Here is a 144,179-nt window from a genome sequence, read left to right as displayed (position 1 = left end):
ATGAGTGCTTTTGGTTTTAACTCCATATATTCCGGGTTTAATGTAGGGGAACTGATATCAGGTCCAGTATCAGAGTTTCAGACTATCAAAGGAGGAGGAGGAGCTCTCAGGCTCTCAACTGGAGAGCTGCATGCCACTGTTGGGAAAGCACCTGTAGACTGAGCCTTACCAAAACCAAAACAAAGCACTAGGTCAACTGGTGAATTGACTGGATTAAGGTAAATTTACTCACTACAGCTGCGTACCAGTGTATAAGGTGAACCTTCTCTGGAGGAAGATAAAATTTATCCACAATCTGTATAATTTTTCATACGCAATGTTAAGCATTCAAACTCAAACTACCAGGCATACCATTAAGCAAAATCCAGGGAATACAGATAACATAAATTGACTCACTGATGACCCAAAGATTGTGATTATCAGACACAAGCTTTAAAATGAATATCTTTATAAATAAACGTTTAAGAATAGTGATGCATATGTTAGCTTTCTATTGCTGCTTTGACAAATCATCACAGGTTTAGTAGCTTAAAACAACATAAATTCATTACCTTACAGTTCTGAAGATCAGAAGTCTGAAATGAGTCTTATGAGGTTAAAATCAAAGTGTCAGCCACTTTCTTTCTAAAGGCTTCAGAGGCTTCTAGAGTTTCCCTCTAGAGGCTTCAGGATAGAATCATTTCTTGCCTCTTACAGCCTCCACAGACTTCTGGCATTCCGTGGTTTGTGGCCACATCACTCCAATCTTTTCTTCTGTTCTCTCATTGGTTTCTCCTCTCTGACTTCCTGTCTCCCTTTTATAGCCTTGTGATTCATTGTGCCCACCCAGATGATCCAGGATAACCCCTCTTTCTCATGGATTTTAATTTAATAACATCTACAAAGTCCCTTTCACCATGTAAAGTAACATATTCACAAATCCTGGTATTAGGACATAAACAACTTTGGGGAGACATTCAGACCATCACAGGTGCTAACATGGAAATTTCTTCTGAGAATAAGAATTTATAAAAGAAAAATAAAATGGAGAACTAAAACTCAAAGATGCATGAATTGGAATTAAAAAATAGAAAATAGGGGCCGGCCCAGTGGTGTAGTGATTAAGTTCCCATGCTCCACTCGGTGGCCCAGGGTTCCCCAGTTCGGACCCTGGGTGCAGACCTACGCACCGCTCATCAAGCCGTGCTGAGGTGCTACCCCACATAGAGCAACTAGAAGGATGTACAACTATGACATGCAAGTATCTACTGGGCCTTTGGGGAGAAAAAGGGAAAAAGGAGGAAGATTGGCAACAGGTGTTACCTCAGGGCCAATCTTCCTCAAAAAAAATAAAATAAAAATAAAAAATAGTTGTAACAGCATATTGGAAACAGCAGAAGAGAGGATTAGTGAAATAAAAGGTCAATAGAAAATGTCCAAACTGAGGCACATAGAGAACTAAAAATGGAAGGAGAGTAAATATAAATAATGAGACGGACTTACGTATCTGTAATAAAGGTTGGAATCCATGAAGAGCAGAAGAGAAAATGAAGATGTTTACTTTAAGAGATAATGCCCAAGAATTTTTCAAAGAAAAAAACAGCTACAGATTCAGAGAAATCTATGAGATATAGAAAAGTCATTTCCAGGTGTGTGATAAGAAAACTAGTAAAAATCAAATACAAAGAAATAGCAGTGAGAGAAAATGGAAAATATATTACCTAGTGTCTTGACATGAGTACAGCCATGTTTGGCCGCTTCATTGACCTACAGCCACCAGCACAAAAAGAAATATAAAAGCTGCTTTCTGTGTGGTGGGAACTGGCCCTTCTCACACGGAGAGAGTTGCAAGTGGTAACATTTCAAGACTCTTGGAGTGTCGTAGCACGGGATGGACTGGCCATCTGTGCCGGGCTAAGACGATAACCAAAGAAAACAATGCACGTACACAACTACTGGGCTGGGACGTTAGCCAAGGGGCTCAGTGCACATACGCCACTGATAACCATTTGTGCATGGGAACACTGGATGCTTGCTCTGTCAACTCTGTAACTGCTTATATAAACTGCTGGAGACTGAGACCCGGTGAGAGTTCCACCTGTGGAAGGGACACCTTGCCCAGGATGTGTGATCCTTGCCCAGCCGTGTCGATTGACAGGACTCTCCCGGCAGTGGGGCGTGGATGTTGTAATTGATTTACTGTGAAGTAATTGATTTGATGTGTTCTCTTTTCAGTCAAGCTGGTGTTTCTCTTTCCGGTTGATTTGTGTCATTTCCCTTCAGTCGATCTGGTATTTCCCTTTCTGATCGATCTGATGTTTTTCCCTCTTATTATATGACCTATTCGGATCTGCTGCTATCTCAGCCGATGTGGATGTTTTCCCTTTCCAGTCGAGCTGGTGTTTTTTCCTTCTTCTTATTTGACCTATTCGGATCTGTTTGCGGACTATCGCCTTTACTATCCTCTATATAATCAAATATACCTTCAGTCCATTTGTTTGGAGTGGAAAGTGTCTTTTACGCCTCCGATCGAATCCCCGAACCTCTCATAACACCTAGAAATGGGCCAAGTAAGACGTTAGGGTACTTCTAACAAAAAATTATGAATGCCAGAAAAAATGAAATTGAAATCTTAAGTCCTTAAAGACCAATCTAGAAGTCTATTCTCTCTGGGAATATCCCTCCAATGTTGAAGAAATAAAGAAATTTTCAGACAAAATTCAACATACAATCAAGAAAAAAATCATTATTTTTAATCATATATGTATTCAGCATAACTTTATTACTAATATGACAAGCTCACTATATACATATAAAATATATATTTTATACATATTAAATAAATGTTATATATTTTATACAAATATATTTCATATAAATATATATTATAGTTATATATGATATATAGCCATTCTATCTTATGAAAATATTAAGAAAAAATTATGAACAGATTTTTAACAAACTGAATCTAGTTTATCTAAAAGAAAATACATTACAGTAAAGTTTGACATGGTCTCCAAACAGTTTAACTGAATTTTTTAGAAGAGATAGATTTTATTGAACATGACTGGAAAAAAAAATTAATTTTGAAGCAGGTAACAATTTTTTTTTCCAGGTATGCATATACAGATATACATTGATATCATTCATTCAATAAATATATTTACATATTTATTTTCACATTCAATAAATATAAATTGCAGGTATAGTAGACATCGGACACTGTATTCAGTGCTGCATATCTGCCTTAAGCAAGATTCATTTTCTGTCTTTGAGTTGCTTGTAGTGTAGTGAGAATATAGTTGAGGGATAGTGATAGTGGTAAGAAAAGAAAACACAGGGAGGAAACAACAAAGTGTATTTCCATAAAAGCGAATAAATAATTCCTGAGCAGGTACTAGTAAGATATTAAGTTAGAGTGACTAGTAAATCATAAAGTACTATTATGTTTTATGTTGTGCTGTCATGTTTTTTTGTTTGTTTTTTAAAGAAATACATGGGATTAGGAGATTTAAATATCTTCAAAGAGTAATGATCAGAGTGGAAGATTGAAATGAGGCGGGAGACAAGGATAATTTTTAGGTTTCTGGCTTTCTCAAATTTTATTATTAAGCTGTGAACAAGTATCTGGAACATTTGGAGAGATCTTTTATTTCCCTTTTCTTCCTCTGTCATCACATCTAAAACATAGTCCACACTTATACAAGCTCTTTTAACTGAGTAAAAATGATAAGAATTCCTATGGAAATAATAACAACAACAAAAATAATAATAGCTATCATTTAAGGAGTACTTTTTATGTATTATGCACTGCACTGGACTTTGTGTTTTACATTATTTAATCTATAAAATAACCTTTTGATAGAGAAATTATTTCTCCTATTTTACGGGAGCCAAGACTGAAATTTATATATATGTCATATATAAAAAGTCTCAAGCTGATAAGTGGCAAGATCAGAATTCAAACAAATATCCTATGAAACTCAGTCTTTTGAATATGTGTTTATATCAATTATATTTCTGGGAAAACACATGGAATCTTCCTGTCTTGGTACCTCTGACCTCTCTACTATTATCTTCTGCCTCCATAATTAGGGCAACATTGCTTGTAACCCTTGTCAAGTTTCCAGGTCTTCTAAAGGATGGGTTCTTGAATCCAGCTGCCTGAGTTCAAATCCTGATTCCTTCCACTTACTGAACTTGAGACATTAGCTGAGTTATCCCTGTGCCTCATTAGCTCATCTTAATGACTGTAAGTTTGTTGTAAGGGTTAAATAGTAGCAAAGCATTTAGCATAGGATCTGGCAAACAAAAGCTCAGATAGCTGTTTTTGTTTTGTATTAACATTATTCTCACCTTCATGGACCTTTTAAATAAACTACTCAAAGAATTAACAGATCTCCCATTGCACATCATTAATATGATGGTGGGGAGAGTTGAACTTTCCTTTCTCAAATTATTATCACTGGGCCGGCCCCCTGGCTTAGCGGTTAAGTGTGCACGCTCTGCTACTGGTGGCCCAGGTTCGGATCCCGGGCGTGCACGGACACACCACTTCTCCGGCCATGCTGAGGCCGAGTCCCACATACAGCAACTAGAAGGATATGCAACTATGACATACAACTATCTACTGGGGTTTTGGGGGGGAAAAAAAAAAAAGGAGGAGGATTGGCAAGAGATGTTAGCTCAGAGCCGGTCTTCCTCAGCAAAAAGAGGAGGGTTAGCATAGATGTTAGCTCAGGGCTGATCTTCCTCACACACACACAAAAAAATTATTATCACTTTACTTTAGGTTATTCTGGAAAGATGAGCTTACTAATAAAAGAGTTGACTGTGTAAATCAATACCTTAAATGTGTAAAGTAACATTTTGTAAATCTGACAAATAAGTGAATATTTCAGAATAGTTAAATTGAACAGTTTATAGTAACAGGAAACACTGACATAATACAATATGATAGAGAAAAGGACCTCTCTAAGTGTTTTATATGTGTTAACTAATTTTATCTTCAGCATAAGCCTGGAGGTCCCTGCTATAATTATGTTCATTTTATAGGTAAGGAAACCAAGGTACATAGATGTTAAGTTACCTGACCACAGTCATTCAGCTAATAAATGGCAGAGCTGGGATTCCAGTGGAAGCCCTCTAGCTTCACTGTGCTCTTAACCACTGCACTAACATTAACTATTATTAATAACAATGTATCTTAAGTCCTGAATGTATGGACTAAAAATAATAAACAGTTTTCTATATAGCTCAAGGTATTATAAACATCAGTTACCATCCTGAGCTTTAACCCAAGACAATATTATTTTAGCTAGAGAGAGATAAATCTTTAATGGAGAGAGTTAGAGCTGGAATCCTACTCGCTACCTTACATGACCTTGGTCACTTTCTCTAAGATATGAGCAAATGCGTCGTATAAAACAATGAGTCAAATATACAATATTTAAGACTATGGGATTAAAAACATCTTTAGGTAGAACTCTTAGCCTCTTGATGAGATGGCCTGGATATTGTGATAAAATAGATGACTCCTTCTTTGCCCTATCCAATACAAAGCTTCATATCTCCTTCACTCAACAAACTCGCTAATATTGGCTCTTGTTTCTTGGGAAATGTATCTCAAACAAAAGCAATCCCAGGAAGGTCTTATTCCACACCTATTGCAGTGAGCATAAAGAATGAGAAAAAAATACAAAAAGGGAAAAAATATCTGAATGGTATATATACAAAACTAAAAGAAATTTTCAAATATTTGAATAAAAAATGCACACAGATAATTTGAAATTCTTTATGTTCATGCAAAATTGTTACATCTAGTACTAAGGCCAGGTTGGGATCTTGCCTTTAGCTTATGTCCTTAAATGTTCCAACTCCTTGAGGATTAACGGCAAAATCGGGAAGAATTTCTACTCTGGGATCTTTATTTTTCCCATAATATATTCCTCCAAACTGGTGTACTTGCCGGGTTCAGAGGTTAGCTTTTTATCTTATTTTTGTCTCCTGCTTTGCTTTCAGAAAGCATTTTTATTGATGTACGTGTGTGTTCAAATATTTCTAATTTATTGCTTCTAATTTGCCATGCTCTAGCAAGTGGGGGGTAAATAAGCAGGGTATAATTGGGACTAGAGTAAGTATAGTTTCTTATGCGTATCCGCAAAATTTTTCATCTGCATTCTGTCTAGATAAAATGGTCTCCTAGGTAACTACCAGATAATTGACACATTTCTCTAGCAGTTTTTGAACATTCCTATAATGTTCAGTTTTTAATAGCATCTGACCAGAAGACAGTTCTCTACCAGAAATCCTAAAGTTTGTTTGCTTTTGAGCTTCCAATCTCTGTGGTTTATAAACTTCAAATGATTTTCAAGACTCCCAGTCTTTTCATTGTTCAGTATGTTATGTCTGCATTGCAAATCACATATATATGTGTATATATGTATAATTATATATATATATATTTAAATTATATATATATATAAAATTAAAAGAAAAGTGACCTTGATACATTTCTGTCTGCTCACTTGCAATTAAAAAAATCACACTGGGAGTCATTTAAATTCGTAAAACCACTTCTCAAAATCATTCCATAAGAGGCAATTTGATGACTACAAAGTAAAATTATTAATATATTTTTCTATTTGAGTGTATGAAGAGAATTTTATTTAAATAAATTAACATGACTTGCTCTTCAGGGAAATCAAGTACATCTTTTCATAGTTTATATTTATGCTTATAAAAATAACATTTTGAAATTTTACCTTATTACTAGCAATATTGTTCTTTTCAACCTTAGTTTTAAGCTGGTAAAAAAACAAATTATTCTTTTAAATAAAGGATTTGATGGGAAAATATTCAAGGTCCACAGTTATTTGGAATTCACAAATAATATTGAATCTGGCAAACAGTTAGCCATCGATGATTAGGTAGCTAGGGACTAAAGTTTTTTTTCCTTTTTGCAATTACTGGTTATAGCTTTTAGCTGTTTACCCACCATTGTTAACTGTGCTGTGTAGGCAATATGCTCTCTGACTCTCACTAGGTTCTTATGGATAACATCTCCCTGGAGCCTGGGTCACCATTGTAATGGGTGTTTGAGCTGTTTTTCTTGAATTAGAACCCCTTGTCCACTTCAGGCTGGTTGAGACCACCAACCCATCAACTGGGCCCGCACAGATTTCCAATAAGCGACCTTTTAGCGTCACGAGGCTAAAAACTCCACCCTCAGGTCATGCTAGCACCACCATTTTGTGAACATGCATCCTATGAAGAGGCGTGAAGTCTGACTACACTTGCACAGATCATCAATTACCTCACGTCTCCTCACCTCCAATGATCTATCTCCACATTTCAGACTACGTTGTCCCCTACCCCATAAATATCCCTGAGTCCCCATTATCGAGGAGGCAGATTTGAGACTCATTCTCCCATTTTCTCACTTGGCTGCCTTGTGGTTAAACCCTCTCTGTGCTGCAATCTCATCGTCTCAGTGTTTGGCTTTCTGGGAGGTGGGCAAAAACAAACCTGGTTTGGTAACAACCAAGTTCTTTCCTCTTCTCTTTCATTAATTGCTCTAACATTCCCCAAAGTATCACAGAAGTAGCGACTGTAGATATTTGCCTCTGAATACAATTTCAACAGTGGGTGGGGGGTTCCCCCACACAAACAAGCAATGCTCTGACACCAGCTGGGTCCTACAATTCAGCTCAATTCTGACACTATCTACCCAGAGATAGCATCACATTCCACAGGTTAAGGGGTCAGACCTACAAGACTGCACACCTGCCCCCCCCCACCTCAGACGCCAATCCCAAATGCAGGTTATCACCTGTGCGTCTCACCAACGAGCTATAGAATATAGGTTCCAATGACCTCCTCCTTGGATTTCAGATGCCAGTCACTACCTGTACTTCTGACCAACTGGCTATAAATCAGAGGTTTTCACAATCCCCTCTTTGGGTTTGATTAATTTGCTAGAGCATCTTACAGAATTCAGAGAAACATTTTATGGAAAAGATGCGTGGGGTAAGGTATGGGGAAAGGGCGCAGAGCTTCTATGCTCTCTCTGAGTGTGCCACTCTACCCGAATCTCCACGTGTTCACCAACCCAAAGCTCTCTGACCCCTTCCTTTTGGGTTTTTATGAAGACTTCATCACATAGGCATAATTAATTAAATCATTGGCGCTTGGCAATTCAACTCAATCTTCAGGCCCTCTCCCCTCCCTGGGGAGGTGTGGGAGGTGGGACTGAAATTTCCAACCTTCTAATCACATGGTTGGCTCCACTGGCATCCAGCCCCCCATCCTTAGGTTATCTAAGGGCTTTCCAAAAGTAGCCCCATTAACATAACGAAAGACATCTTTATTGCTTTTATCACAGGAAATTCCCAGGGAACTGGAATTTTTTTAGTTGTTTTTTTAGGAACTGTGAGCCAGGAACCATAGACAAAGACCAAATATATATGAGAAATATATTTTGGTCATCAAATGACCAAATATATAATATATATTTCTTATGAATCATAATATCTCAGATATATAGAGAAAGTTCCATCAGATATGTAAAGCTGGCACTAAAGCTCAATTTCTATGAAGGAAAATTTTCCTATAAATCTCATATAAATCCATACTTAACAACCTAACGCCTATACTTTTAAAATTTTAGATGCTATTATAATGTAACGATATATTGCTCATACACAATGGAACAATTATGACTATCTGAGTTTGCCACTGGGCAGAAACAGTGTTCTTCGGGTAAACCTACTTTCTTTTTGGTAGCCTATGATCTTTGACTTGTGTTCCCTTAAACTGCTGGAAGAAACAAAGCCTACTACCTTGTAGCTAATTATAGGTTTTATTAATGACAGTAATATCGGGTCAAGACAAGGTTGACATAAGGGAAGCCATAGTGTAGAAAAGAAGCTCTCTTGTAACTTTGAATGACCTTTGACAAACTAACACGGCTGGATACGTGCCCTCCAGGAGATCTAACTGCTCTGTAGATTTTACGACCCCTGCCTGTGCATGTACCTCCCAGCTGTGATAAGATGATAATTTTGTTTTTTTGAGTTCCTTAGGAATGTGAGGACCCCCGAACAGAGAATCTATAGTGATACCATCATCAGTGAAAGCTGAAAGATCTGGTGTGGCACTCCCAGTCTGTAACACCAGTCAACATTCCTAACCCCTCCCCAGTAACACAAGGGCCTATATAACTGCTGTAAGATTTCGTGCCCCCTTAAGATGGTTCTTTTGGACATGAATCGGCCATTTTCCCTCTTGCCAGCAAGCTGTAATAAAAAAGTCCTTTTCCTCCTAGCACCTTGCCTCTTGACTATTGGCATGTCTTGCGGCGAGCAGAAGGCCTCACGTTGGGCAGTAACAAGAGCATATTTACTTACAATGTGCTCTTGAAAGAACTTGGTGTGCTCTGTAGATAATCATATATAAAAAATTCAGATTTATAAGAAAAGGAGACAAATTGGCATGTATTCTACATTTTCTCTATATTTATTCAGGGCAAAATTTAACTTTTCAAGTGTCTAATAGTTGGTGTGCAGGGTTTAGAGTTTTTGTGTTTAGTCTGGGTTATTTCTATTCAGTTTGGTATAAGAATTATATCTGCAGGACATTTTAGATATCTTCAATAATAAATCCTCCTGTGTTTTTAATATTATCTAATTTGAAGTGAGCTAATTCTTTTAATTTTTTAAAAATATCTGTTCCAAGTTAACTGAATTGAAAAATGTGGATGCCTGAGGCCATCCCGGTGGCCTAGTGGTTAAGTTTGGTACACTCCAATTCAGTGGCCTGAGTTCGGTTCCCAGCCAGGGATTTATACCACTCATCAGCAGCCAGGCTGTGGCAGTGACGTACGTACAACACAGAGGAAGATTGGCAACAGATGTTAGCTCTGGGTGAGTCTTCCTCAGGAAAAAAAAAAGTGAATGCCAGATATATGTCAATAGGAAAAAAACAGGCAAATAACATGAAAAAGATATAATAACCCAAAAACACCCATACAAAAATTATCTATCTATAAAAACACCTCTTCACTGTAAAGGCAAATATCACAGGAATTTTTATGCATTTTGTGATAATACTAATGGGTAATAATCTCTCTGGAGGAAAATCTGCATCATGTTTCAAAAATTTTAAATGCTGATAACCTTTTGATCCATTTGTTCTACTTACAGAAATTTATGAAAAAAGGATAATTAGACAAGTGTAAAAAGATGTATGCACAATTACCCACCCTGGCACTTTTTTTCTAACAGTTAAAAACTGGAAACACTCTAAAAAAGCAACTAATAAGGGATTGGCTAAATATTGGGTGTACAGATGTTAAAAATGTAGTTGCAGATCTCAAACAATTATCACAGAAAAATACTCAAGGATTATGAATGAAAAAGTTAGGTTAAAGATGTTTACTGTGTCTGCTATTCATTTCAATGAATTATATCTTCTTAGAGTGATGAGGAGGGACTACTGAGCCTTGCTGCTCAGGGGGCATTCTGACACATCTGCTGCTGAAGTTGCAACCAGGATGTTTTGTGTGGTGGTCAGTTTTCTCAGCATTATTAGAGTCATTGATTAAGAAAAGTCTGAGTTTTGACCCTCACTAGAACCTCTGAGCCTCCATTGCTTTCTCCATCTCACCACTGGCCCAAGGGGTGTATCAGTCCATGTTGCAGTGTCTGTCTTGGAGCCACTTTTTTTTTTTTTTTTTAACCACAGTGATCATTTGCCAAGCCTAGTGAATTAAACTATAAATTACATTTCGTTTCCTTCAATAGGAGTACTTTCCAATACCTGCATCCCTTCCTCACCATAGAGCAGTCAAGGAGGATTCAGGTGAGCTCTTTCTACCTGAATACGTCAATGTGTCATCCCAATCAAGGGCAGGCCAGCCTTATTGGCTCAGGAACACATTGTGAGTTGGTTCCCTAGAAACGCATGGAGAAAGATGAACAGAAACCCCCTTACCGGTTCATTTCTTAACCTATTTGAAATTTTCCATAGCCTACTCTATCTCAAGGGTCAGTAATACTCAGAGGTAGCAGGAATCCTTATTCTTCATACTCTTTTTCTTCCTGTGGACTTCTGTGAAAAGAGGGCTTTCCCTTTCACTTCTTCTTGGTTGAGAATTGCTTATATCAACTTCTGAGATCTCAGTATCCATGACTTATACCAAAATTTGGAAGTTCAGATTTTCAGTTTTTCCTTTTGATATGTAACAGAAAACTTATAATTTTCACTCCCAACAATCAAAGATGGATAATATGTTCTCCTTCTCTAAGTGATGAAATTATGGATAGCATTAATATTAATCTGGAAGGTGCTTTTCCAAACAAATCAAAAATAACAAATAGACGGGCCGGCCCCGTGGTGCAAGCGGTTGAGTGCACGCACTGTGCTGCTGTGGCCCAGAGTTCACAGGTTCGGATCCCGGGCGTGCACTGACACACCGTTTGTCAAGCCATGCTGTGGCTGCATCCCATGTAAAATAGAGGAAGATGGGCACGGATGTTAGCCCAGAGCTGATTTTCCTTACAAAATGAAATAACAAATAGGAATCCTGCATAGAGTTTCAGAGAAATATTCAAAAGATTGTTAGATGTATTCTTTTGAACAGATGTAAGACCTCATAAGATTAAAATCTTACATATCTTTTATATATGTATAAGTATATACATATATGTACATATTTATATATGTATATTAAGATTTACATATACCTTTTGCATTTTGATAATACAATCACTATATAAACACAATATAATAAGGTATTATGTAACTTTATTTGTATTTTTGTTTTCTCTGATAAACTCTGAGTTTGTTGCTGGCAGCAAGTAAATTAATTCACATTTCTCTGTCCTAACTGTTCCTAGTTCATAGAAATGAGGTGTCGAACGGATGGTTGTTGAATAAATTACCAAAATAAAAGCTACTAAGTACCACAAAATCCTAACTATTTTTGAAAAAAGAAATCATCTTCTGGTTACATTACAATTTTATTTGGTTAAGCCAAATATGTAGTGGAACTGACATTCAAGATCTAAATGAAAATTTGGGGACTATATTAAAATATATTTTATCGGCATTGGCCAATGGAGCAGCATACTGAAACATTTATCTGTTATCTATAGTATAGTGCTATAATATGATATAGGTATGATCAGACATTGGAGATTAGCTAAGTATGGGTTTCATCTAAGACCCATCATTTACAAGTTGGAAGAATATGAACAAACTATTAAACCCAACAGAAACATTCAATTTCTTCATCTCAACATGGGCTAATAACACTAACTTATAATTGTATAGTTTAATAAGATATTGTATAATAATGCTTGTTGTTCACATATTTCTCTTTAACTAGTAACATGGGTATTTTCTCTGTGTTAGGTACCTGGAAGACTAAATAACTCACATAATTGGGGAAACAGTGTCAAAAAATTCAGGATAGCACTGCAAGTGAGTCTAACTTCATAGTTATAACCTTGAACTCTCCACTATATTTGACTCCGGTATCTTAATAACAAAATTTGAGTCCATGTAAAATACATTAGTATTCTCAATTTTCTAAATTATATATGTTAAGTTGCTTGGCAGAAATTTCATATTGATTTTTAAAATAGCCCACCAATTTATGTTCTTCATCTAGAACATTAAATATTTTTATAGGCAATAAACAAGAATTTTTAATTTATGAATAGAATGAGTGAAATAAATGGCTGCTTTTATTTAAGTCAGCATTCCTTCCAGCATCAGTTGCACTTCCACACCAGATAATTAAGCACACTTGATTACTTTGGAAAAGATACAATTTTGTAGTAATTAAATAAATGCAACGTGACAGCAAAACATTTAGTTTTGGCAAAGTGTTAACTGTTTAATATTCATTATAAAAATTGAATAAAAATTATTGATATAATCTATCTTTTCATTATCATTTCTTAATGGTAACACTTCATTCCACTTTCCTACGTTAATCAACATAGCAAGGTACAATATTCAAATAACTACAGGTGTTTTTTCTTTTTGTAGCATTGTACAATGATAATTAGGATTCACTGAATACTTACCTAATTAAGGAAAAAAGTAATGTGAATTAAAGCTTATGTTATGTAAATGTATTCTATCCATGTATTTTTGGAAAGTTTATTGTAGTTTCTATGGGTGATATCTCCTCTAATACACACTCCAATTTTTCAAAAGTTATGAGACTTTTTGTTCATGGAAAGTAAGGGTACCAACAATGAGATACCACTACACACATATTAGAATGGCCAAGATCTGAAACACTGATAACACAAAATGCCGATGAGGATTTGAAGCAACAAGAACTCTCATTCATTGTTAGTGGGACTGCAAAATAGTACAACCACTTTGGAAGACAATAGGTGGTTTCTTTCAAAACTAAACATACTCTTACCATACAATCCAGCAATCATGTTCCTTGGTGTTTACCCAAAGAAGTTGAAAACTATGTCCATACAAAAATCTGCACATGGATATTTATAGAAGCTTCATTCATAATTGCCAATACGTGGAAGTAACCAAGATGTCTTTCAGTAGGCGAATGAATAAATAAACTGTGGTACAACCAGACTACGGAATATTATTCAATGTTAAAAAGAAGTGAGCTACAAGCCATGAAAGACACAAAGGAAACTTAAATGAATATTATGAAATGAAAGAAGCCAATCTGGAAAGGCTACATACTACTGTATGATTCTAACTATGTGACATTCTGGAAAAGGCAAAACTATGAAAAGAGTAAAAAGATCAGTGCTTACCAGGCATTGGGGGGAAGGGATGGATGAATAGGCAGAGCATAAAGGATTTTTAGGGCAGTGAAACTATTCTGTATGATACCATAATGATGATTACATATCATTCAACATTTGTCCAAACTTATATAATGTTGTCTTGACATGAGTACAGCCATGTTTGGCCGCTCCATTGACCTACAGCCACCAGCACAAAAAGAAATATAAAAGTTGCTTTCTGTGTGGTGGGAACTGGCCCTTGTCCCATGGAGATAGTTGCAATGTGTAAAAATTTCAAGGCCCTTTGGGCACCGCAGCCTGGGACAGACTGGCGATCTGTGCCGGGCTGGGATGATAAACAGGATAAACAATGCACGTACACAACTACTGGGCTGGGATGATAACCAGGGGGATCAGTGCACGTACGCCACTGATGATAACCATTTGTGCATGGGAACACTGAATGCTTGCTCTGTAAACTCTGTAACTGCTTATGTAAACTGCTGGAAACTAAAGCCTTGTGAGAGTTCCACCTGTGGAAGGGACGCCTTACCCAGGACGTCTGATTCCCGCCCAGCCATGTCGATTGACAGGACCCTCCAGGCAGTGGGGCGTGGATGTTGTGAGTAATTGATTTATTGTGAAGTAATTGATCTGATGTGTTCTCTTTTCAGTCAAGCTGGTGTTTCTCTTTCCGGTTGATTTGTGTCATTTTCCTTCAGTCGATCTGGTGTTTCCCTTTCTGATCGATCTGATGTTTTTCCCTCTTATTATATGACCTATTCAAATCTGCTGCTATCTCAGCCGATGTGGATATTTTCCCTTTCCAGTCGAGCTGGTGTTTTTTCCCTCTTCTTATTTGACCTATTCAGATGTTTGCGTACTATTGCCTTTACTATCCTCTATATGATAAAATATACCTTCAGTCCATTTGTTTGGAGTGGAAAGTTTCTTTTACATCTCCGATCGAATCCCTGAACCTCTCATAACAAATATACAACACCAAGCATGAACCACAATGTAAACTATGGACTTTGAGTGATTATGATGTGTCAATATAGGTTCATCAATTGTAACACATGTACCGCTCTGGTGGAGGACTTTGAAAATGGGGAAGGCTGTGCATGAGTGGGGGCAAGGAGTATATGGGTAATCTTTGTACCTTCCACTCAGTTTTGCTGTGAAGCTTAAACTGCTCTAAAAAAATAAAGTCTTAATAGAAAAAAAAAAATGCACAAAAGATTATCATAAAAAAAGTAAGAACTTTTTTTACTGTTGGAAGTTACAGAGAAAATCACATTATATATTATTTACACTTTTCACTTTACATAATTAAACTCATGAATTCCTGAAAACATGTCCTGTTTTGTTTATTTTAATTTTACTTATTTACTCCCTGGTTGTTAATTTATTATTTTTCATATGTTAAAGAATATTATGATGTGAAAATACACCTACAAGTATGCTTTTAAGAAATTGCAAATTTTGTCGGACAATTTAAAATTCTACTTCTTTTTATTCCCTTAAATAATAAGCCTCCATGGGCAAAAGCAGTTGACAGTCTGACACAATCAGTTAATTCCCTCCCAAAAGTGGCCTGGTTTCATGCTTAACTGGTATTCATACAGAAAGTATAACTGGGCTTCTTTGCATAGAAGAATCATTAAAAAGGAGATCAAATATTCAGTAATAAAATATTTAAAGTCAGGTTAAACCATATTGTTTTCAATCAAGCTCTACTGATAAAAATCTTTTCTTGCTTGTATAAAGTCAACTGACAATTATATAAATATTTATCATATTTACTACAATTTTAAAATGCTATGCAGATGACAGAATGTCATTAACCTTGTTGATGTTATGCCATTTATATGTACAAAGTAAATTTAACTCAACAAATATAAATGGATTTTTCTGCTATGACACAATATATGTATTCCTAGGAAACCTCTCATTCTGCAGAATTTTGTACTAAAAATGATAAGGGAAGAGTAGTGTAAGAACACACTTCTCAAAACCTCTGCAACTAATTACAAAAGCATTGACAATCTCAACGAAAGAAGCTGCAGGTTTAAAAAAATATGTATTTAAATTCCTAATAAAAATGAAATTCCACAAAATAAAAATATGTCTTAAAAACTGTGAAGGCAGCTTGATAAAAAGGAATGTAAGGCATGCTTACAAATATTGAGATAGTTATAAGGGCAAAAATTGAAAATAACCACATAATAAACTCTTCTCAGACAGCATGTAACAAACTGAGACAGGAAGGAGAGCACAGGGTGCATGACTTACATACACTGTCCTGAAATCCTTCATAGCGCTCACTTGCATTCACGTAATTTGTGTTCAGTTGCCATTACCTAGTGGTGCAAATATTAACAATGCATACACCAATGTGAGTTTCATGTTATACTGACATCATGTCCATATTTACCTAAAATACACCAGCTATTTTTTTTTTTCATTTTGGAAACTCACATTATCCTAAAACAGAGTACAGAGTCCAATCTAGGTGCAAGATATTTTAATAGGAGCTGAGGGATGCAAATACAAAATACTGAATAATGAAACTAATATGGCTCCAATGGAAATTACAATCTAGCTATATACATATATATATATCAATGTCTATATTCATCTATCTATATGTATTTACTTTACTTTGTTATATCTATGTTTATAACTATTTCTATGTCTATAAAATGCCTTAAGTGACATAAAAGCAGTGCATACAAAGCAATGTGTGTCTAAGAATAAATCCTCTGTTTGTCTCTATTATCCTAATCCTGATTTGGCAGATTAAAGAAGGATGCAAACGCTTTGATACTCCTCCTGTGAGAGGTAGTGTCTATCATCCCTCCTCTTGACTATGAATGGGCTCTGTGGTTACCTTGAGTAATAGAACACTGTTGAAATGCTGTTGTGCCAATATTCAGTCAGGCGTTAAGAGACTGGCAACGTCCACTTCCTCTTTTTCTTCCACTGCACTCCTTCTGGGAGCCTTGTAAAGTCTGACTATCCTGCTAAAGAGACTAAATAGAGAGGTCTTGAGGAAAAATGGCTTCCCACTGTCTTCATCAAGGTGCCAGACATGTAAGCGTTGGACCTTCAAAGCCACCAGCTGAAAAACAGCAAGGGATCCCAGTCACAGCCGTGCAAGTAATGGCTGAATTCCTCATCAAAATACCGTGAGATATAATGAAACAGCTTTTATTAAGCCACTAAATTTTGAAATAGTTTGTTATGCATCAATAGATAACTGGAAAACATAAGTTTGGGAAACATTAAGGATGCCAAGGAGCAACCTTGAATAGATTGATGTATTAGGATATTATGGGTATTAAAATAAGACAAGTTATATTTAAGTTTAATTTTTTGTACATAGAACTAGCTATATAATTTTCAGGTCAGGCCAAATGAAAATGTGGGTCCTCTTCTTAAAAATTTATTAAAAACTTCAAAATGACAACCGTAGAGCATTAAAGCAAGCGCAGGGTCCTTCTGAGCAGGGGCCCTTGTGACTGTACCCGTCATATGCTCACAAAGCCTGCTTGTAAATAAGTTTTAAAGAATGTGGACATAAAATTATCTAGTAACATAATCATGCTCCCTGTGATACACTAGAAGCACTTTAATTATATTCAATTAATGTTAAATCATTCTTTAGCAGCCAGACAATATATCATTGAATAAATTACCTTTAACTATAATGACCATTTCCTTTTTGTATCAATATAAGCCTTAAATTATAGAGGCATAGAAAAAGCCTTCTGTTACAGCTAAGAAAACAAGAGCAGAATTAGAATATAAATCAAAACATGGCAAAAATCATATTGACCAGCCGTGAAAATCACAGGAAATGTAAATTGTGTTTTCTAGGAGAAAAATATATACTGCCTTTGAACAGCTCCATCCACTTTACTTTGAACTATAACTTGGATTTAAATTACATGCAGCCATGAACATATTTAAAGATGCTTTGTCCTTTAAATATTATATTCTGTTATTTTTTATTCAGTATTTCATGATGTCAGAGTAGTGTATTGTGGAACCAAAGGTCTTAAAACTTTATTTACCCATACTAAATCCCTTTTTTGATTCCATATACTTGTGTTTACTTGCTGTGGTCATTTTATGTTCAGCATCAGCTTTGTCATCAACCCCCTATGTTACTCTGCCAGACTACTCTACCTCCGACGTTAGATTCCGCATAAAGTGAGTTACAAAACAAACAAAAAAACAAAATTAAAAAACATATTATTTTATAGTTATTTGTTTCTTCAGAAAACTTTCTACGTAATCTTTTAGAATTTTATCTATAAAGGCTTCATAAATATAAGTGAGCAATATTAGTTTAAAACAGATCTTTTCTGTTTGGATAGTTGGAAAAAATCCGAAAAACAACACTGCTTATTCCACTAAAAGGATATACAGAACCAGCCAGGTAGTCAGAACATTCCAGCACAGATGATCTCCTCCTGTTAATCTGTTTCCTGCTAATTTACTTCCAAAATAGGCAGATAAGAAGGAATCCATATGAGTTATTTTATACTTTTCGCCTCCTGGTTACAGAATTTCTAGTTAACTATCTTTTTTTAATTTAAAACCTTTTTTTCCCCTTAAAATAACATCAAAACCAACATATAAAACCCACGTATACTGTGGAAATATTGGAAAATTGAAATAAGTAAAATAAGGGAAACACCGATTTTTTCATTAAAGTACATTTCAACAATTATTACCTGATGTATATCCTATCAGAATGTGTTCTATGCATATAGGAGTAAATGAATATACTGCTTGAAAACATGTTTCAACCTTATAATAGATTGCGTCCATCCTTAAAAACAAGTGTTCATCCAGCACATAATTTAATGGCTACATATATAAATGCATCCAGTTTATTTAACATATGCTGTTATTCAATGTTTATGTTATTTCTATATTATGAATATTTTAATTAACCTTGTTTCAGCTAATCCTTTGCTAAGAAACACAAGTATATCTTTAGAGTATCCACGTCGAAGTGTAAAAATCTAGGGCAATACATATGTAATTTTTTAGCTTTTCAAACACATTACTCAATTGACCTCCAACATGAGTTTTAATTTTTTCTTCTTTTTAAATTTTAAACAGTCATTAAAGTTAAAATTTTGCATACAATTTATATCAACACTGTATATTGTAATCATTTTATATAAATGTCCTTATTAAACTTGTAAAAAACCTATGAGATAGGTATTATTCTTATTCTCATTGTATAAAACTATAGCACAGAAAACTTGAACAATTTGCCTTTGGTTATGTTGCATTGTAATTGGAAAGGGATTTGTGATTTAAATCTATGCAGACTTAATCCAGAATCTATACTCTTATACACTTAGGCATATTTTTAATACATACAATTTTTATATATTAAGATCATGAAAATATTTTAATAAGACACAAACAAGCTGATGTCAGAACTACCAGAAATGATTACACATTATTCCTAGTGACTAGTGCTCTTACTTCTACACTAATTCAACATCTCTGAAAGAGCAAATATGTTGCTAATAGCTAGTCATTATACTAAGTATTTAAAGTCTCTTAGCAGTTTTGCGATCTGAAGCTTAGGAAAATGATCTTTGATGAATGATAGATGGTGGAACATTATTTCTAACATGAACAGAATGTTTTCTCTATGAAAGTCAAATTTAAGTGAGCATTTTTCCCTCTTGCATGGCATTTATCTCACTAGATTTTTTTACGTTATTATCTGTGTCCAGGTATTTTTTCTCCACTACACTGAAAGCTACTTAGCGATTAGAATTATTTGTGCTGATCATTGGATCCCCAGTACTTGGCAGACTGCCTCTCAAACTTTCATGTTTTCATTTATTGATTCAATAAAAATCTATTTAGCACCTATTATTTGAGTAAAATATGGTTGACACTGGAGATTAAATAGAGTACAACCAGACAAACCCTGTGTACTCGCTTGTCTTGTGCTTTAGTGGAAATGACAAATCAACTTATAAATAGTTGAGTTGCCAAGTATATTCTTAGAATGTACTAAGTTGACTTACCAAGTAACTTGGTATCAACAAAATTAGGAAATGTCCTGGGTGTGGCAAAAGTTGGTTGACCAGATGTCCAGACTCAAGGATTGACCTGATATACAGATTATGACCATATTCTAGTGGAAGGAAGATGGAGAGGTGGAGGGGGGCTATTTTAGACAGTACAGTCAAGAAAAGCTTTCAAGTATAGCTTTATCAGAGTCCTGTAGCATGATGAGTAGCTCACATGGGAAAACACAGGTAAGAGCAGGCTGCACCAAGGGAACAAAAAGCACAAAAGCCCTGAGGCAGAAGATAGCCTGATATAATTCAGAACTAATAGAAGACAAAAGAGACTGGAAAGTAGTAAACATTTAAGCTTGATGGGGAGATTCATGAGCTGAGGGTTGGTAATGAAGTAGAAACAAATTCATTCAGGTATTTCAGGCTAAGGAATTTAGATTCTAACAAAAGTAAAAAGACAATGAAAAGTTTTAAGCACATATAAAAGCCTTGTGATCTAATTTATAATTTAAAAAATATCATTCTGATCTCTCCATTTGAATAGATTGGAGGGAATGCTATTCACTGAAAAGAAGGGGACCATTTGAGAAGTTGTTGCATTCAGCTAGGCTGATGCAATGGCTATTTAAACTAAGATGGTAATAGTGGAGATGGCATCAAAGAGTCTATTTGAGACATATTTTGGAATGAAAAATAATAGAATTTTGTGAATTTTAAATGATTCTTTTGTTCTATATAGATTTTGAGCTTTTTGAAAGACTAGACCATTTTTAAACTATCTTTTAATGCCTCATGTCTATAATAGAGCCTGACCAAAGTGCTCAAAGATTCCATAAAAAAAAAAAATGAATGTTTTCTTGTGGATAGTAAATATTAAAACTTACCTGTAACTAAAGCTTCTCCTTGGCCCATACATATAAATCTTAACTTCAATTCCCAAATCAGCACATTCTATCTCTTTCTTTCATTTCTGATACCAAACTTACTTTAATTCCAACAGAATTAAGGAAATTCTATATTTCAGACATTATGTTATATGTTGGAACTCAAAGATGAATGAACCATATAGACTTTTTCTCAAGTTCATAATCCCCAGAGAAGAGAAACTTGTAAAATTTAATTGTATATAATTACCTTTCCTTCAGTATCAGACTTGGCTTGTTTCAAACCAAAATTCTCTGAGAAAAGTTGAACATTTAACAAAAAAAAATCTAGTTGAAGGTACTGGACTACTGTCAAAAAAGATAGAACTTGCTGAGTTGAAATCCCAGAGAGAGGGCCGGCCCCGTGGCTTAGCGGTTAAGTGCGTGCGCTCCGCTGCCGGCGGCCCGGGTTCGGATCCCGGGTGCGCACGGAGGCACCACTCCTCCAGCCATGCTGAGGCCGCGTCCCACATACAGCAACTAGAAGGATGTGCAGCTACGACAGACAACTATCCACTGGGGCTTTGGGGGAAAAATAAATAAATAAAATCTTTAAAAAAAAAAAAAAAAGAAATCCCAGAGAGAAGGAAATCTCAAAGAGGGCCCAATATTTGGTGCTACTTTTTCCCTTGAGGTGTTGGTCTATTCAAAAGCCATGATTAATATGCTGAGAAGCTTAACAGAAAGAAATACCAGCAGAGATGCTGAGAACCAGAGCAGCCTGAGCACAGCTTTTGTTAGTTTCATGCATCTGAAGGGACAAAAATTGGATTTCAGCGCTTGCCAAGATGGAGAAACGCGGATAAACATCCCACATTTTCGGTTGTGATCATGAAGGGATACACCGTAAGAGTCAAAGCGAACTAGAGACTGACCAGTATCAATTAGTCCTAGACATGTAACAAACCACCCCAAATATTGGTAGCTTTAAACAACAATCGTTCTGTAGGTTGGCAATTTGGTCTGGTCTCACCTTGGCTCACTGCAGTCAGTGGATGATTTGGCCGGGGCTGCAAGATGTAAGTTGTCCTTTTTCGTTTTTCTGCTGGTTGGTAGGATGTCAGCCAGGCTGTCTGGGTTATTTTCCACAAGTCATCTCTAATAGGCTACTCAAGCTTCCTCACACCATGAAGGTTGGGTTCCCCTCAGCAAGAACGGTCATCCTTAGGGTGCAAGTACAATTCAAGCTCTCCTTGTATCCTATTTGCTAACACTCTATTTGCCAAAAGCAAGTCATATTGCCAAGCCCAGATTCAAAAATTAAAGAAATAGACTCCACATCTTGATGAGAAGAGCTGCAAAGAGTTTGTGGCCTTCTCTTTTTTTTTGTAGTCTACCACATTTCAAAGATTTAGGTCCAGGTTCAAGTCAGGTTGATTCCTGATTTGTTTAAGGTAATCTCCCCAGGCCGCTGGGAATGAGGGTAATTTCTCTCTGGGTAAAGACAATATCATCAGGAAAATAGAATTATCTCTACCATTTTTCATACATGGTATCTGGAACTCCATAAAACATCACATGACATCAAAAAGACAATAATTAAGAGAAAGCCAAAAGGAAAAATTAAGGATAGAAACAGGCCCACAGGAGATCTAAATATTAGTGTTATTACTCAGAGACTCTGAAATAACTATAAATGTTCAAGAAGTTAAAATAAATCAAATTATTAAAATTTTAAAAATACAGAGAAAACAAGATACTTATCAATTTTAGACATTCCAGGCAGAATCTGAGGGCGGTCAATAGGTGGTCCTTGTTTCCTGGACTCAGATAAATTGTTAGGGATAGTAAAAATATTTAGAGAACTATAGAATTAATTTGTAAATGACACTCAGGGCTTTACAAAGTCTCCGTGAAAATTCTGTATTTTAGTCCTAATATTTTATGTCTAGTTTTGTTAACTACATAGCAAAAAGGTGTTAATAGTTAATTAATCATATTATAATTAATTAAAATTAAAATTTAATATATTAATCAACACCTCTTTTGCACGCATGTAAATAAAACCAGCCAAAAAGAGAAAAATATCAAAGTAATGAAAAGAATCACAAAATTGTGGAATAACTATATATTTGATTAAATCTATGCCTTAAGAAAGGGAAATAAACCAAAGAAGGAATGAAGAAAAAAGCAAAAGACTGTCATCTTGTCCTCATCTCTCTTGTCTTCCATCATGGCTAACATATCATATCCAAAAACAAATCCTATACAAAACATACGATATCAAATTAATGTTTAAAAAAAATCTTATATTCCTCAAGCCTTGCATACTGAAGTAAGTCATGAAAAAGAGAAAACGCTTAAAACCTTTGCATCCTGAGTAAAGCTAAGAAAAGTAAGAACGTCTTGTCTTCAGTTTTATCAAATCTAATTTAAATTTCATACAATCAAAATTTATAACTTCCACGTAACCAACTTGAGGTTTTGCCTTTAATTTCTGCCTGGGTATTTTAATTCAAGAAACCAGTGCTATAATAATTGATCTCCCTTGCAGGGACTCAAGTAAAAATTTAACTCAGTACTCAAATTTGTCTTTGAGTTTTCTTTGACACAGGTTATTAGTAAATATTCAGAACAGCACACACAAACCTAGCAGATGCTGCTTCCAAAGTTCAGTAGGGCCTACCAAATATTGTGCTCTTCTCTTACTGGTAGTGAATACAAGATGCATTTATTCGCCTTTCACTAAGGGGATCCTCTAACACATCTCAGAACCTAAAAACTTCCCGGAAGTACAAGCCCTTGAAGTTTCATTGGCTTTATCTGGAACCTCTAACATTTTGTATGTGCCTAAGGCATCTATATGATACTTGTTTCTTCAAGCTGGCCATATCCTATAAGCAAGATGTCATCAAGGTAACAGACCAGCATGAGGCCTTTGGTCTTGAAAGATGATCAGCTTCCCTGAGAACCAAATTAGGACAACAGAGGAGTTGACACAGACAGATAGGAGAGGGAAATTTTACTGCTACGCATGCTGGGTGAAAACAAACAGTTACTACCTTTTCCTGCTTATTGCTTGCAGAGGGTGGGGGTAGGAGAGGATTGCCAGATCACTGGCTTCTTACCAGTTGTTGTCAGGGATTATTTTAATTTTCTTCATGAAATAAGTAATCATATTTTGAACAGAACTCCGTTTAGAGTGATGGCCTGATTAAGTTTGTAATCCAATGTCATTTTTTTTCCAGATCCTTCTGTCCTTGGCTCAGGATAAATCAAAAAATTAAAAGGGAATATGAGGGGAATCACTAATGCTACATGTTAGTCTTTGATTGTGGCACCAATCTCCATATTGCACAATATGGTTTTTGGTTCACTGTTCTGGTAAGGAGAACTAATGCCAGTGCTCTTGTTCACATAGTAGCTGTCAGTCCATTTGTCAAAAGTGGTTTGCCACTGATGTTTATTTCAACTGTTTATTCAACACTTGGAAACATAATCACAAGACTGGACCTGAAGGATAACACATGGTGAAATAGTTTTGGTGAAAACCCCACTTATTATCTGATCCCTGGGCTCTAATCTGAAGCATTCTGTGTCTCCAGTTCAAGGCAGCGTCCCATAGATCCTGAAAGTTCTTATGCCATTTTCTCTAGTGTACAATTGTCCTAGAACATGACTGCTGGAATCTTTGGAGGAGACTTGGAGGAAGATTTACAATCTTCTAGTGGAAACAATACTCAGTATGTCCACAGGGCGATATTGACCCCAGGTACCGGAATTGCATCCTGCCTTCCCCTCCTCTTCCAGATCCTAGCCTTGAGGTTCCTCATGGGTTTTGATGCTTTGATGCTTTTAAAAGCATGTTTTCATATATTTTGTCCTGATTTTTTTCTAGTCTTTATCAAGATCTTAGTTCAAAACTATCAAATTTACTTAAATCTAAATTAACTATTGGTCATTCCAAGGATTTTTAAATCGGAATACTAATTAGAATTTTTAAAAATAAATTAATATCAGAGGATCCAACATATAGGTACTATATCAAATCCTCCCTTTAAAATCAGTCTATCTCTACATGGACTTTAGAGTTTTAACTTTTTCAATAGATCTTATAGTTTTATCTATATAAAACCTTCCCTCAGGTTTCCCAATGGTATTCTTTGGGATTTTAGTTTTATTTTCATGAAAGATATCTTTTATTTTTACTGTATTTTGTAAGTAGTTTCTGCTTTTACATGAATTATTTTATTCTCTCTTTACTAAACTTTATTTGGGATAGGAGAATAAAATTTTATCACGTTATATTAATTTATGTTAAAATGGGTTATAGTTTGGACTGTAAAAAAAGGCATAAAAGAAATAGAAGAAAATATGAATATATATTTAATTTTAGGATAGAGTAGGCCTATTTATTCATACAGGCAAAGGAAAAGTTGGAAAAGGAATAGATTTTGTTTATATAAAACAACAGCATTCCTTAAAGAAAAAAATGAGAATGAAGATAAGTCACATGAATTCAACTTATGTGATCAGCAGCAAGAAAATGAGAGAGGAAGAGATTAAAATACTGTGAATATTTTCCCTTTGTTCCACTTGAATATTTTCCCTGGAGGGTGAGATCTGAGGTATGAGTTTAGTGTTCTCTAGTGCTATGGTTCAAACGTTTGTATTCCCCCAAAATTCATATGTTGAAATCCTAATGCTCAATATGATGACATTAGGAAGTGGAGCCTTTGGGAGGTGCTTAAGTCATGAAATTGGATCCCTCGTGAATTGGATTAGTGCTAATAAAAAAGAGACCCTACCAAGCTCCCTAGCCCCTTCCACCATGTGAGGACAACAGCAAGAAGTTGGCAGTCTGCAACCCGGAAGAGGGCCTTCCCCAGAACCTGACCATGCTGGTGTCCTGATCTTGGACTTCCAGCCTCCAGAACTGTGAAGAAATAAATTTCTGTTGTTTATTAGCCACCCAGTCTGTGTTATATTGTTATAGCAGTCCGAATGGTTTAAGATATCTCGTAAGACTCAATTCCCTCTTACCTTTCTTAGTATGAGCGTCTCTTAAGACTGAAGGTGATTTTAGGAGATATAGATGCAAAAATGATTTATGTAAATGATATAGCCCTAAAGGCATGCTAACTGATCATTTTTGAATGACTAATTGAAAAAAGCATGCGTCTTCTCAAAAGCTGAAGGAAAAATGTTTGTTCTGGACTCATTAAAAGGTGGTACTGAACTACATTGCACTTTATGACAAGAGAATTTAGATTATTGGAAATTTTTATTTTGTGCTCAGATAAAGAACTTAAGCATTATATATGCTGATATCATTGTATGTGTAAAATAAAAGACATCCAAAATCCTGGTGAAAATATGCACTCTATTAAAATTTATATGAAAGTGATATAAAGAGATCGTAAAAGAATATGAAAAGAACACCAAATTTAAAAATTTTTAAAGCTATGAATACTAAGTTAACAAAGGAGATGCGTAAGTTGATAACTGACATATGAAAACAAGTATTTGGTTTCAGTAATTGTCAAAGAAAGGTAAATTAGAAGAAAAATGAGAAAATAGTATTTTTTGCTTCTGTCTATAAATAAACTCTACCATAAAGTCACATTTTGTTGGTTCAAGGTTGAAAACTGACGCAAGTTGGAATAAGTCCCTGTTTAAAAATTTTGGGCTAATTGACACCTAATACTCTTTTTCACAGATTTCTAAATCTTTAAGATATAAAGTTTAAAACTTATGGCCATCATAAATCCAGCCATGTGGAGAAAGCTGCATTATATTATGAGAAAAAAGTTTACTACCATGCAAAGAGAAACTGAGATAAGAACTGGGAGGAAGTTCCCATGGTATTTGATTTATTGGTCCCAAACTTTTCAGAGCCTATAGTAAAGCTTGGTTGTATAAACCAACATTGGATTCTACAACCTCAAAGCCTTCTTCTTTTGGTTAAGCCATATTAGTTGAGTTTTCCTTCTTCTCACAATTTTGTTCTAAAAGTTGATGGAAGGAAACAGTTTGTAATTGTCTCTCTGAGAAAATCAGAACTTCTGCTCTTCTATATCTCTGATGAAAAGTGAATTTCTTTGAGATCAGAGACAAAGATATATTATTATGGACTTTAAAGAAAAGATTTTGAATTAATATTTAATGGAAGGCCAGATTAGCACCAAAAGTTCGTAAAAATCAGAATTTTCCACAAGATACTTCTGAATATTTTGCTCTGACAAAAAATAAATAAATATTGATGTGATGATCACATGCTGTCTCTCTTTACAAAGCTTTGCAATCCTTTATGTTTGCATATTCAGAATTTTATTATATAAAAGACACCTGGCTAATATTTTTGTGCATCAAAGGATTCATAAAAATATCATTATAGTGCACACATATATGGTCTGTTATTTTATTTTTGTGATGCATACTGAGTATCAGGCTGTTTTTGTTAGTCTGATTTCCAGAATGCTCCCTAGGGTTTTAATAATACCACTTTCAATAGAAAAATCAAGTAGATCAGCTGAATGCTGCTGAGTTTGGTGTTCTTCCAAGAGGGCAAGGTACCAGGATGTAGACCTCTGTGCTCCGTTGCCAGGCTCAGTGGTGCTCTTTTCAGTAAATAGAAGGCAATCTTCAAATTCATTTACTAAAAGTGTGTACTTTGCCCTTGCAATAGATAATGCAAGCAGGGCCCTTATTATTTTGAATGTTTTACCCCTCAAAAAAATCTTTTCAAAAATTTATTTATAAATTAAACAGAAAACTAAAATATAAATTGCTTGTACTTTATGATACTTCAAGATCCCTTATGCATAGAAACCTGGTGCTTCTAGCCAAATCTGATCTGTAAAATGCATATGTTTTTTATTTTGTTTTTCTTTTATAGCTGGTTTTCTTTTGTTTTGTTTTGTTTTACAGTTAACAAACTTGGGAAACTGTTAGGAAACTATTCATTAAAGCCACAGTAGCAGAAATTTGTAAAAAAGAACTAAGTTTATTTCTAGTCATTTTAAGATGCTTTCTTTTGGGCCAGCCCCGTGGCTTAGTGGTTAATTGCGGGTGCTCCGATACTGGTGGCCCGGGTTCGGATCCCGGGCACGCACCGACGCACCGCTTCTCCGGCCATGCTGAGGCCACGTCCCACGTACAGCAACTAGAAGAATGTGCAACTATGACATACAACTATCTACTGGGGCTTTGGGGGAACAAAAAAAGGAGGAGGATTGGCAATAGATGTTAGCTCAGAGCCAGTCTTCCTCAGCAAAAAGAGGAGGATTAGCAAGGATGTTAGCTCAGGGCTGATCTTCCTCACAAAAAAAAAAAAAAAAAAAGATGCTTTCCTTAGAATAGAAATCTATTTCCAAATAATCAATTTGCATGCAATCTGTGCTGTGCTTAATTTAATGCATAATAAAATCATCCAATATAAAACAGAGCCAATTTTACTCTTGAGGGAAAATAAAGATACAAATCTACAGGAATCATGGACAATATCAAGATATAGATTCAGTCAAATGATATAGTGAATCAAACAAAAGCGGCCTAGACAAAATATAATTTTTCTCTCTTTCTCACTACAAGACCAAGATAGTATGGCTTTACATATTTCTTGTGATCCTTCTCTCTTCTTGTAAATCCATCTCTAGAATATTACCCTGATCAGCAGAATCTAAGATGTTTCACCATTAAGTCCATTTTCCAGCTAGGAGCAAAGGGAAAAAAATGGAAGGGGAAGCTTATCTTTTGTAGTCTTAGAGAAGACTTAGCTGAAAATCTGAGGTAGAATCTGATCTTGGGAGTTGCTAAGTTACAACATATATTAAGTTCACAGTCTGTTCAGGTCATTATGTGAAATACTGAGCATTGAGTGAGACCCCAAGAAATGCAAAAGGGACTTTTTGATATATTTGGCTAACTAATCTGGTAATCTGGCTAATCTGAATCTAAATGCCACTGAATCTTCCTTGGAAGCAGAAGGAACAACTTCCGTATTCTGAATAAGGCTGTTTGTGCACTGCTTGAAAACTTGTGAGAAACTCATTTGAGGTAATTACCTTGCAAGGAGAATGTCAATCTTTTTATATCTAATCTCTACTACCCATTTTTGTCTCCAGATTAGTGTCAAAGCTCAGCCTGTCTCAGATGGACAAGTATTAAATCTGAACTCTAGTAAGATTTGTACACCAAAATATTTGTAAGATTTTCGTGATTTACTGCAGTAGAAACATTGGAATTTTGTGTGGAAATGGATACTGATGATAGTGGACCAAGGAGGAAAAACATGATTTTCTATTGAAGTGAATTAACTGACAGAGCACATTTGGTAGTGAATCTGGATTTCACGTGGTAGCTAATTCAGCAAAGGGTAAGTCTCATTTTTAGTCAGCTGGTTAAATAAAACTTGCATTTAGTTGCAGCCTATGCTAATTCAAGCTAACATGCAAACTATTCCTTAATAAATGTAAATACTATAAAGTTAAGAAAAAGAAAATTGGGGCAGATTTAAAGTGCTCTTCCCAATCACTAAGTCTTCAATTATGTCTAACTGTATTTATCATCACTGAGATATGCATTGGTGAGAGTACGAGCATTTTTGATATGTCCTACTGTGATTGTCCTCTGTAGGGTATGAATGAAGATGGGAGATGCTGCCATTAAAATGGATTCCCTAATTTCAGTGAAGATGGCAGGATCCTAGAATGTCAGAGAGAAAGTGGTAGAAATTAATACCTAGAAGCAAAGGGAAGGTGATGAACATAATTGACATTAAGGTAAGAATGGCACTCAGAATAGCTAGCAAACAAGGATCTTTGGTGTGGTTAGAAGAATTTCTAAGACTTAAATATAGACATCTGTCTTAACTTGGATACCTTGAAATCTAAGACCAAGACAAAATCTTAGGTGTTAATTCTTTACCACAGGATGCAATCTCAGGGAAGCAAAAATGAAGGAAAAAACCACAAAGTGAAGATGTCCATTTCACCACTTCTATTCAGTATTCAGTATTTTGCTGGACACCAAAACCAGTGCAATAATGAAAACAAAGACATAAATATTGTAATGATCATAAAGGGATTAATAAACCTGGCATTATTTAAAGAAAAAAGTAAATATATAAAATAGAAGAGATTCAAAGCTTAAGAACCAAGACAGCCAAATGTTTAGAAGTTGAAGAGTTTCAGAGAAACCAGAAAAGGAGTTGGAAAAGGAATAGTCAGTAAGGCAGGAAGAAAACCAGGAGAGTGAAGTATCTATCCATACAAGTGAGGTATGAATTTCAAAGAACAACAAGAGATCAAACATAATAAATACTGCTTATAGTTCAAAAACATGGAGGATTTTACTAAAGTGGAGATCATGAAATCAATAAAAGCATTTTTTGTGGAGTGATGGGACAAAAGTCTGAATGGAAAGGGTTGAAGAAAGAGTGGGAGGAAAGCAGTGAAGACAGTGAGAATTAGGGTTAGTATGTAATTCATTATTTAATACTAGACCATTTTGTCCTGGAAAAAACATGTATTGGATGGGACAACATATCTAAACTGTGACTATCTCAGATACACTAAGATGTGTGATTCAGCCTAGGAAGAATACACAATGCTTTAAATGAGTTTTGCTTTAAAGGAGAGAAAGTAAACATGGTGGCAGAAGGAGAGAGTGGTGGGGTCCAGACGTGTCTTTCTTTGTTAGTTTTGTTTGTTTGTTTTCAGATGGCTGATGTAAGTGTATGTTTGTACGCTGATGGGGATGAATCTGTAAAGGGGGAAGAATTATAGATACATGGCACAGAGGGTAGAATTGTTGGGGGCATTGCCAGGAGTAGTCAATGGGGATAAGGTCTGTGGACATAAGGATATTTATTGGACAAGGTAGAAGCATGAGTAATCCATCCATGAGAAGAGAAAAGGTAGAATGTTGAGCACAGGTACTGGTTTGGAAGATGCAGATGTGGAGACATGTGGAAGTTCTCGGTAAAGCAGGAATTAAAATCATCACCTAAAAATAGAAATAGTGAATTAAATAATGGTCTTTTTAATCAATATAAAATAGATGTGTTTAATGCAGTCAATAAAGGTTTAATTAATAAGATGGACATGTAATTAACCATTAAAAATTAAAACCTAATTCACAGTATAAAGCAGATCACATTTTCCGTAGTTTGAATAAAAAATGAAAATATAATGCTAGAAATAATATTATAAAATATTGTACTTTTATGGAAAATAATATATTAATATCTTTTCTAAGGAGAGTTCCTTTAAAAACGATAATGAAAAGGAAAACATTGTTATAAATATGTGCATATCACATAAATAATGCTAATGAAAAAATTGCAAAAGAACACTAACTGTAATGTTCAATCATACTAGTAAACAAAAATGTTTCTAAATTAAATAGAGTGTTTGCATATTTAATCAGCAATAACTTTTTAATAAATTACTTTTGTCAGGGTATGTAAACACAAAGAAAACACACAAATTGCTGATAGGCAATTAACCTTGGGAGAAAAGTTCTGAAAGTTTATCAATATCACTCATAATTTTTGATCCAAAAAATTCACTTTTAGGATTTTGAGCCTAAGAAAGTAATTTGTGATGTACACAACTATTTCTCTTTAAGGAAATCATCTATAGCACTCTTTACAGTTGTGAAAAATTAGAAAAATAATCAATATTTAACAATAGGAAATGAGTTAAATATGGTCTATCAATACATCAGAATATTCTAAAATTTTAAAATATTTCCAAAAAAAAACACCTAATTTAGAAATGGGCAGAGGATCCAAATAGACATTTTTCCAAAGAAGACATACAAATAGCCAAGAGGTACATGAAAATGTGCTCAACATCACTAATCATCACTGAAATGCAAGTCAAAACCACAATGAGATATCACCTCACACCTTTTAGAATAGTTATTTATCAAAAAGTCAAGAAATAGGGGCTGGCCCAGTGGCGTAGTCGTTAAGTTCGTGTGCCCCACTTCAGTGGCCCAGGGTTTGCAGGTTCGGATCCTGGGCACGGACCAACACACCGCTTGTCAAGCCATGCTGTGGCGGCCTCCAGTATAAAGTAGAGGAAGATGGGCACGGATGTTAGCCCAGGGCCAAACTTCCTCAGCAAAAAAAAAAAGAGGAGGATTGGCAATGGATGTTAGCTCAGGACTAATCTTCCTCACACACACACACAAAAGTCAAGAAGTAACAAATGTTGACAAGGATGTAGAAAAAAAGTAACCCTTGTGCACTGTTGTTGGGAATGTAAATTGGTGCAGCTGCCATGGAAAATAGTATGGAGTTTCCTCAAAAAATTAAAAATAGTGTAGGTGGACCTCATCAATCTAATTAAGGCCTGAATAGAACAAAAAAGGCTAAGGGACAATTCACTCTCTGCCTGTCTTTGAGTTGGGACTTCGGTCTTCTCCTGCCTTTAGGTTCAGACTTGGACTGGAAGTAACACCACTGGCTCTCCTGCTTCAGACTCGGGGTGAAACTTCTTAGCCTCTGTGATCATAAGAGCCAATTCCTTACAATAAACCTCTTTACATGTATATCCTATTGGTTCTGTTTATCAGAACCATGGTTGATACCACATAACATAGACAACTTGTGAATATCTATTAGTTTCCAGCAGAAATGGTGTGTTTCTGCCTCCTGGAGTGCTTCTCAACTCAATTAAACAAGTTGAATCAATAAAAAAAAATTAAAAATAGAACTACCATATGATACAGCAATCTCACTTCTGGGTATTTATCTAAAGAAAACAAAAATACTAACTTGAAAAGATATCTGCACCCCCATGTTCACAGTAGCATTATTGACAATAGCCAAGATATAGAAGCAACCTAAATCTCCATTGATGGATGAATAAAGAAAGAAAATGTTTGGTATACATACACAATGGAATATTGTTCAGCCATAAAAAAAGAAGGAAATCTTGCCATTTACAATATGGATGGACCATAAGGGAATTATGCTAAGTGAAATAAGTCAGACAGAGAAAGACAAATACTGTATGATCTCACTTATAAGTGGAATTTAAAGAAAAAAACACAAAACAAACAAACAAACAAAAAAACGAGCTCATGGATACAGAGAACAGATTAGTGGTTGCCAGACGGGAGTGGGTGGGCAAAATCAGTGAAGGGGGTTAAAAAGTACAAACTCCCAGCTATAAACTAAATAGGGCATGGGAATGTAATGTACAGCAGGGGGACTATAGTTAATAATACTGTATTGCATATTTGAAAGTTGCTAAGAGAATAGAACTTAAAAGATCTCATCATAAGAAAAAAAAAATTGTAACTATAAATGGTGATGGCTGCTAACTAGACTTATTGTGGTGATTTCACAATATATACAAATATTGAATCATTACGTTGTACACCTGAAAGTAATATTATTTTATATGTCAATTATACCTAAATAAAAAAAAGAATTAAAACAGGTTATATAAGATTTTATAAAACTATCTGGTGAACCTATCACTGTAGTTTGTATGAATATACAAACAAAATAAAATGTAACTAAACAAATGCAAAAAATAAAATATTTAATGATGTGGGAAAATGCTCACAGTGTTCTATATACTGATCTGTCTCCCTGTAAACTTCATATGTTGAAGTCCTAACCCCTGGTATACTTCAAAATGTGACTGTATTTGGAGACAAGGCCTTTACAGAGATAGTTAAGGTTGGGCTGGCCCGATGGCTTAGCGGTTAAGTGTGCACGCTCCGCTACTGGCGGCCCGGGTTCGGATCCCAGGCGCGCACCAACGCACCGCTTCTCTGGCCATGCTGAGGCAGCGTCCCACATACAGCAACTAGAAGGATGTGCAGCTATGACACACAACTATCTGCTGGGGCTTTGGGGGGACAATAAATAAATAAAAAGAGATAGTTAAGGTTAAATGAGGTCATATAGGTCTGCACTAATCTAATATGACTGATGTCCTTATAAAAAGTCAAATGGAGGGGCCGGCCTGCTGGCGCAGGTGGTTAAGCATGCACACTCTGCTGTGGCGGCCGGGGGTTCGCTGGTTAGGATCCCGGGCACGCACAGACACACCGCTTGGCAAGCCATGCTGTGACCACATCCCATATAAAGTGGAGGAAGATGGGCACGGATGTTAGCCCAGGGCCAGTCTTCCTCAGCAAAAAAAGAGGAGCATTGGCAGATGTTATCACAGGGCTGATCCCCTCACAAAAAAATAAAAAGTCTAATAGACACCAGGGCTGGGTGTGCACAGAAAAAAGACCATATAAGGGCAAAGCAAGAAGGCTGCCATCTGCCAGCCGGAGAGACCTCAGAAGACGCCTTTATCTTGGACATACAGCCTCCAGAACTCTGAGAAAATAAATTTCTACTGTTTGAACCACCCAGTCTGTGATATTTAGTTATAGCAGGCCAAGCTAACTAACACAGAGTCTATTGTTAAATTTTAAAAAATGTTAACTGTTTCAACAGTATGATCACAATTTTAAAAATACATTAGTTATTCTTTCCAACTATCTATCTGATGTCTAGATTGATGTGTAGATCAATGAATGAAAGGAAGGAAGGAAGGAAAATGGAAGGCAGGAAGGAAGGAAGGGTAAATAGATTTATAAAATATATATCAAGATAGTAAGAATTAGAGAAAGAGTATAAATTGTTTTTCCTTCTTAATATATTTCAAGTATAATATCAATAATATTTATACATAATATATAAAATAATTTCAAGAGCAAAATATATTTTTTCATGTGACATAATTCATTTTAAATTTTAGTAATGCTAATCTCCACTCTGCATCACTTTTTTTTTTTTTTTTTTAGTGTCAGGCATTTAAGGGCAGATCACCACAATGGAAAAAGACACCAAAAAATTATTTCGGTTAAGTAATCTAGATGATTCCTGGAAAACACTAAAACTTTCACCATTCTGTGATGTTAGTAGTAGATGAGAATGGTATCATGTTAGACCTAAATAGGCCTTCTCACGTTTTGGTTGGAGTGAAATATTCTAATCAAGAACATTCATACTCCATTTTATATGCCTCACTCAGCTGAGATTTATTATAATGTTAGTTATTTCTGAAATATTTATCTAAGAAAGCACATGTCTTTGTGCATGCATGCATTAGATTTGCTTTTCATACTCTGGCCAGCAGAACTAGCTGAACAGTCTCTATGCACACTTGGTTCCTGAATACTGGTGTGTTGCCACTTAAGCACTCAGTGAAAATGAGCAATCTACAAAGCATTTCTGCGTTGTGTGTCTTTAGCAACCCGTATTCTGTCACTTATATTTATGTTCAGGCAAACAGCTTTGACATATAATGACAGGCACCTATGACAGCACTGAAACTGCTACAAAACATCAAAGAAAGAATGCCATTTTAGAAGTTAAAATTCATGTTTTGGGATGATCCAAGATTCCTTCAAGGGAAAAGCCAAGGAAACAGAGTGAAGATCAGCAGGTTATTAGATCTATCTGTGCGTCTTAGGATGTTATAAATGCATAAACATCATTGCCTTCTAGGAGTACAGTCCAGCAATTGAATCAGGTCTAACAGTGGCCAGAGATAGGTCATGATTAGAGGGTTAGGAATAAAAAGGTGTAATATCTGTGAAAAAATATCTGAAAATATTTCTCTATGAATGTGACATTAAGATTCTTATAAACGTGTGAACATGCTTTCAGGAATATTTGTGGTTGATGACTAGGTTTTTCAATGTGAGAATATAATTAGGAAGACTTTTCAGTTTTCACTAAGATTTGCTTCCTTTTCAAAAAAAAAGAGAAAAACCTTAATATTTACTTACATTTTGAAGAGCCTCCATTATTAACTTGAAGTTGCCCATCCTATTTTGCATCCTAAATTCATTTGGAAAAAATGGAAACATATGAGGAAAGTAAATTACTGAAATAATCAAATTGTATTTAATTGGAGATTGCACAAACATTTCTCCTATTTATAATAAAGTAAGCTCCATAGCTTAATCTAAAATTCCTTTTGCAGAAGTAGAAGAACTAGCTGCAAAAGTGTAGATTGAAAATGTGGCACCTGATGGTCCCATCATTCTAAAGCATTGTTTTATGATGTGCCTATATTTAATGATAGTTCTTCGGAGGCTCATAACCCTTTTTGTGATTTACTGTGGTTATCCCTTACACCACCTGTGCATGAAATTAATTAAGAACTTGGGAGACAGTGTTATAAAATTGAAAAATTTTCTTTGTCATTGGGGAAAAAAAAAGTACTGGGTCAGTTCTTTGAGCATCAAAGTTTGGTGGTGCTCCAACTACTTGTCTCAAGGCTAGCATTTTATATCTCCACAGCTTGAAGCAGTAGCACAGCTGAAAGATAAAGCTTGCAAGGTCACTAACTGGCTTGGATATATAATCATGTGTTTCTGTCCACTTGAATTAAACGTGCTTAGAGACCTGAATGTGGTTTGTGCATCCTTTCAAGCCCAAGACTGAAATAAACAGCATGGATCTAGCAAGACACCATGCTAGCTGTTAATCTACTAAGTAGGCCGCTAGTATCTATCACTTTGGATTAGCTGGGCGTTTTTATGTTTATCATGTTTTTAAGTGCACTGACTTATAGATAGATTTATAGATGGATTAATTGCTCTTTCTTTAACTAATTCCCAGAGAATTTTATAAATTAAAAGTATTTTTCTTCACATTAAGTCCCATAAAATGGGCTTTTCCATGACGAACACCTAGAATGAAGTAACAGGTTTAAAGTTTCTAGCCTCCTACTACTTAAAAAATGGAAAAACCAAAATAGGAAGTCATTTAGAACAAATTTTATTAATTAACTTTTATTGTTTAATAACACTGCTTTCGTATGCTTCTGAACGAATGTGTTAATCCCGCAAACTGGAACACTGTTCATGGTGGTCTATATCGCTTTAAAAAAATTCAAAAGTAAAACAATATTTTTGTAACAGTTCATATTAAACCAAAGTATAGAAAAATATAAATAGTCTTTCTCTTCTCACCTTCAATTTCCTACTCTTAAAGTAATCAACATTAACAATTTGAGGTATAATTTTTCACTTTTACTATGTGTGTACAAAAGTAAAACCTACATATAACACATATATTGGACTTCTATTTGCATTTTAACAAAAATGATATCAAACTACATATATAGTATCATGAAAAACTTTATAGTTAATACATCTAACATTTATTTTAATGGCTGCATAATATTCCATAATTTATATTTAATACATTTTCTATTGATTTACAATCAGATTTGTAACAATGCTGAAAAATAAACTATATATGTGCATGTGTTTGTGCATATATATATTCATACTTTTATTTATTTCTATAGGGTAGATTAACCAGGTAGCAATTGCTTGGTCAAAAGTATTCATTTTTTTTTTTTGTGAGGAAGATCAGCCCTGAGCTAACATCCATGCCAATCCTCCTCTTTTTGCTAAGGAAGACTGGCCCTGAGCTAACATCTATTGCCAATCCCCCTCCTTTTTTTCCCCTTTTTCTCCCCAAGGCCCCAGTAGATAGTTGTATGTCATAGTTGCACATCTTTCTAGTCGCCGTGTGTGGGATGCCCCGTCAGCATGGTTGGACAAGTGGTGCGTTGGTGTGCACCCTGGATCCAAACCAGGGCCGCCAGTAGCGGAGTTCACACACTTAATCACTAAGCCACGGGGCCGGCCCCAAAAGTATACATATTTTTAATAGATACTGTTGCATAATTTTCAAATTTACTGAGAAAATTTACATTTACCAGAATTGTATGAGAAACTTCATGTCTTCACATTTACTGAAGTACGAGAAATATTTTAAAAATTTCCACACTCTCAAAAGTTGCCATTGGTAGAGCAGCATGGAGTTTATTCTGGTTATAAGACAGAATTTAAGAAAAAATATAATAGCTCAGGTAAATTATATATTTTACATAAAATTTTGTTATGCAATTTAAATTTTATCCAAATTTTGAGAATTTTACACTATATTAAAATTTAGGAAAATTAAGGGGGCAAAAGTGGAATGATTTTCATCACTTTCTAGCGTGGGGTCTAGAAAAAAAGATGGAAAACATTATCAAACAAGGCTTATCATCTCAACTGAAAAATTGGAAACAAAAGCATTAATCTGTATATTCTCATCATCTACTGAGAGATTCATCATAACAAGGAAAGATGGCATTTAAAACAAGTACAAAATTGTATATGTTAGAATGAAAACCTGTTGGTGAATGTGAATAGAATAATACCCAGCAGCAACTTTGTTGATGCCAATTACTTTATGGAATGATACTTCCTGTGGAGTAGCTTTCGTAATTCTTCTTTAAAATGCTACTAGAGGGTTTCTCAATTATAACAGAGCAGTTGGTTATAATTATAGAACTTCGGACTGGGAAATACAGACAGAGGACATCAAATTTATAATTGGAAGATAATTGTATTTGACATTGCATTTTAGTCAATAAGGATAATTATTGCCATTAAAGTGACATTAAGAGCCGGCCTGGTGGCACAAGTGGTTAAGTGCGCGCTCCGCTGCGGCCCGCTGCGGCAGCCTGGGGTTTGCCGGTTCGGATCCCGGGCTCGCACCGACACACCGCTTGGCAAGCCATGCTGTGGTGGCGTCCCATATAAAGTGGAGGAAGATGGGCATGGATGTTAGCCCAGGGCCAGTCTTCCTCAGCAAAAAAGAGGAGGATTGGCAGACGTTAGCACAGGGCTGATCTTCCTCACAAAAAAAATAAATAAAATGACATTAAGACCACAAAAATTCTGCAATTTTAAAGGCATAATTTTCAAATTCAGATATTTTGAGCATTTTTTCCTGAATTTGAAAAAAACTATTTCTTTTCTTTTTAAATTAACATACATAGTAGTATAGAAGCATATTTACTTATTTCAGGATACTAAAACCATAGCAACCTTTTTATGAAATTTCAAGTTAATAGAAATCTAATTGTCACTGGAATCCAAGCAGTCATTCCTTTACTATAACTTAAATGAAACGTAACAGACTTTTTTCTTGGTAATAATCTCACACACTGTATTATGCCTATTCTAGAGTAGTAAGATGTTGTGATGGTTTAAACATAATTAAATCTTTCTCTTTTATACATTTGCTATCAATATGAAACTCTACTTGTTCTTAGAATGAATGCCTCTTTAAAGTAACAACTAAAAATGAACTAAAATGATATTAGTAAATCTGATTATGACACTTCTCGGTATGGTAGTGAGTTGAGCAGAGATGCCCATCCAGATCCAAACTGAAATAATGAACATATTATAAAAATATAGGGAAGAGGGGAAAAGTCTGTGTCACTTTTATAAATTTTAGATAGATGTCATTCAGATGCCAGCAACTTCAGAGGAATTTCTGCTTAAAAAAGGAGATGGAACTTTAATAAAGGGAGATCTGAAAAATGAATCATTCTTTTTCATTCTAAGAAAGTGATTCAATGTCAAAAGAAATAATTTTAGAATAATATACAACCTCTCTATGTAATTTAGGAGGACCCACATTAGATCAGAATATGAACTCTGTGAAAGTTTTTTAACACATCAGTTAGAATAATTTTCAACGTGTAGCAATATGTTTGAAAGGATTTACTCCTAAAGCTACAAAAGCCGAGCAAAGATTACCTAGACACAGTGCCCATTTAATAGGGTTGTTCCTAGACGTGTCAAAGGTTGTTCTTTGATATAGGGAAGCAGAATTGCAGAGAAAGCCAGATAAACCTGATGTTATATTTGCATGACTAGGATGAGATAAAATGATTTTGTCGTTCCTACAAAAACTATTATAATTATCTCTTCATCATAAGGGCCTATGCTCAACTTCTATAAAATACCACCCTAGACTTGATAAAATTTTACGTCTCCTTCACTTAAAGTCTTGGTAAGCAATCGACAAACACCAGGAACCTAGATTGTATAGAGACTCTGGCTTTTCCATCTCCAACATGTGGCATCCATTTCATCATCCACAGCAAATGTTCCAACTCCCACCATCAGTGCCAGCAAACAGAAAAGAGCACGCAAATCAAGACAAGGGTGCACCCCTTCCATTGGAAGGTAGGACCCAAGATTTCACATATCACTTTAAAAAATATATATTATATAGTGAGAACACTTAACATGAGATCTACCCTCTTAAATTTTTAAGTGTACAATACATTATTGTTGATGGCAGATACAATGTTGTACAGCCGATCCTTAGAATTCACTCATCTTGCTTAACTGAAATTTTATCAATGGACACATATCACTTTTGGTCACATCTCATTGGCCAAAATTTGGCCCCATAGTCACAATTAGCTGTAAGGGAGACTGTAAATGTATTTTGGTGGGGAGGAAGGAAAGGGTGGTGTAGCCATGTGACAAGCTCATATTCATTTTTTTTTTAAGTTACAAAAGGCATATTATGGAGTAAGCTGCCAGGGATCAAGTCCTAGCTCTACGACTTAACAGCTGTTTGATTTGGGGAAGTAGCTTAACCTCTCTGTGCTTCAGTTTCATCATATATAAAATGGGCATGATAATAGTACCCATTTTGTAGGATTGTTGTGGGAATTAGATGGAGTTATTATTTGTAAAGATCTCAGAAGATTGCCTGGAACAGCATCTGCCACATCACCATTGGAAGAAGAGAAATAAATGAAAAGTAAACAATTTAGTTTGTTAGTGTGGGTTTTTTTGTTTGTTTTTTTGTTTTGTTTACCAAAACTCATAGACAACTTTGTGCTGTTACTATGAAATAGTTCTTCAGCTGCTAACAACCCATATACACATACACAGTCACACACATACACACACATTCATCAGTCTTCTTATTGAATCTTAGGAAAAACCCGTCAACAATGTAACAACCTTATTATTTAGGATTATACTTGTCTCCAGTAAACAAGCCATAGGCACAGGGAGACAGTGCACAATAAGAAGACCAAGTTTTGGACATGTGGTGTATCTTTTGGCTGCTTAAATCATGATTTGAAATCTAAGTTTGTGCCCCTTCAATTCCCTAATGAAAAAATAAGCAAATACAAAAAGGGAGTCCAATGTTATTCAACTCATAGTCAGAGAGAAGTTACTAACATCACATCCATGGTCTGTCAAATCAACCTGAAGTGAATGTCTTCCACATTGGGTGGAGGAGAGGAACATTAAGTAGATGTTTACCTGACTTGGGTTCTATCTTGGTTTAATCAATGTCACCTAGTAAATAAGCATCCTTTCACATCTTTGTATAAGAGCCTGATGTTAAAAGTTTCCAATTGTTAAAACCAAAGAGATGAGCTACAAAGTTAGTAGATCAGCTGGTCTCAAATTTTTCAAAGTTGACCACAATTCATTCTGAAATAAAAGTATTAAATGAATAAACGGATTTCATTTTTTGCCATTATTTTTCAACAAACACATAGTACTTACTGTGTACCAAACACTCTTCTAAATGTTTTACAAATAATAACTTCTTTCATAATCATAAAAGTCCTATAGGGTAGGTATTATCATTATCTCCATTTAACATATGACAAAATTAAGGCCCAGAGAGACTAAGTAAATTGCTTCAGGTCACCTAATTGGTTTGTGCTGTAGCTAGCGTTTGATTCCTAGCAGTCTTGTTCCAGTGTCTGTATACTTATCCACCAGGTGATGCTGCTTTTTTTGACAAAAAATATAATCCATATTGGCAATATACTTATGATCTTCCCATATGTGTCTTACTATATAATAAAGAAACATATAAAATTATATCCTGGAAATCAAAATAATAAAATAATACTGACAGATATTAACGCAACATTATCATCTCACGTTAGATCAAAAAGAAATTAGAAGCCACGATATGAGACCTTTATTAACATCTTGCTAACAAACCTACCTCTCTACTGGGATCTGAACCCATCTTCAGTTTATCCCTTTGTTGCTCGTCCTGTCTAAGCCAAGTCGTTCCCTCTGGATTCTGAAACATTTCCTTCCACATTCCTAGAAACTTCATGTTATTGATTAGTGACATGATATAGTTTCCTTGATATAGTCTACATCTTTCACCCCAAGCAGAATCTTTAACCACTAACATCTAAACATAAATTCTCCAGATCATTTCATTTTGGGGAAAATCTTCCTCACCCTCTCCAAAAATTTCTTCTCTTCCTCTCCTCTCTTCTCTTTATTCTCCCCTCTCACCTCTTGTCTTAATCCATTAGGGCTGCTATAACAAAATACCATAGATTAGGTGGCTTAAACAACAAACGTTTCTCACAGTTCTGGAGGCTGCAAAGCCCAAGATCAAGGCACTGACAGATTCAGATGAGGACCCGCTTTCTGGTTCATAGATGGCCATTTTCTCACTGTGTCCTCACATGGAGGAAGGGGTGAGAGAGATCTTTGGGGTCTCTTTTTATAAGGGCACTAATCCCATTCATAAGGGCTCCATCCTCATGACCTAAGCACCTCTCAAAGGCCCCTCATCCTAATACCATCACACTTTGAGTTAGCATTTCAACATGTGAATTTGTGGGTGGGACACAAACATTCAGTCTATAGCACCTCTCTCTTTCTCTTTCCTCTCCTCTCCTTCCCCTTCTCTCTCCTCTATCTCTATCTCTATCTCTCACTCTCACTTTCTGGTGCCTAGGTCCTCTCCTTCTTTCTGTAACCAAACTTCATGACACATCTGTCTTTACTCACTGCCTTCATTTCCTCACATCCAGCTCACTCTGCAGTCCACTACAATCTGGTTTCTGAAATAGAATTATCTATACGTTACTGATAGGTTACTGATTACCTCCTTACTGATAAATCCAATAGAAACATTTCAGTTTTCATTTTATTCCTGTATTCTGTATTATCTGACATGATGTACTTCTCCCTCAGAAACCATTTTCTCTTATTATTATGATACCATGTCTATCTTTCTTGGGCACTTCTTCTCTGTCATCTTTGCCAGATCTCCATTAACTAGCCTTTATATAACTCCATTCACAGTGGTCTTTTGGAGAAAGGATAGACAGGGAAAAGGGACAATATCCAAAATTTTAATTCTAAGTCACCATAGCAAATAGCAGTCAGAAAAAATGAAGGATTCAGCCAAAAAGATTGAAGACATGCAGACAGTGAAATAGGGAAGAAAGAGGTAGTTATGCTGCTTCCGAGACCAAGTGAATAAAGTGTAGAAAGAAAGAGTGAGTGATCAACTTTGTTAAATAAGATGAGAACTAACACATAAAAATGATTAGATAACTTGGAGGTCATGTTGACCTTGATAATCACAATAACAATGAAGTAGGGGAAATGCTGACTTAAATGGAGTGAATCCAAGAGAATGGGAGGAGAAAAGGTAGAGATAGTGAGTAATTAATCCTTTGGAATTGTTTTGTTTTAAAGAAAAGTAGAGTAATTAAAGTTGTGGAACACATGGATAAAATGGAAGTTTTTCTTTTCTATTTTCAATAGGAGATAATATGTAATTTGTGTACTGATGAAAATGATCCTTCATAGAGACAAATATTAGGATTGTAGTGACATGTGGTCTTCAGATATAAAAAAAAAATAAAATGGGGGGCTGGCCGGTGGCTCAGCAGTTAAGTGCACGCACTCCGTTACTGGTGGCCAGGGTTCGGATCCTGGGCGTGCACTGACGCACCGCTTGTCCGGCCATGCTGAGGTGGCGTCCCACATACAGCAACTAGAAGGATGTGCAACTATGACATACAACTGTCTACTGGGCCTTGGGGAGAAAAAGGGAAAACAGAAAGGAGGAGGATTGGCAATAGATGTTAGCTCAGTGCCGGTCTTCCTCAGCAAAAAGAGGAGGATTGGCATGGATGTGAGCTCAGGGCTGATCTTCCTCACACACACAAAAAATAATATAAAAAAAAATGGAACACCGTGCACACTAGATGTATTTACCTAAAATAGTAGCAAAAGAGTATCTATAAATGCTTTTCATAAGAGACAATGCCAAAAGTTTAGAAGAATGAAAGTAAAAGAAGCCCGAATCTGAATCTCTCCACACATTCTCCCCCTACCCAACTCAAAAATAAAAGCCTGAAATCAACAAAGAGCTCAGAGAAAGCGGTACATGAAACGTGCCATTAGCATTTCTCAGAGATGGAGAAGATCACAAATATCAAATTACCTCTAGGTAGAAAAACAAACCACCAAATTTTACTGGAATTCCCCCTGCTGTTGAAAACTTGTGAAACTTAGAAAGTAGGGAAGAAGAGACTTAAGAGTCACAATGAAAAAGGAGGAGAGCAGCCTGGAAGACACAGATAAGTCATGGGGGGAAATAGGAAGCCTAGGGAAAGAAAGTCCAACAGTAAATGCCAGAATACTAGACACAGATTCAAACTTGGTTGGTCATAGCATCAGTTGTAAGAAAGGGGATTGAAAATGAGGAGGACTAGAACAACAGATTGGAAGTAAAATTACTTCAGGGGGCCGGCCTGGTGGTGAAGTGGTTGAGTTCGCATGCTCCGCTTCAGCGGCCCGGGGTTCGCTGGTTTGGATCCTGGGCAGGGACCTACTCACCACTTATCAAGCCACGATGACTTGGCATCCCACGTAGAAGAGCTACAACTCTACAACTGTGATACACAACTATGCACTGCGGCTTTGGGGAGAAAAAAGAAAAAGAGGAAGATTGGCAACAAATATTAGCGCAGGGCCAATCTTCCTCAAAAAAAAAATTACTTCTGGGAAAAAAATCAGAGAAATACTTAAGAAGAGGTGTTCTTTGGGATGTGGTAACAAAGCACAATAAAAATAAAAAGGAAAATTAGCAATCATAAGGAAATTAAAATAATTTTTTTTGAAAAGACATTATAACCTTTTCCTTCTCTCACTAACACCATCAGAACTTAAAGAAGCTGGAGTTCACCACCGTCAGAAGAAGGCGCTCTTGAGCTAACCAGCCAGTCCATAAAATACTCTGAAATAGAAAAAACAAAACAAAAAAACTTCCATGCAAAGCTGCAACAGAAGAAAATAGAAAATGAAAATCTAAATATAATAACTGAAGAAAATTCTACCCCTACCTCCAAAACACAGACACACACACATACACACAAAGCAGAAGAAAACTGGAATTCAATACTCCAAACTGGATTAAATGACCTAAGCATGGGGATAAAACAAATTTATATACAGCTATAATTATTGAGGCTGCCTTCATTCACAGAGTTTTTTCCTTGTGTGGCTTATAATTTTGAATTGTATACTCATGCTAACTAGAGTTTAATTTAGGAATCCTGACAGTCTAGTTCGAGCCTGTTCTTTCCAGAGTGGATTTGCTTTTCCTTTAGTGAGCTATCAATCTAAGACCCGTAATTCTTAATTTAATTTCATGGATGTCTCCTGACCACACAGCTAGTATACATTCAAACCCATACCCATTTCCATGACGTTTGCAATCGTCAACGGAATAGCATCTTTGCTATTGAAAAGGCTATATTGCTTGGGATAGCATCTTTGTTTTCCTTTCTGACCTAGAAAAGATGTATAGGTATGTTACATAGATCCCTGTTCAGTTAAGGGATCATGAATCATGAAAATATATGAAAATGTATGTGAAAGGAACAGGTACATACTGTGTGTGTGATAAAAAGAAAGTCTAAAGATTTTTTTGTTACATGAAGGAACTGTATTTTACTTAAAATAATAAGCCATGAGTTAAAAACAAATTAATAAAATCATTTTTACATTCATTTTAACAGTTATAATGCATGGTCATTTCCTATATTCTAAATATCAGAGGTACTGAATCAGTATTAGATGTTTCAATTATTTCATATAAACTAAGGAGAAGAATTATGACTCTAGAGAAGATAATAGATACAATATTCATGAAGCACAGCTGTCTTTTCAGGTATCAAGTGCTTCTTTTGTGTCATAATTTTACTAAGGCAGAAGCTTTGTAACTGAGAAATCTACTGGCATTAAACTCTTAGAGAGGAAAATTACTTGTTCTCTTTGAACTAGAATTTTTAGAATAATGGAGTTTTTGTGAGATTGCTGGTATACTCCAACAATACTTAAGATGAAAGTTTTACAAGAAACAAATTTTCCTATGTTCTTTGAAAACTTTTGATGCCAAGAAGAATAAATACGTGAACCAGATTTCTCCAGACCTTATCAGTCCAGGGTACAAACAAGGTCACAATAATATTAATACACAGGTGAAGGGGTAGTAATGGAGTTCTGTTGATGTTAACAATGAAAAAAATTAAGTCTTGCTGCTGCAGATCTTTGAGAAAGCTGTCAGAGTGCATTTCCCTACATAAGAGGTACAGCCAGAAGGTCAAAACTGAACAGATACAGTAGCCTTGAGGCAAGATGTTATCAGATTGAAACAAATTGAAGATTTCACAGAAATGGCCATACCAAGTTCAGCTCAAATTGTAGGTAAAGCTTACTGGATGTGAGTCAGGACATAGGTGACCAATCAAGATGGGCACCACCAGATCACCAGAACAGGATCCTGGGTGTCTTTTCTGTGCCAGACACAAATGTTTCGCTTGTTGTACCAAGGGGAGGTGGAGATGCACTAGGGCAAGCGCTCAGAAGACCAGGGTGGTGAAGGTGAGCCAGCTACTGGAGAAGCTGAAGGCATGTGCTATTTTCAAGCTGATGTGGTGGGAAGAGTTTCAATATTTAACCCATCATATAGCCTTTTCAATCTAAATATATGTGATTGCAAAAGCTTAACTATCTCTGGAAAGATATATAAGAAACAAGTAAATGATTGCTTCTGAGCAGAAGGAAGTGGCCAGAAAACTGAGATACCTGACCCTTGACAAGGTAATGTAGAACAAGTTCTCCCAAACTTTGCATATAGATAACTTCTTAAAGTCAAAATATTTACTATCTCCCCAAATTGATACTAGCTTTCTTTATTCTGTGTTGATTGATACAAAAGGGTATTGTAGATCTAGGATCTTTTAAAATGTATCAAAATCAACGTATATTTTATACATATTATTATATGATGTATGATTAATTTTGTCTCTTAAAAACACCACTCCTGCGGTTGGCCCCATGGCGTAGTGGTTAAGTTCACGTGCTCCCCTTCGGTAGCCCAGGATTTGAGGTTTCGAATCCTGGGCACGGACCTACATACTGCTCATCAAGCCATGCTGTGGAGGCACCCCACATACAAAGTAGAGGAAGATTGGCAACGGATGTTAGCTCAGGGCAAATCTTCCTCACCAAAAAAAATAAATAAAAATAAAAACACCACTCCTTCCTTTCCACTTCCAGGCCCTCATAATAGATGCTATAGCAATGGTAAAACATATATTACTGCTTAAATTTGACTTGATCTCACTTACATAATCTCACACTAATTTATATTGAATAAACTTGAACACACACGTTTCACTATGAGACAAAAATTAGAAAATCTTTAAAACATACAATAAAAATTCTTATTATGAAAGACGATGTTAAACATTGTATTTCTTTTTCAATAATATGTTTATTTTGGCACATTATTTAATCTTCTTGCAATTTAGTTGCCCTATGTGTAATCACATCGATGGATTTGATTACCCACTTTTTACTTATAACAGGCAACAAATCTAAATCCAGGCATAAATACACTTCTGTTCCTAGGCATCCACCTCTGAATACAATGTAAATGCTAAAGGATGTGATACACCTGAGGAAGGGTCATTCCCCAACAATGACATCACCAACAAAAGCCCTAGTAACCATGGAAACCTAACTATAATTACCTTTCAGTATAACTAGAGGTGGAAAATATTCTGTTGTTGCTGTTGTTGTCATGTGGAAACTCAGTAGTAGAGGGAAAAACAGACTAGAACCAGAGGACAAAGACAGACCCTTTCCAAGAAATGTATTGTATATTACTTTCATGCACTCAGTCATCAATAAAAAATTCACACTTGTCTAAAGTTTGATAGTATACAAAAATGTCTCATTATAATGTACTTTCTCAAGTAATGCAAACATCAAACAAACTCAAATTGAGGAATCTTTTAAAAGATTGGCCTTAACTCTTAAAAATATTTACATGACAGAAATTAAAAAAATGCAGGAGAAAAGTCCTATATTGAAGAAGACCAAAGGCACACAATGATTAAGTGCGGTGCATGATTGGTTGTTAGATCAGGAAAAACCAAGTGAAAGAAAGCTACAAAGGACGTTTAGGAACAATTGAGGAATATTTAATAAAGGTTGTATATTAAGTAATAGCTAATGTTAAATTTCAAGTGGGTAATAATTATATATTTATAGTATAGATTATTACGTATATAATATATAGAGACAAGGCAATTCAATTGTAAGAGAACATCCTTTCCTCTCATGGGATACATTTGAAGTATTTACAGGGGAAGTATCATGATATTTACAAATTCATGTCTCAAATCAAGCACAAGAAAAAGTTTGTACATGTGTATGTACATAGTGAAAGACGTACAATCTAGAGAACATGATAAAGTAAGCATGCCAAGTATGAATCTAGGTAGAGGAAATACCTGTGTTCATTGTACTATTCTTTCTACTATGCTGTGGGTTTGAAAATATTCAAAACAAAAAGTTGAAAAAGAGATTTCCCAAAAATTAATATGCTATTAGGGTAAAACAAACTAGAAAAGAAAGAAGGAAGGAAGCATTATTATATGAAGATTTCTGCTTCTGTATATCTGTATTTCTGCCTCTACTGATATATATAGTCAATAAAATTCTGTGTTCTTTTTGGATACACCCAAGATTGATAGAAAGTGGTAGCGATGGTTGATCATTTCAAAAAATGTATTAAACGTTTGACGGCTTTGTAATGTGTTAATTTGATAGGATGTGTTAATTTGTACTAAATTTTCCAGAATTCTCTTTTTTTTGCATGTTTCTGGTTTGGGCGGGCCACAAGGGAGTTCATGTGAGATTTGGAAAGTGTAAGGGAAGCAGCAGCTATCTTCTAGCATGCAAATGTGGTTGCTGATATGTCTGATGGGAAGCAGCAGCTGGGCCGGCAACTGCTTTATCCACACCCGGATTCCCTTGTAGCTTCTCGGATTCTGGGCCCATCGTGGGTGTTTAGCTCCATGGCTCCAGCTCCTGCAGGGTATCCACGTCACCAAGGTCAGAAGCAGTAAGAATGGACAAAGGTTTCAGTCCATTCCGCTGGGGTTCAAGCACATGTTTGTGGGTTTCATCCTACTCAAGATCTTCCCTTCCTGACCCCCTTTCCTGAGAGCTTTAAGCTCCAGCATCAGATAAGACAACAGTCTGACAGAGACAGTTTCGCTAGCTCCCACAGTTGGATAAGTCAATTCCCTGTAGCAAATCCTTTTGTAGATAGATAGATGGATAGATAGATAGATAGATACATACATACATACATAGATGATAGATAGATAGATAGATAGATAGATAGATAGATAGATAGATAGATAGACAGATAGATAGATATAGATATAAGTATAAATAAAAATCTCCTATCAGTTCTGCTTCTATGATAAACCCTGACTGATACAGTCATTTTAAAATAATGAGACACAATAATGTTGCTTATATTTTTAACTTATGTTTTGAAGATACACATAACTTCACCTAAAACACATATTTTGAAAGGAAGCATAAGAGAAAGATTATAGTACCAAAATACCTACAGCAAACCCCAAGCCAGTAAAATACTTAGAGATGTTGAAACACAAATTTGAGAGCCTAAAATTTAAAGTTACTTTTCAAACCTGCCTGGCTGTTAATTAAATGGTGTGTGTGTGGGGGGGTGTGCGTGTGTGTGTGTGTCTGTTCATCACTTGCGATCATCTCAAGACAAATTTGGCAGACATTTGCATCTCTACTTCTTTGTACAAAACTCCAAAAACAGCTTAATAAATAAAATAATCAAAGGTGTTTCTTTTCATGTTAGCTCTGCTCTCTTTTTATTTGCATAACTAGTCTAAAAGCCTAGAGCGCAGTTGGCAGCATAAGTTGGTTAGGATATACGCCATCAAAGTTAAGCAGTATTTAAGAAGATCCAAAATATTCTCTATGATCTTCTGTCTGAGCTAATAAAAGAGCAGTCAGATGAGGTTCAAATGAAATACTCTCCCGTGCTTATCTCAGAGTAAGTCAAACATAATCTCTTATCTGATCATTTTATCTTTTACATATTTGGAGTAAATGGAGATATTAAGACTCAGAGACAAGAGCAAAATATAACATACAGATATTACACATCCATAGTAAATGGCTCTCCTGTGATTTCAATACCAGAATCCAAACCCTGCAATCACGTTCATGAAATGTTTACAGGTATCAAGGGACATGGAAATAATTTTGCACTACCCCGTCAGACTTATCTTTAAGCATCCCCTCTAATGTTACGTAACTTCTAAAATGCAAAGAAAAAAAGTGGGGAAGTACTTACTATACTTATTTTCAGAAAACATTTGAGTGAGTGATTGAAGTAAATTAGTAAAGTTTTAGAATAGACTATAATATTAATCTGATGATAAAAATATTGCTACTAATGCTTATTTTTACTTGACTAGATTTGTTATTTTATTTCAGATTTTGTAATAACTATCCATTTTGGAAGCTAAGCTTAGTGATCTTATTAAGTTTTGGTTCACAATTCATAAGGGCCTTCTTGTTGCTGTAGTTTGTAAGCTTGGGGTAATTCAGATGAATTATTAAAAAGAAATACAGATAACTTATAAGTTATACAGGCAAGAGGCTATAATATTACTAAACAGGAGTGTCACCAAAAAAATTTTCACTGCTTCAAACAATAAAAACTAAATGTTGCTGGGCCGGCCCCGTGGCTTTGCGATTAAGTGTGTGGGCTCCGCTGCTGGCAGCCCTGGGTTCTGATCCTGGGCGTGCGCCTACGCACTGCTTCTCTGGCCATGCTGAGGCCGCGTCCCACATACAGCAACTAGAGGGATGTTAAACTATGACATACAACTATCTACTGGGGCTTTGGGGGAAAAAAGGAGGGGGATTGGCAATAGATGTTAGCTCAGAGCTGGTCTTCCTCAGCAAAAAGAGGATTAGCATGGATGTTAGCTCAGTGCTGATCTTCCTCACAAAGGAAAAAAAAACTAAATTTTGCTGCTTATGGAGAAGAAACACAAACCTAGAAATTAGACCTGGAATGATTATAACTCAATAGCATGTTGCCAAAAAGATCTCCAAGTGATCCAGACCTAATAATCCTTTTAAAATGTAGAACTGTGTATTTCCCTGACTCTAATTTCTCTGTTTGAACGCCCAGTAGGCATCTCTAACTTAACATTTCAAAAATGAACTCTTGATCAACATCACCACACCACACTCCACCACTGCCCCGTGGTTTCTCCTACAGTCTTCCCCATTCAACAAATGAAAATTCTCCCTGAAATGCTCAGGCCAAATACACAGGATGGAAGTATTTTTTTTTTTTTTTTTTTTTTGTGAGCAAGATCAGCCCTGAGCTAACATCCATTCCAATCCTCCTCTTTTTTTGCTGAGGAAGACTGGCCCTAGGCTAACATCCGTGCCCATCTTCCTCCACTTTATATGGGACGCCATCACAGCATGGCCTGACAAGCAGTGCATCGGTGCGCGCCTGGGATCCGAGCCCGGGCTGCTAGCAGCGGAGCACGTGCACTTAACTGCTACGCCACAGGGCCAGACCTGGGATGGAAGTATTTTTGAGTCTTGTGTTTTCTTTTACATTTAACATCCAATCCGACAGCAATTCCTCTTGACTCAATCTTTAAAATATATTCAGAACTCCACTAGTTTTTATCCAGTGAGGTAATACTACCCTGGTTCTAACCATCTACATTTCTAGCATGAATTTTTACATTTTAGCACTTGCCTCTCTACTATTCTTAATACACGTTTATTTGAGTTTATTCTCAATACACATTTAAAACTTAACTCAAATCATTCCCTTCAGTCCCAAAACACTCTATGGCTTTTCATCTCACTCACAGTAGAAATAAAAGTTCTTGCTATGGCATATTAGGGCCTACCTAGCCTGTCATCCTCCTGTAATTACTCCCTTACCATCTCTGCTGACCTCTTACTTGACATGACCTCCAAGTCCTCCTTGAAATTCTTGAACAAGCATATTTCCGTCAAAGAGCCTTTGTACTTACTCTTCTTTCAGCCAGAATGATCTTCTTCCACATATTTGCTTGCTTGCTCCCTCACTCACTGAATTTTCTGTTCAAACGTCACTTATCTGTGTGGCCTCCCTCCAGATATATAGCCTTCCAACCCCTCTTCCAGGATTCTTAACCCTGTTTTCTTGTTCTTACCTATAGCAATTATTTTGTTATCATCATATATACTGTATCTTTTTCATCTTTTTTATTTTTGACTATTAAAATGTGGGCTCTCTAAGAGTGATGAATCTTGCTAGTTTCATTCACAGCTGAATCCCCAGTGTCTACAGCAATGCTTAGAATATGTTCAAAATTTTATAAATATTTTTAAGTAAACTATTAATTAATATATTCCTGAGTACAAAATAAAGATAGCACAATATTTAGAAAGATTTCTGCTCGAGAAGTTAGAAGTCCTATATCAAAATCCATGCTCTTTCATTTGCTATCGAATTCCTCAAAGCCTCAGTTTCCTCACTGAAAAAAAACCCTGAGAAAATGATGACCATTCTGTCATGTTAACTACATTGTTTTGAAAATCAAACTGATCAAATGAGCTGAAATATTTGGAAGTGATTTTAAATAATATTAATGCAAATGTAAGCTATTCTTTCTAAAAGATGTGCATATATAATTTCCTTAGAAATTTGTTGGGAAGACATTGGTCATGCTTAAATTTCTTTCACTTTCTCAAATAAAATGATTCATTCACTAAATAAAGGATGGAATCTAAAGTCAGTAATCTAAGCTTCCATTTTAGAAAACTGAAAAAGAAGAACAAATCAAACTTAAAGTAAGAAGAAGGAAAGTAATAAAAATTACAGCAGTAATCAATGAACTTAAAACAGGAAATCAACAGGAAAAAAATCAACAAAGCTGAAAGCTGATTATTTGGAAATATCAACAAAATCCACAAGCCTCTGGCCAGGCTAAGAAAAAAGGAAAGATACAAATGACTAATATCAGAAATGAAAGAGATGACATCACTACAATTCTCAGAGACATTAAGAGGATAACAGAGGAATACTAGAAACAACTCTATGCACACAAATTTGATGACCTAGGTGAGATGGACCAATTCCTTGAAGACACAATCTGCCAAAATTCACAAAAAAAGAAATAGACATTCTGAGTAGGCCTACGTCTATTAAAGAAATTGAACCAATAATTAATAACCTTCCAAAACAGAAAGTAATGGGCCCATATGGGTTTACTGGTGAATTCTACCAAATATTTAAGGAAGAAATCATACAGATTCTCTACAATCTTTTTCAGAAGATGGAGGCAGAGGAAATACTTCCTAACTCATTCCATGAGGCCAGCATTACTCTAATATCAAAACCAGGCAAAGACATTACACGAAAACTACAGAGCAATATCTCTCATGCACATAGATACAAAAATCCTCAAGAAAGTATTAGCAAAATAAATCCAAAATGTATAAAAAGAACTATATACCACAACCAAATGGGATTTATCCCACGTATGCAAGGCTGGTTCAACATTCAAAAATCAGTTAATGTAATCCATCACATCAACAGTCCAAAGAAGAAAAATCACATGGTCATATCAATAGATGTACAAAGCATTTGACAAAATCCAAATAAAACTCTCAGTAAACTAGTAGAGGGGAACCTCCTCAATTTGATAAGAACATCTATAAAAAACCTACAGCTAACATCATACCTAATGGTGAGAAAATAGAAGCTTTCCCATTAAGATCAGAAACAAAACAACGATGTCACTTTTCACCACTCCTTTTCTACGTTGTACTGGAAGTCATAGCTAATACAATAAGACAAGAAAAGGAAATAAAAAGCATACAAATTGGGGAGAAAAAAATAACCTGTCTTTGTTCACAGATGACATGATTCTCTATGTAGAAAATCTGAAAAAATAAAAAAAAAATCCTGAAACTAATAAGCAATTATAGTAAGGTTGCAGAATACAAGGTTAATACACAAAAGTCAATCACTTTCCTAAAACAACAATGAATGTCTGGATTTGAAATTAAAAATGCAATACCATTTGTATTAACACCCCAGAAATGAAATATTTAGATATAAATCTAACAAAATATGTTCAAGATCTATATGAGGAAAATTACAAAACATTGATCAACAAAATCAAAGAAGAACTAAATAATGGAGAGATATTCCATGTTCATGGATGGAAAACTGGGCATTGTTAGGATGGCAGTTCTTCCCAACTTGATCTACAGATTCAATGCAATCTCAATCAAAATCCTAGCAAGTTATTTTGTAGATATCAATAAACTGATACTAAAGTTTATATGTAGAGGTAAAAGACCCAGAAGAGCCAATTCAATATTTAAGAACAAGAACAAAGTCAGAGAACGGACACTACCCAACTTTAAGACTATAAAGCTAGAGTAAACAGGACATTGTGGTATTGCTGTAAGAATAGACAAAGAAATCAATGGAACAGAACAGATAGCCCCAAAATAGACCCACATATATATAGTAAACTAATATTTAACAAAAGTGCAAAAGCAATACAGTGGAGCAAAGATAGTCTTTCCAACAAATGGTGCTGGAACAACTGGATATCCACACGCAAAAAAACAATCTAGACACAGGACATACACTTTTTACAAAAATTGACTCAGACTGGACCATAGACCTAAATGTAAAACACAAAACTATAAAACTCTAAGAAGATAACATAAGAGAGGGCCGGCCCGGTGGCGCAAGTGGTTAAGTGCATGCACCCCGCTGCGGTGGCCTGGGGTTCGCTGGTTTGGATCCCGGGCGCACACCGACACACCACTTGTCAAGCCATGCTGCGGTAGCGTCCCATATAAAGTAGAGGAAGATGGGCACGGCTGTTAGCCCAGGGCCAGTCTTCTTCAGCAAAAAAAGAGGAGGATTGGCAGATGTTAGCACAGGGCTGATCTTCCTCACAAAAAAAAAAAAAGGAGAAGAAGAGAAGAGAAAACCTACAGGACATTTGGCACAGTGATTACTTTTTAGATACCACAATAAAGGCACAATCCATGACAGAAACAATTGATAAGCTGGACTTCATTAAAATTAAAAACTCCTGCTCTGCAAAAAACAATGTCAAGAGAATGAGAAAACAAGCTACAGACTGGGAGAAAATATTTGCAAAAGACACATCTGATAAAGAACTGTTATCCAAAATAGACAAAGAACTCTAGAAACTCAACAATAACAAAATGAACAATACAATTTTAAAAAACGAGCAAAAGACCTTAATAGACACCTCACTGAAGAAGGTATTTAGATGGCAAATAAGCATAAGAAAACACGTTCAGTATCATATGGTGATAGTGAATTACAAATTAAAACACCAGTGAGATACCACCATACACCTATTAAAATGGCAAAAATCCAAAACACTGACAACACCAAATACTGGAGAAGATGTGGAGCAACAGAAACTCTCAATAATTGCTGGTGGGAGTGCAAAATGGTACAGCTACTTTGGAAGTCAGTTTGGCAGTTTCTTACAAAAATAAATATATTTTCGGTATTTGAACCAACAATCACACTCCTTGGTATTTACCCAAAGGAGTTGAACACTGATGTCTATACAAAAACCTGCACATGGATGTTTTTAGCATGGTATTCATAGTTGCCCAAACTTGGAAAGTAACCAAGATGTCCTTCATAGATGAATGGATAAATAAACTGTGGTATATCCAGACAACAGAATATTATTCAGCACTAAAAAGAAATGAGCTATAAAGCCATGGAAAGACATGGAGGAAACTTAAATGCATTGCTAAGTGAAAGAGGCCGATATGTAAAGGCTATATACTGAAGGATTCCAACTATATGACATTCTGGAAAAGGCAAAACTATGGAGACAGTAAAAAGATCATTGGTTGCCAGGGGTTAGCAGGGAGGGAGAGATGAATAACTGGAGCATAAAGGAATTTTAGGGCAATGAAACTCTTGTGTGTGACACTCTAATTGTGATTACACGTCATTATAAATTTATCTAAACCCCTAGAATGTACAACGTCAAGAGTGAACCTTAAGGTAAACTATGGACTTTGGCTGATAATGACGTGGCAATGTAGGTTCATTGATTGTAACAAACATACCATTGTGGTGAGGGATGTCAATAGTGGGGAAGTTGTGTGTGTGTGGGGACAGCGGGTTTATGGAAATTCTGTACTTTCTAGTCAATTTTCCCGTGGACCTAATACTGCTCCAAAAAGAAAGTCTATTAATTAAAAAATCTAATTAAGAATTTAGGCTGAATTAACCTGGCCCCTGTTCCATCAGTGATTTGTGTGATGAGGAAACCAATTTATAAAACAGAAGACAAACATTGCCTTATTAATTCCAAGGGCTTTTGTGAAGGGCATTTAGGTGTCCTGACTTCCTCACAAGAATAGAATTCTACCACTGACAACTGCTGTTTATAGACCAAAAATGTGGACCTAACCAAAACAGCACAAAATGAGTTGATGGAAATAAATATTAAAACCAACAAACTCAAACATATCTTAATTTTAAAAGTTTCACACTTCGTCTTTTTTTTTCGTTCTTATTGCTATACTTTGGCATAAAGAGTCATTAATTTGTTTCTTCATGTGTACATTCAACAATCATTTACTGAGTTCCTGCTTTATGTAAGACACGAGGTGCTGAGAATATAATAATGAGTAAGCAGAAATGAGTCTGCTTGTAATGAGTTCAGAGTCCTCCCAAGTGTGTTGAGTTTGCCCAGAGGATACACAATTTATTGGGATGGGAGAAGAAAATATTAGAACTTTGAATTGCATATAGTTTTGATTACCTTTCCTAAAGCCTTTTTTTGTTTATGCTTCGTGAGATAAGAAAATATATATCAGAATTTAGGTGGCTGTATACAGATATAAATATATATATGTAAATATATACATATTCATAGATGGGGATTCATTTTTTTTCTCTGTGGGATCAAACACGTTTGGTCTTACATAATGAGATAGACCCTAAAACAAACACACAATACACATAATTACAAATCGCGACATGTTCCATGAATGCAAAGAACAAACTGTTCCTACAGCAAGTGTGAAGAGTGTGGAAAAGTGTTCCAGGCAGATGGAACAACATGCATAAAATCTCTGAGACAGGAACAAATTTTGCTTGTTGATGGAACTGAGACACCCAGTGAAGCACAGTGATCAGGGAAGTCGTTTAGGCAGGGCTGATGAGGCTGGCAAACCGGGAAGAGGCTAAGTCACACAGGGGCTTGGAGGATGGGGTCACGAAATTGAATTTGTTGTTAAGTGCAAAAATATACTGGTAGTTTTAAAACTCAATGACACTATCAGGTTTACTTGTGTACAAGATAACTCTGACTGCTCTTTATGTTGTCTTTTGGGGGGCAATGGAAAAAGCCAGGAGTCTAGCAGACACAATAAATTTTCTTCAAATCTCACTGTAAAAAATTTTTCTCAAAATATGATGTGAAATTAGATGATATAAAACTGGGACACGGAACAAATTTCTAGATTTGCCCTTTTAGAAGCTGGTTTAAGTCTTTAAGGTCTGCCATTTAAGCTATGACTAAGTGGCATTGATGACTAGGTCGTTGAACACGTATAAAGTAACTAGGTTGCCTTTAAATTTATGGATTCAGAACTTATGTCCTCTTTCCCCCCAAACAAAGAAAAACCTGAAGAAGAAGGAAGAGAAAGAATAGGAGAGGAGGGGGAGGAGGAGAAAGTAAAGGAGGAGAAGAGGAGGGGAAATTAACAAGCTAAAATTGGTTAAATTAGTATAAAAATTTTGCCAATACTTAAAGTTTGCTACCCCATTTATTCTAATATAAACTGACCCTAGCATCAGACTTCATTAAGTATTAGTGTTTATCTGACAAGTTGGCCTGTAGACATGACAAATAGCCTTGAAGTGGGCCTACATAAATAAAAGCTTTGCTTTGATTTTAGAAATCTCTTTCTATTATTTAACCATCTTATTTCATTAAAGCCAGACAATGTACCTGTAAACATTTTATTAAATGATCTGGATCCAGTGAGATGAAATCATGGCATAGTTTTATCTCTGCTGTGATAATGGTTATTTCATTTTTTCTGTTCCTTAATGCCATCTCTACTAAACCAAATAACATTTATTTTCACTTTATGAAATGACAAATTCTCTTTTTTTAGGCGTGAAAGAATCTGGGATAATATAAAACAAGTTCCAATCTCTTGTTAGGTTTAAATATTCACTCTTCTTCCTTAACTAGGCTTAGAAGCCTGCATTGAAAAAGATGGATGTGGTCTGTTTTTCCTTCTCACTCTCTACTTTCTCTCCTACACCCTCTATTCAGAGACATTACGGCAGGACTAGAGATAAGCGAGATAAAAATTCATTTAAAGTTCGAAGTTGTAGTTTGAATGGAAAGGGTTTGGAAGACTTTAAAATTGTTTTCTCTGTTTAATACACACACACCCATACCCCAGTCTCCTGCTTATTTTTAAAATAATAAACATGAAAACTTACCACCTCAGTCTGTTCCATCTGGCATGCAACCCTTGATTATATGTTTAATTTAACGGCTTAGCAAAGTCCTCACTTTATATTATGTTTGTTATACTTTCCTGGGGTTTGAAGTTTATAGAAGAAAACATGTTTCCTAAACTGCTTTCATCCTCTGTCTTTCTATCTTGCTTCTGCTTGTAATTAGATCCAACATTTTTGAACTCTAAAATAGAAAAGATCAGTCTTGGCAGGTTTTTTTTCAATTTGAAAGACTCAGTAAGCCTTATCCTTGATTATTTTCCAGCTTTAATTATTTTGACTAAGGCATGATATTAATCTTCTCACCCCTGAAGCACTCTTAAAATATCAGCGAGTAGATACAAATTTTATCTTCATCAATCTTTGATTCTTTTGCTGATACAACTTAAAAGGTGTTCGATTTTTTGTTTCTCCTATAAACATTCTGAATACAACCTGAGTCCAAAAAATATAGGTTCATTCATTTGCTTGCTTTGTTTTGGCATAAAAGAAAAATTTTCTACCCAAAGGGATTTAATTGGTAAATGATTTTAGAAAAGAACAGCTGGAAAATACAGAAGAAAAATTTCACAGATTTTTAAATTTTACCTAGGGTTGGCTCATAAATGATTTTCTATCATCGTTATATTTGGAGAAATTGGAACTATCTCAACATATTTTTAGATTATTCAGGATTTCTAGATTAACACTCACGGTTTGGTGGCAAGAACACAGGTTTTGGATTTGGACAAAGTTTCTAATCCCAGTCTAATAATTTTATAGCTTTGTTATCTGGGGAAAATTATATCTCTCTCTGTCTTAGTTTCTATTTTGTAAACAACCTATGTTTTAGAGCTCTTAGGAAGATTGTATGAAGTAATTTATGATATTGTAAATTACTGCAGCACAAATCTGTAACTGCAGTACCTCTGTCATTTACATGCCTTCTTCCTTTCATCAAAGCTCAATACTATATGGATATCCACGAGGCAATGTGCTTTGGGGGAGTGAATCCTTATTCCATCTTTAAGGGTAATTCCTGACTGGTCTAATCCAATCATGGTACTCCCATTTTTGCTTGCCAGTGACTGGTATAGGCCTAAGTATATGACCTAATTCTGAGTAGCAAATATGATGGGCAACCTGCAGTGGAGTTATGGGAAAAGTTTCTTTCCCCCATAAAAGTGAGGGTTTATAAATCATATTCCATTTCCAGATATGTTCTAACTGCTGGATATAATGCCTAGGGATACTGCAGCTATCTTGCTATGAGTCTACAGATAAAATCAAACTGAAAATGGAAGAAAGATGCTGGGATTCTTCCTTTTATCATTGATCATCTAATTAACCATTGCTGGAACCACAGGAACTTTAGACTTTTTATTACAGGATAATAAATTTTCCTTTAGTTTAAATAGAATTAAGAGTTGCTGTTATTTACAGACAAAACCATCCTAACTTTTACAGTGATGACCACAATATGTGCTAGGTGGTAAGTGTTCAATAGACATTATTTTCCTTATTTCACTCCATTTGTCCCTAGAAGGGTTACACAAGGTATACCTGAAATTATTCTGCTTGATACTAACCTAAATGCTGTATAGAAAAAGCAACTGGTTTTATCAACTCTTAACCTGTTGAATCCATAAGGGAAATTTGTAACCAGTGCTAATTATGTGCTAAATTCATCCTCATTTAAAAATAAAATTAACATAATTTGGCTAGATATCTAAAAGTGTAGAAATGAGATGAGAAACCACTTTATTTTGCCCTTTAAAATATAACTCTATGTTTTTAGAAGTTGTTATTAGTTAAAACTAAAAATTAGATATTTCATTACTCCAAAGTAAAGTCAATATAATATTGATAAAATGAAAAGCATACCGAGCATCTAGCATACCCTAAGGGATCAAAAAATGCATATTTCATTCTTACAATAAAACGGAGTTAAAGGACATATTTAAAAGCTAATGAGGGCAAGAATACAACAGTTATCTTCATTTTTCATCTGGAAAATATCCTAACAGAGCTAATTCAGCTTGTATGAAATGAATTGTATAATTAAAATCGGAGTTGTTTCCATAAGTGGAGAAAAACAAGAGAAGAAACTTAACAATAGATGGCAATTAAAAGCTTTCCTTTGATTAAATTGGGAACATTCAGAACGGAAAAAAAAATCTCTCTAATGGAAGGAAGCCATTGACAGATGAGAAAGTTCACTTACATGGATTTTTGACACCAGGCTGCCCTGAATAAGTACCAGGAAGAAGTTATTTTTTACTTTGTTGAGAAAAATAGAATGAGTTACAAAAGAACATTCTAATTAAGGACTGGGAATAAAGTAAAAGATTTGGATAAATTAATGACCACTAAGGGCCTTACCCTCATTTGAATCTTTTAACAATTACTATCTGAATCATATTTATGGCATTTATTTTTAACTGCATTCCTTTGCACTCTTTTTTTTGTGTGTGTGTAACCTCTTTTATCAATCCTAGTGTATTGTAATTTTAAATAGCTAAGATATAGCCTCTATCCTTGACCTTCCTATTTATTTCTTGGCACACAAGAAACTTTCATAAATAGTAGGCTTTTGATAAATTTCTTAGATGAGTGAAGGCTAAAATAGAACTATAATTTATAATTTTGATTACTTTTAAGACAGTTTTTTATAACGTTTCTTTTGTGCTTATGCTGAGATGTTTTGTAAGAAAAAATATTATGACTGGAAAATCACCCTAATAGCCTATAATTACTACATTATACTATAAATATACATTCAAAGCACAGGTATTAAAAAGTCACTACCTGGTAGTACTGCATCCTGTTTGATAGTAAATTTTTGAGGAAAAATAACTTCTAATTTACTGAATTAAAACTCTATAGCCATGGGCAGATCATTTCCACTTTCATGACTCCCCCAAATCCAATGAGGGAAACCTTTCATTTGATCCAAAAGCATGTTGTTATCCATTTCCAGGGCTAATAAGGCTCTCAATGGGAACAAACAACTGCTGTATAACTAACACACATACATACACAAACACATTGCACCAATAGTCACAAATCTCTGTTTGCATCAAATCTCTAGGCATAATCCAGCAGTTAGAAAGAAACTTGAATGATCACCCCAAGAGCCAGGTTTATGTGTTAGTCATTTCTGTTTTCTCCAACGTGTGTCCCACACATAGTATTTCTTTCTTAATTCTTTTAGTGAATGAACAACTGAATAATTGTTGGAACACTTTTTAAGCAATAATTGCTTCTTAAAAATAAAAAAAGAAGAAAGCAACAACATGTAGATATAATTCTGATTTCAAGATATTCAAGTCACCTAGAGATACAGTCATGTACTGCATAACAACATTTGGTCAATGATGGACTGCATGTACAACGGTGGTCCCATAAGATTACCATAAGATAGTACCATATAGCCTAGGTGTGTAGTAGGCTATACCATCTAGGTTTGTGTAAGTACACTCTGTGATATTTGCACAATGAGGAAATCACCTAATGATACATTTGTCAGAATGTATCTCCATCATTAAGCTACACGTGACTGTAATCCTTTACCAACCATTGCCACGAAGTCAAGAGTCAATCAAAAATTCCACTCAGTCAAAATGTCACTCCAATGTATAAGTAATAGATGTAAAGCCCATCAAGAGCAGCTAGGTTAACCTAGGACAGGTTTTCAGGTAAGTTGAAAAGTTTTGGTAAACATCAGTCAGAACAAGAAGGGGCAAAGTCTAAGTCAACTGGCAAGGAAAACAGGGAGAAAGGGATTTAAATGTTGGGAAGAATAAAGATGAGGTAGGCAACTTCTGGCCTCTAAGCAATTTAACAAATTCTGTTAGGTCAAAAAATCTTCAGTGGTGACATCTTCAACCAAGTTTAACTTAATTCAAAGAAGAAAGTTCTTATTTCCTGGTCTGTTTTAAATTCTCTTTGGGGGTGGATAATACTAAGACCATAATTGTAGCTTCCTAAGCAAATCCTGATATTGATTTAAGAAAGATTTTAAAATTCTGAGTAGATGGAGAGTAGCAAATGCAAGAAATCTGTCTCCCCACCTAGACAATAATTGCACTTGTAGAATCTGCTTGATGTAACTATTTTGGAACTCTGGAGTCTATTGAAGGCTTGCAACTTCCAGGCAAAGGCTTAGAAGGTAACTTGAGGTTAATTTTAGTCAATGTCAGCTCTTAGTTTGACAGAGCTATCCATTCCCCACTCCCCCGCCCTGTGGCAGGTAGCTGTGCACTTGTTCCTGGAGCAGCTTGCACACAGCTTATGGGAGCCAAAGTGAGCAAAAAGGGCCTATCCTCATACACAGCTGGTGGGAATGCAAACTGGTGCAGCCTCTATGGAAAACTGTATGGAGATTCCTCAAAGACTTAAAAATAGAGATGCCCTATGACCCATTACTGGGAGTCTATCCAATGAACCTGAAATCAACAATCCAAAGAGGTCTATGCACCCCTATGTTTATTGCAGCATTATTCACCATAGCCAAGAAGTGGAAGCAACCTGTGTCCCTCGACTGACGATTGGATTAAGAAAATGTGGTATATATATACAATGGAATACTACTCAGCCATAAAAAAAGACAAAATCGTCCCATTTGCAACAACATGGATGGGTCTGGAGCGTATTATGTTAAGTGAAATAAGCCAGAAAGAGAAAGACAAACACTGTATGATCTCACTCATATGTGGAATATAAACCAACACATGGACAGAGAAAACTGGACTGTGGTTACCAGGGGCAGTGGGGGTGGGGGGTGGGCACAAGGGGTGAAGGGAGTCATATATATGGTGATGGACAAACAAAAATGCACAACCCAAAACTTCACAATGTTAAAAACCATTAAAACATCAATTTAAAAAAAAAAAAAAAAGGGCCTGTCCTTCAAATATTGGGTATCTGTGCTTTGATCATTGGTTGCTGCTTCTGGTCTCAGAGGTGCATACTAAGGGGCTGGTGGTCATTGCTGTTGCACCTCCCCACACTGTTGCAAGCCCTTCCTCCCACTGAAGTGATGGCCAGGGGCTTTAAAGGGGCAGTGACCTTTTTCTCCTCCTTCATTTTTCTTTTTTTCCCCCTTTTGAGAGCCAGACATTAATGAGAAGAGCATTCAAAACAACTTCATATATGGGGAAAATTAGAAAGTCCCCATGCATGCCCAGGGAAAAGTGCAGGCTCAGAAAAGAGTGAGAAGAGCATAAATTAACTCAGTCTGATCTTTCATGCAGAGACAGCTTATAACAATAAAAAAAACCCCAAAACAATAAACAACAAAACCTAGCAAACCTTAGGAAACAGAGACAATATGATTTCAAGAATTACCATGTTACTAGATTCAAAAGTCCAGTTTTCAACAAAAAAATTACAAGGCATACAAAAAAAAAGAACAGTATGACCCATTCAAAGGAAAAGAATAAATCAACAAAAACTGTCCCTGAAAAAGACCTAATGGCAGATGTACTACGAAAAGACTTTAAAATAACTGTCTTAAAGATGCTCAAAGATCTAAAGGAAGATGTGGAATAAGTCAAGAAAATGCATATGAACAAAATGGAAATACCAACTAAGAGGTAGAAAACCTAAAAATAAACCAAAAAGAAATTCTGGAGCTTAAAAATATAATAACTGAAATAAAAAATTCACTGATGAGATTTAAAGTCAGATTTGAGCAGGCCAAAAACAAGTCAGCAAACTTGAAGAGAAGGCAATGAAATTATCATCTGAGAAACAGAAAGAAAAAAAAGATTGAAGAAAAATCAACAGAGCCTAGGGACCTGTGAGACACCATTAAGCATAGTGTGAGAGTTCTAGAAGGAAAAGAGAGACAGAAAGGGTCAGAGAAAATATTTGAAAAAATAATGGCTGAAAACTTCCTAAATTTGGTGAAAGACACATATATAAACATCAAAACAAAAACTGTAAACCAAGAATCTTATATCCAGCAAACTGTCCTTCAAAAGGAAGAAATTAAGACATTACCAGTTAAACAAAAGCTGATGGAGTTTGTTGCTGTCAGACCTGCTCTGTAAGAAATGCTAAAGGAGTCCCGCAAGTTGAAATGAAAGGACACTAGCCAGTAACTCAAAGCTGTATAAAAAAAGATCTCAATTAAGGTAAATACATAAACAATTATAAAAGCTAATATTGTAACAGCAGTTTGTAACTCCACTTTTTTTCCTATATGATTTAAGAGACTAATACATTTTTTAAAAACAATAATTATTAATCTAAATGCTAGTATTATTGTAACTTTGATTTGTAATTTCAAATTTTATTTTCTACATATTTAAGAGACTAATGTATTTAAAAGAATTATCAGTTTATGATTTGGGGCATATAATGTGTAAAGATATAACTTTGTGACATGAAATACTGAAAGCAGTGGGGAGGGAGGAGTAAAGGAGCAGAGTTTATGTATGTTATTGAAGTTAAGCTTGTATAAATTCAAATTAGAGTGATATAACTTTAGGATATTAAATGTAATTCCCATGGTAACCACAAAGAAAACAGCTATGGAATATACGTGAAAGGAATTTAAACATTTCACTACAAAAAAAAATTAACATAAAATAAGACAGTAATGCAAGAAATGGGGGACAAAAAAGCTATAAGACATATGGAAAACAAATAATAAAATGACAGAACTAAATCCACACTCGACAAACTAGGAATAGAAGGAAACCATCTCAACATAATAAATTTCATATATGAAAAACCCAAGGCAAATATCATACTCAATGGTAAAAGACTGAAAGCTTTTCCTTTAAGATCAGGAACAAGGCGAGGATGCCTGCTTTCATGCATCTATTCAACATAGTACTGGAAGATCCAGTCAGCTCAATGAGGTGAGAAAAAGAAATAAAAGTCAGAGTAGGAAGTAAAACTATCTCTGTTCACAGATGATATACTCATATATGTAGTATACTCTGAAGATTCCATATTAAAATAATTGTTAGAACTAATAAGTGAATTTAGTAACATAGCAGGATAGAAAGTCAACACATAAAATTATTTGCATTTTTATACACCAACAATGAATAATACGAAAAGGAATTTAAGAAAGTAATTCAACTTAGAATAGCATCAAAAAGAATAAAACACTTCGAAATTATGGAGGTGAAACTTGTAATAGTGAAAACTACAAAACATTGCTGAAATAAATTAAAGAAGACATAAGTAAATGGAAACACATCTCATGTTCATGTATGGGAAGACTTAACATTGTTAAGATGTCAGTTCTACCCAAAGCAATCTACAGATTCAATGCAATCCCTACCAATGACATTTTGTGCAGAAATAGAAAAACTCATCCTAAAATTCATATGGAATCTCAAGGGATGTTGAGTAGCCAAAATTACATTGAAAAGGAATAACAAAGCTGAAAGACTCACACTTCCTGATTTCAAAACTTACTACAATGCTACAGTAACTCAAACAATGTAGTATTGGCATAAAGACAGACATACAGATCAGTGGAAAAGAATAGAGTCCAGAAGTAAACTTTCATATATATGGTCAAATGATTTTGACAAGTATGCCAAGACCATTCAATGGGAAAAGGACAATCTTTTCAACAAATGGTGCTGGGAAAATTGGATATATACACCCAAAAGAATAAAATTGGATCTTACCTAACATCACATACAAAAAGTAACTCAAAATGAATCAAAGATTTAAATGGAAAAGATTGAATTATAAAAATCTTAGAAGAAAACATAGGGCAAAAATCTTCACGACATTGGATTTGGCAATGATTTCCTGGATAGGACACCAAAGCCAAAGACAACAAAAGGAAATATAGACAAATTCGACTTCATAAAAATTAAAATATTTTGTTCATCAAAACACACTATCAACAGAGTTAAAAAGGCAACTCACGGAATGGGAGAAAGTATTTACAAATCATATATCTGATAAGAGATTAACATCCAAAATATATAGAGAACTCCTAAAACTCAACAACAATAAACAAGCAACCCAATATCAAAAATAGGTGCAAGACTTGAATAGACTTTCTCCAAAGAAGATATACAAACAGCCAGTAAGCACATGAAGATACCCAACGTCACTAATCACTAGGGAAATGCAAATCAAAACTACAATGAGATACTACCTTACACCCATTAGGATGGCTACAATCAAAAATCAGAAAATAACAACTGCTGACAAGAATGTGGCAAAATTGTGCACTATTGATAAGAATGTTAGAAGGTACAGCTGCCGTGGAAAGCAGTATCGTGGTTCCTCAGAAAATCAAAAATGAAATTACTATATGATTCAGCAGTTCCACATCAATACCCAAAAGAATTGAAAGCAGAGTCTTGAAAAGGTATTTATACACCCATGTTTATTGCAGCATTATTCATGATATCTAAAATGTGGAAGCAATACAAATGTCCATCAGTGGATGAATGGATAAGCAAAATGTGGTATATAAATACAATGGAATATTATTCAGCCTTAAAATGGGCACATATGCTAAATATGTATGACATATACTACAACATAGATGAACCTTGAGGACATTATGCTAAGTGAAATGAGCCTGTCTCAAAAAGACAAATACTATATGACTCCACTTATATGAGATATCTAGAATAGTCCAAATCATAGAGACAGAAAGTAGAATGGTGGTTGCCAGGGGCTGGAAGGAAAGGGAAAATGGGGAGCTATTGTTTACTGGGTATAGAGTTTCAGTTTTACAAGATGAAAGAGTTCTGGAGATGAATGGTGGTAATGGTATCACAACATTATGAATGTATCTAATCCCACTGAACTGTACACGTAAAAATGGTTGAGATGGTAAATTTTATGTTACGTGTATTTTACCACAAGGAAAAAAAGAAAGATAGACTTTAACACCACGCTCCCAAATGTTATGTTAATCTGCTGACATTTCACAACAAAGAATTTTTAGAATTTCTCACAAGTCAGGAATTAATGTCAGAACGGAACCACTGGTTTTGGGGTCCCATGACCTCTCTGACTGACACACAATGAGGGCAAATGGAGTTTATTGGCCATGAACTCTCCTCTGGCTGACAGACTGATCTACGCAGGTTACCATAGAGCCAGAAAAAGTTTGGGTCCTTGGCAGAGAAAGGGGTAGCAGGAATTAAAAAAAGTAAATAAAATGAAAATTGAAATTCACAGTTACAGAGAAACTTCTCTGAAAATATTCTCTAACACACATAGCTATGCTAAAGGAGTATTAGTGAGTATAGCAAGAGGAAGAATCGATTGCTAAAGTTTCGGCTAAAGAAAGCACGTGCTAAATACTCTACATTGAGAAGTAGTCTATTAGGTGAAAAATGTTACACATTTGATACTTAAAATAAGTATGATACTTAAAATGACATGGCTCCTTCCAGTCTAGGAGAGGCTGAATTTTCAGTAAGACAAAATCTTCCTTCTCACTGCCTCAACTTCCACAGGCCTATATTATATCTTTAAAAAATCAATAGAACCTACATTGTCTTTGAAACAATGCCTGAAGTTGCAAAATTTGTCTCTAGTATTCTAATACATGCTACCTTATGACATATGAAATATTCTCTTTAATAAATTTTCTTCAGTTGTTTCTTCATATTTCTAATCTCACATGAGTTGCCAGTATCATAAGTGTACCAGACTTTTATGGATTTTGTATATTGTATTTGTATATATACATAGTAGACAAATATTATCATACATTATATAAATAACAAAAATATAATCATGTTTGCATAGCATACAAGTATTATAATACATTACACAAATAATAGAAATAAAATTTTTACAAAATTATGATACCACTTTATATAATTATTTTTAATGTTTGTAGGTCTGTTATGTTTTCGTTCCTAAAAATTCTGTACCTATTTTTCTAGGTCTGATTACATGTTAACACTTCTCCATTCAAATTCCTTCATGGTTCTCCAATTCATTCAGAATTTTAGTACATTAACATTTAATGTAATTCTTGACATAACTGAGTTTAATTCTACCATATGTTACTATGTGTTTTCTTTTTTTTTTTTAATTTTTTGTTTATTGCAGTAACACTGGTTTATAACATTGTATAAATTTCAGGTGTACATCATTATACTTCTATTTCTGCATGGATTACATCATATTCTCATGTTCACCACCCAAATACTAATTACAATCCATCACCACACACATGTGCCTAATTGTCCCTTTTGCCCTCCTCCCTCCCCCCTTCCCCTCTGGTAACCACCAATCCAATCTCTGTCTCTATGTGTTTGTTTGTTGTTGTTATTATCTACTACTTATTGAGTGAAATCATACAATATTTGACTTGCTCCCTCTGCCTTATTTCACTTTGCATAATACCCTCAATGTCCATCCATATATTTTCCCACCGCTTCTTTGCTCATATTTTCATAGTTTACAGCCATTACTTACCGTTAAGTTAACCAATAATTACCACAATTAGTTTTTTAGTTATGCATTTTTGTATTATTATTTTAGTGGTTACAATAAGGATTACTATAAGCCCCCTTGAATTATTACAGTATGCCTTCTGTTCACAAACAAGCAAACAACTACAAGTCTTAGAAGTCAAGATAAGGTATCTGTACTCAATATATTATATTCTATAGTATAATATATTATCTCAAATGTTCAGTTTTTTAAAAAAATGAGACATGCAAAGCAATGGGAAAATGTGATCCATGCACAGAAAAAAAAAAAGTAGACAACAGAAATTTTCTTTGCAGGAATCCAGATGTTAGATTTAGCAAACAAAGACTTTAAAGCAGCTGTTATAAATATATCCAAAAAACTAAACATTTAGCAATTGTAAGAAAGGTATGATGACCATGCCTTATGAAACAGAGAATATAAAAAAAAAGAGATAGAAATAATTTAAAAATGAACCAAATGGAAATTCTGGAGCTAAAAAGTGCAATAATAAAAAAAATTCACTAAAGGGATTCAGCAATGGATTTGAGGTGACAAAAGAAAGAATCAGCAAACTCGCAGATTCATCAATAAAGATTATTCAGTTTGAAAGGCAGAAAGAGGAAAAAATAATAAAGACAAATATAAAGATCTTCAGAGAAGTGCAGGATGCCATTAAGTGTGCCAACAGACATATAATGGGAGTATTGGTAGAAGAGGACAGAGATAAAGCAACAGAAAAAATTCAAAAAAAGTAATATAATTGCTGATCACAAATATAAATCTAATGATAAAAGGGGCAATCCATTGTGAAGATATAACAATTTTAACATATATGCATTTGAAAACAGAAAAATATTTCAAGAAAAACTGACAAACTTGAAGTTAAAAAATAGATAATTCAATAATAATAGTTAAATATTTCAATACATCACTTTCAATAATTGATAGAACAACTAGGTACAACAACAAGAAGGATATGGAAGACTTGAACAATGCTATAAACCAAGTAGACCTAATAGACATTTGTAGAACACTCCATTCAACAAAAAAATAATACACATTCTTCTCAAGCACACATGGAACTTTCTCCAGGATAAACAATATTCTAGGTCATAAAAAAAAAATCCTCAGTAAATTTTAAAAGATTAGAATTATGCAAAGTATGTTATCATACTATTATGTAATTAAATTAAAAATCAATAACAGAATGAAATTTTGGAAATTCACAAATATGTGGAAATTCATTATACCCTTAAATAACCACTGGGACAAAGAAGAAACACAAGGGAAATTATATATGACTTGAAATGAATAAAATGAAAATGCAACATGCCAAATTTGTGAGCTGCTGCAAAAGCAATGCTTAGAGAGAAATTTTGTAGCTGCAAAAGCCTGTGTTAAGAGGAAACTTCTCAAATAAATAAAACAGCATTCCACCTTAAGCAACCAGAGAAAGAAGAGCAAGCCAAATTCAAAGTTAACAGATAGAATTAAATAATAAAGATTAAATTTTTTAAATTCAAAAAAGCATAGAAAAATAATAGAGAAAATCAACAAAAGTTGATTCTTTGAAAAAAAGGGAACAAAATTGATAAACCATTAGCTAGGCTGACAAAGGAAAAAAGAGGTAACCCCTGAATTATCAAACAAAAACAAAAAACAACCAAGAAGACAAAAAGGACACCAATTATTGGCCTTACAGCAGTAAAAACCATGATAAGAGGATACTGTGAACAACTATACCCCAACAAATCAGATTAAAACTTAGACACAGTGAAAAAAATTCTCAGATAAAGACTATTGCATTAGTTTCATATTGTTGTTGTAACAAATTACTACAATGTAGTGGCTTAAAATAACACAAATTTATTTCTTACAATTCTAGAAATCAGAATAAAATGGGTTTCACTGGGAAAACATTAAAGCGTTGGCAGGGCTGTGCTTCTTCTGGAGGGTCTAGAGGAAAATTCATTCTCTTGCCTTTTCCAGCTTTCAGAAGCTGTCTGTATTCGTTGGCTCAGGGCCCCATCCTTCATCTTTAAAGCTAGCAGCATAGCATCTTTCAAGCTTTCTCTGACTATGACTCCTGGTTTCATCAACACATCTCTTCATCTGATTCTCTTGTCTCCTCTCCCTAATAAGGACCCTTGTAATTATCTTGGGCACACCTGGATAATCCTAGGAAAATCTCCATCTCAAGGTTCTCAATTATATCAATTCCCTTTCCCAAGGTCCCAGGGATTAGGACATGGACATCTTTAAGGGGCTATTATTCTGCCTACCAAAACTACTAAAATTAAGAAAAAGGAAATCTGAATATACTTAAAGCAATTAAAGAGATAGAATTAGTAATTAATTTCTCTCAGAAAGCCCAGGCTCGGATCATCACAAATGCTTGGTAAGTTATATTTAAAGAATTAAGACCAATCTTTCAACTCTTTCAAAATTAGCAGAAGAAGAGATATTTCCCAACCCATTTGATGAGGCCAATATTACCCCAATACTAAAACCAAAAATAGACAGAACAAAAAAATAAAACTATTGAACAACAATCATTATAAATATAGATACCAAAATCAACACAGTAGTAGCAAACTGAATCTAGTATCTTACAAAAATGGTTATATACTATGACTAAGTGGGATTCATTCCAGAAATGAAAGGTTGTTTTGACATCCAAAAATCAGTTAATATGATATACCATATTAACATAATAAAAGACAAAAACCACATGGTCATCTAAATAGACACAGAAAGACATTTGACAAAACACAAAAGCCTTTCATGATGAAAATATCAAGCAGACTAGTAACAGAAGGAAATTTCCTCAACCTGATAAAGAGAATCTACAATAAAACCACAGCTAATATCGTACTTAATAGTGGAAGACTCAATATTTTCTTCCTAAGATGAGGAATAAGACAAGGACACACACTTTCGTCACTTCTATTCAACATTGAAGTATACTGAAGATAATGGAAAGTGTAGTTAGGCAAGAAAATAAATTAAAAGTATCAATATTGGAAAGGAAGAAATAAAACTATTTCAATTTCAGAGGATATCATTTTGTATACATAAAATTCTAAGAAATTCTCTAAAATTATTATAACATTAACAAGTTTGGCAGTATGGCAGGGTACAAGATTAATATATAAAAATCTATATATTTTAATACACTAACAATTAACAAACAAAAATAAAATTAAGGAAACAATTCCACTCACAAAAGTATTAAAAAAAGAATAAAATACTTAGAAATAACTTTTCAAAAGAAGCACAACTTGTACACTAAAACTACAAAACACTATTGAAAGAAATTAAAGAACATCTAGTGGAAAGATATCTCGTGTTCATGTATTGTAACACTTAATATTATTACTCTCCAAGTTCATCTACAGATTCAATGCAATTACAATCAAAATCCCTGCTGGGTTGTTTTATCTTTTCTAAATAAATTGACAACCTGATCCTAAAATTCCTAATGAAATGCAAAGGACTTAGACAATAGTCAAAATAATCTTGAAAAAGAAGAAAAAGTTGAATGAATCACATTTTCCAATTTCAAAAATTACTGTAAAGCTACAGTAATCAAGATAGCATGGTACTGGAATGATAGACAACAGATCAATGGAATAGGATTGAGAATCCAGAAATAAACCCTTACATTTATGGTCAATTGATTTTCAAGTTTGGACACCAAGACAATTCAATGGAGAAAAATAGTGTTATCAACAAATTGTGCTAAGACAACTGGATATCCACAAGCAAAAGACAAAATTTAATTCCTACCTCATATAACACAAAAAAATTAACCCCAAATGGATCATAGATCTAAATCTAAGAGTTAAAACTATAATAATCTTAGAAGAAAGCATAGGAATAAATCTTCATGATCTTAGGTCAGACAGTATTACCTAGATTCAACATCAAAACCATGAGCAACAAATGAAAAAAAGATAAATTAGACTTCATTAAAATTAAAAATTTTGTGATTCAGTGAACACCATCAAGAAAATGAAAGAGATAACCTACAGAATAGAAAAAAATATTTCCAAATCACATATTAGGTAAGAGACTAGTATCCTGAATACATTAAATAACTCCCAATTTAAAAATGGGAGAAGGATTTGAATAGACATTTCTCCAAAGAAGATATGCAACTGCCCAATAAGCATATGAAGAGATGTTCAACATATTAGTCACTAGGGAAATGCAAATCCAAGCCACAATGAAATGTCACACTCACTCTCATGGCTAAAATAAAAAAGACAGCAATAATAAGTTGCTGGTAAGGATGTGGTAAAATTGGAACCCTTACACACTGCAAACTTTAAATGGTTTAATTATATCGTATGTGACTCATCTGAATAAAGCTGTTAAAAAATAGTACAGAGAATTCTAACATACCCTTCATCCACCTTCCTTTTGTGTCAACATTAACAATAAAAAATATGTCATACATAAGCACAAAACATATAGCAAAGCTAAGAAATTAACCTCAGTACACTATTATCAAGTAAATACAGAACTAATTCAGATTTTATACATTTTCCCGCTAATTTCTTTTTTCCCTCTGTTCAAGGACACAATCCAGGATCCCCCGTAGAATTTAGTTGTCTTCCAATCTGTGACAATTCTTCAGCCTTTCCTTGTATTTTATTACTTAAACAATTTTCTGAATTATTATTGCCAGAGTAACTGGCCAATTATTTTGTAGAATACTCCAATTTGGATTTTTCTGATGTTTTCTGAGGACTACCTTGAGTTATGTATATTGGGAAGACTACCACAGAGATGATGTGCCCATCTCAGGGGGCTATACAATAACAATATGTTTTATCCCTGGTTATATTAACTTTTATCTTTTGGCTAAGGTGTGTCTGAGGTAATCAGAATGTTCTAAAATTAGATCTTGGTGATGGTTACACAACTTTGTGAATATACTAAAAAGCCATTGAATTGTACACATTAAATGGATAAATTTTATGTTATGTGAATTATAACTAATAAAGCTATTGAAACAATGCATTCATGCCCAGCTATATTAATAGGGGTACATTTCCCAAGTTAAGTCATAATATTCCCAAATTTCTTTCTATTATCAAACATCTTCTAGTGAACTGCTAACAGTTCTAACCATCATAGTTAAGAAAACAGAGCCATATAAAAATGTACAGTTCAAGTCAATCCTGAAGAGAGTATTTAGAATAGGAGCTGGTAAACAAATTGCATTATAGTAAGGCAGAGGTTCCCAAACAATTAGCCATGCATTAGCTGACTATTCCCTAATGGAGAAATTTTAAAATACAGGTTCTTTTAGCCCACTCATAGAGATGTTTATCCAGATGTAGAATTAGGCCCAAGAAGATCACCAGAAATGATACTATTGTACTTTATTAAATCTTAGATAATCTCCCTACCAAAATGACAGCTTCTTTTTCCATGGATCCACGTACTTAATGCCCTGTCCTTCAGTACTCTCCTGAAGAATTAGGAGATTCTATTATTATCTAGTAGATATCTATACATCTATTTATATATAAAGTATATCTATTTTATCTAATAAAGTCCTATTATTTTCTGTGACCTTCAATGCTATTTTCTCAAAATTCCTGAAGAACTACTCAAGCCATCCATTGCTGTCCAGGAAACATGCATATTTCTATAACTCGGGTCCCTTCTCCTCCATACAAAGTGAACACCCTAGTATATACCTACAGCTTTCTCCACTGAAAGAATTTCCCTTAACTCTTATATTTCAGGGCCATTCCTAAGTGTCTTTATTATGTGGCAGCCATTCCATTTTCAGCCAGGAAATCATGGATTGTTTGGATCTATCTTTGAACCAAACCCACGCTTTTCTCTTTTTTCAGTTAGCTATAGGGAATTCCTGGAAGAAAACAGGTATAAATTAAAGGATAGTTATCGGTGCAAGAGACGAAGGTGACATGATCATCAGTGCTATCTGTACAAGTAATTTATTCATACCATCTGGACCATCTGGGCCTCAATTTAAAATGTGCCACTCCTACATTGTGGTGGATTGCTTCTCCACCCACCTAAACTTATGTTTTGTAGACTTGATAACACCCATTTAAGGATGGGCAGCTCCAGCCACATCAACATTTGCTATTTCATGATCAGATGCTCAATGTCACCTAGGTTTCAGTAATGACTTTTTAAAAGCGTGATGCAGAGAGCATGGCCTTGATTTATAATGCTAAGGATTTGTTAGGAAACCTCTCCTGCTCGGGACTACACTTCAGTATGGCAGATTCTGAGTTACTCAATAAATAAATCTAAGTATTGCAGTTGGCTAAATGCTGCTTCCAAAATTTAGAGGTGCCCAATAATCACTGTTAATCTTTCTTGTTGGTAGTGGGTGCTAGGTATATTAACTTGCCTTTTATTTTATAGGGGGTATCCTGTCATGCCTCAAATTATTAGACTCCTGAAACTTTATCAGTGTAGGAAGGGTCTGCTAGATCACATGGCACTAGTGACAAAGCAGCTTGTACTAAAGTTTGTACCTTTCAGTACCCTCTCTTTTTCTGAGCTCCATCAAAAATGGCAGCCCTTTGAATTACCCATTGTGTTAGACTGAATAATGGCTTCCCAAAGATGTCCATGTCCTAATCTCTGGAACCTGTGATTATGTTACATTACAAGCCAAAAAGAACTTTGCAGATCCTTCAAGCCAAGGATCTTGAGATAGGAAGATTCTTCTGGATTATCTAAGATCACAGAGTCTTGATAAGAAGGAGGCAGGAGGATCAAAGTCAGTAGCAAAAGGTGTGACAAAGGAATCAAGATGTTGGGGTGATGCCAGGAATGGATCAGGAGCCAACAAAGGCTGGTGGTCTTGAAAAGCTGAAAAAGGTAAGGAAGCATATTCTCTTCTCAGAAGATTCAGAAGGAATTAGCCCTGCTGACACCTCAACTTTAACCTAGTGAGAATGATTTGGGACCATTGATCGTAATATAATGAAATTGTATTGTTGTAAGCCACTAATTTTGTGGTAATTTGTTACAGCGGCAATAGGAAAGTAATATACCCACTTAATGGTTTGGAGCTATGTTTCTAAGTATAGTAGAAATTGGTGTCCAAAACACTAAGAGACTTTACAGAAGCTGTCTTTCTCTTTTGATGTTAGGAAAGGGGTTCATTCTTCAGCTGAAGGGAATATCTCAATGTCCAGATCTTTGGGCACCTCAAATTTTATCTAAAATGAAATATCTCTTAATTGCCTGTTTTGTACTCTGGAATATCCAGAGTACTTGCCATTTTCTGCCATCAATATACTAGACCAATGTAATGTTCTTGGTAAATGTCAAGACAATTAAGGTTCTTTTGAACTATATTGTGACAGAAAGCAGGGGATATAACTTACCCCTTGGCAAAATGTAACTATATATATATATACACCACGCTTCATCCCAGATGAACGTGAACTGCATTCGATCCTCTTTACTGATGTTGACTGAAAAGAAGAACACATTCACCAGAGAAATAGCCATATATTAGATCTAGAGGATCTGCAATCAATTAAAATAAACAATTGTGATTGGAGCTCCTTCTTGGTATGTCACTTGTTCAACAATATCCACCATGATTTACCTAGTCTTTGTGGTAGTAAGAATAGTGAATTAAAAGGGAACATAGGGGCCAATTACTATTGTATCCTTTAAGTCTCTGAGATTGTTAGAAATATCTAGCACGCATTTGGGATATATTACTGGTTCGGACTTACTGTCTTGGCCATGTGGGGAGTACAGAGTCAGCACTTCCACTTAGCCTCTCCTGCCTCAATGGCTCTTTACTCTTTACGTCAAGGATTTCTGCCAGCTGCTAAGAATATCCATGCCAAATATGCACTCCTAAAGAAGGGAAATAACCCCTAGAAGACAAACGTGGTTTAAGATTCATTATCTCCTGGACTCCAATCACCTCTGTACTCACAGGGGACTGTAATAATGGCTTTTTTTTGTCCCCTGATATCAGTGTCAGTTCAGACTTGGTATCCAACCCCTATATCTAATCTGGATATTCTTCTTTTCCCAGTGTAGACTAATGGAAAGAAGAGGGTACATGTATTGTATATACTTGCACTGGTATTTCAGAGTCCTTCCTCTTGGGAATTGACCTCTCCTTTAAATTATAGCCTCTAGAAGTGAGTACTGGCTCAGATTTGAAAACGTTATGCAGTAATATGGTTTTTCATTGTGGTGTCCAATAACAACTTTCTGCTCATCACAAATAAGTAATTTATCCAAGGTTACTCAACTATCAAGTAGCAGGGCCAAAATTTGCACTCTAACAGTCTAGATTTAGAGCTTCTGATCCAAATACTGCTTTTCCAATATGGGAAAAAACAAATAAACAAAAACAGGAAGAATATAGCATATTCACTATGGTACCGGGAAATATAGTACTATAATTATGTACCCATGAAAAATAATAAGAGTTCTAAATTTGCTGTAAAGATGTTCAAACAAATATTTCAGTGAAGAGAATCAGGGCTAAAATGTTAAGGATATTATAAGCTCATATTTATAAATATCTATAATTACATGTGTATGTGACAATGTATGGAATCTTCTATAATTGGTGATAAAAACTGTAATTTTTAAAGAAGTTTGTCTGAAGAAGGAAAAAAGAGAAGATGAGACATCTTGTAGGTCATATCATCAATAGAACACGGCTTTCGGATAGGGAAAATTCACACGATTGTAAGGAGAGGAGAATAAGTCAGCCTAGAGGAAGCTATCAAGATTCAATAGCCACAATAAAAGTAATAAGGAATTACTACATGTGAGGCATTTTTTCTCAGTGTTATACATATAATAATTCATTTCAGGGGCTGGCCCGGTGGCGCAAACAGTTAAGTGCGCATGCTCCGCTGTGGCGGCCCGGGGTTCCCAGGTTCGGATCCCAGGCTCGCACCGATGCACAGCTTGGCAAGCCATGCTGTGGTGGCGTCCCATATAAAGTAGAGGAAGATGGGCACAGATCTTAGCCCAGGGCCAGTCTTCCTCAAGAAAAAAGAAGAGGATTGGCAGATGTTAGCACAGGGCTGACCTTCCTCACAAAAAAAAAATAAATAAAAATAATTCATTTCATCCTCATAATAATCCCATTAAAGAAGCTCTTATCTTTATTTACTAGTTAGAAACCTTAGTCTCAAAAGGAATGAGTTACTCACTCAGGCACTTTATTTCATGAGCCCATGTTTTGCTTGACTCTATTCTACTATAGCATATGCTTCCTCTACCTGTAAGAGACAGAAGATTGAAGAAAAAGCACTTCTGCTTACATACTCCAACAATGCCAATTCCTTACCCTCAAAATCCAAATCTGTCATCCATATCTGCAACTTAATACATCATTGCCAAATTATTATAGGCTCTTTCCAGTATTTGATATTTTGAAACACTGTCAGTGAAATTATTTTGAACATTCAGTTAACTTGGACCATCAGATATCACACCAAAGAACAATAATAATTAATAATAGTTTTATGTAGATATTAACTACACATTGGTATTTACAAATGCTTTAAAAACAGTTTTAAATGAAATGCTTTAGATGGGTGATTTAAATGTGATCATTAGGTGAACAGGTAAAAGAGAAAAGAATTAAAAAGAGTGAGGACAGTCTAAGGGACCTCTGGGACAACATCAAGCGCACTAACATCCGTGTTATAGGTGTCCCGGAAGGAGAAGAGCGAGACAAGGGGGCAGAGAATCTATTTCAAGAAATAATAGATGAAAACTTCCCTAACCTAAGGAAGGAAACAGACATCCAGGTACAGGAGGCACAGAGAGCCCCAAACAAGATAAACCCAAAGAGGCCCACACCAAGACACATCATAATCAAAATGTCCAGAATTAAAGATAAAGAGAGAATCCTAAAAGCGGCAAGAGAATGTCAAGTTACATACAAAGGAAACCCCATAAGGCTATCAGCTGACTTCTCAGCAGAAACCTTACAGGCTAGAAGAGAATGGCACGATATATTTAAAGTGCTAAAAGGAAAAAACTTACAGCCAAGAATACTCTACCCGGCAAGGTTATCGTTCAAAATGGAAGGAGAGATCAAAATTTTCCCAGATAAGCAAAAATTAAAGGAGTTTGTCACCAAGAAACCAGTGTTACAAGAAATGTTAAAGGGACTGATTTAAGGGGAAAAGAGAAGACCACAAATAGGAAAAATTATCTATTTCAATGATTAGAACGTAATGGATACAAATGCACAAAAAAGAGGTTAGATATGATATCAAAAACATAAAAGGAAGGAGGAGGGTAGTTAAAGAGTACAGCTTTCAGACAGAGGTCAAACTAAAGTGACCATCAATTCTGTATAGAAGAAGTAAGGAACAGAGAAGGACTACTTAAACACTGAGGAAAAAAAATAAAAAAGTTAAAAAATGGCAGTAAGTACATACTTATCAATAGCTACTTTAAACGTCAATGGACTAAATGCCCCAATTAAAAGGCATAAGGTGGCTGAATTGATTAAAACAAGACCCATATATATGCTGCATACAAGAGACACACTTCAGACCTAAAGACACTCACAAACTGAAAGTGAAGGGATGGAAAAAGATACTCCACGCAAATGGCAATGAAAAGAAAGCTGGGGTAGCAGTACTCATATCAGACAAAATAGACTTTAAAACAAAAACTGTAAAAAGAGACAAAGAAGGGCATTACATAATGATCAAGGGAACAATCCAACAAGAGGATATAACACTTGTAAATATCTACGCACCCAATGTAGGTGCACCTAAATATATAAAGCAATTATTAACAGACATAAAAACAGAAATAGACAGTAACACAATAATAGTAGGGGACTTTAACACTCCACTTACACCAACAGATAGATCATCCAAACAGAAGATCAATAAGGAAACATTGGCCTTAAACGACACCTTAGAACAGATGGACCTAGTAGATATATACAGAGCATTCCATCCAAAAACCGAAGAATACACGTTCTTTTCAAATGCACATGGAACATTCTCCAAGATTGATCACATATTAGGCCACAAAACAAGTCTCCATAAATTTAAGAAGATTGAAATAATACCAAGCATCTTTTCTGACCACAACGGTATGAAACTAGAAATCAACTATAGGAAGAAAATCAGAAAAGCCACAAATACATGGAGATTAAAGAAAATGCTACTGAACAACGACTGGGTTAACGAAGAAATCAAAGAAGAAATAAAAAAATACCTGGAGACAAACGAAAATGAAAATACGACATGCCAGAATTTATGGGATACAGCAAAAGCGGTTCTAAGAGGGAAGTTTATAGCGATACAGGCCTATCTCAACAAACAAGAAAAATCTCAAATAAACAATCTAAAAATGCACCTAAAGGAACTGGAAAAAGAAGAACAAACAAAGCCCAAAATCAGTAGAAGAAGGGAAATCATAAAAATCAGAGCAGAAATAAATGAAATAGAGACCAAAAAAACAATAGAAAAAATTAATAAAACCAAGAGCTGGTTCTTTGAAAAGATCAACAAAATAGACAAACCTTTAGCTAGACTCACCAAGAAAAAAAGAGAGAAGGCACAAATAAGTAAAATCAGAAATGAAAGAGGAGAGGTTACAACAGACACCTCAGAAATACAAAAGATTATAAGAGAATACTATGAAAAACTATATGCCAACCAATTCGACAATCTGGAAGAAATGGATAAATTCTTAGAATCATACAACCTTCCAAAACTGGATCAAGAAGAAGTGGAGAATTTGAATAGACCAATCACCAGTAAGGAGATCGAAACAGTAATCAAAAACCTCCCCAAAAATAAAAGTCCAGGACCAGACGGCTTCCCTGGTGAATTCTACCAAACATTCAAAGAAGACTTAATACCTATCCTTCTCAAACTCTTCCAAAAATTGAGGAGGGGGAAGCTCCCTAACTCATTCTACGAAGCTGACATTACCCTGATACCAAAACCAGACAAGGACAACACAAAAAAGAAAATTACAGGCCAATATCACTGATGAACATCGATGCGAAAATCCTCAACAAAATACTAGCAAATCGCATACAACAATACGTTAAAAGATTATACACCATGATCAAGTGGGATTTATTCCAGGGATGCAGGGATGGTTTAACATTCGCAAATCAATCAACGTAATACACCACATTAATAAAATGAAGAACAAAAATCACATGATCATCTCAATAGATGCAGAGAAAGCATTTGACAAGATCCAGCATCCATTTATGATAAAAACTCTGAATAAAATGGGTATAGAAGGAAAGTACCTCAACATAATAAAGACCATATATGAGAAACCCACAGCTAATATCATCCTCAATGGTGAAAAACTGAAAGCTATCCCTCTAAGAACAGGAACCAGACAAGGATGCCAACTCTCACCACTCCTATTTAACATAGTATTGGAAGTCCTAGCCAGAGCAATCAGGCAAGAGAAAGAAATAAAAGGGATCCAAATTGGAAAGGAAGAAGTGAAACTGTCACTATTTGCAGATGACATGATTTTATATATAGAAAACCCTAAAGAATCCACCAGAAAACTTTTAGAAGTAATAAACGAATATGGTAAAGTTGCAGGATACAAAATCAACATACAAAAATCAGTTGCATTTCTGTACACTAACAACGAAGTAGCAGAAAGAGAAATTAAGAATACCATCCCATTTACAATTGCAACAAAAAGAATAAAATACCTAGGAATAAATTTAACCAAAGAGGTAAAAGATCTGTACACCGAAAACTATAAAACATTTCTGAAAGAAATTGAAGAAGACACAAAGAAATGGAAAGATATTCCGTGCTCTTGGATTGGAAGAATTAACATAGTTAAGATGTCCATACTTCCTAAAGCCATCTATAGATTCAATGCAATCCCTATCAAAGTTCCAACAACATTTTTCACAGAAATAGAACAAAGAATCCTAAAATTCATATGGAACAACAAAAGACCCCGAATAGCTAAAGGAATCCTGAGAAAAAAGAACAAAGCTGGAGGTATCACACTCCCTGATTTCAAAATATACTACAAAGCTATAGTAACCAAAACAGCATGGTACTGGCACAAAAACAGACACACAGATCAATGGAATAGAATCGAAAGCCCAGAAATAAACCCACACATCTATGGACAGCTAATCTTTGACAAAGGAGCCAAGAACATACAATGGGGAAAAGAAAGTCTCTTCAACAAATGGTGTTGGGAAAACTGGATAGCCATATGCAAAAAAATGAAAGTAGTTGTCTTGGCAAGTCACCATAAAGTGAGTTATAGTTTGGGAGGGTGAGACTAGAGAATAATGAGATATCTGAATTCCAGACTTTAACAAAATAATTTTGAAATATCAGAGAAGTGATAGTGTAGAGTACAGAAGCCCATGAAGAGGAATGAGAAGCTCTTAGAGTTCTGACTGTATTTATGAATGATCTACAAGAGAAAACAGAGGAGAAGATATCAAAAGAAAACATGGTGGTCATAAAAGAGGTTTTCCAGTGACAAAACATATGAAAAGTATATTAAAGTATGGAGGGCACATAACCAAGAATGAAAGAGTTACATCAATCACTAAGAAAAATGTAAGGAAATATAGATCTCAAAGTAATCTGTTGTTTTTAGTTGTGGTCTTATTTTTAGCATTTATCACTGCTTTCTTTGTTTGTTTTTTTGTTTGTATTTTAGTTACATTCAGAGACAGAAACTGACAGTACATAAAGGCCTATTGTTCTACGCTGACCATTTAACCCTGAATGTAAAGTGAAGAGAAAACATTTCTATTTAACTTCTTTCTTTTCTATCAAGTGGACAACAATTCAGACTTAAAAAATTATTGGTGGGGCCCGCCCGGTGGTGCAAGCGGTTAAGTGCGTGCGCTCTGCTGTGGTGGCCCAGGGTCCGCCAGTTCGGATCCTGGGCATGCAGCAACGCATCCCTTGTCAAGCCATGCTGTGGTGGTGTCCCATATAAAGTGGAGGAAGATGGGCATGGATGTTAGCCCAGGGCCAGTCTTCCTCGGCAAAAAGAGGAGGATTGGCAGATGTTAGCTCAGGGTAGATCTTCCTCACAAAAAAAAAAAAAATTATTGGAGAAAACAAAGCTCTGCTAAAGTGAGCCCCTGTGCCTAATACTCATCAAGTGGACAAAGACAAAAATTCTTTGTCCAGTATAGGTGCAAATCCCTTTGTCTAATCTGTGTTGGCCAATAAAGTAGCCACTTTTCACATATGGCTGTATAAATTTAAATATTAATTAATTAAAAGTAAATAAAATTTAAAATTAAGTCCCTCAGTTATACTACCCAAATCTCAAGTGCTCAACAGCCACACATGACTACTGCTTATCATGTTGGACAGAGCAGTTATAGAACATTTCTATCATCACAGAAAATTCTACCATCAGAGCAGGTCTAAATTAAGTATGATTCAGGATACTAAGGTGCTAAATTTTGGGAACTGAGATTTTTTCTGTTTATGAGTATTAGAGTAACAGGTGCCCTATCATTGTATTGAACAGAATTTTTCCTATTTTCATGCTTAGTCAAGAACCAAAATTATTGTTTTACTAATATATTTTGTAAATCAAGTCACTAATCCCAGACAAGATTCTAGAATGGATTATCACAAGGGCAGCTCTTATGTACCTGAACAAGAATCAGTGTTCTTTTTTTTTTTTAAAATTTTTTTTTTTATTTATTTATTTTTCCCCTAAAGCCCCAGGCGATAGCTGTATGTCATAGTTGCACATTCTTCTAGTTGCTGTATGTGGGACGCGGCCTCAGCATGGCCGGAGAAGCAGTGCGTCGGTGCGCGCCCGGGATCCGAACCCGGGCCGCCTGCATCGGAGTGCACGCACTTAACCGCTAAGCCACGGGGCCGGCCCAGAATCAGTGTTCTTAACCCACGTTGTTTTAGATTTCTAGATCAGTAGATGAGGAAATATATTAAATGTAATGCATTGACACTTCAGTAAAACATTAAATTATACTTGTGGGCAAGATTTAGAAAAATAGAATGGATGATAGAACAATTGGTGAGTTACCTCCTGGTTTAACAATTCTATTCAAAGTAATGTTTATTGAACTCTTACCAATTTCAGGACTTGTTCCTGAATATGGACTATTATTATCCCAACTTTGAAATGATGAAACTCATACAGACAGTTAAAGTAATGTGCCCTTGGTCGTACAGCTAGTAAGTTATGGAAGTGGTTTTCCAATTCATATGATAGGACACAATGGCTATGCTTTTGTGGATAAATCATAGGAATCTTTAGTTATCCTACTTGTCAGCATTTTTATTAATTACGTAAACAAAATGAGGAATTTTATCACTTTCATGACATGAAGCTGAAAGGCTAAGCCCATTAGATGACAACAGATTTAAGATTCTAAAGATCTGGACATGGAAAAGCAATGGGTTAAATGAATATAACAAGAAGAAATTAAAAGGAAAATTTAATGTGTTGTTATTAAGTATAGATATAGAGCATCTTTTAAAAAATAAAGTAAATCTGAAAAATTTTTAGTGCATGTTAAATTAAAATTAACCAAAAATATGAATTTAGCACTTAATATAACATTACATATTTAGGGTTAGTCTTCAGATTAAGAAGTTTCATAGATTTCATTCACCCCCGAACCAATTAATTTTGTTAATGTAAGAAGAAGGAACATCATCATAGTGCGGCCAAATTTAACTAATTTTACTGGGACACATTGTATAGAATGTGGGTCCTTAAAATTTGGAGTGTAACCAAGCTCAAATGCCAAATACAGGTCAGTTTGAAAACCTGGGGTTTTTGAAATTGAAATATTAGGGAAACTGACATGATATCCTTGATGAAAGTTGGAAAGGTGATCTGTGAAAGAAAAAGTGAGTTTATTCAATATGAACACAAGACGTAGAAAAATTAATGTGAACATTTTCATGGGGACAGAATTTGTCTCATTACAAGCAACATTTTTATCATGCAGTTCAATTATGTAATAGGCATATTTGGAAGGTAGTGACTTTCCCATTACTGAACATGTTTAAAAATATAACCTTACACATATTCAGAGAATTTTATTGAGAGATTATCTGCATGTGAAGTGTAGTTGGTCAGTTTTGTTTAAAAATTATTGTGGTTTTATTTTGGTAGGGAGGTATTTTTAGAATGAGCATGTCTGCCTGTTCAAATTAAAGAAGGGACCGGTTAGATTAAACATAAAATGCATAAACTACCCAGAATTTCTTTAGATTTTTGTCAAAATAATTTTAAACACATGATTAAATTACAGTGCCATGAATTATCATTTTTTGCACCTATGGAATATTTATTAATTTATCTTCATTGCATCACTTTATTATATATGATGATTGCTAGAAATCTTTTGTTTATATTGAAGATCTCCAAGGTTTACAAAATTGTACATAATCCGGAAATAGTTCAAGGTTTATTGCCTTTATAAACAGACATTGTTTTAAATTATAATGGGTACCTCATTTGCCTCATCTGGCATTGAATATTCCCAGTGGTATATGAGTAAAGATTTTAGAAAATATATAACATTTTCAAATATTTTTTAAAACAAATTTAAATGTTCATTGTATGTACAGAACCATGCTATTGGTAATATTGAAAATACCCAAAAGTGGGGCAAGGGGAGGAGGGGATGTTGAAACAAGAAGGCCAAACACATTTTTGCTTGATGACAATAAGACAATTCCTTGAAGATAACTTGTGCCCAAGAAAGACACTGAAGTGTACTCTAAAATACATCCTCGTTTCCTACGTGAGATAATAGAATCATTATCTCCTCAAATATTTTCTTATATTATGAGTAGTACAAAGAAGTAAAATATAGTGTCCCACTTCTTTCCTCTCATAATTATGACATCCTTAAGTCAGTTCATCAGTTCTGCCCCAGTTTAAACTATTCTATTTCCTCCAATTCTTTCTGTACCCCCAAGCTATCTAATGATTTGGTGTAACCAACTGGGGAAAGTGTATTAAAACAAGTCATGCTTGCCAGTCAATGTTATTCAGAAAACTTCTGTCACTCACAAATAAAAGGGACAGTATTGATTGTGACCCTCTTAATATTTTTCTTTTTTTCATAATATTTTCTCCAGACGACTATTTCATCAAAATCCCAAAACTTTCTTTGTTATAGCTAATTCATAAGAAGCAGGTTTTATCATTTAATATTACAGTCAATAAAACATCTTTAAATCTCTGCCATAAAGTAGTTACACTGCCCTTAATTTTTACTAATGAAGATATAGTAAATTCCATTCAAAAATTTCATATTTTGGTAAGTGACAATCTCCCAATTACTTAACATCTGAACATATCATGTTAGACATTTTTCTCTGTTTACTTCTCAACAAAGCTTGATAAATGGTTCTACAATATAGAGGAAGATGTTTTATGTTTGTTATGCTTATTTGATCCTTCTTACGTATTTTTTCTTGGACTCTATATTTATATTAATTTAAAACTAGCATATAATTAAGATTAAAAGATAAAGTCTATCTTTTTGTGATAATCATCTACTCTTTATTTTTATTTTTATTTCTTCTTTATGCTCAGGCTTACTTAAACAGTACTATGAGCCAAACTGCCAGACTTCTAGGTCTATACTGAACTAACATTTATTAAAATCTTGATAATACTATTTGTTTCAGGAGCAAATATTAAGTCATTTTTAGAAAGAGACAGTGGAAAGAGACAGTGGATAGAGCATCTAAATTTATACCCATTAGGTACCTATTATATGTCATGAACTGTTCCACATGATTGACGTACGTTAGCTCATTTAATCTTTAATACAGCCCCATGAGCTATTTGTTATTATCATTCCTTCATGATGTAGGCACAAATTCATGGTGTACTTTGACCAATATCCCATAACTCTTGGAAAATGAAGGAAGGATTTGAAGCCATTGTTCCTCTACTAGAAAAATTTTAATCTTTTGTCTCTGCCATATCAGAAGCCTGTATTCGGTATTAGTAGAAACATAAAAATTTCATTTTGTATTCTTTCTTAAAAATGATTAGGAAAGATAATATTAAATAAATAATTGAAATTAAAAGTGAGAAATAAAGGACAAAGGAAAATAGTGTGCTTTCAAAGTTCAAAGGAAACAGATGGGATGATGTGGGAAAACTTCATGGAGGAGGTGACGTTCGAGCTTCACTTTAAAAGGAGAAATGGAAGAACAGGTGGGACGGACAGTATTTTTTTTTTTTTTTTTTTTTGTGAGGAGATCAGCCCTGTGCTAACATCCGCCAATCCTCCTCTTTTTTTTTTTTTTTGCTGAGGAAGACGGCCCTGGGCTAACATCTGTGCCCATCTTCCTCCACTTTATATGGGACGCCGCCACAGCATAGCTTGCCAAGCAGTGTGTCGGTGCACGCCCGGGAAGCGAACCAGTGAACCCCGGGCCGCCGCAGCGGAGCACGTGCACTTAACCGCTTGCGCCACCGGGCCGGCCCGGGGATGGACAGTATTATTCTCTTAACTCTTCTTTGTTTGGTTTCATTTCTGGTTCAGGCCTTCAATTCAAATAATAATGTGGTTAAGGCTCAGTTTCTCTGACTTACCTAAATACAGCTAAAAAATTACAGCCATATACATATCACTTTCCTGCTAAAATCTTAACCATTCTCCATTTCCAGCTTAATCAAGTCTATTTTCCTTAGTCTCACGTTTTGACCTTCCAAGCAATAATAAGTCCAACCTAGCTTTCCTTCACTACTACTTCTCAAAACATTTACACCCCAGGAAAATCAATCTTTTCCCCATAATCCAGCTATACCTACATTTTCCTGCTTTTTTCGGTATTCTTGCTACTAAAATCAATCCCCCATCTATTCTTGTTGAAATCCTACCCAACATTTAATATTCAGTTAAAATGTCACTTCTTTAATAAAACATTACCTACTCCATATAATAGATTAATTTCTTTTTTTCTAAACTCCTATAAATACTTCTGAATCTTACAAAAGTCTTTATCAAATCTTGATATAACTACAGTCGTTTGTAGATCTCATTTATACTGTCATTTGTTGACTCCTTACTTCAATTACATTATAATTTTCTTGTGGTCAGAGCCTTTGACCTTTTTTCAGTCTCTCATATTATCTAAAATATTGCTTTAAATTTGCCATATGCTGACTGAATTTTTCCTAATTGAGTGGAATTGCAGGTGAAGAAAAGGTGTGAAAAATCACAGTGAGCTAACAAAAAATAGAAAGAACCTGCTTATGGCAAAGCATACAATCCACTTTGGATGGAAGTCAGGCTGACTTAAAGGATGGGTGAGAAATAGAATAATCAAAGAACATACTGGAACCTGAACAGAACTGTGGAGAAAAAGGGAGCCAATGTAAGTTTATTGACAGAATATTTAAAATAATAACAAAAAAATAAATTTAGGAATAAACAAGATGAATTTAAACTATGATACATTTATTTTTATTAATATTTTACAAAACAATTTTATTAAAAATTAGAATAACATACTTTAGTAACTTTTTATCATCAATAGATTATTGATATTTTTTTCATCAAAGTACCCCAAATTAAGCAGTTTATTTATTTATTGAGGTAAAAAGAAGTTGTGTAACTTGCTCAATGTTTTATAGTTAGTAACTGGTGAATTTAGGAGTGCTTTTAAAGTATATGCTTTTTCTAGGTCTAGTATGTTTTATATTAAGCATCATGTTTACACAGTCATCATTTTATATATCTGGTTCATATATAACTGATCTCGTTAACACTAAAGGTGAGCATGTGACTCAGACTTAGGCCATGAGGCTAGTCCATCTCTATCGCAAAGATCGAATCAGATATGAATATATGCTTTCGACTTGCCTCTGATATTTCTATAGGTGCTAAAGGAAAAATGCCTATTCTTTCTCTGTATTCACAAATTTTAAGGGCCTGGAGCTTTGGGTGGCAAGGAGAGGGGAAAATCTTATCACCATACGTACAAAGTCTAATAAGAATGAATTATAGCAGAAGTGAGCAGAATTAAGCCATAAATAAAGAGAGGAGGAGGGAGCTAGAGAAATATTTCTGTGACTCAAATCTAAGATATAAGTCATGCATATAACAATTACACCCCTTGAAATTCCCAATTGTAGTAACCAATTAACTCCTTTTTTAAGTTAGTTTCTGATAGCTACCCAAAGGATTCCAGAATTATAAGGCACACTGTTAGTTGATAGACTCAAATTACTGAATGTCCAGCAGAGTACTGTGCACAGGTTATCAATCCCAGGGGAGGACTCCACATACTTCTGCCCATGGCATCTTGGTATCAGAGTTGCCAAGGAAACCACAATGCAGTCAAGCACTGGATGGAACAATGCTTTACTTACATAGAGAAGATAAAGAGCAACATCAGCTCCAATAGGGGGCATTGGTCCCCAATGACCACTGGGCAGCCCCAGCAGCTGATGCAGGGCAATTGGCCTAAACACACCCTTCTTGTGCCTGCTGTTGGGCTGTGCCCCCTCGCACAAATAAAGCAGTGGGATTGGCTGGGTGCCATGTGATGCACACACTTAAGCAGAACAAAAGAATACTCATTGAGTTCAAAAGGGGAAAGATATTCCCACACAAGGTGATAAGCCCATAGGCTATTTGGGTTCTTTATCTTTTTGTTGGTAAGGAAGTGTTCCAGGCCCAAGGCTTATTTACCTTTCTTTTTTTATTGAGGTCATATTGGCTTATAATATTGTGTAAATTTCAGGTGTACATTACTATATTTCAATTTCTGTATAGACTGCAACATGTTCACCACCAACAGTCTATCAGTTATAATATAATAGTAGCCATCACCATACTTATATGCCCCTTTATCCCTTTCACCTTCCCCCATCCACTTCTCTAGTAACCACTAATCTGTTCTTCTTATCTATGTGTTTGTTTGTTCATCTTCCACATATGAGTTAAATCATATGGTATTTGTCTTTCTCTGTCTGACTTATTTCACTTAGCATAATATCCTCAAAGTCCATCCATGTTGTCGCAAATGGCACGATTTCGTCTTTTTTATGGCTGAGTATTATTCCATTGTGTGTATATATATATATATATATATATATATATATATATACATATATATATATACCACATCTTCTTTATCCATTCATTTGTTGATGGGCACTTGAATTGCTTCCACATCTTGGCTATTGTGAATAATGCTGCGATGAACATAGGGATGCATAAATCTCTTTGAATTCTTGATTTCAGATATGAACAGGCATTTTTCCAAAGAAGATATGCAGATGGTCAGCAGGCACATGAAAAGATGTTCAACATCACTAATTATTAGGGAAATGCACATCAAAACCACAATGAGATATCACCTCACTGCTGTCAGAATGGCTATAATTAACAAGATAAGAAATAACAAGTGTTGGTGAGGATGTGGAGAAAAGGGAACACTTGTATACTGCTGGTCGGAATGCAAAATGGTGCGGCCAATATGGAAAATAGTATGGGGATTGCTCAAAAAATTAAAAATAGAAATCCCATATGATCCAGCTATCCCACTACTGGATATTTATTCAAAGAACGTGAAACCAAGGCTTATTCTTATGCAGTCGAGTGGGGCAGTCTAAAGACTATGTATATGAGACTGCCTTTTCCAAAACTGAATATTATAATTTTAGCAATGGTATGGTTACTAAATAACTTTTAGAAAAAAATACTTCTGGGATTTTAACTTTCTTTTAATATTTTTGTCATAAATTGCCCTTCCTCAGATCACAATATTAAATTCATCATCTAAGTGTATGATACAGCATTCTACATGGCTTTAACAAAACCTTACTAATAAGACATAAAGAGATGGTAGACCACACTTCTCGAAAAAAATATTACATAACATGTCACAATATTCTTAAAGAAATGCTGTATTTATACTTTCAAAATCATAGTGCTACATGAATATATAGCTATATGTCTGTCCTTCCAATAAACTATAGATTTTTTGAGGGCCATGGCTGAGAATTGTTTATCATTATATCTCATGTAATTAGCATAGTACTTATATAAAGTATGTGATATTGCTAAGTAGAAATAACAGAAAGATAGCATTCTATCAAGGGTGTTCTTTCTTGAATTTTGTCATCACTGCATACCAGATTCTTAATATTAATAGTCTGGTAGGATCCACTTGTTCAGGGAACTGTAGGACACTCTACCTGAAGGGGCTTCATAATGTATAATATTTAAGTGATTCTCCCCAAAATTGATTCATTAAAAATGTCACAATTTTAAATGAGAAGCATTATACATATAGTTTAATGAATAAATGAATGACTATAACTTTGCCTACACTAAATGATATTATCTTAGGATATATCCCAAATCAGACATGACCCTCTTCTCTTTCCTAAATCAACTTTGATTCCTTAATATAAGCAACATGCAGAAGTTTCAGTACACCAAGAAATACGGACCCAAGTTTGTTGTTTTTTCTCTGCTACCCTCTACTTTATTTTATAAAGGCAGCTGTAAAGGAGGAAGAACTATTCCTCTACCCTCTAGGTCCTTGTGGTTAGTCTAAGAATTAAATTGACATGAGAATAACACGAGAAAATCAAAGTTTAGTAACATATATACATGGGAGAAATCCAGGAAAACTGAGTAACTCACCAAAATGGCAGAAGCCACTACATTAAATACCATCTTTAGCTAAAGACAAAGGAGGATGTTGGGGGTAGTGGTTTGGGACTTCAAAGGGGAAAAAGGCAATTTACATGGAGATGGAAAAGCAAGTGTTTGATAAACAAGTGTTTGCTGAGCCATCTATAGACAATGAATCTCGAGAAAGGACTTTGATAAAAATGGGTTTGCTAGTGCCCTCCTGTCTATCACACCTAGAGTTATCTATGGTGATAGCTCCTTCCTGGGACTGGCCATCTATCTCACATTCTTTTAGGCAGTTAGGGGGAAGGTCAAAGTTTCTTCCTGAGACTTTTGTTCCCCAAAATAATCATGCCAGAGAGACACATTTTGGAGTGGCCAACTCAGCCTTAGTCAACATTCAGATATTGTACACACAGTTTTTTCATGCTATTCTAGTGAGGTTTTTCTTTTAAAGAATAGTTTAGTAAGCAAGCTCTATTGATTGATGGATTGAAACAAAGGGCTTTAACCTGAACCTACAGCTAAGCTCCCTAGGTCCAAGAAGTGATTGCTTTGAAGAGAAGAGGTATTCTCTCTCATTTATTGCCCCTCTTGAAGCAGAAATGATGTATTTGTTAACATATACTCATAACTATGTTACTTCATTTGAGACAGTTTCACCAGACAGACTACCTCTAATAGCCGTATTAGCCAGCAAATAAGAGTAATTTCTACACAGAGTGATATTTCCCAAAACAATTACACAAACATTACATGTTCAATTTTTGTAATAACTGTATGTTGTTATCTGGAAAAAGGGACACAGCAAATCTTACTGTAGTTTATAATAGTCAAAGATGACAATCTGTTAGTTCTATTTATTCCTATAAGAAAGGAAATACAGGCATTGTGTTGTAAGTATAAAGAAGGCACCAGGCTCATAAATGGAGTTGAATAAATATTTTTCCAGGATCTAGATATACAACAACGCCATTTTGCTCAATTCTGTATTTATTTTCTTCTAGTTTCAGATACTTTACTTTGTCAAAGCTATTTTTTTGTTTGTGGTTTTTCAATCACATGGCAATAAGTTCTTAATTATTAAATGCCGAACGTCTTTGTCATCGAGTGTGAAAATGTTCCAAGTCCGTTAAGTAGAATCTTTATCACTTTAATTCTCTGGAAAAATTTCCCCCAAATTCCTGGCTAACAATTTGATTTGTTAAACTGGAAATGACTTTTGACTCTAATATGAACATTCTTTATCTGATATATGTTTGCTGCTATATTTTTCTTCCCATGATGTTTTATGTGTTGGATAGATTAGTATTATCTTATATTGAATTACTTTTTTATTGGATCCCAGAAGAAAACAGCTTCTATATTATGTAGCACAATTTTCTTTCTGTTTCGTACTGTTAAACTTCCCTCCCATCAGCCCATCATAATTCAGGCATATTATGGTTTAGTCATTTTACATCCATGGCTGTGGGAAGCATACAGGAATATAATAGCACTTCAACAGATAATTAATGATGAATGAAATAAATTTTAAAATGAATAAAAAATAATATTTTTCCAGCTTATATTCCTCAAAATTCCAACTTAATTAATGAATAATTATAACTAATTATGGAACTATGGTCTTTTTTTGTGAATTAAATATAGTACTGAAGTGAAATCATCACATTGATAGTAAGAGTTACATTGATCAAGTCCTACAATTTAAAAATGAAAAGAGGGGCTGGCCTGGTGGCATAGCAATTAAGTACACACGCTCCGCTTTGGTGGCCCGAAGGTTCATGGGTTCGGATCCCGGGCGTGCACCACGGCACTGCTTGTCAAGTCATGCTGTGGCAGTGTCCCATATAAAGTAGAGGCAGATGGGCATGGATGCTAGCCTAGGGCCAATCTTTCTTGGCAGAAAGAGGAGGATTGGCAACAGATGTTAGCTCAGGGTTGATCTTCTTCACAAAAAAATAAATAAATAAAATAAAAATGAAAAGAGTGCACCCAGCAATTCTACTTCTGGGTATATATCCAAGGGAATTGAAAGCAGGATCTTGAAGAGATATTTGCACCCCCGTGTTAATGAAAGCATTAGTCATGATAGTCAAGAGGTAGAAGAAACTCAAGTGTCCATTGATGGATGAATGGATAAACAAAATGTGGTATATGCATATAATGGAATATTATTCAACCCTAAAGTGGAAGGAAATTCTGAGAAATGGCACACTATGGATGAAACTTGAGGACATTATCCTAGGTGAATTACGTCAGTCACTAAAAGACAAATGTCGTATGATTGCACCTGTGTGAGGTATCCAGAGTAGTCATATTCATAGAAACAGAGAGTAGAATGGTGGTTGTCAGAAACTAGGGGAAGGGCAAAATGGGGAGTTGTCATTTAATGGATACAGAGTTTCAGTTTTGCAAAATGAAAAATTTTGGGAGATTGCACAATGATGTAAATATACTTGACACTACTGGACCGTACACTTAGAAATGGTTAAGATGGTAAATTTTACGTGTTTTTTACCACAATTTAAAAGATATTTCTCCAACTCCAAAAAAGATATACAGATGGCCAACAGACACATGAAAAGATGTTCAAAATCACTAATTATCAGAGAAATGCAAATCAAAACTACAATGAGATATCACCTCACGCCCGTCAGAATGGCTATAATTAACAAGACAGGAAACAACATGTGTTGGAGAGGATGTGGAGAGAAGGGAACTCTCATACACTGCTGGTGGGAGTGCAAACTGGTGCAGCCACTATGGAAAACAGTATGGAGATTCCTCAAAAAATCAACGATAGAACTACCATATGATCCAGCTATTCCACTGTTGGGTATTTATCCAAAGAACTTGAAAACACCAATTTGCAAAGGTACATGCACCCCTGTGTTCATTGCAGCCTTATTCACGATAGCCAAGACTTGGAAGCAACCTAAGTGCCCATCAAGGGACGAATGGATAAAGAAGCTGTGGTATATATACACAATGGAATACTACTCAGCCATAAGAAACGACGAAATCCAGCCATTTGTGACAACATGGATGGACATTGAGGGTATAATGCAAAGTGAAATAAGTCAGAGGGAGAAGGTCAAATACAGTATGATTTCCTTCATTAAGTAGTAGATAGTGACAACAATGGACGGATACATAGGGACAGAGATTGGATTGGTGGTTGCCAGAGGGGAGGGGGGTAGGGAGGAGGGTGAAAGGGATAATTCGGTGCATGTGTGTGGTGATGGGTTGTAATTAGTATTTTGGTGGTGAACATGATGTGGTCCATGCAGAAATAGAAGTACAATGATGTACACCTGAAATTTTTACAATGTTATAAACCAATGTTACTGCAATAAACAAAAAATTAAAAAAAAAAAAAAAATGGGGCCATTAGGGCGTGCCCTAATCCAATCTGACCTGTGTCCTCTTAAGAAGAGAAAATTGGACACACAGAGAGACAGCAAGGATGCCCGTGCAGAGAGGAAAGGCCGTCTACAAGCCAAGGAGAGAGGCCTCAGAAGAAATCAAACCTGCTGACACCTGATCTTGGACTTTTGGCCTCCCAAACTGTGAAAAAATAAATTTCTGTTGTTTAGGCAAAAAAACAAAAAAAAAAAAGATAAAAAAAGTGAAAATTCATGGGCTTAAAAGGTTAGAAGTCTTAATTGTGAAGTATAAGTTCACAACACCTCAGATGCATTAGTACTCTTAAATATATATATATTTTTTCAGAATTCTGTCATGTCAACCTCTCATAATCAATTCTCATTGAAGTCTAAATTAGTTTTCAGGTTTCAATTCTTTTTCAGTTTTATTAATTTTCTCCAGTATGAGTTAAATTTAAAAGACCCCTTACACATTCCCTGCAGTAAGGTTCTAAGATTTTATTGAGGGTGATTTTAAATTTTCCATAGTATTAAAAATAGAATATTGAAAACATTTTATTGTGATAAGAGGTGATATTAAAGCACAGCAGAAGTGGTTTGATTGGCATGTGTATTTCAAGTTTAAAAATGATTGTTATAACACTTGATTTCAGTGCATTATTTTCTCATCAAATTAAATGAAGAATACACTTTTATAGGATCTGAGATTTACTTAATATCTAACTCTAGGGAATTAATGCAATGTGTTGAGAGTAATCTTTAAAAGCTAAAGGCTAAATTGCTGAAAACAGTCATCTGGACAGCTCTTCTAATTATCAATATGTACGAATAAGTAAGTTGAATGACATGAACAATTGTTTAGTTATTTAAACTCGTTCCAAATTTTTCCATATTAATAGTTGTGATTAAATAGGTCATGTAACGTTTATTCACCTGTCAATTAAATATGTTTTACTTAGTTATAATTTAACTTTCATCAGAATTGAATAAGGTGCCATGCAATCTTTCAGTATATTTTCCTTGCACAGGGGAATCAAAACCACATGAATAATACAACATATACAAGATGAATAAGAAAATAATGAATAATATTTTAAACACTTGAAAACTAATTTGAATTCATTTAAAAAATGAATTTAGAAATAGTTTTCTTTTGTAATTCCCATCTTCTCTTAGAAGGACAGCTGAAAATAGTTGAGAAAATAATCAAGTGCCTTCAATATTTTAATAATGATAATTATGTTTTCCACAATAACGGTTCCTATTAAAATATGGCCTTTATATAAGAGCCAATCATTAGAATGAAAGATAAAGTCTAGCAACAACTAATTGCAAGCTTTATGCAATTATATCATAACTGGGATAATATATTTCTATTATTAAGAGAGTTTTAGGAAAGCTCTATAGGAAAACAATTGCTGCATACACTTCATATCTATTTCTTCCACAATTACTACCAAAGATAAAATTATTTCATAAGTTTTATATCTACAATTAAAGAGAATTATTTACTTTAGTAAGCCAGAATTTGACTAGTTAAAAAGTCATAAAAATGCAAAGTATTTGATGTATTTTTCTTAATGTATTACAAATAGGAAAGAGATAAACATTTCTGCTTCCTAAAATTTTTACTATCAAATTTACATCTGATAAGAAAAATATTTAACCCTGTCCCCTCACTCAAACTTCTCTAATTATTTTGCATCTATTTGGCTAGAAGGCATAATTTCTTTTCCAAATCCTTCCAATCCTATTTTTTTAATTAAGCATACAAAAACTTCAAAAAACATCTTTCTCTCAAAAGGAAACCTATTAGAACACTAAAATTAAAGTTTGCTAAATCTATCTGAAGATCACTAAATTTTTGATGTCAGGAACCATTTCAAAAGCGCCTCCTATGGAGCTAAATTAGTAAGTGGATAGCACAGTACACATAGCAAATTTCTGAAAATGCTATGATCACCAATAAACATCAAGTTACAGTTGCGACATTGTATCTGATTTTAATTGCATAGATTTGCAGGGAGGGCTAAAGCCCAATAATTTAATTAAATAATAGTAAGTAAAGGGAGAAAGTAAATAAACATTGGAGAAGGCTTTTAATATTTTGGCACAAATCCTGAGATTTTGGAAACCACAATGACAACACATTAATCTGCAACTAGAACAAAAGAAATGATTATGGAAAAAAAACAGATCAAAAACTAAAAGCTGATTGTGCAAACTACACGTAGTTATAAATTGAGGCATAGTTTCCTCATTTAGAAGATGAGGAAATATTTTATACACATTAGTTCTTCATACATGAAGTATAATTTGAGAAATAGAAAATTACACATAATTTCAACCTTATTTATAAATTTTTTAAAATCACATTTAATAATATCCTATTTTTCATCCTTTTCTGTGTACCCATAGTACTACTACCACTTTATTGTGAAATGAAAAGACAAATACAGTTTATATCTCTAATGGTCTTACTTCTAGCTAGTCAGCACATGCATAGCATCTCTAAGACTTTTTGTTGTTGTTGTTAATATTTTTTATTGCAGTAAGATTAGTTTATGACATTGTATAAATTTCAGGTGTACACCATTATACCCCTACTTCTGCATAGATTACATCATGTTCACCACCCAAAGACTCATTACAATTCATCACCACACACATGTGCCTAATTATCCCTTTCACCCTCCTCCCTCCCCTCCTCCCCTCTGGTAACCACCAATCCAATCTCTGTCTCTATGTGATTGTTTCTTGTTGTTTTTATTTTCTGTTTATGAGTGAGATCATATGGTATTTGACCTTCTCCCTCTGACTTATTTCGCTTAGCATAATACCCTCAATGTCCATCCATGTTGTCACAAATGGCTGGATTTCATCATTTCTTATGGCTGAGTAATATTCCATTGTGTATATATACCACATCTTCTTCATCCCTTGATGGGCATTTAGCTTGCTTCCAAGTCTTGGCTATTGTGAATAATGCTGCACGGGGTGCATGTATCTTTATGCATTGGTGTTTTCATGTTCTTTGGAAAAATACCGAGCAGTGGAATAGCTGGATCATATGGTAGTTCTATCCTTAATTTTTTGAGGAATCTCCATACTGTTTTCCATAGTGGCTGCACCAGTTTGCACTCCCACCAGCAGTGTATGAGCGTTCCTTTCTCTCCACATCCTCTCCAACACTTGTTGTTTCCTGTCTTGTTAATTATAGCCATTCTGACAGGCGTGAGGTGATATCTCATTGTAGTTTTGATAGTTAATGATGTTGAACATCTTTTCATGTGCCTATTGGACATTCGTATATCTTCTAAGACTTTCTTTTCTTTCAATTCAAAGTGTAAATTCCAATCCTTTACCACATCCTTATCTGGTAGAGATTGGAAACTACCTCTGCTGCCTGTTCCACTGTTTCCCCCTCTCCTAGTTTTCCTCACTGGTGCCTGGGCTCAGTTATTGACAATAGGGTCTCAAAGGTTTTCCTCCTCCAGGTCTTCAGAGCAACCTCTCCCACTCTGGAACTCCTGCCTCTTTTTCTTCTTCTCCCTAAACTATCTCCTTTTGTGATTCAGACTTTCCCTATGCTGTTTGTCCTTTGGCTTCTTGGTTTCCTATTGGATGCCACTATAAATCTGGTTCCTTGGGGATTTGGGAAGGTATAGCATAAGGAAAAATAAGCCATCCCAGTGGCCAGGTATCTCAGGAAAATATTTCTTCAAGATAATCATTAGCTACTTGAGTGTTCATTATAGGCCAGGCACTGTTCTAACCAGTTTACATGAAGTGACTCATTTAATCCTCACAACTATATGATAGGCATCTTATTTTCAACTCCATTCTACAGATAAAAATATTGGGGTTCCAAGAAACTAATTAAATAGGCCGAAGGTCACAGATTAAATGGCAAATCCAATATTTGAACCTGAGAAGTCTGTCATTGCTATGCAAATTCTTAACTACTATCCTATGTTCCCTCTAATAGTGATCTTTCACACGGCCTTTGTTAACCAACATGTGGGTATTTCCTCTAATTTTATAATGAAAGATTGCTCATCCACAGCTTTCATGACAGCCTGATATTTGCAGGATTGCCAAGAGGAGAAAGGGAAAAGAAAAAGGAAGTAAATATGCCACATAGAGATATCTCTTAATGAGAAGATCCGTTCAACAGTTGTCAAGCAACTGCGTTATTTGAAGAAAGATTTGGCGTTTGCTGTCTACAATGAAATGTCAAGGTGCAATGACTTTCACATCTTAATTTAGTTCATGTCTTGGGAAGTAAATAAAATGAACTCTCACTTTTAGTTATTGTATGATATTTCATTACTTTTTGTTTTCATATAACTTTAAGGTTTTGTACTTGAAATAATATTTTGTTCATTAATCAAACATTTGTACAATATCCCCACTCTTGTCAAACTATTCTATCCTAGCTATACTCCAAAGCCTACCAAAAGCCCAGGTTCTTTCCATTTCTTCCCAGACATATCACCATAGTCCTTAGTGCCCTTTCCCTAATATTCGCTTGTTTTTATATTCATTAGCATTTAGCTAATGCTTAGTGTGCCTTTTGTATAAATCCCTTATTCAACTGATATATACAATTGCTGTATAATTTTTCATTCTTATATACATACATATAATATTATGTTCCCACAGGACCATGAGATGTCTGAAGTCATAAGTATTGTCTTATACATCAATAGTCTCTTACAATATCTGCTTGTATTATATGCTCAATACATTCCAGTGGTTAGAATGATTATAAATTATAACTTTCTTTAAATAAGGTAATAAAAAAAGTATTTAGTTTAGTATAACTCTATATGTGGATAAGTGATATTCATTGTTTGTTATTATTATTCAGTATTTGTAATAACTTTAAAAATGCAAGATATATCACAAATACGTGTTTTATAGCGGCTCCAAACATTATGAATAACTTTGTTTACCTTTTCTTAACTAACTATAGAATTCCTGTCTATATCCGTTACTGTGTCAAATGAGGGAGATACAAAATCGAGGAGGGAAAAACCTTAAATTTTTGATCACGTAATCAGCTCGAGGAGGTAGACACTATCTAATATTTTTTAAATAAATGCAAAATAATAATTCTGGTAAATTCTATAAAGAGGAGATATATGACGTTATAAAAGTACGTAATTGTAGATTTCACAGAGAAAGATCAGGGAAGGCTATCTTAACCAGCAAGTAATGATTAAGCTAAAATTGGAAAGTAGGATAGACATGAACGAAATAGGGAAGAGAGCCTACTATGCACAGATGTCCTGTGTCGGGAGGTGCCACATAATGTGAAATCCGAAAGAAGCCCATTGTGGGTGGAGTGAGATCATGAAGTGATGATGAGGAGAAAAGTAGCTGAGACTGTATCTTGCAGGCACTCTATACCATGTTTAGGGTTTTGAACTTTGTTCTAAGAGTAACGTGAACACTGATATATCTAAGCAAATGGTTACAGGATCGATTTTACATTTTGACAACAAACGTTCTGGTAGCAGAGTAGAAGATGAATTAGGAGTGAAGGAGGCGCCGTTGGTGCCCTGTCCATACCCCTTTGATTGTTACCACTTCAGTGCAGACCAGCCAAGCTTCTCATAGCCAGTGCCTGCATTTTTTCTTCTTGGCCTGAGGGCTTCCTCTTGCAGTTAGAACTCATCCTAATTGCAAGTTTAGCCGGCTGGAAGTTCTAGAGAATTAATGACCAATAACTGACAGGAGTTAGTGTCCCAGAGCCTTTATTATCTAGGTGGGATAACACTGAGCACTTTTTTCTACACCATTTCCCGGAATTCCTTGTGGGATTAAGGTTCAGCTGGCCACAATGGTAACTAGCTTGATAATTCATCCTTTTTTGGAGTTCCTGCCGCACTTCTTTACTCCCCTGAAGGCATTTCTTGAGATTACCTCCCCCCAAAAAACTATTGGCTGAAGTCTTTATCTCAATTTCTGCTTCTGAGGAGAGCTAAATCAATATGAGGAATGGCAGGAGTAGAAAACAAGTGACTAGTTAATACACCTTTGAAGCAACCTTGAATAGATGTAGAATGACAAGAAAGAAGCATTTAAATATGTATCTGTGAGCAAGCCTTATAAAGTTTCCCTCTCTGTCCCCTGTCTTCAAAGTTAAAGAGGATGATAAACAGAGTAAATGCTATTCTGAGTGGCATGTAGAACCTGGTGGTTTATGCTTTTTGTTACTTTGATCTTTTTACAATTCCCTGTAATGTAATACCAACCAAGTTGTTCCTTGATCTACCATATAGCGAGCAGTTTTTTACCCCTCTTTTTCTCATCAGCAGTTTCTTACCATCAGAGTGGCCTTCATTAACCTAAATTCTGGATTTTAATGAGATGTATCAGTCAGAATCCCAACAGGAAACAGAAAGCATACTCAAAATAGAATAATTTGAGCAAAGTTTTTGTTAACTATAAATGTGTGCTTGAGGTAACCACTATGGATGGTGCATTATACTATGTCGATTCCAACTTGTAACTGCCCTGTGTACAGCACAGTAGAACCCTGCCTGGCCTTTGCACCATCCTCTTACCTTCCGGCGCTATATCAGACAATAGTCTTCTCTGCTGCTATTCATAGGGTTCTCAGAAGCGGGTGGCCAGGTCCTTCTTTCTAGTCTTCCTTAGTGGAAGCTCTGCTGAAACCTGTCCACCATGGGTGACCCTGCTGGTGTTTGAAATACTGGTGGCATAGCTTTCAGCATCACAGCAAGAAGCAGCTGCCACAGTATGACAACTGACAGACAGGTGGTGTGGTTCCCTGACTAAGAAGCAAACCCAGGCTGTGGCCCAATCTTAACCACTAGACCACCAGGTTCGACACAGCTGTGTTTAATGTTACCATAACTATATAGAAAGAAAGTCCAATGAAGCAGGCTACCTTGAGAGGACTAGTGACCTTCAAGCTAGTGACAGAGTCAGGCTGACAGAGTGGCATAGACCAGACAACAGAGGAATAAATGTCCTGACCTCACTGTCCCTCCACCCTCTGACCTCCTGCCCAGGGCTGCAAGTTAGCTGAACCCAACAGGAATCTAGAGAGTGGGGAAGCCACTGATGCAGTCCATATAGTCATCCTCCAAGGGCAGAGATCTGGAAGGAGAAGAGTGGAGAATGACTCTGGAAGGAGAAACCAAAAGTACCTAGTATATCCGCGAAGCACCAATGATGGCTCTTACTACATCACAAAATTTATCACATCTCAGGACAACCACATGAGCTGACACTATGCTACTTAAAAGTACTGCCCACATTCTTCCCAAAGAAGTTTGTTCAGTGACAGAAGCTTCAGAAAGCAGGGATTCTTTGTATAAAAAAGAGAATGCAATATGCATTATATTCAAATAACAAATCAAATATAATGATTTAACACTGCGTGATGAGTTAAAGAAGCAAGAGGGAAACACCTGGTCAAAGTCATCTGTCAAATAGATTGTTACTTAAGGGATTGTTTTTTCAATATCTTAGTGATTTTTATTACGTATCTATTGCTATGTAACAAATAACCCCCCAAACTTAGTGGTTTAGAACAACACATTTACTGTCTCATAATTTCTGTGAGCCAAGTATCTTGGCATAGAAATAGAAAATCACAAATAATATTTAAAAACAAATCTTAATATGTCAGTTATAATAAATTCACTAAATTTTACAGTTAAAAGACAAAGAGTACAAATGAATAATAAACAAACTCCTTCATATATGTAAATTTGCTATTTATAATTGACCCACAGTAAAGGATTAAATTACATATACATTCATTGAAATGGACTAATATCCAAAAATATAATATGGAGTAGAAAATCATTTATGAACACATACAGGATGATCCCAGTTTATAAAGCCTACGAAGTTTTAAAACTGAACAATATATTCTTCAGGGATATACAGAATCAATGCAAGGAATCAATGAATGAATAAAGACTAACAGAGTACCGCCTCAAAACTAGAATTTCACTCAATCAATTGTTTTTAAATTGATCAATTGAAGAAATGCAGTGCTAAATTAGAGAAGGCAGGTGTGCAAAAATATATTCAAAAGATAAGAAGTTTTCACAGTTTAATACTGAGCAACAGAATGGAACTCTATCTGGCAAACACAAGCCATTGTGAAGATATATACCTCTGTGGAAGATGGTTGATTCATCAGAGTTTTATTACATTGAAACACTCTAACTTCTTGTTCTGATTATAAGTCTACAAAACAAAATTCTAATCTAACATTAAAAAGAGGCTTATCACACCCAAACATTGTCACATAACCACATTTTAACTAATAATGACATATTTCATCTAGCTATTTTTATTTGTTTGTATATTTTTGCCTTTTTGTTTCAACACCCTTACTCTCTCCTGTTAGATTGATTTTTACACTCCACATATTTCAGTCTGCTACACATAGTATTTTTATCTTGTATTTTTGACTAAGCTCTAGTCTTAAATTGCTTCTTCCCTGTTTTTCACTCCACATACTAAGAGTAGGAGAGCTGTTTATGACCACCACAACATCTGACTTCATCCGATAACATATTTAGGTTGTGTCACTCCTTTATTATGATGACAATTCAAAAATACCCTCCCCTGCTAAGCAGTCCAAAATATGTCACTTTCTTATTAGGACACTATTTTATTTATTTTATGCTCATGTGAAGTTTAATGTGATTCATCATTTCATTCTTGCATTTAACATTGACATTATCTATAATCATTATTACCTGATATTACTTGGTCAACATTTCTATATGCATTATAAACATTCTTAGATCAATTAAAATTTTAAAATAGGTACATTTAACATCAAATATATTATTCAAAAATGGTCATAATAAAACTTCTTTAACTATTAAGAATTAAATTGATTGCTATCATACAGTATTATCATTATAAAAGTATCTTTAAAATGAATCATTTTAAAATGTCATTCTTAAAAACCTTTTAGTTTTTATTACTGCTTGCCCTATGTGAAAAATCACAGAACCATAGAACATTGAGCAGACAATAGTGTTAAAATGCTGCCTGACAATTTTCATTTGGCTAAGGTTGGCTGGTTCAGATTTAGTCCAATAAAATGCTGTCCCTTTTGGAATTCATATATGTAAATAAAAAATTGCATCTCTTCCAAGAGCATCGGACACCAGTATCTAACTACCAAAACAACGACTTCCTCTTCATGGAAGAATATGCTAAATCCTTCACTATTGTGACAGAGCACCCTTTGCACTATCCAAACAATTGGTGTTTGAAGCTCCTTTCATTACTTCAGGTATTTCTGTCCCCTCCCTATTTAATGGCAGGTTAAAGTTATTGTCAAAATCTTTCCCACTCTCTGTTGGATGTGGTTCTAACATTCCAAGCCTATAGATTGTATTAATTGATGAGGGAGTAAAATAGAAGTGAGGAGAAAAGCAAAAGAAGCATGTTTATGACTCATTCTTGAAAAAAAAAATCCTCTAGCTTCTCTCATTTTGGTTATTTATTTACAGCAAATTTAGGAGAAAAAAACTTTTAAATTTCCATTTTCTTTCTTTCCAAAACTTTTCCTGAATATACTTACATGCTCATTAACAACTTTTCATTTAGTTCATCTCACCATTTGCCCTTGTTGCCTTCTTCTTGTATCATTAGATGTGTGCTGCTCCCATGACAAGTGATCAGGATCCTGAGCTGTTCTTCATAGAAAAGAAAGAAAATAAAAAATACAGTCATTAGAAAGGTAACATTTATAACCTCTCATATTTTCTTGAGAAAGTGTTACCTGCCTGGGGGTCACACAAAAAATATTGATCTGTCTAGAATTTACAAAATAAATGAGCATATTTTAATGTCTGTTTTGAATAAATATGATACACATAAATTTAAAATATCTTGAATAATGTCTTGCAACAGAGAACATAGCAAGTTATGTCGCATGTCAAAAATTGAACTGCATTAAGATTGTATAAAGTCGAACTCATTAGAGGTGAGAGAACAAAGTTGTTATGCCCTTGTGGTTTTGTTCTTTACTGTCTAGTCCCAACAATATTATCTTATGAGGTAAAAAGTTAAAAGTTGGTCTTGAAAAATGCATCCATACGTTTTTATGCCATATATCACTTTCTATTTTGTAATATAGCTTTTTATGTGCATAATTTAGCTTCCATTCAGAGTAGAGCCTATGCTTGGAATCACTTCAAACATCCAAGAAGTGTTCATTTTTTAAAAGAAGACAATCTACTTCCTAAATGTTGTTGGTTAAATTTGGCTTGACTCCCTATCTGAATAGCCAGTAAATACTTGATATTTTGAGAAGATGGGGTTTCGAATTCTTCCTCTTTCACTGTACTGATTTGTAATAAGGTACGATGATAACTCTTTTCTCAAGGAAAATGGGAGATCAACAAATAATCAATAATAGAAGTAAATATAAAAGAACCTATGTCATCAGCCAGAAACAAGGAATAAATGAGCAGGTTAAAGTAAGTTCATGTGTAGCTCACTACACTCTCTAGGGCCTAGTGGGTTATACCCAGACCCAAATAAGAAGTTATGAGATAGATTACAAAGATATTTTAGATTACAAGATGAACATTGGAGTCTTCACCTTGAACATGTCATAGATATATTGATAAAAGTGCTCTATAATAAGTTTGGGATTATGTGCTGTAACTAATTAGAAATTAGAAATAAATGTATCACCAACCATGGTATGCAATAAGAATGGAAGAATGAATTGGCTGAGGGCATGGTTTTGGAGTATAACGAGACTCAGTCTCCCACGACAGAGCATTTAAGGGGTGAATTGGAGCAATAAACCTTCATTATCAACTCATAATGTGTGCTTAAGAAGCTGTTGGATATTGAAGAATGGAAGGACAAAGTACTATCAGCTATTCTTGTAGCAGGTTCAGATGAGGAGTAGCTCAGACAGAAATCCCACATCAAGACTGTGTCTTATTACAGGTTTATATCTTTCTTTTTTAGAATCTGGTGCTAATTAGCAGACAAGGTTACTTTTGCCTGAAAAAATAAAATAAACTCTTTTTCTCCCTTCTAGGGAGTTCTTGGGAAGGAAAGCATTTATTAACAATAGCAAGACTATATCTAGTGTATTAACTGTGAGTAGACTAGGTTAGCATCTGCTCTTCTACATCCCATTATGAACACAGGGGTAAGGGAGGATGATGTTCTTAACTTACCTTCACTCTCTCCTTATATTCAAAGGTTCAGAATTAATGGCCAGAATTAAGGTCATCTCAATATCTATACACTTTGCCCCGTGGCTTTGTAGTCCTCTCCCACAGTGACTTGATGATTAGCCATGTGACTTAGTTTGCTCAGTGGATGTCAGCAAACGTGATACAAGCAGAGGCTTGAAAAGTGCATACTTCCCTTTTTGCATGTCCAGTCTTCTCACCCTTGTAATTCTGTCACTAGCATGAGATCAAATCTGAGCCTACTGGAGGGATGTGAGGGACATGTGGAGGAGGACTGAGGCCATCCTAGAAGAGCAAGCCCTCAGCCAGCCTGGCAGCTGACTGCAAACACGTGAGCAAGGTCAGTTGAGATCACCCTAGCCTAGTCCAGATCTGCAGAACAATCCAGCCACCCCATGGACGTATGGGAAATGACTGTCATTTTAAGACTATGAGTTGTGGTGTGGTTTATTTGATACACTTTTGAGGCTAAAGAAAACTGAAATATTTACACACACACACACACACACACACAAGCTTTGCATCATCCCAAATGGAGGTGGAAATCTTGAGGAGTCTTAATAAGTGATTTCCTATCAGCCTCAATAACCTGGAGTAGAGTGAGTAGGAAGGATTTTTCTACATCCACAACTCAGAACCATACATTCCGGGAGGCTTGCAATTTCGTATTGTTTTAAAAAGCAACTTACTCCCCCTGGTAGATTACTTGAGGAATCTGAGCTCTGAAAATGTTTTGCTACTTGTGGATAGCCTGGAGAATAGAAGACTGCTGCTCAATAAACGTTAAATGATAATGGTGTTTATGATCTCCTCTCCTCCCTCATCTTCCACATCTGCCCTTGTGCTGCTCGGTTTAACTTTATGGACTATCCTGAAAACTAATGATTCCTAAAGGTTAAGGTTTTTCAATGAATATAAAGTCAAGAATATTAGTTTTCTACTTTATAGGCTTGTTCATGATCTATAATGAATTCCAGCTTAAGTATTTTCCTTTACTTAAGAACAAGGAAGGTTAAAGGATCTCTACTTTCTGTCAAGGCCTTATCAATAAAATTATAATGAAGAACAATCAAGGCATATCAAAGGTTAGAAGTAGGGTATTGGTGATTCTGCAGGAGCCTTCTCTCCTGAAGGTTTATTTGAAACATAAGGGAAGTGTACTTATAATTGATAATCTTTTATGGAATAATATAATTTAAAGTGTTCCATCATTCTTAATTGAAAGACTGGATTACCTAGTACAGGTTAATCATCTGTGCTCAGTTAATTAAATTGTCTTCTCAGTTAAATAGTTTGATTGAAAAGCACTGGTTTTATTAAACTGGACTTTTAAACTCTTCTTTTTGCAAAGAGAACAATCATTCTGGGCGTGTTTCCATTCATTGCCTCTTTATATTCTTACAAGGTAGTGAAAAGCAGATATATATTTTTCCCCTATTAAGGACACAGAAATTGTGCCCCAGGACTGTAAAGTGATATGCTCAAGATAATAAAGTTAATAAGGAAAGAACTATGGTGATATACATTTTGCCTTTGGGTCCCAAAACTCTCTCTCTTTCCATGAAAACATATTGCAAACTCAAGTGTTCTTTATGACAAAATGAAATTCTTATGATTTAAAAACCTAAATTTGTGGCTGGTCTATATTGGTACAAAATGTCATTGATTAACTTAACTATGTGCTTTAGAACTGTAGTTCTGTAATGAAGATTTCAGGGAAACAGGGGAAAGAGTTTAATATCCCAAGCTGGCTAATCACCTTCTAAATAAATAACCCCTTTTTTTTGCTTTGAATTTGGAGGCAAACTGTTCAAGTCATTAAAGGTCTAGCTTTGGAATCTTAAGAATTGGAATTAAATCCTATGTCTGCCACTTAGTAGCTGAGTGACCTAAACCAAATTACTCAACTTCTCTATGAATCAGGGTTTTTTTATTTGTATGTTGAGGATAATAATGATACTTATTTCATAAATTGCCATAAGGAATAGATGAAAAGTACAGGTAAAGTGACCATCACACTGCCTGACTCCTAGTAGGTATTCAATAAATGGCAGCTTTTACTATATTTATTGTTAACCTCTTGACTTTATTGCTCAACATAGTTGCAAGGAACACAGGTTAAGATTTCACTTCCAGTGTATTGTTTGCAGATAATCGTGCTTCCTATAAATTAAATTTCAGTAGCCAAATTTCTTTCTCAAAATTGGGTTATTCCTACCTTCCCTCTGTCTTTCAAAACCCAGGAATTTGGCTCATGTTATAAATATTCTCATGTAAAATGGAGTATGTCTTATTAATAATATGCCTTATTAACCATAAGGAAGCACATAATATTAATTAAAAGTTAGCAGTGGGTAACCAGTGTTACAGACCACAGTTGATCTTGGAAGTAACACAGACTCAGCCCAGGACATATGAGAGTTGATATGGTTATTATGCCTGCTCTTGAATCTTCCTGCTACATACGTCTTCTGGCACAGGTACATATTCTCTTTGTGACTCTTAGCACTCTTTGATCCTGTCAACTCCCCCAAAATAAGATACTGAAGCTCCTTTCTCCCTAGCTCACCCCAAATCTTACTCTAGCCTTCAGGACCTCCAGCACTGACATTGAAAACTCCACTACCTTTTCTGGAGACCTTAGTAATTGACCTCTGGATCGCCTGTCCTCTTTTATTTAGTGATCTCCGTATTGTTTTGTTCTGAAATTTCCTTGCTGTTTGTTAACATAGGTTGTAGCCATTGAAGAATTCCTACTTTTACTTTTATTACTCTAAGGTAAGACTTTCTAATGTATACAGTTCTATTCCCACATTTTGCTTGAAGAAGTTTCCATGCTTAAGAAATATTTAGAAATGCTTAATTATCACAATGCTCAATAAAGAATTAAGAATTCTGAAAGGTCATATGAGATATATACATATGCAAATATATTAAAATATAGTATATAAATATCATAATATATTTATATATTAATTAATGTTAATAAATTCACACATTATGTCAGAGGAATATATATATGTATGTATACATACATATTTCTGTTTCAGATTTACTCAAATTTATTTGAACTCAGAATTTATTTCTTTTTTATGTCAAATTACGTATTATATCGTGGCCCTCCCTTCCTATTTCAAAGATTACACACGATTCTGTATTATCCCTAATGTTCTCTTCCCCAGTGGAGCACCAACTCATATTGTAGCTACACCACGTACAGCGAACAAGCAGGACATTTTCTGAATTTTTGGATCATTTTCCAGATTTTCTGACTCATCAATTTCGTGATGCACTTCTCTGCTCCCAATTTACTTGAGAATTATTATCTAATAGCCTGTCTTTGTTTTGATTTTTGGTTGTGGGGTTTTTTTGCCTTGGTCCTCTTTGACAGTCTTGTTTAGCCTAAGGCCTCTTTCTCAGAATAATGTTTTTATATAATTCTCAGAAAAAATATTTAAAATAACAAAGAGTTTTTAAGGGTTTTAAATTATATATATAACAAAAGAAATCAATTATTACAACATGTAGTTAGAATATTAGAAGCACACTATAGCTAAATATATGCATCTTGATTAATGTATTAAATAAACAATTTATTCACAGATCTAATAATTGTCCTAATTTCAAAAAAATAATGACAAAAAATATTAGAAAATATTTGCAATTATTGTAATGGCTTATGAAAATATCTCTGAATTCTTCTAGCAAAAAGTTGCAGGCATCACTAATATTACCATGTTTTATTGCCTAATAAACATAATTAAAGAAAATGTAAATTTCAGTTGGATGCTAGCGGGGGGAATATATATATATATAATTTTCCTCATCCAAATTGGTGGTCTCCCAGAATTCTCTCTGTTATCTGTGTTTATCAGGTTTAGTACTACAACCTTATAGGAAACGTTTTATTCTTGTTATTGTGTTTGCGTGAAGATTTCAAGGAGGTATTCTTTGTTTTTTGGTGTTTTTAATGTAAATCTTATAGTTCTCTTGAGGTATGCTGACTTTTGGTGCAGCACCTGTTAACGGTAAATAATTTTTTAATTGAAATATACATAATTGAATTACCTGAAGCGGTCTCATTCTGTCATCTTAATTTACTATGAACAACATTAAATATCCTCAAACTGCAGTTTACTCCTAAATAGTGGTAGGCTAAAGTAAATCAGTAAAATCTATACATTTTACACATATAAACAGGCATAAATTAATGCCTAATTATCATATTTATATCCCATTTATATGTATTCATTTCTTGTTTTATGCAGGTTGATTGCAATTATGCAACTTTATAACCATCACAGAATGCAATTTTCTTTCTTTTTTTCCAGCAGTAGAGAAGAATGATGTACTAATTGTTCTCACTATTGTAAGATTTAGAGTTTTATTTAAGTTTAGTAGACAGAAAAAGTAAACATGGGTTGCTAGATCAAAGTTAATACATCAGATAGCAACATCAATAGCCTATATTTGAATATTTGAATTAAAACTTTTGATGTTATTTATGTAATAAGTAAAAACTTCATCTCTTAAGTCATAAACATATATCTTAAACCATTACAACTCTTAATAAATCTAAAACCTGAAAGTTCACAATAAAATATTATAATACTTTAAAGAAACTTTGCAGTATATGTTTGTATACCTGATCATTTGACTTCCATTGACTTTAGTTTCTTAGAATATACCTGGAAAATGGGATAATGTAAAATTTTTAAAAATCCAAATTAGAGAAAACTAACTTTCACAAAGTCACAGTGAAGTACGTAGACTCATTAACAAACACTGTACTTATTATTGTCATTTTTTTTTAGACAAAGCTAAGTGTAAAATAAGATTATCACATTTTCTTCATACTGTCCCTTATGTCTTCCAGTTTCAGATGAAAAGTAAATTAAAAGTAACAGAAAGGCATATTCACCAAGGATAAATACACTGATAAGTAAAATAAATAAAAACTGGGGTGATAAAATCAGCAAAAAATATATGTAATCCTACTTAGTACATACAATAATTCATACTAAATATTTATTAGCAATTTCATAGTGGTTCGCCATCCATAAAATAATTTTACGTAAGTTATGTGAAAAGAGGCAAGGATTGATGTCGTCAGCAAATTTGTTATTATATGTTATATCAAACTTATCAAGGTCCTTTCAGACCAAACTTTGACAAACAGTAGGAAAATTAACTTAGTCCTAGGACCAGATGAGATGTGAAATTCTTTCCTTCCCAAGTATAATGCAAACTGTTTTTGACACTATTTATTGATGGGGATAAAAAAGAACATACTAGATTATTAAGTGCATTGCCAGAGCCAACAGCTGTGTGCATCTGATATGGTAAAGATACTAGGAGAGCGGCTATATTTGGGACTACATCTTTTTTAAGTGGTACTTACTATCCCAGTAGGGGAGGTATTCTACCATTAACTGCCATGACCCTTCTATGTGTTAGATGCTGTGCTGCACCTCCCAGAAGCGCTTGAGGAATGAAGGCCTTGTTACACAGCTACTGGTGTTGCTGCTGGCAGGTATCTCTTGGTTGTCACTCCACTTTGGGAATTGCCTCAGTCAAAGAGCATTGCCTCACCATTAGTCACAACCCCTTCCCAGAGGAGCCCACTTCCAAAGACTTACTAATATGACAATAAACACTTGGCCCTCTTGCAATCTGGAGCATGAAGGGCAATTCATTTTCCAGAAATGTCTGTGGGGTTGCCTGAGCATCCCTTTAGCATTGCAAAGGAGTTCAACTTCTTCCTTTGCTCAAACTAGCCTCCTTCCTCTCATTTCCACAGACGTTAATCCTAAAATCACTCCATACTACTCCTCTTGCATAGTTATCCCAGGCACAGTGAAGTTAGAACTTTTAGAAATAAGAGTTTCAGTGAGAAAAAGTTGACACATACAGGCGTTGTTGAAAGGATAGGTGTTCTCTTTTAAGGACCCAGTCTGTCCAAACTTGAGTAAATATTTATCCCTTTTGAGGGGACAAAAGCATCAGGTTATCAGTTTGATGTCGTTAGTATTTTTGCCGTAAAACTAAGTCACCTTTCTCAGACACTACGATTACCAATCATTCTTCTGATTTTAATTTGTTTTTCCAAACAGATTTGTTTTTAAAGAGAGACTTTACTCACTAGAAGATATGGAGCAGTACTTTCCTAAGCACTAATGGTTGTAATTACAAATTAATAAATTGCCTTCCAGTTATTTATAGTTTGTCTAGGAGCTTGGCTAATTATGGTAAGAATTATTATATTTACAAACTTACTATGTTCCTACTATGAATATTTCCTGCCATGAACTGTCCCAGGTGCCTTGTATGTGTTATTTTAGTTATTCCTTACAAAAATTCTCATGAAAACAAAGCAGATACAATGATCCCTATTTTGCAAACAAGGCTGATAAAGGTTCAGTGACTTCCCTAAGGACACATAGTTAAGAAGCCTAATCAGATCTTACAGTCAGGTCCATAGAGTGCTCAAATCCACATGAAGAACTAATCTTTCTTGGTATAAAACAACCTTGCTAAATTTCTCAGTAGACAAAAAGAAGAAACATGAAACAAAAAGAATAACAAAACCAGAATGTTCCTGGCAACAATTTTAAAATTCGTGTATATCCAACACTTATTTTTTGTTAGGATTAAGTTTTGTCTTCACATCAGAGACAGCACATGTCATCAAATCTCCATGAACTTGTTTTGGCGTTCATTTATCTTTTTTTTTTTTTTTTTTTTTTTCAGAGCAATTTATTTATTTATTTTTTTTTTAAATTTTTTGTTTATTGCAGTAACATTGGTTTATAACGTTGTAAAAATTTCAGGTGTACATCATTGTACTTCTATTTCTGCATAGATTACATCATGTTCACCACCAAAATACTAATTACAACCCATCACCACACACATGTACCCAATTATCCCTTTCACCCTCCTCCTCCCCCCTTCCCCTCTGGTAACCACCAATCCAATCTCTGTCCCTATGTGTTTGTTTATTGTTGTTATTATCTACTACTTAATGAAGGAAATCATACGGTATTTGACCTTCTCCCTCTGACTTATTTCACTTTGCATCATGCCCTCAATGTCCATCCATGTTGTCACAAATGGCTGGATTTCATCGTTTCTTATGGCTGAGTAGTATTCCATTGTGTATATATACCACAGCTTTTTATCCATTCGTCCCTTGATGGGCACTTAGGTTGCTTCAAGTCTTGGCTATTGTGAATAAGGCTGCAATGAACACAGGGGTGCATGTACCTTTGCAAATTGGTGTTTTCAAGTTCTTTGGATAAATACCCAACAGTGGAATAGCTGGATCATATGGTAGTTCTATCGTTGATTTTTGAGGAATCTCCATACTGTTTTCCATAGTGGCTGCACCAGTTTGCACTCCCACCAGCAGTGTATGAGAGTTCCCTTCTCTCCACAACCTCTCCAACACATGTTGTTTCCTGTCTTGTTAATTATAGCCATTCTGACGGGCGTGAGGTGATATCTCATTGTAGTTTTGATTTGCATTTCCCTGATAGTTAGTGATTTTGAACATCTTTTCATGTGTCTGTTGGCCATCTGTATATCTTCTTTGGAGAAATGTCTGTTCAGGTCTTTTGCCCATTTTTAATTGGGTTGGTAGTTTTCTTGTTGTTGAGATGCATGAGTTCTTTATATATTTTGGAGATTAAGCCCTTATCAGATGTATGGTTTGCAAATATCTTCTCCCAATTGTTAGGTTGTCTTTTCGTTTTGTTGATGGTTTCCTTTGCTGTGCAGAAGCTTTTTAGTTTGATGTAGTCCCATTTGTTTATTTTTCTATTGTTTCTCTTGCCCGGTCAGATGTGGTGTTTGAAAAGATGTTGCTAAGACTGATGTCGAAGAGCGTACTGCCTATGTTTTCTTCTAGAACTTTCACAGTTTCAGGTCTTACATTCAAGTCTTTAATCCATTTGGAGTTAATTTTTGTGTATGGTGTAAGGTAAGGGTCTACTTTCATTTTTGCATATGGCTATCCAGTTTTCCCAACACCATTTGTTGAAGAGACTTTCTTTTCCCCATTGTATGTTCTTGGCTCCTTTGTCAAAGATTAGCTGTCCATAGATGTGTGGGTTTATTTCTGGGCTTTCGATTCTATTCCATTGATCTGTGTGTCTGTTTTTGTGCCAGTACCATGCTGTTTTGGTTACTATAGCTTTGTAGTATATTTTGAAATCAGGAGTGTGATACCTCCAGCTTTGTTCTTTTTCTCAGGATTCCTTTAGCTATTCGGGGTCTTTTGTTGTTCCATATAAATTTTAGGATTCTTTGTTCTATTTCTGTGAAAAATGTTGTTGGAACTTTGATAGGGATTGCATTGAATCTATAGATGGCTTTAGGAAGTATGGACATCTTAACTATGTTAATTCTTCCAATCCAAGAGCACGGAATATCTTTCCATTTCTTTGTGTCTTCTTCAATTTCTTTCAGAAATGTTTTATAGTTTTCGGTGTACAGATCTTTCACCTCTTTGGTTAAGTTTATTCCTAGGTATTTTATTCTTTTTGTTGCAATTGTAAATGGGATGGTATTCTTAATTTCTCTTTCTGCTACTTCGTTGTTAGTGTACAGAAATGCAACTGATTTTTGTATGTTGATTTTGTATCCTGCAACTTTACCATGCTCGTTTATTACTTCTAAAAGTTTTCTGGTGGATTCTTTAGGGTTTTCTATATATAAAATCATGTCATCTGCAAATAGTGACAGTTTCACTTCTTCCTTTCCAATTTGGATCCCTTTTATTTCTTTCTCTTGCCTGATTGCTCTGGCTAGGACTTCCAATACTATGTTAAATAGGAGTGGTGACAGTGGACATCCTTGTCTGGTTCCTGTTCTTAGAGGGATAGCTTTCAGTTTTTCACCATTGAGGATGATATTAGCTGTGGGTTTCTCATGTATGGTCTTTATTATGTTGAGGTACTTTCCTTCTATACCCATTTTATTCAGAGTTTTTATCATAAATGGATGCTGGATCTTGTCAAATGCTTTCTCTGCATCTATTGAGATGATCATGTGATTTTTGTTCTTCATTTTATTAATGTGGTGTATTACGTTGATTGATTTGCGAATGTTAAACCATCCCTGCATCCCTGGAATAAATCCCACTTGATCATGGTGTATAATCTTTTTAGCGTATTGTTGTATGCGATTTGCTAGTATTTTGTTGAGGATTTTCGCATCGATGTTCATCAGTGATATTGGCCTGTAATTTTCTTTTTTGTGTTGTCCTTGTCTGGTTTTGGTATCAGGGTAATGTCAGCTTCGTAGAATGAGTTAGGAGCTTCCCCCTCCTCAATTTTTTGGAAGAGTTTGAGAAGGATAGGTATTAAGTCTTCTTTGAATGTTTGGTAGAATTCACCAGGGAAGCCGTCTGGTCCTGGACTTTTATTTTTGGGGAGGTTTTTGATTACTGATTCGATCTCCTTACTGGTGATTGGTCTATTCAAATTCTCTACTTTTTCTTGATCCAGTTTTGGAAGGTTGTATGATTCTAAGAATTTATCCATTTCTTCCAGATTGTCGAATTGGTTGGCATATAGTTTTTCATAGTATTCTCTTATAATCTTTTGTATTACTGAGGTGTCTGTTGTAACCTCTCCTCTTTCATTTCTGATTTTACTTATTTGTGCCTTCTCTCTTTTTTTCTTGGTGAGTCTAGCTAAAGGTTTGTCTATTTTGTTGATCTTTTCAAAGAACCAGCTCTTGGTTTTATTAATTTTTCTATTGTTTTTGGTCTCTATTTCATTTATTTCTGCTCTGATTTTTATTATTTCCCTTCTTCTACTGATTTTGGGCTTTGTTTGTTCTTCTTTTTCCAGTTCCTTTAGGTGCATTGTTAGATTGTTTATTTGAGATTTTTCTTGTTTGTTGAGATAGGCCTGTATTGCTATAAACTTCCCTCTTAGAACCGCTTTTGCTGTATCCCATAAATTCTGGCATGTCATATTTTCATTTTCATTTGTCTCCAGGTATGTTTTGATTTCTTCTTTGATTTCTTCATTAACCCAGTCGTTGTTCAGTAGCATTTTGGTTAATCTCCATGTATTTGTGGGTTTTCTGATTTTCATCCTATAGGTGATTTCTAGTTTCATTCCTTTGTGGTCAGAAAAAGATGCTTGGTATTATTTCAATCTTCTTAAATTTATGGAGACTTGTTTTGTGGCCTAATATGTGATCAATCCTGGAGAACGTTCCATGTGCATTTGAAAAGAACGTGTATTCTTCGGTTTTTGGATGGAATGCTCTGTATATATCTACTAGGTCCATCTGTTCTAGTGTGTCGTTTAAGGCCAATGTTTCCTTATTGATCTTCTGTTTGGATGATCTATCCGTTGGTGTAAGTGGAGTGTTAAAGTCCCCTACTATTATTGTGTTACTGTCTATTTCTGTTTTTATGTCTGTTAATAATTGCTTTATATATTTAGGTGCACCTACATTGGGTGCGTAGATATTTACAAGTGTTATATCCTCTTGTTGGAATATTCCCTTGATCATTATGTAATGCCCTTCTTTGTCTCGTTTTACAGTTTTTGTTTTAAAGTCTATTTTGTCTGATATGAGTACTGCTACCCCAGCTTTCTTTTCATTGCCATTTGCGTGGAGTATCTTTTTCCATCCCTTCACTTTCAGTTTGTGAGTGTCTTTAGGTCTGAAGTGTGTCTCTTGTATGCAGCATATATATGGGTCTTGTTTTTTTATCCAGTCAGCCACCCTATGCCTTTTAATTGGAGCATTTAGTCCATTGACGTTTAAAGTAGCTATTGATAAGTATGTACTTACTGCCATTTTTAACTTTTTTTTTTTTTCTCAGTGTTTTAGTAGTCCTTCTCTGTTCCTTACTTCTTCTATACAGAATTGATGGTCACTTTAGTTTGACCTCTGTCTGAAAGCTGTACTCTTTAACTACCCTCCTCCCTCCTTTTATGTTTTTGATATCATATCCAACCTCTTTTTTGTGCATTTGTATCCATTACGTTCTGATCGTGGAAATAGATAATTTTTCCTATTTGTGGTCTTCTCTTTTCCCCTTAAATCAGTCCCTTTAACATTTCTTGTAACACTGGTTTCTTGGTGACAAACTCCTTTAATTTTTGCTTATCTGGGAAAATTTTGATCTCTCCTTCCATTTTGAACGATAACCTTGCTGGGTAGAGTATTCTTGGCTGTAAGTTTTTTCCTTTTAGCACTTTAAATATATCATGCCATTCTCTTCTAGCCTGTAAGGTTTCTGCTGAGAAGTCAGCTGATAGCCTTATGGGGTTTCCTTTGTATGTAACTTGACATTCTCTTGCGGCTTTTAGGATTCTCTCTTTATCTTTAATTCTGGACATTTTGATTATGATGTGTCTTGGTGTGGGCCTCTTTGGGTTTATCTTGTTTGGGGCTCTCTGTGCCTCCTGTACCTGGATGTCTGTTTCCTTCCTTAGGTTAGGGAAGTTTTCATCTATTATTTCTTGAAATAGATTCTCTGCCCCCTTGTCTCGCTCTTCTCCTTCCGGGACACCTATAACACGGATGTTAGTGCGCTTGATGTTGTCCCAGAGGTCCCTTAGACTGTCCTCACTCTTTTTAATTCTTTTCTCTTTTACCTGTTCACCTTGGGTAATTTCTTCTAGTCTTTCTTCCAGCTCACAGATCCGTTCTTCTGTATCCTCTACTCTGCTTTTGAGTCCCTCTAATGAGTTTTTCATTTCCAGTATTGTTTTTTTCATTTCTGCTTGGTTCTTTTTATATCTTCCATTTCTTTGTTGACATTCTCACTGAGTCCATCTATTCTTCTCCCCAGATCAGTGAGCATCCTTAACACTCTTAGTTTGAACTCTCTGTCAGGTAGGTTGCTCATTTCTGTTTCACTAAGTTCCTTTTCTGGGGTTTTGTCCTGTTCCCTTACTTGGAATGTATTCTTTTGCCTCTTCATTTTGCCTCTTTCCCTGTGCTTGTGTCTACGTATTAGGTAGGTCAGCTATGTCTCCTGCTCTTGGATAGGTGACCTTATGTAAGTGATGGCTTAGGAGGCTTCCAGTGTGCTTCCCTCAGTTCTCAATGTTCCACGGGTGACCCCTATGTGGGCTACGTGTATCCTTCTGCTGTGGCCTGTTTGCTCTCCCTGTAGGCGCCCAGGGAGGCTGAGTTATGCTCCTGGCCAGCTGTTGTAATGCTCAGCTGCTTGTAGTTGTTGTGGGCCCTTCAGTCTCTTTATCAGCTGTGGGGAGCCCTAGCACAGTTGGCTGCAAGTTCTAATACCACATTTGTGTTGCAGTATTTCTTTTAAGTGAGTAGCCCCGTGGCAGGTTGTTAGGCTCAGGGCCTTACAATTGCTGTAAGCCTCTAGCCTATTAGGTCTCTTGTCAGCTCTCTGAGGATTGCAGCTGGGTGGGGCTGGCCTCAGGCACAGGAACACCCAATTGTTTCAGGTTTTGGAAGGTGGAGCAAACCTCCTATGTGGGTCTTTGAGAAGTACAAGTCTTCTGTGGCTGAGAAGCCCTGCCGCCCACAGGTCCACACACACAGTCAACACAGTCCTGCCCGTGTGGCGCCCCGACCCCCCCAAGTGGACCCAGTCTCTCCACGGCGGGAGCCCCACACACTCTGCCACTGCCCCACACTCTCCACCCGCTCCTTGTGCACACCCTGCCCCGCTCAAGTCAGCTCAGTTGCCAGGCTGCAGAGAATCCAGTCACCAATCTATGCAGGCCCACACGTTGCCTGAGGGCTTGTTGTTGGGTGGGGCTAGTCTCTAGGGTGGGCTGCCTGCCCTGGCTGAGCTGGATTAAATTGGTGCTCTAGCGGGTGGAGCAGACCCTGGGCTAGCAGGTCTCAGGGAGAACTCCAATGGCGTCTGTGTCAGCACGCTCACACCAGGCCACAACAATGGCCGCCGCCAATGTCCCAGTCCCTGGAGAGGTCTCACCCCTCACCGAGATGCACTCAGGGCCTATTAGGTGAGTCTCTTGTCACCGAAGCACTGTGCACCTTTCTTTCTGGTGATTTTAGGATGCTTTCTGGAACGGGTGAGTTTGTGCGCGGGCCCTTTAAGAGCCAGTTTTAGTTTCTTTGTGAACCGGGTTTTCTGGGGCTGCTACCCAATGCTTTAGTAGCAGGCAAAGTCAGATATTATGCCGCTGGTCTCAATTGTGCTGGGTCCACAAAATGCCCACAGCGGGGGCGCTCCCTGGCTCAGGACCCCGCGCCTCCAGGGAGGCTGCGTACCTGTGAGCTGCTCCCGGCGGCCGCGAAGCTGGCGGCTTGTGACGGCGGCGTTTTTCCTCTCCGGAAGGGAGTCTCTGCCTCTTCTACCCCAGTTAGGATTGTCCGTTGTTGCAGGAGTTCCTCTCATCCAGTTTTCAGTTCTGTCTCAGGGGTAATTTTTCCACGAGTAGTTGTAAATTGGCTGTGTCCACGGGAGGAGGTGAGTTCAGAGTCTGCCTACGCCGCCATCTTGACTCCCCCCGGCGTTCATTTATCTTATCTGAAGCACTGAGAATAGCTAATAGTTCTTATAAACGCGCACGCGCGCGCACACACACACACACACACACACACACACACACATACACATGCACACTTTATTTTGGTATCAAATGTATCCCTCTCTATTGCTTGTTTCATAGTCTTTAAAAAGGAAGAAAAAGGCATGAATAAAATAATTAATGATAACAATATTAGCCAATATTATTTAAACACTTAGCATGTATGAGGCACTGGTCTTTGCATTTTAATATATTGACCCAATTAATACTCACAGCAGACCTACCAGATATTTACTATTATTATCTGCACTTTACAGATAATGCAGCTGAGGCATGGAGATGTTAACTAATTCACCAACGGTTGCAAAGCTATGGAATGGAAAAGCCAGAAGAGGGGACGAGGTCAACTAAAAATTAGAACATCCAACAGAGATAAGGTGGAAAAAGGGAAGATGAGAGGACCTAAAAGAGTGTACTCTTTTTATTTATTTTGTTTTATTTTGTTGTGGTAACATTTGTTTATAACATTATATAAATTTCAGGTATACATCACTAAACTTCTATTTGTGCTTTGATTACATCATGTTCACCACCCAAAGACTAATTACAATCCATCACCACACACAGGTGCCTAATCAACCCTTTCACCCTCCTCCCTCCCCCCTTCTCTTCTGGTAACCACCAATCCAATCTCTGTCTCTATGTGTTTGTTGTTGTTTTTATCTTCTACATGAGTGAGAACGTACGGTATTTGACTTTCTCCCTCTGACTTATTTTGCTTAGCATAGTACTATCAACGTCCATCTCTTAACAAGCTTCCCATTCCCAATCCCCTCTCACATATGTACCCTTTTTTTACTCCGTTATCTCTTCAGTAGTCTAATCCCAAAGTTTCAGGTAGACTCCATACATAACTGGAAAGGAAGATATCTGTGTTGTGATTTAAGTGCTCTAGAAAGTTAGGTACATTCAAGTTATTTTCCTACTGATTTAACAGGGGTATTTTTACCGTCAGGATCACTTCCTATTGTTAAGGTATTATAGCTAGATAATATCTCTTAAACACTATAAGACAGCAAATCTGATTGATGGAAGGTGCAATTGAATCCAAATCAGTGTGTGCTACACATGCACCAAAGATTAACAGATTATTGTGATTCATTCTCTGATTTAAGTTCTTACAGTCTAGGAGGAATGCTGCTAAAACCAATCAGAATTTTTAGAGCATATAAATGGATTTAAGCATACAAAAGGGAAAACGGAAATTTAGAGAGCATCTTACATCTCAAAACAGAAACTGGCAATTTAGTGTGATAAGTACTAAGAGAAACCTAAGCACAGAGTTCCAGGAACTCTCTTAGGAGAGATTCTTTCCACAGCCTGGGACAGAGTAAGTTTTATGAAAGAGAAAGTGTCTGGCTGAATCTTGCAAGACAGGTAAATTGAGCAAGAGTGAACTTTACAGAAAGAGAGAAGATCATATGAGGAGACATGGGGATGCAAATATTTGGTGAGTTCAATAATCTACGAGTAGATAAGTATTCTTGGGCTCGGAGTTTACATGTCATGTTGCCTTTATAATATTATACAATATGATATTGTATAGGCAACATACAGGGTAGCTTATACAATATTCTCCCTCCTCCTGTTTTTCTGTTTGTTTTTGTTTTTCTAATGTGGATCTGATTTGTTCAGGTTATCGATGTGTACAATCTCCTTTCCAGACTCCCTTGAAGCTGGAGAAGACCATGTACCCAGTTCTGGACAAAGTAGAAGTGTATTAGATAGGACTTCCAGTAAAGCTATGATTTTCATGACAAAAGGGACAGGTTCAGCTGTCATGTATCTTTTTTGTAATACTCTTCCTCCTGTTTCCTGCCGGAAACTTAAAAGAAATTTCTGGAAATGCATTAGCCTTATTTGACCTTGAGGATGAAAACTATATAGTGCAGAGTCCAGAGCAGAAAGATAGGAAGAGCTTGAGCCCTCAATGTCTTCTTCTCCATGTCAGTGTTCTACAAGGGCCCTACGGTTTATGAATAACTTCAGAGATCAAACAAAAGATAAAATAAGGAGAGAGAATGGCATTATCACCATTATTACTGATAGATGTGATATTGGATTATATTGCTGAATGTGAGAGTCAAAGAGTTTGCTAACTGAATCTCATGATTAAGCACTTACTCATCCAGTCACAAGCAATACCGCACCAGGGCAGGTCTCCATGATCCAAATCCAGAAGGCAATGGAATATATTGAGCTACAGCCCAATACTGTGAGTGGGCTGAAAACCTGTTTTGGAGACATCAGCACAAAACCGTTGGGTGAAATCATGGGAGTACTTGAGTTATCTAGGAAGAGTATGCAGCACAGAACAGAAATAGCATGTAAGAGAGAGGTCAGAAAATGATAATAAGAATAACCTGCCAACGAGATAGCAGAAAAATCCAGAAAATGTCATGTCAAGGAAAGCAATAACATTGTTTAGAAAAGGGTGTTCTGCAGTAACAATGTGAAGTAGGATCAATAACAAGGAAAGGACTGAATGAATACGATCGCTTTCCTTTGCATCAACTACATCAATGGTAACCATGGTGGTCAAAGTATCCTTAGCAGAGACTTCCATGGGTGGGGCATAACAGATGGCAAAACATTGAGGAGCAAATGGGAGATGAAAAAATGGACTCTGAGTGCAGTCCACTCTCTGAAAAAGCAAGCACTTGGATGTGAAGAGATACAGTGGGTAGAAGGAGTTTGAAAAACATACTTTTTGCTGTGGTTATCGTTTTGCTATTTTGTTTATTTCAAAATTATGAAAACTAAAACTTTTTAAAGTAATGATGAGGTATAGAGCAAGATAGGTTTGTGAAAGGGGCTTGAAGATAATCAATGGATTGTCATTCCCTAGGAAGGGATGACATCCAGATCAGAGGAATGTATTCTGAGAACACACACAAAAGGGGACCCATGGCAAAATGACAACGTTAGGATTTTGGAGAGATGAGACAAAATAGGAATCAAAACTATTTTATTTCATACTATTGTCTGGATGTCATCTTCCTTTGGTTTAACCGGATTTTTCTACTTACAAGTGGTGGCCAGCCAGTAACTCAGAGTCACATGTAATGATTTAGGGGCAAGTTGAAGATAAAAAATAACCGACATTCTAAAATGATTTAACGCTCTCATGAAATCCCTAATCCTATGTGTTAAAAACAGGAGAATTTTTTTGTTCAGATTGGGAGTTCTATATCCATGATAAAATAGTTGTTTATTTCAACTTTTTCTCTTCACCTGACACATTGTTTTGGCATGATGAAGGATAGAATGACTGAATATAAAACAAACAAACATGTTAAGCACTATGGGGATGTGGTGAATGAGAGATAAACAATTACGACACTGATATTTAACAGCTAAGCTTGAATCATGAGCTAGTAGAGTGGGGCGTACTTCAATCTATTTCTCTAATATTGTGGCTGATCAAAAGTATGCCAGTTCAGCATAGGTTTGATTTTCTACAGTTTATAAAGAGCATCAGACCATGAATATCCAGTTTCAGGACATTAAGATATAAAATTAAATAATAATGTAGAGACATAAGAGACTACCTTAAATAACTTGAAATAGAGACTGTAATGCAGGTAATAAATAATGTATGGCATACCCAACAGGTAAGTGACACTTCCTGCCACATATTTTAGCAAAAAGAGCAATCTTCTTTCTGGGAATATAATCAAATATGTAGGCAGCTTCAGACAGAACACATGTAGGGGTGAAAGAAGTGGTACACTACCTTGTCACCTATAAATCTCTCGCAACCAATACTGTGACACTTATCACAATATTGGACAATGTAGTTTGGGGAAAATTTATGGTAGCCCTACATCAATGACAGTAATAAATTCTTGCAACTCTCTCCATGATGAATTCTGGCTCTTTTCTTTCCTATACATTTTAGGTAACAGTAAGAGCATGGATTACGGATTCAAATAACACAAATAAAATAAACTGTTTAGATACATGGTATTTTGCCAGTGAAATATTAAAATAGTTACATCAAAACTTATTCTCAATATACTTGTTACCTTAAAATTAACTTTGTGCTAGGAAGGTTCTGTTTTAGATAAAGTAGACCATGAGTATGTCCAGCCTTAATAGCTATCTATCTTTCATTTCCCTTTATCAGTTCTTAACTTTCCCCTTGTTCATGACCCAGACTTTTGTATCCTCTCCATTGTAGTTTTCAGAGCTCTGAAATGGCTCTTCTCTGCAGGCCAGGAATGGCACTAGAAACTTCTCAAAGATGATAATGGGATCCTGGAGAGACAGGGGCCAAGTGCCAGTACTTAAATGCCATAGACAAGGTTGGTATGATTACCATAACGCTCAGCAGTCCAAGGTGTTAATCAGAAAGTTCTGAGAAAGAAGGATCTTTGGTATTGGGTAATGTATCATGATGTTCCCAGGATTGAAATAGATAGGCTACCTACTAAACTCTTACCAGAGTTTTATAAGCAGCAATGTCCTGGGTCTGGTGAATAGAAGTATAGATTCAATCACCAAAATAGAGAATGATGACCCCTCCACAAAGTCTCAGAATTGAGCTTTGACTTCAGAGATCCAGAACCTCTTAAATGCAAGGGAAGTCAGGTCCTCTTAAGGAAGGACCCTGCTTAAATTCTAAAATATTTTGTGGTAAATCTTACCCTTAGTTTCCTCCAAAAACCTGTGGACATTTACCAGGGTGATTGTACGTGAAAGAATGGGAAATAACTAGATATTCAGGGAGTACTGGACACTGGGTCTGAGGTTATACTAATTCCGGGATGCGAATGCCACTATGATGCATCAATCAGATTAAGGAATTATAAAGATCAGATGATTAATGGAGTTCAGTAAGAATCTGTCTTACAGAGGGTATAGTGGGTCCTTGAAACCACTTTGTGTTTATTTTCCCATTTCTGGAATGCACAGTTGTAATTGACATACTAGGCAATTAGCAATCTCTAAATTGTTATCCTAGCCTTGTAGATTGATGGCTATTATGGTAAGAAAGACCACTGGAAGCTTCTATTACTGCCTCCATCTTCCAAAGTGGTAAACCAAACACGTATAACATTCTTGGAGTGCTTGCAGAGAACAGTGCCACCATCAAGGACTCACTACACGTGGAAGTGGTGATTCCTTTCATATCTTCATCTAATTTGCCCATTTGGAGTGTTTAGAAGATTGGTGGATGTAAGAGAATTATTGTAATTACTTGTAGGCTCCAATTGCAGCCTCTTTTCCAAATGTGGGTTCTCTGCTGTTGCTCTTCAAAACATCCCCTGGCATCTGGTAAGCAGCTATTAACAGGGAATTTATTTTTTACCTATACCTCTTAATATACACCATCAAATTTATCCCTATACTTTCATGTTCTATTCTCCAGCTCTATTTCATAATCTTGTCTACAGGAACCTCAATAGTCTCTTCATTCCACAGGATATCACACCGGTCCTCTACATTGATTATATCACATTGACTAGACGTTTTAAACAGGAAGTAGCAATTGGCCATGATACCTTGCTAAGGTACATGTATGCTAGAGAATGGAAAACAAATTCCACAAAAAAATTGGGGTCTTGATACCTCAGTGAAATTTTTAGACGATATACCCAGTCGTCTAGTGTATATCAAGGTAGCCCTTCAAAGGTAAAGGACAATTCTGCATCTGGCCTCTCCTACCACATAAAAAGAAGTATGAAGCTTAGTGAGCCTCTTTGGAGTTTGTAGGCGACATGTACATAATTTTCACTTGCTACTTCCACCTATTTATTGAGTAAATTGAAAGGCAGCTAGTGTTGGATAGAACTCATAGGAAAAGAAGTCTCGTAAACAGGAGCGTACTACTCTGACACTTGTCATTATAACTGAAATAATTTGATGGTGTTTGACAAATCTGCAACTGATAGAGATGCTGTGTGAAGCCTTCAGGATTTTGGAGCAAAACTATGCCGTTTTCTCTAAAAAATTATTACTTTTCTTAGAAATAACATCTGGCTTGCTACTGGGCCCTAGTAGAGATTGACCCTTTGACCATGGGTCTGATGTTATCATGAAAACTGAGCTTCCTGTCGTGAAATGTGATGTTGTCCGACTACTAAGGGATAAATTTTGGTGTGCACAGAAGTAAGTGTTCCGTCGTCAAGTGGAAGTGGTATACACAGTATGAGGCCAGAATGGGTCCTAAGCTGAATGAACAATTGGCTCTGATTCTCATAGCTTCCATTTCTCCTACATTTCTTCCCCTCTCAATTTGCATTATGGTTTCATGGGAGGTTTACTATGATCAATTTACTGGAGAATAATAATGCGGTTATAGTTTACAGATGGTTATACACAATATGTTGTATGCTGAAAGCAGACAGCACTTTACTACTGTTCTACTCGGGAGGCGCCCTAAAGAGAAGTAGTGAATGAAAAGCCTCCCAAAGAGGGGTATAGACTTTGTGAAGTCTACCTTGTTCCTTTTTTCCTGCAATAAAAGATCTCTAGAGGTATGAGTCACCAATTCATGGGCAATAACTAACAATTTGGCTAGATGCTCAGGGACTCAGAAGGAACACAATAGAAAATTGGTTACAAGAAAGTTTGGGAAGGGCCGGCCCCGTGGCTTGGTGGTTAAGTGTGCGCGCTGCGATGCTGGCAGCCCGGGTTCGGATCCCGGGTGCGCATCGAGGCACCGCTTCTCCGTTCATCCTGAGGCCGAGTCCCACATGCAGCAACTAGAAGGATGTGCAGCTACGACACACAACTATCCACTGGGGCTTTGGGGGGAAAAAATAAAATAAATAAAATCTTTAAAAAAAAAAAAAAAAAAAAAAAAAGTTTGGGAAGAAGTGTGAGATTATCTGTGTCCCATCTGAATGCCTATCAAAGATCAACCTCAGTAGAAGAGGGTATTAATGATCAGATGAACACAATGCCTCAAACTGTGGATGGCAATCAGCCACCCTTGCTCTTACCCAATGAACAAAGTGGTCATAACAGGAGGGAGGAGACTAATGTCGGTTGAGCAACATAAATTTTTTAAATCCTAAATAATTGAAAAAGACAGCATGTTTTTGGCTCTTCAGAATAGTTCTATCATATTAGGCAGAAGCATGATTTTACAATTGTCTTTATTTGTACGTAAATACTATTAAGAGAGCTTGTATGAATTCCAAGTTAACAAAAGATAAATTGTTCTGGATTGTACTTTATCAAATTGGTTAAGCTGGAATTTACATTTCCCCAAATCTCCTTTCCTATGTAGCCCCAGGTTAGATTGATCCAGGAAAGGAACTTGTGGAGACGTCAAAAGAAGAAGTGAAGCATCAGCCACTATTCTCTGAAGTTCTTTGCAGTCAGGTAGGTTGAGGAACAGATGCAGAAATGTCTGGCAGTTCTGGCTTATCCTCCCTCATCTCTGCTTTTGTCCAGCTGTTTTCTTAATGGTTGGTCCTGCTGGCCAATAGCTGCCCCAGGCCCATTGACAAAATCTTATTTGAAAACTCATGGAGGTGATACACACATAAAAATAGCAGCTTTACAAAGACCACTCTAGTAGCCCTAACTTTGTGGAATGCAGTTAAGACAATGCTGAGAGTGTGTATTCATACCATAGAACTCCACTCGGCAGTAAAAGAGAACAAAGTGTTGATACATGTAACAACCTGGATGAATCTGAAGGAAAATAGGCTGAGCCAAAAATTCCAATCCCAAAATGTAGCATATAGTATGATTTCATTTATATAATATTCTTGAAATGGTAAAATTATGGAAATGGAGAACAGATTAGTGGTTGCCTGGGGTGAGGAAGAGAATGGGAGGTTGGTGTTGCTGCAAAAGGGCAACTGGAAAGATCCTTGTGGTGATGGAACTGTGCTGTGTACTGACTGTAGCAATGTCATTATCCTGGTTGTGATGATGTACTATTAATTTCTCTATCTATTGTCTCTTTATCTCTCTTTATTGTACTATCAGTTTCTCAATACGTCATTATTATAGGGGGATCTGGCTAAAGGGAACACAGGATGTATCTGTATTATTTCTTACAACTGAATGTAAATTATCTCAAAATAAAAAGTTTAATTAAAAAATATACTAGCAAGTAAATAACTAATTCTTTGAAACTCTCCTTTACTTGACTGTAGGAACACCAGACTGATGATTTTCCTCCTGCATCTCTAGTGTTCCAACTTGGTTATCTTTCTACATTACCAGTTGTTCTAACTATATTTTCTTTAATTATTTTCTTCATCTCTCTGACTTCTAAATCTCTGAGTACTTCAAGATTCAGTCCTCATACCTCTTATCTTTTCTATTTATATTTACTCTCCTCCAGTAATTAAGCCTTAAATAGCATCCATGTGCTGAGGCCCAGATATCTATCTATCTACCTATCTACCTATCTATCTATCTATCTATCTATCTATCTATCATCTATCTATCATCTATCTGTGTGTCTGTCTGTCTATCTATCTATCTATCTCCACCCCCTGCATTCAAGATAGCTGAATTCAGCTGCCTACCTAATATTTCCACTTGGATGTTTGAGAGACATCATAAATATAGTCTTTCTAATACTGAGGTCCTAATCTTTCCTCCAAAATGCCCTCTGCTAACAGTCTTCCCTAGCTCAGTAATAGGCATCTTTAGTTTTCTAGTTGATTTGCTGAGAAATTCTCAAATTATCTTTGATTCTTCTCTATCATTCCATTCCTGGAATTCAATCAACTAGGAATTTCTCTTAATTCTTAAAAGGAATTCAAGCATCCTACCACTTCATACCACACTCAGTGCTATCACTGTGCTGATGCCACCATTATTTTCACTTGGATTCTTACAACAACCTTGAAACTTTTCTTTCTGCTTATTTCTGCCTTCTCTGGCTCCACTGCTGCCCCCCACAGTCTATCTTGATACAACAACCAGAGTAAGCTTTTAAATATATATCAGATATTTTAAAAATTGTATTTCATCCCACTTCCCTCCACCCCTGCTTCTCTTCCCCCTGCAGATATCATCATCTGATAGGCCACACATTTTACTCACTTCTCTAACTTTTAACGTTCTCTTTCCCTGCTACCAAAATATAAGCAGTGTGAAGGCAAAGGTTATCATCTATTTTGTTTCCTGAGACATGCCCATTGAAAAACATTTCCTGACATGTGGTAGACATTCAATAAATATGTGTTAAGTGTACGAATGAAAAAAATAAATAAATAAAATATAAAATTAACAAGACCTGAAAATAGTCTGAATATAAAATACATGTGAAAGAATTTAATACGACACTGAGATTTCTTGTCTGAGTAACTATGAGGATTGATGGTTCCATTAAGCGAGAGGTAATGTAAAACATTGAGAGTCAGAGAAAGACAATGATTTTTAACATGTTGGGTTTTAGTCATATTAATGAATCAATATCAAACTAGCAATTAAAATTTATTATAAGAAGGAAAGCTAGCCTAAGATATAGATTAGCAAAAAGGTAGATCATTTTCAACTTTCTTAAAATATATAAATTAAACATTTTTATTTTTCTGCCATTTTTTTCTTCCAGTATAATGCACGTATAGTGGGACAGATTTTAACCCAATCTTGGGGTGTATTTGGGATCGTTACTTAAAATGTAGGTTTTGTAGTTTCCTGAATACCCGCCTTAGGAAACCTGATGAGAACCTCAAAGATCTTTGCAACGTTCCTCAAAGACAGGTAGAACCGATGACTACCTAGAAGGACATTTGGCTATTGAATGGGAGAGACATACCAATATGTATTTATATGCTATGGATAAACAAAACACACGTGGTTTAAAATAGAGTCTCCAAATAAAATTTGCAAACATAGATGCTCCAAATTATAGTCACTGATTTGCAGTCAAGCCGATTCTCACACAAGCAGCTCTAAATGTGTGCTCCAGGATGAGGAGAAACAGGGATTTATTAACATTCACTAACGATTCTTTCAATAGGCCAGCCAGTTATTTAATAGAAGAGTTTGAGAAACTACATAATTAATTTATAGCTTATAGCATTGGAGAAGCAGTTGACTATCACAATAATTAACTATGAGTTTCAATACTTATGGATAGATTTTGGTTATTGAGTCCCACCCATTAGAGTCTGGCCACATTGCCTCTACGTGGGTCCACTGCCACCACCTGAAGTGTAATGCCTTAGTTGATGCACAGAGGGGCTACAGGTGGGACTTTTCTTTGGTATAGTATGATTAGTTATTCTCCAACAAAATTGTTCTTTTCTTAAGCTGCTTTAAGGAGGGCTTTTAATCTGAAGCCTCTGATGTTTACAGCATTAATAAACCCAGGCTGTAGACACACTTCCTAGCCACCCAATTTACCTTTCTTGAATTTAACATTTCAGTGCTTCAGAAATACTTGATATCAACACAGTTTGATCACCTACTTTACAATTAATCAGAGAAAAGACATTCATTTACCCATAACACTCTAGCGCTCCTCCTGTGTGACTAGGCAGTCAGTGTCTGTCCAGACTACCTCTTCTTTTCTTCATGAAAAAGAAAGAAAAGTTAAGATTTAATTAACAATGAGCATGAATAATAGAAATGCTAAAGAATATAGGAGATCTTCACTAACAATACAAAAATAAAGCTAATATGATGCCTTCACGGCAATAATTTTGATAAAATAGACAATGGACTCTATTAGACCCAATTGCAGGGAAATAGGTTTAGGGGAAAAATGAAAACATCAAATTTAGTGCACAGGATTTTTACTTCTTCCTAGAAATTTAACTTATTTATTGTGCTATGTTCAGAATATGACTCCTTTTAGTATCATTTGAAAATTATATTTCTACTCTATGGTACATAATAAAAAGCACAAATTTCTGACTCTTTCACAAATAACACAGAGTGAGAAATAACTTAAAGGATTTTGCTGTCAAAGAAATCTAGTGTTTAATTGTGTTGCAGTATTTTATAAGAATCCTTGACTTTGTGAAAAGGCCACACTGCACAATTTTAGCTCCTTTAAATTCTGGGATTTTTGAGGTAATGATTATCAGGGAATGGTTAACATTTAATATGTCACTAAATGCTAGAAATTTGGAATATATCCAACATTTGTCAAAAATGATGTTTCTTTTAGCTGTATCCTACAAAACAGGGAATTATACTATTCCTAGGCAGAGAAATTCCTTGTCATTACTGTGACTCTCTAGTTTTGCCCTTACCCATATGTGTGACCTTGAGCGTACTACTTAATATTACTGGTATTCACTTGATTCCATTACCTCAAAGTTTATTTCTAGTTCTCAAAATAATTCTTATTATATGTATGACCTTCTGATGATGATAATCATTTCAGCCTCTATAATGACTTTTGTTTAATATAATTACTGCTTTTTCTGGTTATAAGTGAAGACTAAATGTTTAAATATGATACAAAGAAAAAGTGTGGGGGTGTAAGTTCTCCTAGACTACTCCGGCAAGTGATATTTTAAAGATGATATCCCATCTTCCTTTTCCTCTAGTACTTCCTCACATTCTCTCCATGCTTTCAAGCTGATGGTGGGTTCTCAATCCCTCAAAAGGGGAATAGGTCACAGCCCAAAGAAGAAAAATGTTTAAGTCTTACTTCGTGTTTGAGTGTTCAAAACCTAAGCCTTTGTGGTGGTACGTTGGGGGTGGGAGAATTTGTATTTGGAATCTAAACAAATTGTCTCACAGAAACAAAAAATAACATTACTCTTCGGGGCTGGAGAGACTACGTGAGCTAAAGAATGGGGCCAATCATATTGATATAAGAATAAGATATTGTGTCATATTTCCTGGTCAGTTTTCTAAGAAGTCTCTAGAGATCAGAGAGACAATGGATATGGCGTATATCTAGGCAAATGAAGTCACAGAGCACTCAGTAAAATTCTTGTGCCCTATAATAACAAGGAAAGAACAAAGATACCTGCCAGATATCTGGTCCTCTGCCACGTAAAGGCAATTGCCACTTGTACACAGAATTTTGAGAAGTTTTATTATTTATTCACAATTATTTCTTCCCATTTTGCCCTTACCATGGTTCACTGTAGAGGCAACTGTGAACATATATTACCTTGTCCCAGTTGTTGACTTTGGGCTTAAGTCAGAAGACTTGCTTTGACACATGACATGAGGGTAGAGTGGAACTTTCCAGTTCTAAGCAGAAGCTTTAAGAGGCATCGTGTGTTTGTCCTTGTCTCCCTTGTGCCGTACCATAAGTTACAAAAAGACCACTTTCCAAGTAGCTATTGCTCCTACAACCTGGGTCCTGGAATGGAGAAGACTTGATCTGATTTGTAGCCTGGAGTTGGGTCCAGTTGAGCCCAGTCAAGCCCAGCCAAGGCACAGGCAAGATAAGATCTCTTGGATGGCTCTTTATTGTATTGGTGTACAATAAAATTTTGGTAGTGTTTAATCACAGCAAAGACTAACCACTACAAGAAGTGACAGAAGACAGAAGAGATACTGATTATATTAGTGGATAACTACATGGAAAATGACCTATGAATGTAACATATCCCCCAAAACAAACAAACAAACAGAATACTCTAAAAGCTCCTTGGGACTTAGAAACAATCCTGGAAACTTGTAGTAGTACCCAAAATTGACCAAAATTAAGTTTCTTTCACCCAAGTGAGAGAGATTGGTAAGTAGAAAGAAGAGAGTAAAGTGAGGGTTGAAGAAAAACTGGAAGTTTGAGGATTTTAGGCGATAAAGTTCAGAGATTTGCTGTCCAATACAGTAGCCACTAGCCACATGTAGCTATTCAAATTTAAATTAATTAATGTTAGACAAAATTAAAAATTCAATTTCCCAATCACACTCCAATGTTTCAAGTCTTACCAGCCACGTGTGGTTAATGGCTACCCTATTAGAGAACATATATTATAAATTATTCTCATCATCACAGAATGTTCTATGGGACAGTGATGGTCTAGAAGTCTCAGTGATTTATCTTTTATACGGATAATAAATGAGATAAAATAACTCCCATGTTTCCATCTTGGGCAAACAGAATATTATGGTACATTGTATTATTCTTGCAAATTTTCACCTTTACCTCCCTTTCTGCTAATATAAGGCTTGGCCTTGTAAGTTGCTTTGGTCATACGAAAAGAAGTACATTTGACACGTGTCATGTCTGAGTAGAAGCTTTAAATATGACTGCATGGTTCACCTCCTCTCTTTGATCTTCCCCTTTGACATAAAAATCTGCACGTCTCAAATGAGAGCTCCTTCTTATTCTGAGTCCTAGAATGAGATGCAGGTGGAGCAACAAACAGATTAGAGCAGACCTGCACTCCAGAGGAGATCCAGAGGCACTCGTAAAATGTGAAAAATAAACATTTGCTATTGCAAATCATGGAAACTTGGATTATTTGATTCCTCCAGCAAACCTAATCAATACCAAAGTGATTCAGAGAACAAGGGAATTTTGGAATAGAAAAAAAAATTGAGTATGTTGGGTCTGAGCTGCCAGTAACACAATTTGGTGAAGATGCCTGGTAATATGTCCAGTAGACATTAGGTTCTGGAGCTCAGGAGAAAAATTGAGGCAGGTAATATAAGATTTGGGCATAAACTCATAGAGATGATCATTGAAACTTGGGAATGGATGCTATTATCCATCTGGAACTCATAGCATAAAGAAAAGTTTTAAAAATGAAGTCTTATTATAGTAGATGCATTTTGTCATTTCATAAAGCTCCAAATATGTATTAGCCTTTTGCTAGGTAAAAGCTTATAATGATTGCAATCTGGAAATATGCTTCAACCTTCAACCTGGTTTCAGTGGGTTTAGCTCTATCTAGCACTCCAGAGGCAGGCTTCCTCTGGCTAAACCAATCGGAGTATCCTTTTCCCTTATATACGATGATCATTACCCCTCATGATCAATGAGACATGAAAGGTATTTGTGAGGCTCCTGGGAAATAGATCTCTTTTTCACATGAGTGGAAATAGATTCTCTTCCCCTGGATGGTGTAGTGTGACTGTGTGAGATGCACAACTGCCATAGCAATGTGTGATACAGGTGGATTTTCTGAGGATGCTGGAGTAAGAGTGCCCTACGTGGAGCCTGAAAAGGAAACTAATACTATGATGGAAAAGAGTGAAGGATAAAGGCACAGAAGAAATAATCAGGATGCTTAATGGCATTATTTGAGCACTTTATAAAGCTTCACCTCCAACAGCCCTACTGCCTGTCTCTAGTTATGTGATCCAATACATACACGCTAGTGATAGAGTCAATTTGATTTAGGTTTTCTTTATCTTGCAACAGAGTCTTAGCTGGTATACATAAAAACCGAAAATATTAATAAATGGCAAAAAAAAAAAAAAACATTTAATTAAGCCTTGAAAGGGCACCCATAGAAAACAGACTAAAAGCAGTGTAGTGTCATGGATGAGCACTTCAAGTAAAGGGAAAGATTGATAATTCAGAAGCTACTCGAAGATACAGTAAACAGAAACTGTAACATTTTCAAAGTTTTCATTGAATTTAGTAACAAGAACAGATTGTGAAATAAAGCATGTTATGGACTGAATGTTGCGTCACTCCCCACCCCCAATATTTATATGTTGAAACCCTAATCCTGAATGTGATGGTATCTGGAGATGGGGCATTTGAGAAGTGATTAGATCATAAGGGTAGATCTCTCATGATGGGATTGATGTCCTTATAAAAAGAGACACAGAGAGCTTCCTCTATCCCTCTCCTGCTCTCCCTGTCTCCCTCTCTCCCACCTCCATCATGTGAGGACATGAGAAGACAGTCATCTGGAAACCACAGAAAGGGCTTTCACCAAGAACTTGACTTCTAGCCTGCAGAACTGTGAGAAATAAGTTTGTTGTTTAAGCCACCCAGTCTATGATATCTTTATTATAGCAGCTCCAACTATATTCAATGGTATGAATAAATTGTATGACAGGAATAAAATTGAGATTTCCATACTTTGGGGAATGACTGGAAATTTTTGAAGTAGAGTAAAAGTAGACAACATTCACAAAGAAATTTGGCTATGCAGGAGGAAAAACAGGTAAAGTAATTGAAGGAGTAGTATATGAATCTGAAGCAAGCAGCTTTTTAACTTTGTTTTTTAAGTTTTCCTACCTACGATTACTTTTAAATATATGATAACATGTCAATACGGAGGACTGGACAAACTGAAATATATGAGAGAGTTAGGATAGTGAAATGGATCAATATCACTAAGAATGTGAGAAAGGAGAGGAGACAAAGTCTTATATCAAGATAAAGCCCTATTCTAAATGTGATATTAGGAATTTAAAATTTTTTCATTTGATTATTCCTATTTTCTCTTCGAAGTACTGAAACAAGAACTCTACCAAGAATAAGTGAAGAGGTGGTTGCTATGTGCTTGAAAAGAGTGATAAATTTTCTAATAGTCTCTGCAGAAAAAAGAGGAAATTATGAAAACAGAACATTTAGGGGATTGTAACAAAGGCTTGTTTAATATTGGAAAACAAGAATTTGTATTGTGTTGTATGGTGTTAGATACATAGTCCATTTGGATGTGGTAGTCAAACAGAAAAATGGTTGAATTTAGAGTGCAGAGGACTCATTCGTGCTAGGTACTGCACTCTTCAGTAAATGAAAGGGAGTTGTAATATACTTGGTGAAACAGTAGTGACTAAAATTGAGTAGTTGGAGGAATAGGCACAGCCAGATGGTATAACGCTCAAAGGAACAGATGCTTTTAACATGAGGGAGGAGCAGTAATGATCCTGAAACTACACGCAGGATGTAGTCTCTGTCTCCCAGCACTACTGTAGGTGGGATACAAGATAATGAGGAAGCTGCAATAGGAGTTGTACTCTTAGCAGATAGCTAGATTCAGTTAGTGCAATGAGATAGAGGTAGAGTATATGGAAAACGTTCAGATTGTGGGAGAGTTTTATAGCTTAGAATGTGAGTTCCAGAAGTCAGAATGACCCGTTTTGGTAAAGAGAGCTACAATAGGAAAAAGAGTTGATACAAAGGCAGCAAGGCGTAGAATGAACCTTGGGAATATACATAATAAAAAAACACTGGATTTTACACTTTTTAAAAGAGTTAATGTTAGAAAGGAGAATTATATCTCTATAAAAATAATAATTATTAAAAATATGGAGAAGAGAATGGACTAAAGTTACTTTCATGGATGATGAAATGTTAGGGGGAAAATATTAGAATTATCTGGACAAAATTTATCCAAAAGAATTTGTTCCGTCCATACCCAAGAGAAGGAGGTAACTCAGGATTCTTCCCACAAAGAATCAGCAGCAAATAATCAAAATCAATGTCTAGATATATTTGAAGAAGGAGACATGTTCGCTCTTATCTGTAGTGCTGGCTCAGCTGGCGTGTAAGGAAATTGGAGCACGGACAAGCACTAGTGCACATCATCATGGGACACAGAATAATCTGTTCTGAAGGGGGTCAGGAAGAAGAAAGAGTCAAATAGACACACACAAATGAAGTAACAAAAATATTATTGACATAGCACCATTATCTCCCCAAGGGTAGATGAGCTCTTGATAGAAGCAGATATTGTACATCCTATGAAATACATAAACCTCTCATTTTTTTTCTTTTGTGTCTGTTATAGATTTTTACTCTCCCACTGGAGTTTATTCTCCATAGATAGGATTCAAGTCAGAAAAAAATAACATAAAATAAAAAAAAAGAACAGGGACTGTGATGTTCTTCTTTATATATCATCTATTATCAGCAGAAGAAAATGCCTGTTCTGTTCTGGGCTTAGTGTTGAATTTTGAACAGTAGAGAAAAACAGAAAATGAAGGCAGTCCTCACTGACAAGTGTTCCACAGAAATAAATCTGAGATGCTACAATATGGCGATTACGTTACTATAATAGACGACAAAGCCCCTTATAACAAACCCCAGGGGCCTCAAAAGAAGGGGGGAACACTATGTCATCAGGGTGAGATTCACATCATGTGAAATTCAATGAGTCCTATGGGTTGCGTGTTGAGATTCTGTTGTCATTTTAATATAGGTAGCATTTTTTAGAGTTATTTTAAAGGCACTGTATTTTATAATACAAACAGAAAAGATTAAACAAGATGATTTAACAAGATGAAATAGTAATTAATGACAGCCATATCGGAATCTGAGAAGATGTTGAAAAAACTGATTTTAAGCAAGAATGATCTGTATTATAGTTTCTTGATGTTTTTCAGGGCGACTGGCAAGAGCTGGACAGGAGAGAAAGTTAACAGAGTTTAAGGGAAGAAGGAAAAATAAGCATATACATTTCTTGGAGAAAAATTAAGCAGCCTGATTACGTCAATTATTTATGTCTTAACAGTTTAAAAACATTAAATCATATAAATTAATAATTTCTAATTAAGAGAGTCTTTGTCATTCTTATAATGTGAAAAACATAAAAAGGTTGTCAACTCCATAACCCATTGTTTAACGCCCACTGGAATTATAGTTCATGTCTTGAGTATTGATCAAAAGACTCTGACTTTGATTTTCTTGTTCTATAGTGTTAAATTATTCAGACTCTCTTTATTTTGATCTCAAAGGAAGGCCTCTACCATTCACAGGGAAATTTCAAGATTTCCCTCTAGTACTTCTTCGTTTATCCTTGTCTGTCTCTGATGTGCCGAGGTTAGAACAGAAAAAACAATTCAGAACTGCATGTGCCTAATGCTCTAGTACTTAGATGCCAGCACACAAGGCAAATTTCAGACATACCATTTACAGTCTGAGAAATTTAATAAGTTATTAAGCCTTTCAGTCTTTTCTATTTTTCAGTTGTAAAATTTTAAAGATGACATTAAGTGTAATAGCCTGGGTTTTCCATTTTGGGGACAGAAAGTAATAACATTTAGACTTTTGTGAGTGGTAGAATTACAACAGGACCATGGTGTGAACATTTGTAATGTAGCAGTGGTGTAGCACTCCACCAACAGAACATTGATGCAAGTGAGAATGAGAAATGTTGAAGAAACATACCCTAGTTTTTTATTTACATGACAACCATTATTGAACTCTTACGTGCATGTTAATATTCTGAAATTATTAATAAAACCAAAGAAAAAAGAAACACTGAAGCACATTGTTTTCTAATGACCAAACAATAAAGTAGAAGGAGATATAGCTAAATATTGTGAAATGGAATAATGGCAGTGGGGGCAGAGGTGAAATCACGGATAACTCAAAACTCATGACTAACATGAAACTATGACCAACAGTGATACCCAGAGAAGAGAAACAATTTTGAACTGAATTCTGGTTAAAGCTTGGCTGGAAAGCTGGGTTAAGATAACTTTTCCACCTGAGTTCATTGAGCAGTAGTTAATTAGGACATTGTCTTACCCTTTTCCAGCCTGCCCCCACTCTGAACATGCTGAGAAAGAAATGCAAACTCTTAGTCTTGTTTACCATGGAGAAGGGAAAATAGAGGATGAGCTGGTAAAGGAGTAATTCATAGAAAAGAAAATTCATCTTAACAAAAGGGCTGAATATTTACCACACACAGAAGACAAGCAGGTAACATGAATTAATTAATTCCAGCATAAGACAATAGGGAGTCAAGGGGACTGTCAGAAACAATAGTATACAAGTCCTCACGAAAGGCACTGAAATTTAAAGAAAAATGACTATGAGAGCCAATAAAGACAAACAAATGAAAAGCAATAACAAAATGCGTGTCTGTGGCCAGAAAAAGTCATTGTGTCACCAATCTGTTTTTTCTGCATAAAATGACAAAATAAGTCATAGACCAGATCAAAATCTGGCTTTGTAAATTAATTAATGGAATAAATATATCTAAAGATAGCATATATCAATAAAAGGAGGGAGAGTAAAAATAAAACACAAAAATCTGAGTCAGAGAGGCAAATATTGGTAATGTCCATCAAATCACTAACTTTTAGAGAAGTTGCCCAGACAAATTAGCATAAATATCTTTTTCTAAGATGCATAAATCAGAACATTAGAGACTAAAGTTTTTTATATCCATATCATATCAGCTCCCCAAAGAAAAATAATTTGACTTCTCATATTTACTTTCCAACAGAAAAGATCCTGACAACAGACAATATAAAAGCCTGACTGGTTTTTCACTGTATAGCAAAAGAAGATGTTTTCACCCAAAAGTTTTACAGAAGATTAAAAAATTAATTATGGACAAAGTTGTGCTATAAAAGGCATTTTATGTATGCTAAAGGGAATCTAAATATGGACATACATGTTGAAATTCATTTTAGGATTGATTTTAAAGGCAAAATTAAGGAAAGGATAAAATGTGTCATAGTCGTATGATAAATATAGCAGTTGAAAGTTGACAACTAAGACTATTTTAGTCGACATAGATCTTCAAAGCACTGGGGAATACTAGAAGGAATTGCAGCATTATGCAAATTGTAGGGCATTTATGTTAAAAAAATAAAAATATAAATTTTCCATGGCCATGTATTAATGTTTATAATTTTTTAATATTGCATATGGATCAGTTACTAGCACATGCCTCTAAAAGGGGGTGGTGTTCAAACGAAATTTTATTTTTAAAAGAAAGTTATTATTAATTATATAACAAAATATTCTTAATATTTAAAGAGCAAATGCAATCAATAATTAAATATAAAATAGCCTAAATATATAAATGGACAAAAATAGACATAGATAATTTAATAAGGAAGAAATTCAAATGCCTGATAAATATGAACAAATTCAAAACCACTTTCAAAGACAACACCTTCCTTCATAGTAAACTGATAAAGTTGTTTAAAATCAGAATAACCTATACAGGAAAGGCTGATTTATATAGGTCCCAAACAAAAAAGTCTACTCTTTTCCCCTCTAGATGAAAGATAAGGTGGCAGAGTTTTGATTGAAAAAATTGCCCAAATTTATCTATACTCTAAAAGTTCATTTTCTTGACTCAGAAATTACTTCTAAGAAATCATCTCATAGAAATATATTTTGTATATCATACAAAATTGGAAATAACCCAAATAATAAGCACAAGAGAAAGCAAAATCTTTATAAGCATAACTCCAAAAAGGATCTTTTATGGTTATGAATATCAGAAAATGTATTTAGTAATGTAGGTAATTTCTTATTATAAAAAACTAAGTAAAAAAGCACACAATTTCATACGTTATTATTGCACTATATTTAAAGTGTATTGAATAGTAAATTAGTAAAATTATCCCCAAACTTTGCATCTGGGTAAGCAGGTTATGGGTGACTTTATTCTTTTCTGTTATATAGTTATTTTGACACTGAGCAGACAGTATTTTTAGAATTAGAACATTCAGAAACAAAGGAGTGGGAGAGGTAGCACACAGAAATTATTCCTGAAACCTAATTTTCCTCAGGCCTTGCAAACCTGCAGATTCCTAAATTTCAATCACTCATTTGAGGAAGCATTACATAACATTACACAGCCTCCTATTAACTAGTGTCTATCCTCAAGTTTCTGTTCAACAGGGACATTCTCAGAGTGTCTCCAGCTGATACAACATAATAGTTGTCTGTCGCTGCTCTCTCCTAGAATTTTCAGACATACCCTCTCTATTCCATATGCTTTTCCAATACTGCCTTGTCTCTACTTCATTGAGATCACTTCTATTCTTCCGGTGTAGCTATCTGGGTCAGAAATTGTTATTCTAAGTTATTCAACCTATGCCATCGTCTCTTACTTCTCCACTAGGCTTAGAATTTCTTTTGCCACCAACAAGAGCTGGAGCCCAAAATAAATATGACTCAGAACCATGTCCTAAGGAATAAACTGGTTTTTTTTCCCACCTTTATTGAGAAATAATAGACAAATAATGCTGTGTAAGTTTAAGGTGTACAACATGTATACTGTTTTAATTAACATTACTGTATCCAATTGGACCAGCAAATTTATGCATCCGAAGAGACTTTCCATCTCAGGCATTTCATTGTAGAAGAGGAGTTATTTTGATTTTTTTTTTTTTTTGTCGACAATATTTTTTTCTAAAGCTTTTTCTTTACTTTCGTATATTCTGTAGCCAGTGTTTAAGTATTCTTATGATAATTAACCAACATTTGGTTACCTGTCACATAAAAGGCAACAATGCCAGATTACAATCTCCCTCAGGAGAAGCAAGAAATAGACACCTTCTCACTCCATTCCTATTGTAAAATACTAATTCTGAGCCAGGGATAAAGGGAATATCTTTATATTAGATATGAGACTAAAGTTTAGATTGAACTGAATTTCTTATTACCTAAATTAGAGACTGCTTTTGTATTCCAAATTGACTGTAAAAGCTCTGGAAACTTTCAGAGGTATTAATCAGTGGTGGTGAAAAGAAAAAGCCAAGAATCCAGCTCCAAGATGATAACTGATGGAATAAGAGATCAACAGTGACCACCCTTTGGTGGGTAAAATTATGGCTAATAATTCCCCATGGGAGGTATACAGTAACAATAATCCTCTACCACTCTTACTGAGAGAACAGTCTATGGGGACATAGTCAATCAATATTACAGGTCAACATAGCAGACAAGATCAAGATCAAGATCAAGATCAAGAATGACTTTGTCATGGGGAGAACCAGAAAGGGTCTGGTGCCTAGGAACAGATGAAAGTATTGTCAAATTTGAAGTTGGAGAGTTGGATTCCTGTAAGCCACTTATAGGTCATGGATTTTAATGTTATAGGTCATGGAAGAGTTTATATTCCTAGATTTTCCTACCATGCTTATGTTAACCTTTTCCAACTCCAGCTCTGTAAAATATAGGGAATTTTCCTCACTTCTAGATGTACTAAGAGTCGATCTATTGGGGTATGGTATCCCTAACAGAATTTAACAATCAACAACAGTTATTTTGCTATATTATTTATAGTTACTCTTTTTATTTTTCCCAAAAAATAATACAGAAATATGTTTTTTATTCAAAAACTAATGAAACTCTCCAAATCAGAATATTAATCAAAATCAAAATCTCATCATTCATGTTGTTACATTTAAATTTCTCTCTATAGTGTTGCTAAATTTTTAAACTTTTCAATGAAACTCATTCGATATATTAATTGGAAATTAGAAGAGAGTACATCAGACACTACTAATTTACCATAGAAAATATGCTCTTTCCTCTTTCAAAATAACCTCTTTGAGAAAGGAATTTATGTCTTTATTTTTACCCTTCTCAGGTAAGAACATAAGTTTACAACAAGATTATTGATAAGCCTTTTTGGTAGATTTTATTGCAGTCAGACTTGTAGAGATGCAGATCACACAATTAACACATATTTTAGTGTCTATCATGTCCCCGAATGTCAGAAACCATGGAAGAAGGACATCAAGATACTTTCATTTGATTTAAGGGAAAAATAAAATAAGGATTTGTAAGCAAACTGTGTATGTGGCATGATTCATAAATGAATCTGAACTCGAATTTGTCCTTTAGGAATTAGGGTAAACAGACAAGGCAGAAACAACATTACAAGTCACAAGAATATAAGTTATTTATAATAAGTGATATGCTAATTTTAATAAAATTAGGAGAAATTTTAAGAAGGAATTATCTAGAAAGGAAAGACATGGCATTTATAAATTTGTATGTAGCCAAAACAATGATATTTATAACCCTTTGCAAGTCAATGGAGTTATTGATAGAAGTGACATTTTAGGTACGGTATTTCAGAAGGTTGCTTGTAATTTCTAAAAGAAACTTTAATAAGATTTATTAAAACACTATTTTTTATACTATTTTCACTTGAATTATATGCTTTCCAAGCACCTGGGCTGATTGGTCCATTGATCAATTGATCTGTCTATATATGCCAGCTAATCAGAGACATTTTGCTTTATTATCCACTTGAATGTAAATTTCCAAAAAGAACATTGCATTTTTATGGATACGAACAGAAAATATTCTGTTCTCTTATGCTGTACCATCTGATCCTTGGCCAAAATGAGCATCCAGAATAAAAAATTCTTCCCTCTCCTTTTTGTTTCTTAATTTTCATTGTTTGTTCCTCATTATACTATCTTTTTCCCTTTTTTCCCCTTTCTTCCACACAACACTTCAAATTTCTATTCCACTCTTTCATGTTCTGCTTTATCCAGCAGCACTTTATCCAAGTTTAAGTACAAGTCATGCTAATTTTTATTCAGCGAGCTATAAATGACCTAAAGATTCAAGACTTATGTCTATGATGAAAAAGTGTAAGGCAGGAATTCTTAGATGGAAAAGAAGATAAAAGAAACTGAAACATTATAATTTATTACCTATATACTTCAAAAAACTGGTGAGGAGGGCTGACTTTATTGAAATAAGAGTTGAAATTCTTTATGCGTGTTCCTTAAGAACAAAGAGAAAATTGCATTTGGTAAATATTATACAAAAATAGCTCATTGTAGGAAATGAGGAGAAGTTAGAAGTGGGATACCTTTAAGGAGTTCATTTTTGTGTTCGTCTATATTAAAACATTTCCTTACTGGCCTTCAAAGTCATAGTCAACTCTGGAACTGAACCACTTCCATTCGAATACTAATTCTTCCACACACTAGCTATGAGCTGTGGGGCAAAATACTGCTCTATGTGTCAACTTCATCACTTTTAAAGTGAGGATGGTAGTATTAATCTAGGTCATAGTGTTGTAGTTAGAATTAAACGAGTTAATACATGTAAATGTTTTAGAGGAGTGTCTAGTACTTAATAAGGCACTGTGTAGAAGAATGTCTAGTACATAATAACTATAAGCTATTATTATCATTGTTGCCTACTTTTCAAAAATTTTAAAACAATCAGATTGTTCATATTATTTTTAAATTGCCTAGTTCTAGAAAACATATTTAATACATTTAAAAAATTTATAAAGAGGAGCCGGCCCAGTGGCATAGTGGTTAAATTTGCGCGTTCCACTTCGGCAGCCCCGGGTTTATGATCCCCAGCATGGATCTATGCACTGCTTATCAAGCCATGCTGTGGCAGGCGTCCCACATATAAAGTAGAGGAAGATGGGCCCAGATGTTGGCCCAGGGCCAATCTTCCTCAGCAAAAAGAAGAGCATTGGCAACAGATGTTAGCTCAGGGCTAATCTTCCTCACACACACACACAAAGGAATTCATAAAGAGTAATTAACCCTAATGCCAATGAAAATTAGATATCTAATCTAAAATTAGATAATCTAAGAAAATTAAACTTGAAGGATTTTCCCACTTTCCTTCTACATTAAGTCAAAATAATTTTGTTTTACTATGCCAAACACAAAGGTTTATTGGTTCTAAATATTCTGGTTTAAGTTGGGATCTATCGTGAGGGAAGTGTTAGACAAAGAACAGAGCTATATTTTATTTTGAGTTTCTAAAATCAGAAGAAAAAGAATAAATATTGTAAATTTCAAGTGCATTTATTTTGAAGAATAAAATATCTTCTTTTAAACAAAAAACAAGTCCCATGCCCTGAAATTTATTTTTAAAGTTATTTTTTCCAAGCCAGTTTCAAAGTATCAAGTTTTCATGAAACAGTAAACTTCAAAGTTTTAGTTATTTTTTTATTACCCACACAGCAATTATTTCTTAGTAAATGAAATATATACCCTGATTATGAAGAAAATAAA

The 144,179-nt window shown here is 35.3% G+C and overlaps 1 long non-coding RNA gene across 2 annotated transcripts; it reads right to left on the bottom strand.

Moving 5' to 3' along the window:
* Positions 1 to 44,377: 44,377 nt before the first annotated feature.
* LOC147916458 (uncharacterized) lies at positions 44,378 to 119,527 on the bottom strand. 2 transcript variants are annotated; one of them, XR_015552994.1, is made up of 3 exons: positions 119,293 to 119,527; positions 104,406 to 104,520; positions 44,378 to 44,632 (listed from the first exon to the last, which is right to left on the bottom strand). It is a non-coding gene; the product is annotated as an uncharacterized LOC147916458 (long non-coding RNA). The 2 variants fall into 2 exon arrangements; XR_015552993.1 differs by having other exon boundaries at positions 104,442 to 104,515.
* Positions 119,528 to 144,179: the final 24,652 nt, after the last annotated feature.

This window comes from Ceratotherium simum, chromosome 8, assembly GCF_057802395.1.
Source record: "Ceratotherium simum simum isolate JZ-2026a chromosome 8, ASM5780239v1, whole genome shotgun sequence".
Lineage (NCBI taxonomy): Eukaryota > Metazoa > Chordata > Mammalia > Perissodactyla > Rhinocerotidae > Ceratotherium > Ceratotherium simum.
The sequence above is the reverse complement of the archived record's forward strand: the minus strand, read 5'-3'. Positions and strand labels throughout refer to the sequence as shown.